Source organism: Taudactylus pleione, unplaced genomic scaffold (assembly GCF_031769625.1).
Source record: "Taudactylus pleione unplaced genomic scaffold, aTauple2 ptg000551l, whole genome shotgun sequence".
NCBI classification, from domain to species: Eukaryota; Metazoa; Chordata; class Amphibia; order Anura; family Myobatrachidae; genus Taudactylus; species Taudactylus pleione.
The window spans coordinates 3,816,725-3,960,903 of NW_028284953.1; the positions used below are offsets into that span (position 1 = coordinate 3,816,725).

A 144,179-nucleotide genomic window follows, 5' to 3' on the forward strand; every position below is an offset into this window, starting at 1 on the left:
GGAGTGGAGAGAGCAGGGAGGCAGCAGGGACTCCAGGGACAGCATAAAACAGCTGCGTTAGAGTTGGTAAGAACCTGTCTGATTCCAAGGCTGCATGACTCTCTCTCTATCCCATTCTACCTCCCTGTCTCCTAAGACTAAGGTCACCTGGGGCAACCTTGATGCCCACGATACTGACCCTTTTGATTCTTCCCTGGTCTCTTTTCTTTCCTCTATCTCTACTCTCTCCTGCCTGAAAAAACTGCTTCCCTCTATAACTAGGCCCTAACTTCCTTTTTGGATTTGCTCAGTTGATTACTCACAAACTCAGATGATCTGCACAGCAACTGTGGCACTCTAGAGTCTAGACTGACCCGCTACCTTCAAAAATATTCCTGCACCACGGAAAAGCGCTGGAGAAAATCCTACTCGATGCTTGACTTACTTTTTCAAATTCAAGCTCACCCTTTGCAGCTCCTTTCTTTCTCTCTCAAAACAGTTTTGTGGGATGCACATTTGAACTATGGATTGGCTGTCAGATTGACAGTTGCGCATGCAGGGGGGGTTCTGAATAACCAGAAACCCCCCCCTGACAGATTCGAGAGCAGTCATCATGCTCTTAAGCCCCGTCCCCTCACAGCAAAATGACGCGATTCATGGGTTAATTGGGAGGAGGCAGAGCCAATATGATGCAATTCCATTAGAATCACATAATTTGGCTCTGCCCCCTCTCGATTGACCCATGGATCGCAACAGTTTCACGCTAGGAGGAGGGGCCTAATGACATGGTGCCAACCTGCCAGGTAAGAGTGTGTGTAATGTATGTGTGATTAATATATGTTTTACATAAGTATGTGTGTATATATGTGTGTGCATGTCTATATGCAGGCCTGCCATCAGTAATGATGGGGCCCGGGATTGACAAAATAGGCATGGCCCCTCCCCTTAGGTGGGGGGGCAGTTTGTCAGAGGTGGGCGTTGGTGTGGATAATGTGGGTGAACAGCATGATGGTGAGGGTAAAGGTGTGAGAGCAGGGTGAGGGTGTGAGTGTGAGAGCAGGGTGAGGGTGTGAGTGTGAGAGCAGGGTGAGGGTGAGTGTGAGAGCAGGGTGTGAGTGTGAAAGCAGGGTGAGTGTGAGCAGGGTGTAGGTGTGAGCAGGGTGAGGGTGTGAGTGTGAGAGCAGGGTGTGGGTGTGAGAGCAGGGTGAGGATGAGGGTGTGAGAGCAGGGTGTGAGTGTAAGAGCAGGGTGAGGATGAGTGAGTGAGAGCAGGGTGAGGGTGTGAGTGAGAGCAGGGTGAGGGTGTGAGAACAGGGTGCGAGTGTGAGAGCAGGATGAGGATGAGTGTGAGAGCAGGGTGAGGGTGTGAGTGAGAGCAGGGTGAGGGTGTGAGAGCAGGGTGAGGGTGAGTGTGTGAGAGCAGGGTGTGAGTATGAGAGCAGGGTGAGGGTGTGAGTGTGAGAGCAGGGTGAGGGTGTGAGTGTGAGAGCAGGGTGAGGGTGAGTGTGATAGCAGGGTGTGAGTGTGAAAGCAGGGTGAGTGTGAGCAGGGTGTAGGTGTGAGCAGGGTGAGGGTGTGAGTGTGAGAGCAGGGTGAGGGTGTGAGAGCAGGGTGAGGGTGGGGGTGTGAGAGCATGGTGTGAGTGTGAGAGCAGGGTGAGGGTGTGAGTGAGAGCAGGGTGAGGGTGTGAGTGAGAGCAGGGTGAGGGTGTGAGAACAGGGTGTGAGTGTGAGAGCAGGGTGAGGATGAGTGTGAGAGCTGGGTGAGGGTGTGAGTGAGAGCAGGGTGAGGGTGTGAGAGCAGGGTGAGGGTGAGTGTGTGAGAGCAGGGTGTGAGTGTGAGTATGAGAGCAGGGTGTGAGTATGAAAGCAGGGTGAGGGTGTGAGAGGAGCGTGTGAGTGTGAGAGCAAGGTGAGGGTGTGAGTGTGAGAGCAGGGTGAGGGTGTGAGTGTGAGAGCAGGGTGAGGGTGTGAGTATGAGAGCAGAGTGTGAGTGTGAGAGCAGGGTGAGGGTGTGAGTGTGAGAGCAGGGTGTGAGTGAGTGTGTGAGAGCAAGGTGAGGGTGTGAGTATGAGCAGGGTGAGGGTGTGACTGTGAGAGCAGAGTGTGAGAGCAGGGTGTGAGTGTGAGAGCAGGGTGAGGGTGTGAGTGTGAGAGCAGGGTGTGAGAGCAGGGTGAGGGTGTGAGTGTGAGAGCAGGGTGAGGGTGTGAGTGTGAGAGCAGGGTGTGAGAGCAGGGTGAGGGTGTGAGTGTGAGAGCATGGTGTGAGAGCAGGGTGAGGGTGTGTGTGAGAGCAGGGTGTGAGTGTGAGAGCAGGGTGAGGGTGTGAGAGCAGGGTGAGGGTGTGAGAGCTGGAGTCTATGTACCTGATCAGTCTCCAGCCTCTCCTGCTCCTACCGTCCTTTCTCTGCACCACACGCGGCGGCTGTAAATAGCTTCTCCGCCCGCAGCTGCTGCTCCCTCTCTCCCCGGCTGATGTCTTCCTTGCACAGCCTCTCCCTGCTGCTCCTGCTCCAGCAATGCCGCTCACATTTACCCGGACAGAGAGAGAGGGACCCAGGGGGCAGCCAACGCATTTTGAATATAGCACTGGTCGCAAGCCAATCAGAGCTTGCAGACCGGTAGCCAATCAGGAGCTGCAGCTGCGGCAGCTCCTGATTGGCTGCCGGTCCTCAAGCTCCGATCAGCTTGTGGCAAGCTCCAAATTGAAAATACCGCCGGCACTTGTCCACTATGCTGCTTCCGCTGCTACCCGGGCCCCCTTTCAGTACGGGCCCGGGACTATAGTTTCGGCAGTCCCCCCCTGATGGCGGCCCTGTCTATATGTGTGTATGTATGTATCTATATACTGTATATATACAGTATATATGTATGTGTGTGTATGCAATTGCAAATCCCCCTGTAAAAATCCTGCGTTTGCCCCTGACCGACCTAACGATTTGGTAAAGTTATGCACAAACAATATTGTGCATACACACTTACCAATTGGCCGCAATTACTTTGCATTCTGGAACTTGGTAAATCTGACAGTATCGCATCCACCATAGAAACCAATGGGGGATTCGGTACTCGCGAAAATGGAGGGACAGAAGCAGATATTGGAGATAACTACTACAGTCCCTCCATAATACATTGCAGGGATACTAAATATTTATGGATATCCCCTGAAAACGAGTATTTATTGGGAAATATGCCGCAAATAGTTAATGATAAATGGGTCCCTTAGAGTCTGTAGAAATCATTGTGCATCAAAGTTACCATTACAATATCAATGTTGGCTGACTTACAGCTTATACAACATAGGACAGGGGAGTGGAGAGGGGATGTAGTTACCATCCCAGCAGTCAGGATGCCGGCACTCAGAATACCGGCACCAGAATCCCAACAGCAGTCTGAGTCCTGGCACCAGATTACCGACTGCTGGTATCCCAGTGGTAAGTATTAGGACTAGGGGGAGGGTTACATTTAGGGATTAGGGTTAGGCTGTGATGTAGAGGTTTAGGGTTAGGCTGCAGGTGGGAGGGTTAGAGTTAGGCTGCAGGGGGGAGGGTTAGAGTTAGGCTGCAGGGGGAAAGGTTAGGCTGTGGTGGGGAGGGTTAGAGTTAGGCTGCAGGGGGGAGGGTTAGGGTTAGGCTGCAGGGGGGAGGGTTAGGGTTAGGCTGTGGTGGGGAGGGTTAGAGTTAAGGTGCCCACACATATACCGATGTGCTCACGATACGATTTTATGGCCAATTTCCTCATGAACTTTCACGGGAGCTCCCTTGCCGTCGTGATCACGATTTGGAGTTAAAAATGTCCAATCTGACTAAAGATCTATCTTGCAGCCAATGCATTGTATCCCAGATTGGCTAATCTGCCCTACAGCACGGCAGATCAGAAGATGCGATATACGACGAGCGGGGACGCGCATCGGCATTGTGCTCGTGAGTATAAACTCACGATTTGTACTTTTTTTACCTGATTTGTCGTCACGATTTGTCGAAATCGGCCAAATCGTGTAAAATGTCGCTATATGTGTGGGCACCTTTAGACTGCAGGGGGAGGGTTTGGGTTAGGCTGTGGTGAGGAGGGTTAGAGTTAGGCTGCAGGGGGAGGGTTAGGCTGTGGTGGGGAGGGTTAGAGTTAGGCTGCAGGGGGGAGGGTTAGGCAGTGGTGGGGGGGGTTAGAGTTAGGCTGCAGGGGGGAGGATTAGGGTTAGGCTGTGGGAAAGGTGGGTTAGGACACTTACCTAATCGGGTCAGGATTCAGACTGTCGGGATGCCATTGTCAGTATTCTGACCGCCAGCATCTCGCCGGGATCCATACCTAAGTTGTGGAGAGTGCTGGGAGGCAGCAAGGGCCCCAGGGACAGCATAAAACAGCAGCACCAGATCTGGTAAGCACCTGCCAGGTTCCAGAGCTTCATGACACTCAGGGTCTGATTTATCAACAAGCTTTATCACTCACAACGAGTGATACATTTCACTGTGTATGATAAATGGTGCTCCAGCCATTCAGCTCCCAACTGTCATCTGTTTGAAAAATGACAGTAGGGAGCTGATTGGCTGGAGCACCATTTATCATATGCAATGAGTTTAATCACTCTAACTTTCAGGGATTCACGACTTAGGCGCAGTGCACCCCAAAATAATCCAGCCAAGGACCATCCCACCATCACATGAAAAAAGGAAAGAAGGTGATAGTGAAGTGTAAAGTATAGATGTGTAAAGAAAATCAGTAAGTGTTAATATAATGAGAAAGAATTAAAATTACATGAATAATAAACAAACAAATAAAAAGGTGATGAAAAAGTATCTATGTGAGTTAAGTGGTGATGCTCTGAAAAAGCCCAGCCAGAGCAACCCTGAGGGCCCCACACCAAAAACGCTCACCCCAAAATAATGAATGCTACTTAATAGTAGCACCCACTCTGGGTCATATAATTACATTTTAATGTACTGCATAATAACAGCACATATATAAATATATAAGCCGAGAGCTGCCTCATCTAGGAGGTACCCCAGAAATCTCCAAATGGCACTATATGAATCAGCACATCCTCCCAATGCTGGCTGCCTTCATGCCTCTTAGAACTGCAATAAAAAATATATTGGTCGCTCACATCAGCTTAATGGTATTGCACAGGTGCTTGTAAAGAGCTGGGTTTACTCTGAGACACAGAGCCAATCAGCTCCCAACTGTCATCTGTTTGAAAAATGACAGTTGGGAGCTGATTGGCTGGAGCACCATTTATCATACGCAACGAGTTTAATCACTCGCTGTGAGTGATAAAGCTCGTCAATATATCAGGCCCTATCTCTTTTTCCACTGCCCCCTCTCCTAAGAGTAAGAGGCACATGTGAATGTGTGCCAAAATGTAAGTGACATAACTGATAAAGGAAATTTCCATCTTTTCTGTTACCATCAATAATCAGGATGTGATTTAGATATAATATTTTCTGATGCTTCCTGTTTGATTTCAATATTGGGTGTACTTGCGTGCTATCTGTGATATAACCATAAGAATTGTATTAAAAAAAATCAGATGATGCTTTCCTTTAATAATCCCACATTTCAACAGAAACTGGAATCCAGTTAATTCAGTCACAATCGGAAACACAAATAGACAGTTCCACATTAAAAACTCATTGTTACAAACTAATGCTGCGTACACACGGTACGATGGCAACGATCAGATAACGATCAGACGATCGTCTTGTCATCCTGCATGTGTTGGATGTTCATCCAACACATGCAGTAACCCTTTAATGACTATAACGACCCACAAACTACATTCGTGGGTCCCAATAGTAAGCAGGCTAACCTGGTTGATATCGACCAGGTCTGCCTGCTTGCACAGATGACGATAGTTGGTCAATAACGAACATACGTGGCAGTGCATCGACCATCGTATGGTCATTTGCAGGGGCCAGAAACTGTCAGATTTTAACGATAACAATAGGATCGTTATTGTTAAAATCTGACAGTTTATCATACCGTGTGTACGCAGCATAACACATTATTGATGGCAAAATATTAGTTACTCTGATTTAGGAGTCATTTTATTTTATCTACAGATATAACTCTTGTTGAAAGAGGGTATTTAATTGATGGTTCCATGAGAAGCAACAAAGGGAAACCTTCAAGAATGTATAGTGAGGAGTTTGCTGTACTTCTTCACTGTGTACCTCAGAGATTTAAATCCTGAAGTTAAAAACAAGTCTCCAGAAAGTGTGAAAGCATAAAAAGTTGTGTGTTCAACCAGTGACGGAACTAGAGAGTGGTGGGCCCAGGTGCAAGAATATGCTTTGGGCAAACCCAGCCCCTGCGTCTCTCAGACCCAAACCCATCCACTGCGTCTCTCAGACCCTAACCCAGCCCATGCGTCTCTCAGACCCAAACCCATCCACTGCGTCTCAGTCCCTAACCCAGCCCCTGCATCTCTTAGCCACAACCTTAGCCCCTGTTTCTCTCAACCCCAAACCCTGCCCCTGTGCCTCACAGCTCCCAGCCCCTGTGCCTCATAGCCCCCAGTCCCTGTGTGTTACAGCCCCCTGACTTTGTGTCTCACAGCCCCCAGTCCCTGTGTTTCACAGTCACAGCAGCTTCATCTCCAGCCACTCCCCCCAGTGTGTTTATCCCCAGTTCTCCAACCTCCCCAACCACCGCTCATACCGTGGCTCTCCTCCTTAGCCAACACTTACCTGTTGCTTCCTGTGCTGCTCCTCTTTTCCGGCGGCTTGGTCCTGGCTCCTCTCTGTATCCAGCGGTGTGACATCACACGCGGCACTGGCATTAAATAAACGTTATTGCTCCAAACCTTCCAGTCCCTAGGCTTTGCCTCCAACTCCCTCAGTGATTGGCCCGTGGCCGGCAATAAATCTGTGATCTGCTGCTGGTTCCCCCTCTGTAAGGGCCGAGACTAGAGTGTGATGGCGCACCCTGCAGGGGGGACACTGGAGGCGGTACAGCGGTGCTGTCGGATGCAGGTGGCTATGGGCCCCTGCACCATGGCGGGCCCTGGTGCAAGACACCGGCTGTACCACCAGTAGTTCCACCGCTGTGTTCAACTACAAAGAAAGAAGATTTAGGAATATTTGCAGTCACCTTACCTATTGTTGGGACTAAAGGGTATATTTACTTAAGTGCAGGTTTTTAGAAGTGGAGATGTTGCCCATAGCAAAAACAATCACATCCTACTTAACCATACTGTCCCGATTCCAGCGGGACAGTCCCGTTTTTCGGGCACTGTCCCACTGTCCCACCTGCGGGTCGTAGTGTCCCGGGGCCAGTCGGGAGTTTGGGGACACTCAGCCATGAAGCTGCGCATGGCATCCATTTAGTACAGGGAGAGAGCTGAGGGCAGCCCAGTAGCTGATGGAGTGCTGGGCTCGCCTCCAGTATAACGTAAAAAGGGGGCATGACTTGCAGACACGCCCCCAAAAAATGCATCAAACAGAGGGCATGGCCTAGTGGGAATGAGACCATGACTTCTTTTCGGTTGCACACGCAGGGGTCCTGACTTCATGATCCAAGATGTTGGAAGGTATGCTTAACATTTATCTAGTACCTCCAAGAAGATGGATAAATCCTGCTGCAGATGCAGCTTCACAAGCGCTCTCCTGCATCTAGAGCTGGTTAGTTAACCCTCATATCCACTACACCAGGGGCAGAACTATGGGGGACAATGGAGGCGCCACTTAAGGCTATTTTATATTAGTGTTTTTGTGCATATGAGATAGATAGATAGATAGATAGATAGATAGATAGATAGATAGATAGATAGATAGATAGATAGATAGATATGCACCATATTTTTTCCCATTTTTTTTAGGGGGAGTCACCAAATTATAACTTGCTTCCGGGCATCTGAGATGAATTTGCACCACTGCACTACACGATTGAATGAACGATAATGACATCATTATCGTTCAATCATTCATTATATTGTGCATCGTTCAATCATTCATTATATTGTGCAGTGTACATTGAGTCCACACTGAACGATATATATCATTCAGTGCCAGCACCCTCCTTCAGCCCCGAACCTGCACAGCCTGATGATATCGTCAGGTTGGACAGCAGGGATGGGCAATGTGCATTGGCATATCCACTGCACGATATTGCGGATGATTGAATGATAACAATGTTGTTATCGTTCATTTTATCATGTAGTGGATAAGCTGCTTTATTCTGTATTATAATTGTGTATTATCACTGCTGCCATTGGATTCCCACTATATTTAGCAATGATACCTGGATAACAGTTGTACAATGGGATCAGTACCTCTTCATCATTGTACGGGACAAATCAGATAGGTCATGCCCCTTCCCCATGAGGCCACGCCTCTTTTCCAGGTGTGCGTCTTATGTCCCTATTTGAAAAATAGGGTGAGGGAGGGCACCAATGCTCTTTATGGCCCAGGGCACCAAAAAGTGTAGTTACAATTCTGTCCTCCACTCCCTCACCATCGCTCACCACTTGCTGCAACACACAAAGAAAGTTTCTATGCCATGAGTTTCTGTAGTGTAGTGGTTATCATGTTCGCCTAACACGCGAAAGGTCCTTGGTTCGAGACCAGGCAGAAACATTATTTCATTTTGTATTATTGCTAAACGTGTGCTTGCTATTTTATTGTATGAACTCACTTTGAGTCTGTGCAAATCATTTTACATCAAAGTTACCATTACAGTACCAATGTTGGCTGACATATAGTTTCACACATGGACAGGGGAGTAGAGAGAGCTCGGAGGCAGCAAGGACAGGGACAGCATAAAACAGCTGAGTCAGATCTGGTAAGAACCTGTCTGGTTGGTTCCAGGGCTGCATAACTCTCTCTATCCCATTCTACCACCCTGTCTCCTAAGACTAACCTCACTTGGTGCAACCTTGATGTCCACGACACTAACCCTTTTGATTCTTCCCTGGTCTCTCTTCTTTCCTCTATCTCTACTCTCTCCTGCCTGAAAAACACTGCTTCCCTCTATAACTCCACCCTAACTTCCTTTTTGGATTTTCTCAGTTGATTACTGACAAACTTAGATGATCCGCACAGCAACTGTGGCACTCTAGACTGACCCGCTACCTTCAAAAATATTCCTGCCCACGGAAAAGCATTGGAGAAAATCCTACTCGATGCTTGACTTACTTTTTCAAATTCAAGCAGCTCCTCTCTATCTCTCTCAAAACAGTTTTGTGGGATGCACATTGGAACTATGGATTGGCTGTCCGACCGGCCTAATGATTTGGTAAGGTTATGCACAAACAATATTGCGCATACACACTTACCAATTAGCCGCAATTGCTTTGCATTCTGGAACTTGGTAAATGTGACAGTATCATATACAGTCAGGTCCATAAATATTGGGACATTGACAGAATTTTCAGATTTTGGTCTCTATTCACCACCATAATGGTTTTGAAATGAAACAAACAAGATGTGCTTTAACTGCAGACTTTCAGATTTAATTTGAGGGTAATTACATCCAAATCGGGTGAACGGTGTAGGAATTACAACAGTTTCAATATGTGCCTCCCACTTTTTAAGGGGCCAAAAGTAATGGGACTATCGACTCAAAAGCTATTTCATGGACAGATGTGGGCTATTCCCTCGTTATTTCATTATCAATTAAGCAGGTAAAAGGTTTGGAGTTGATTCTAGGTGTGACATTTGCATTTGGAATCAGTTGCTGTCAACTCTCAATATGAGATCCAAAGAGCTGTCACTGTCAGTGAAGCAAGTCATCATTAGGCTGAGAAATCAAAACAAACCCATCAGAGAGATAGCAAAAACATTAGGTGTGGAGAAAATCAACTGTTTGGAACATTCTTAAAAAGAAAGAACGCACCGGAGAGCTCAGCAACACCAAAAGACCCGGAAGACCACAGAAAACAACTGTGGTGGATGACAAAATAATTATTTCCCTGGTGAAGAAAAACCCCTTCACAACAGTTGGCCAAATCAAGAACACTCTCCAGGAGGTAGATGTATATGTGTCAAAGTCAACAATCAAGAGAAGACTTCACAAGAGTGAATATAGAGGGTTCACCACAAGATGCAAACCATTGGTGAGCCACAAAAACAGGAAGACCAGATTAGAGTTTGCCAAACAACATCTAAAAAAGTCATTACAGTTTTGGAACAACATCCTATTGACAGATTATTATTATTATTATTATCCTTTATTTATATGGCGCCACAAAGGTTCCGCAGCGCCTTACACAGTACATAAATGAGCACACAAGAAAAACAGTTAATAGTAATACAAAACAATGCAGGACAAGGACAAGGGGCCTGATTCAGAGCCGTTCGCTATTTGCGGTCGTTCGTTCAAAAACAAGGGGTGGCTATTCAAATGATCCGTTCGCAAATTGCAGTCTGTTCCCACCTCTAAGTCTGAACGAGCGAGCAAAACATACGCTCGTTTATTTGTTAAAAACGCCCCCTGGCCGCTCGCACCATACGTCATGTCCGCTATTTATTAGATTAATCGAGTACATCGACCAGCGTATGAACTGCTCGCTATTCTTGTGGTTGGTTTTTGCTACCACAATTTTGCGAACAGTTCTGGCTTAAAAAAAACCCAGTGACGTGGTCAATGACGCTGCTGTTTTAAATATGCACACCCATAAAACGCCCGTTTTGACCTTTAAGCACGCCTGCGTTCTGATTTCCACTCCCCGTTTTCAAGCACCTTCCCCTGTTACCACCCACATACGCCTCATCCTGTCACTCAAATTATCAGGCATTCGCTATTTTGCGAGCACATGAATTTCGGCCGCACTGACTGGTTCGCGCATGCGTATAACGATCCGTACGCATGCGCAGATGTGCGAACATCGCTCGGAACGAGCGTACTGCCGCTAGCGAGTGGCTCTGAATGAGGGCCAAGGTTATAAACTCAGCTGCAAAACACAAGCAGCAGGACATGAGCAACCAGGTGGTAGGTGCCATTGTAGGGAGTTAGGAGTGAATTATACTATAAGTAGGGGGAGGAGAAGCACGTGAGGATGAGGGCCCTGCTCGTGAGAGCTTACATTCTAAAGGGGAAGGGCAGACAGACAGGGGCGACACAGAGGGGTAGATAGTGAAGAAGGAGCATGGAGCAGTGGGTTAGGATATGTGATGCGGAATGTGTGTGTATAAGACGACCTGATGTTATGTAAAAATTAAGTCCTTCATACATCTATCTCTATGATAGAAAACAGATTGTTTGTGTTATTTACATGAGAGATGTACAAAGTAAAGTAGAAGCACTTTAATTTGTGTGTTACATTTTAGCATCTATATACAGCCTGACAAGAAATGCAGCTATTATGGGACTGTCCCGCCATCCTAATACAGTAGTGACTACTTTAGTTCCAGCTGCTGGGTGCTATGCCATGCTCCTGTGAGTGGGTGCATCTCACATGCTAGACCCACTCACAAATGGGTGCAGCCATACATGATGTGGTCCCACAGGATGTTGCAGTACCCGGGCCCAGAATTTCTCTTGGCAGCCCTGGAGGTGACAGACAGAACGAGGAGGGAATGGGGCTTAGTAGTGGGGTAACAAGACCATGGAGGGAGGTGGTTGAGAGTGGAGGTATAGGAGAGGTGGGGGAAAGAAGCAGAGGGTTGGAAGCAGACTGATGAGAGAAAAAAAGGAAGAACAGCAAGTGGAGGAAACAGGAGGGGGAAGAGAGGGATGGATAAAGTAGAGGATTATGTGGACATAGAATATGGGGGTTGTGTGAAGTAAGGGTGTTCATGCTGTGGACAAGGTAATAATTGAGATGTAAACTGGAGTGGAGGCTGTGAGATATAGAGTCAGTGTGGATTAAAGTTGTTAAATGTTCAAAAATACATGTAAAGAACAGTGCTGCTAATGTATGAGCGCAGCTCCAAAAGTGATATATAAAGGAGAGGTATGTGAGTAGTGGGTGCAGGAATTAGTTTATAAACAAATGATTAAAGTGGATAGATGTGACACAATTGGAAAAGGCAATACAAAATGAATGAGGACAAAATTACAATGTACCCGAGCTGATCCAGTCCAAAGTGTTCTGATCAACAAAGATCAATCAACAAGAGCAGTACACAGACAGGGGAGCACTTGCAGTGTCCAAGCAGTGAGTGCAGTAAGTAGTGGCCTGGATATGCATACAGCAGAAGATGTTGATTTTGTTCATTCACATAAGTATGTTGCTTCTTGTTGTTCAGAAAGTGTTATGGTTTTGAGTTTCTTTTCCCTCAGTTTTCCTCCAGTTTAACTCCAGCGTAACTCCGACTTAGTTGTCAAATTGTATTTACACTTATAATCAGAACACTTTGAATCTTAACACAGACTATGGCAGCCACCGGCTATGCAGCCTGTGGGAGCAGTAAATGAGACAAAGATCAACTTGTACCAGAGTGATGGGAAGAGAAGAGAAGGAAAGGAACTGCTCATGATCCAAAACATACCACCTCATCAGTGAAGCATGGTGGTGGTAGTGTCATGGCGTGGGCATGTATGGCTGCCAATGGAACTGGTTCCCTTGTATTTATTGATGATGTGACTGCTGACAAAAGCAGCAGAATGAATTCTGAAGTGTTTCGGGCAATATTATATGCTCATATTCAGTCAAATGCTTCAGAACTCATTGGACAGCGCTTCACAGTGCAGATGGACAATGACCCGAAGCATACTGCAAAAGCAACCAAATAGTTTTTTAAGGCTAAAAAGTGGCATGTTATGCAATGGCCAAGTCAATCCCCTGACCTGAATCCGATTGAGCATGCATTTCACTTGATGAAGACAAAACTGAAGGGAAAATGCCCCAAGAACAAGCAGGAACTGAAGACATTTGCAGTAGAGGCCTGGCAGAGCATCACCAGGGATGAAACCCAGCGTCTGGTGATGTCTATGCGTTCCAGACTTCAGGCTGTAATTGCCTGCAAAGGATTTGCAACAAAGTATTAAAAAGTGAAAGTTAGATTTAGGATTGTTTAGTTTGTCCCATTACTTTTGGCCCCTTAAAAAGTGGGAGGCACATATAGAAACCGTTGTAATTCCTACACCGTTCACCTGCTTTGGATGTAATTACCCTCAAATTAAATCTGAAAGTCTGCAGTTAAATTACATCTTGTTTGTTTCATTTCAAAGCCATTGTGGTGGTGAATAGAGGCCAAAATATGAAAATTCTGTCAATGTCCCAATATTTATGGACCTGACTGTAATAGCTAGAATCAGATTGGTTGCTATGGGCAACCTCTCCATTTCTAAAAACCCACACTTTAGTAAAAAATATACCTCTAAGTGTGCTGTGGACATTTCTAGTTCAGAGAAGACCATCAACCAGGGTTGCCTACCTTCAGCTCTCTCTTTCCGGGAAGGAGCTGCCAGACTTCACGGCTGGGGGGGCGTGTCCTGACGATGATACTCCATTCAGTGCGGAGCATGGGGCATACCATCTTCACAATGCCAAATTGAATGATATTGTAAAAACAGGAGGCAGGGCCACGATGACGCAATTCAGCATGAATCGCGTCACTGTTCCCCCTGCTGCGTGGGTTTTTATTGTGATCGCAGGGCAGGCAGGCGGGCGGGTCACTGGGAGGCTTGCGTGCCTTTCAGGGGGGCCAAGAGTGGCATCTGATTATCGGGAGGTTCCCGGCCGATAAGGGAGGGTAGGCAAGTATTCATCAACATAGCTGCCAAACATCCCATTGTCAGGGGGCTGGTGACAGATGCTTTAGTTTATGTGTTTCAAAATTTAAGTGAAAATAGTGTTACCAACATGTTGACCAAGAGTATGATTTCTCATGTACTAAATGTTTTCTTACAGGAATGTAAAGTGGAACATATTTGAATTAGGGGTGTGCACCGGCCACTTTTCATGTTTTGTGTTTTGGTTTTGGATCTGGATCTTTCTTCGTATTTTGGATCTGGATTGGTTTTGCCAAAACCACCCTTCCGTGTTTTGGGTTCTGGGTTTTGTGTTTTGGATCTGTATTTTTTTTTTTTTTTAAAAGCATTAAAACAGCTAAAATCACAGAATTTGTGTGTTTTTCTGCTCCTATGCTATTATTAACCTCAATAACCTTAATTTCCACTCATTTCCAGTCTATTCTGAACACCTCACACCTCACAATAGTGTTTTTATATCCAAAAGGTTGCACCGAGGTAGCTGGATGACTATGCTAAGAGATACGAGTGGGCGGCACAAACACGTGGTCCATCTAGGAGTGACACTGCAGTGGCAGACAGGATGGCAGTTTGAAAAACTAGGCCCCAAACAGTACATAATTCAAAGAAAAAAAAGAGGTCCAAGATGGAATTGTCCTTGGGCCCTCCCACCCACCCTTATGTTGTATAAACAGGACATGCGCACTTTAACAAACCAAACATTTCAGCGCCAGGGTCTGCCACACGACTGTGGCTGAAATGATTGATTCGTTTGGGCCCCCACAAAACAAGCTGGCAATTAATCTGTCCCTGCACAAACTGGCTCTACGGAGGCAAGATGTCGTCCTCATCCTCCTCATCCACCGATTCCTCACCCTCTTCAGTGTTGTGTACATCCTCATCCTCACAGGGTATTAATTCGTCCCCGCTGAAATCCACAACCACAGGTCCCTCTGTACGTTCTGGAGGCTGGTCTCCCTGGAAGAGTTGATAATTCATTTTATGAACACCATCTTCTCCACATTTTGTGGAAGCAACCTCCTACGCCTTTCGCTGACAAGGTTCCCGGCTGCACTAAACACTCTTTCGGAGTACACACTGGAGGGGGGGCAACTCAGGTAAAATAGAGCCAGTTTGTACAGGGACCTCCAAATTGCTTCTTTTTCCTGCCAGTACAGGTACGGACTGTCTGACATGCCTACTTGGATGCTGTCACCGATGTAATCCTTTAACAGACAGACACACGCTTGTCGCTGCTGCTTTAAGGATGCAGGTGCGGCTACAGCCCACACATTTCACAAAGACAGAAAAAAAAGAAGAATTTTTTTATTGTTTGTGGAGCGCACTTTGAGGGTTACACCACCCTTTAACAGACAGACGAACGCTTGTCGCTGCTGCTTTGAGGATGCAAGTGCGGCTACAGCCCACACAATTCACAAAGACAGAAAAAAAAAGAATTTTTTTATTGTTTGTGTAGCGCATTTTGAGGGTTACACCACCCTTTAACAGACAGACACACGCTTGTCGCTGCTGCTTTAAGGATGCAGGTGCGGCTACAGCCCACACATTTCACAAAGAGAAAAAAAAAGAATTTTTTTATTGTTTGTGGAGCGCACTTTGAGGGTTACACCACCCTTTAACAGACAGACGCAGGCTTGTCGCTGCTGCTTTGAGGATGCAGGTGCGGCTACAGCCCACACATTTCACAAAGAGAAAAAAAAAGAAGAATTTTTTTATTGTTTGTGGAGCGCACTTTGAGGGTTACACCACCCTTTAACACACAGACGCACGCTTGTCGCTGCTGCTTTGAGGATGCAGGTGGAATCTAGACGGGATTTGGAACCGGGGACACACTACCTCCATCAATTGTCTAAATCCCACTGCACTAATGGCGGATCCCGGACGCACATCTAACACCAACAGTCAAGGCCTCAGTTATACGTTTTGCTTCAGGATGACTGCTGTCGTACTTCATCCTCATCGCTAGGGACTGTTGGAGGGTCAATTGTTTAGTAAAAGTAGTGGTGTTCCTACTTCCTCTCTGTGATCATGAACAACTCCCAGCAGCAGCAACAGCACTAGGAGGAAGTGGTTCTTGATCTTTCCCTATTTTATTTTTATCGGAGAAAGTTTGGTCCTCCATTTATGTTATATTGATATATACGTGCGGCTAAGGCGCACACAAACACAGAAAATATTTTTTTTTTTTTGCTGGAGAGTAGTGCACTTTGTGGATTACACCACCCTTTAAGAAATGAGCCAGCTGGCTCTTTACTTACGGGACACAGGCGCACGCTTGGCGCTGCTCCTTTGTTGATGCACGTGCAGCCACAGTGCACACAATTCACAAACACATAAAATATTTTTTTATTTGGTTTGGAGTGTACTTTGGGGGTTACAGCACCCTTTAACGGTCAAGCCAGCCGGCCCTTTACTAATGACACAGGCGCACGCTTGGCACTACTTTGTTGATGCACGTGCGGCTACTGCACACACAATTCACAAACACAGAAAATATTTTGTTATTTGGTTTGGAGTGTACTTTGGGGGTTACAGCACCCTTTAATGGTCAAGCCAGCCGGCCCTTTACTTATGACACAGGCGCACACTTGGCACTACTTTGTTGATGCACGTGCGGCTACTGCGCACACAATTCACAAACACAGAAAATATTTTGTTATTTGGTTTGGAGTGTACCTTGGGGGTTACAGCACCCTTTAACGGTCAAGCCAGCCGGCCCTTTACTTATGACACAGGCACACGCTTGGCACTACTTTGTAGATGCACGTGCGGCTACAGCGCACACAATTCACAAACACAAAAAATATTTTGTTATTTGGTTTGGAGTGTACTTTGGGGGTTACAGCACCCTTTAACGGTCAAGCCAGCCGGCCCTTTACTTATGACACAGGCGCACGCTTGGCACTACTTTGTTGATGCACGTGCGGCTACTGCGCACACAATTCACAAACACAGAAAATATTTTGTTATTTGGTTTGGAGTGTACTTTGGGGGTTACAGCACCCTTTAACGGTCAAGCCAGCCGGCCCTTTACTTATGACACAGGCGCACGCTTGGCACTACTTTGTTGATGCACGTGCGGCTACTGCGCACACAATTCACAAACACAGAAAATATTTTGTTATTTGGTTTGGAGTGTACTTTGGGGGTTACAGCACCCTTTAACGGTCAAGCCAGCTGGCCCTTTACTTATGACACAGGCGCACGCTTGGCACTACTTTGTTGATGCACATGCGGCTACTGCGCACACAATTCACAAACACAGAAAATATTTTGTTATTTGGTTTGGAGTGTACTTTGGGGGTTACAGCACCCTTTAACGGTCAAGCCAGCCGGCCCTTTACTAATGACACAGGCGCACGCTTGGCACTACTTTGTTGATGCACGTGCGGCTACTGCGCACACAATTCACAAACACAGAAAATATTTTGTTATTTGGTTTGGAGTGTACTTTGGGGGTTACAGCACCCTTTAACGGTCAAGCCAGCCGGCCCTTTACTTATGACACAGGCGCACGCTTGGCACTACTTTGTTGATGCACATGCGGCTACTGTGCACACAATTCACAAACACAGAAAATATTTTGTTATTTGGTTTGGAGTGTACTTTGGGGGTTACAGCACCCTTTAATGGTCAAGCCAGCCGGCCCTTTACTTATGACACAGGCGCATGCTTGGCACTACTTTGTTGATGCACGTGCGGCTACTGCGCACACAATTCACAAACACAGAAAATATTTTGTTATTTGGTTTGGAGTGTACTTTGGGGGTTACAGCACCCTTTAACGGTCAAGCCAGCCGGCCCTTTACTTATGACACAGGCACACGCTTGGCACTACTTTGTTGATGCACGTGCGGCTACTGCGCACACAATTCACAAACACAGAAAATATTTTGTTATTTGGTTTGGAGTGTACTTTGGGGGTTACAGCACCCTTTAACGGTCAAGCCAGCCGGCCCTTTACTTATGACACAGGCGCACGCTTGGCACTACTTTGTTGATGCACGTGCGGCTACTGCGCACACAATTCACAAACACAGAAAATATTTTGTTATTTGTTTTGGAGTGTACTTTGGGGGTTACAGCACCCTTTAACGGTCAAGCCAGCCGGCCCTTTACTTATGACACAGGCGCACGCTTGGCACTACTTTGTTGATGCACGTGCGGCTACTGCGCACACAATTCACAAACACAGAAAATATTTTGTTATTTGGTTTGGAGTGTACTTTGGGGGTTACAGCACCCTTTAACGGTCAAGCCAGCCGGCCCTTTACTTATGACACCGGCGCACGCTTGGCACTACTTTGTTGATGCACGTGCGGCTACTGCGCACACAATTCACAAACACAGAAAATATTTTGTTATTTGGTTTGGAGTGTACTTTGGGGGTTACAGCACCCTTTAACGGTCAAGCCAGCCGGCCCTTTACTTATGACACAGGCGCACGCTTGGCACTACTTTGTTGATGCACGTGCGGCTACTGCGCACACAATTCACAAACACAGAAAAAATTTGTTTTTTTTTAGCACTTGGGGGGAGCACCCCTGACGGACAGAGCACCCCCTGGACAACACTACAGCACCCCTTTAGGACTGGGACACTGCACAGGACTTTGGAGTGGACACAGCCCCTAGGACAACTGACTGCACAACATAGTCCAGCCAGCCCCTATGGACTTTGAAGTAGTGGACACTGCCCCTATGGACAACAGCAGCACAGCACAACACTACTCTGCACTACACTACACTACACAGCCCAACCAGCCCTAACTCCCACCCTCCCTCTTCACTGTCCACAGCCGAGTGACAAAATGGCGCAGACGCGGGTACCTTATATAGGATCCAAAACCCGCGAGACCCGGAAGGCGGGATGATGACGTTTTGCCTCGATTTCAGATCTGAGTCAGGCGGGAAAAGTCGAGCCTGACTCGGATCGGCCTCGGATCGGGGGGGCTCGGGGGGGTTCGGATTTCAGAAATCCGACCCCGCTCACCCCTAATTTGAATGTTGTTATATTTCCTTGCTGAGCTATGTTTTATGTTTGTATAACCCTCCTTGTTTATCATTGCAGATAAGACATCAAATAGTGTGTGATACTCATGTTGTGTCATATGATGAGAGGCAGTCTTGAGCGATGTAAATGTTGGATGAAGAGCACTCCTGCACTGCCTCTGTCCACAATGCAAAGAGAACTTAGCCAGTGGTCTCCAGGACTCGTCTCTACTGTGACATGCACTACTATGCATGCACATCCTGCTGGCATGTCTTTCCTCCATAGATTTCAGTGTGTAGACTCGTTTTCTGAGACTCCAGCATCTACCTTGCAAATAGAGCCCTACAGGTACCCCAAGTACTCTATACCACCACCATTATAGTAGAGGGGCATAGTGCTACCATCCATCTGCGCTTTTATCACTCTGACGCCTGGTGCATTACAACACCCAGCAATACCCACACGTACCAGGCTGCACCATACTGTTATTACATGTATTATATCCCTGTGTCTCAATCCTAACTATTGTTCTACCTGGTTAAATAAACTTAAAACCTAGTTAAGTTGTACCATGTGTGGACTAAGGCCCTGATTCAGAGCCGGACGCTCTGACAGAGCGCTTGCTCTGAATCAGGGCCGTCCCTCCTACTTTTTGGAGCGGCCTCCTGGCCGCTCCCATAGCTGTGGGTGACCACCCACAGCTATAGCGGCAGCCAAAATGATGGTCGCGATGGTCAAGACCATCGCAACCATCGGGCTTGCGACGAGACCCTTGCGGTAGGGTCTCGCTGCCACAAGCCCTGCAGTGCTCGACACCATCGACAGCACGCCCCCTTTGGTGCGAGACCCATAACGACGGCTTGGCCATCGTTATTCGGGTCTTGCGCATGCGCACGACGGAGCCGCCTCCGTCGTGCGCATGCGCACTTGGGCAACATCGACCCGTTTTCGAGCGCTCGCGAGCGGTTCTGAATTAGGCCCTAACTCCCATCAGCACCATTCTACTGCAGAACACACTAAAGGGTCTATTTACTAAGCCTTGGACGGAGATAAAGTGAACGGAGATAAAGTACCAGTTAATCAGCTCCTAACTGCTGTGTCACAGGCAGGAACTGGTTGGCTGGTACGTTATCTCCGTTCAATTTATCTCCATCCAATTCTTAGTACATAAGCCCCTTAACATTCTACACACTCTGGCAAAGTGTATTGCGTTCCTGCTGGATAAAACATTTAACAGCCAGTGTCCTTCACAGGCACATTCTGCTGAATTCTCGTGTTATGGACTGTGGGTGTGGTCCAGCAGCCTCAAGTTAATAGATTCCCAGCGCAATACTTTGCTAAAAAGTATCAGCTAATTTTGACCATCCACATTTTTTATTTAAAATACTATACTCAGCGCCACTTTGCTGCAAAGGGGGACAATGGCCCCCTCAGAAGGTGACCATACTATGTTCCATGCCGCAAAGTGGCACCGCACGTTGCAAATGGAGGACATTAGTCCTCATCAGCTGACTTGAGACCCTGCTGGGCCCGTCCAACAAGCCCAGATCCAGGTAATCAGTAACCCCCTCTCAGCGCCCCTGCTTGTGATTTGGGAATTAAGGTTATTTTGAGAACTCAGATGGGTTAATGTTTGTGGAAGGAAGAAACACAAGGAAATCAGTATTAGACAATTTAGGCTTCAAATAGATGGAGGATATGACAGAGAATTGAACAGAGGGCCTGATTCAGAGCCGCTCGTAAGCGACCGCTCGTTCGCTCCGAGCGATGTTCACACATCTGCGCATGCGTATGGGTCGTAATGCGCATGCGCCAACCAGTCAGTGCAGTCGGAAATCGTGTGTTCGCAAAATAGCGAGTGCCTGCTAATTTGAGTGACAGGATGAGGCGTTTATGGGTGGTAACAGGGGAAGGTGCTTGAAAACAGGGAGTGGAGATCCGAACGCAGGCGTGCCAAACGGTCAAAACGGGCGTTTTAAGGGTGTGCATGATGACAGGGCCCCAGTGTACTATGGGAGACCAGCTGACCGGAGAGGAGCCATCACCGGAGGCCCGATCACCGGTCCCTGGATTCAGGTAAGTAAAAAAAAAAAAGTTTAATTTTTTTTCTCTTTTTTTTACAGCAATCAGCTTGCGGTCTGCTTAGACCACACAGCTGATTACTGGTACCGGCTCCCGCCTCTGCTCTCCCCGTTAGAGCAGAGTGGGAGCCCGGTAACCGGGGGAGACCCTGGATAACGCCACCTCCAGGTGGAGTTATTATCACAGGGCTTCCCCCGGTATTTTTTTACAATTTATTTTTAGTAACTCTGGTTGGATCACATTTCCCATTACAATTATGGGAAATGCGATCTGCTTTACTAAAAATAAGTGATAATTAGGGGTTGGAGTAGAATTTTACTAATTCTACTCCAATTGCCCTGTAATAACTACAGGTGAAACTAAAATAATGTGAAAAGGGTGTGAAAACACCCTTTTTCACTTTATTTTAGTAAAAACTGTGAGATATGGTAAGAACTTACCCTTGTTATCTCTATTTCTACGAAGTCCATAGGGTTCCACAGGATACCTTGGGGTATAGGTGTGACGTCAGTCATCGGGACCATAGAGTTAAGCTTTCAGCCTCCCAGGATGCACTAGGGTCCCCCTCCTATACCCCGCCCCCGAGCCAAGGCACCTCAGTTAGTTACCAAGCCGTAGGCCGGAGGAGGAGAAGAAAGAGAGAGAAAAAAGATCTGGACACATACAAGAATCACATTCTCACCAGAGGGAGACAGAAAAACCGGTGACCAGAGCAAAGCCCAACTGCAGCACAGGTGCGTCAGGGCGGGAGTCCTGTGGAACCCTATGGACTTCGTAGAAATAGAGATAACAAGGGTAAGTTCTTACCATATCTCATATTTTCTACTTCAGGGTCCAGGGTTTTTTACAATGGGACTACAGGTCCCAGCATGCCTGCCCTTTGGCACTTGTAGAACTACAAGTGCCAGCAGGTGGCCGGCACTAGTACCCCCACTGAAAAAAAAAAAATCAAAATAAAGACAGGACCCACACATTGTAAAAGTAAATGTTTTTATGAAATTGACATCAATACACACAACACAACCACCACCCTATAAAAGATTATTTGGAAATATGCTCTATTTCTGTGCAGCTATTGCTTATCTCATGGTAATAAAGTGAATGGATTAAGATGTAAAGAGGCTTGGATTGCACACCCTCATTTTAAAAATAATGCAGATGACAAAGAATGCAGGTGCACACTCAAAATACTAAGTACTAAAATTATTCATTATTTACTAAATACTAAAATTATTTTGACTATCATTGTTCTTAGTATTTTGAGTGTGCACTTGCATTCTTTGTCCCCAGAAGCGTAGAGAGGCGGGCCTAGGGGAAGGGGGCCTGACCTAATCATGAGAGTGGTGGCCACACCCCTTTCGGGATTTGTTTTACAGTAGCCCCGCAAAGTGGGGCGCTGTGAGCAACCTCAGCCCGATGCTAATCCAGGTGAGGCGTGAACAGTGTGATCGCTCCACAATCATGTAGAGGAGCAGTCTAACTCTGCAGCCCTGGGCTGCTGAGAGGTAAGAGGGAGGGGGGGGGGGTGGCGTTGTACCCGAGCCACCTGCTCATCCCCTCCAACAAGACCGGGCAAGGGTAAATAGTACTTGCTCACCGCCTCTCAGTGCGTCTGCATTATTATGTTTAAAATGATGATGTGCAGGTCAAGCCCCCTCCCTACTATATTTGTGTATATATTGTACACTTGAAGGCTGAGACTGTTTCTGCTTGGTATTTGCACCCCACCCATCTGCCCTTAGGTGTTTGTAATCATTACAGCAGGGCCGAAACTAGGATATCTGTCAACCGGTGCAAGGCAGTAATTTTGCACCCTCTCCCTTCCTGTACCTGGAATTTGTCCTTGCTCCTCCATAAGGCAGTGCACTAGTCAGATGTCCCTGGTATAGTGACTTACATTATTCCACACATCATAATGCCCATTACACCTTATGCCACAAACTGTAATGCCTATTACCAAAGTGCCACTTACATATTTGCCTGACACCATTTTATGCCCCACAGTAAGGCTTCTAATTACTTTAAGATTACCTGTTCGTTGTCACGGGTTTTATGCTCATTACCAGGGGTTCCAAGCTCGTTGTCGGGGGTTTCTTGCTCGTTGCCAGGGGGTTTCATACTCATAGCCAGGGGGTTTCATGCTCGCTGCCAGGGGGTTATGCTCATTGCCAGGGGGGTTTCATGCTCGTTGTCAAGGGGTTTCATGCTTGTTGCCAGGTTTCATGCTCATTGGCAGGGGATTTCATGCTCGTTGCCAGGGAGTTTCATGCTCGTTGGCATGGGGTTTATGCTCGTTGCCAGGGGGTTTATGCTCGTTGCCAGGGGGGTTTCATGCTTGTTGCCAGGTTTCATGCTCATTTCCAGATTTCATGCTCATTGGCAGGGGGTTTCATGCTCGTTGCCAGGGAGTTTCATGCTCGTTGCCAGGGAGTTTCATGCTCGTAGCCAGGGGGTTTCACGGGAGAAGATGCAGCTTTCTGCATCTTCTCCGAGCAGCACCAGTGTTCCCGGCACTTCCGGGAACGCTATGTGCATTGCGCTGGCCTAACAGACACTAGAGGTCCAGTAGGACCTCTAGCATCTGTCTTCTCCTTGGTGGCGGGCATTTTAGGATGGCCGTTTTCAGCAGAGCCCATGCGGACGGCTAGTCCGCATTGAAATTGCAGCCAAGTCACCGCACACTACAAGACTGCGCGGGGTGTGTAGGGGCTGAGTCAGCCCTTTTTCACCCTCTGCATTCCGGAACCCGTGCACCTCTAGCCCCCCCCCCTAGTTGCGGCCCTGATTACAGGATCCTACATTGCAGTCTACATATTAGAATGGGCACTATTATAGGTAAATCCTGGATAAATTGACACAATGGACCAAATGTAATAAGATGAGAGTTTAGAAAATGTGAGTAAACTCTGACACTTTTTAAAAACGACTAGTGTAATAGAGTCTGAGAACAGGCAAACTCACATGTTTTTCAGACTTAAAAAACTCTCATGATTAAAACTCTCATTCAGATGTTTTCTCATTTTGAAAATACAACTCGATCAGTGTAATAGGGTTTACTGCTAAACTCTCACATTTTCTAAACTCTCACCCTATTAAATTTGGTCCAATCTGTTAATATTAGCAGGATGTTAGGGACCCATCTTATCGGGTTCACCTTGACGCGGTGGATGGGCAAACATTTTGGCCAAACATGTACTAAGAACCTCACTTATACTCCATGTTAATTGTAGAGTATATCAGGATTATTTTGACTATCATTGTGCTTAGTATTTTGAGTGTGCCCCTGCATTCTTTATCCCAAGCAAAGATTAAGATGTATTCAGCCAATCAAAATCGCCATCACTGTCAGTTTGTGTCTTGCACCAGGGCTTGACAAGTGATACACCTCCTTACAAACTCACATGATTCTCACACTCCTGCAACTTGCACTGCCGAAACTCACACCCAGATGTTTTCCCATGGAAACATACAACTCAGCCAATGTAACAGAGTGCAAGGTTTAATAGAGTGCGAGTCATTCGCAAAGTGCTGTCTTTTTTATTGTAAGGAGATGGTGGATGCCTACATGGAAAAGGGGATGGTAAGTATGTAGTGTGAGTGTGCAGGTGAGTGTGAGTGAATGAGTGTATGTGTAATAAAGTTTAAAACCTTCAGTGTGTGTCCTGTCGTTTTTTTTTACTTTTCTTTTGCAGGTGAATTAGAGGTACCAGCAGACCCTTAATACCCCACATGCTGGTACTTCTGGTTCTCCAAGTACCAGCATGTGGAGGTCGACTTGCTGAGATCTGTAGTTCTCCTGTAAAGGACAATATTTGTCATTCTATTTTTTACACAATCAACCCGGTATGTCTGATCATCCTGCATGTGCTGGATGTTCGATACCGAACATCCAGCAACATGCACTAACCCCCTAATGACTTAACGATCCTGCGATCAACAATCGCGGGTCCCTAGCACAAACAGGCTAAGTTGTTTTAACAACTTGCATTCACGGGCGATGGTCGATATCGACCATCCGTGCCCGTGCATCGACCATTGTTTGGTCGTTAGAGGGGTTGAAAAAAAGAACGATATAAACAAAGAAACGATAACGATATCGTTTATATCGCTCTTTTAAGTTGGACCGTATGGATGCACCATTAGAAAGATATTTTTGAAAGATATCTTCCAAGTCGTGGGTGGTACAGATCGTACCATGTGTATGCAGCTTTACTCAGATTTTCTGCGTGAACGGCGGACATGAGATGCTTTCAGTGGGCATCACTAAGAACTGGACGGCGGATGAGTCAATTTCACAATTGCGATCCGTGAGAAATTGCAGGTTCGATAACAATTGCATCTGGATGGAATCGGGCCCAAAATATGTAGAGCTGTACAATAGGGAAGATTGTGATGGCAGCCAAATTGGTTACATCTACATATTAGCACAAACAGATGAGTGTAGTATGTACAAGTAAGCTAGTGATTTAACATTGTAGGTAAACATAAGAAATACAAGAAATGCCTCAGTATCACTAATATATCAATATGCAGTTGTTGACATTGTTAAAAACACGTGGACTGGTCATTATTGTCCTGATCCGGAGATGAACGTACACCAGTGTACAGATTGTGTTTTCGCACTGCGCATCCTGCAGTAGTGAGCGGCTTATTGTCGTCCTTTCCTTCCGCCCTAGGAGCATAAAGAGAATCAACCAAAATTTCTAGACATATACAGTTATATTGAACGGCTAGTTAAGTCTTACTGATCTGTTTTATTCCAATGAATAAACACATGCTGTATAAACACTTGTCAGCCTTGTAAATGGGGGTTTTTATTGCACAAAGCACAATTTTAAATGATTAATATATGCACTTTTATCCCATAGAAAGAACAATGGAATATGATTACCAATTATCTATAAGCTATCACGGATCTTTGTGATTAACCCATTGCTTAGATAGCTAAGTATTGCTGGACTCCACTTCTTACCAGCCCTCATTTATCCGTCACTCCTCCCCTTTCTTTCCTCTGCTTTTCAAAAGGATCAGTCAGATGATGGATGCTGCAAGTTCTTATGATGAACTGGTAAAGATTTTTGCTTTTGGGATAGAATATTAAATACCTGGCAATAAAGGAAGCTCAGAACTTACATTTCAAAACTACGAAACAACATATCTCGAAGAGAAAGGTAAGAGTTAAACCATCACCAGCCTTTCAGAATTCTGTTTGTAAACAGGGGAAATTTCACAGTGGACTATTACTGATTGTTCTGATGACATCATATGTATAGTTCCATGCTCACTAACTTAAATATGTAAATTAGTACTACTTATGTGTGTTAAACACAAACTTCCCTCAACTCTTAAATTGAGACGAGTTAAAAACACAAAGTAAATCTTTCTTTCCATTTTATAAATTAAGTAACATTTGTAAGGCGGATGTGATATCTTAAAGCCTAAATTTAAGAAACCATCACACAGAAGATATGTTCTTGTGTGATAAAGTTGTTGCCATTTAAATGCTCCATGCATCGGGTGATATAATACCATTCACACTGTCTTCCTATAGTAGATGGTTATTGTTGAAGTGTGAGCTCTTATTATACCCTAGGGCCAATGTGTTTTAATCAGAGTACAGACAACACTGCAAAAGAATATTGAAATAAATTCTTCATGTAAAATTCTGAAGGGGTAGTTAAATACTAAAACAGGACTATTTGACGAAATAGTGTTTGTAAGGTATAATTTTTGGTAAAAAGAGATAAGATAAGAGCATCTTAATATCTACATATCTAAAATTGTTTTAACAAAATTGACAACTATAAAAAATATAAATAAGAACAAGATAAAAACTAAATTTTTTATCTTGTTATATTTTAGAGCTGTATTTTATGTAAAAAGAAAAATATATTTCATCTATGCATTAATATTGTGACAATTCTAAAAATAATTAGAAATACTGATTATATTTCATATCAACTAAATACTACCACAGATTAAACAGACAGCTGCAGTGCAATACCAATTCTATTAATTTGAAGTCTGAAAATTGTGGCTAATGTACAGCAAAGCAAAAAATATATAAAAATGAAGATACAAACAATGCATACATTATTGTTTAGCTTAATTAGTTTGAAGATTGAATTTGTTAATATGTATAAAAAATTAATCAATGACTTTTTGTTTTGTACAACAAAGTAAATATAAAATATATTATACATTTATGAATACGCATAAAGGAACAATATTGACCTAAATACAATGCATGTTAATAATTATCATTTTATTCAAAATAATTACATTTTTGGATTCAATTTTAGCTATTGCTTTATTGTTCACTGGTATGTAAAAAGATAATGTCCCTAAGATATAGTATCTGGATTTATGAAACATTAAGACAATAGCAAAATATAGATGAAAAAATGCTTGTTTAAAGCTATATTATTATTATTATTATTATTATTATTATTATTATTATTATAACAAGAAGTCAGACATTATAAAAAATATCCACTGTTTACTGAAAATAAAGATAAAATGGAAATAATTATACATTTTTCTTCCTTTAACATCAAATATGTAAATTTACTATATCAGTGTAAGCTATTACACTATTCTGTTACAACCTACTGTATATATGTATGTAAGAATGTATATTACATGTGGAAAAAGAGCAATATAAAGTTCTGCTATCATTACATTACTTTTTTTTAATATCATCCGTAATAATAATTTTATATTACCTACAAGATTTGTATTTGAAAACATATGCACTAGCAATATCTCACTAATTCTTAGTTTTGGGTAAAAGTAACATTGGAAGTGATTTTTAAAAAAAATACAATATAAGACTACAATATGTTGCTGTATATTTTAAGTGCAGCTACTGTATTTACATTTTATTCTCCATATTACTAATTGCTAAAAGAAATAATTTGTATGCAATAAAAATAGATTGATACTGAATGAGGCATCATTTAAACATGATTTTTAAATGATACAATATTTTTTATTAATATTGATTTTTACATTATTTACTCCGTATAACTTTTATGCTTATCCAATTTTGTATTGAAACTTTTTGGAGTTCCTAGATATCAAATCAAATTAAATAAATCTTCAGTATATATACTGTATATATATATATATATATAATCATATATCTTTGTCTTCCTTGATTGATGATGCAGAGTAATGTATATGATAAATTTACCCATAAAGTACTATTGTGTCATACTGACTGCCATATAGGCGTTTCATGGCATAACTGGACATTCATGGAGAGTTTATATCAAGTTTGATAAACAACAATCAAGAGCCTGTCTATAATATCAATACTAAACATTATATTAGCATAATAAATGGTCTGTAACGTTTGTTAGGATTGTCTCCAGTTTACCTTCTTGCCCACATTCTGAACTATTTTTGAGGTGTTGGACGTAATCACTGCATAAATACTTTATCATGAAGACTGAAAATACACCCTCGTCATGCCAAGGACATTCTCCTTTCCTTGGGCTTGGTGAGTAATTCTCTCACAATTTAATTCTTCATCATTAAAATATAAATGTTAAGTACTGAATTTTATTTATGATATAGCATATGGTCGAACCTAGTCCTGGACAATTTGTTGTTTTATTTATATCTATAACATTTTAAACAGGCTATAATACACGTACAATTATGTTTGTAGTGTTGTTTCTTTAAACACTTTTACATTTCATTGATCGTTCAATTGCCAAGTGTCAGAATATGCTTTACTTTATAAGGTTAAATATTGGAACCAGTATTTCCTTTTGTTTTAGCCGCTGTGGTTGGGTTAAAGTTCTCTAGCGCCAGAAGCAGAGTGCAAGCTCTTTTCCCGGCACAAAATTATGTCCTGTGCAATGTTGTTCTGCTGCCTAGACTTAATAATTGTACAGATAATTGAATTTTATTTGTTGAAGTATTTGGGGAAATATAAACTTCATGTCAAAAGAATCTTAGATGACTGACTAGTGACTGCAGACAGAAGTTGTAAGTAGGCTACAACACATTTAAAAAAATATCTATTGGCGAATACACAGCTTATATTTTTTAATTGCACTTGAGGAGACACTTAGCAAAACTGCACAGATCTTTGTCTTATGTGCCGATACCAAATATGGCGCCTACCATAATAGCCACAGATCCTATGCCAGGGGCTCTTGGACTTCTTTTGGTACAGGAAATCAGAATAAGCATGGTAGAAAAGATTCAGAAATCATGTTTTAGTTTATTATGTATGTTCTATTATTTTACTGTGTAAATTAATATACTATTAATAGTGTAATAGAAACCCAACTGTGAAAAAATGTTGCTTTCATACAATCAGATATAATATAATTGCAAAGTGTATGAGTTGGTTTTAATGTTGCAAACAGACATTCATGCAGTTCCACCCAAATGGTCATGTGATCCATTGCTGGCTCCTGACATATGTAATGAAACCCTAGACTAAGAAAGTAAAATCATGTTCCACAGTAGCCATGTAAAGCCCTGTCCACCTAGATCCATGCACAGGTTATAGGATGACTTAGAGTTACTTACAAAAGTTGCCCATACTCCGCAATATTTTAACAATCAATTTAGACTGAATTGGCAACTAATTCTAGCATGCATGGACCCAAAATATACAATAATCATCATGAAGCGTTGATAAAAATAAAACACTTAACAATTGTAGCTGTGGGCACTGACCAAGATTGGACAAGTATTTGTGGTCTTCATTTGACTTCATAATGTATACACCATGTATGCAGATTGGCCAATCTGTGTACACGGACTGATTGAACCAGGCGTTTGGGCAGGATTTACCCTTCATACAATATATGTGATTATCTTTTTTTTTAAATAATACACACTATTTTTGCAAATATATATCACCTACATATAATTTAAGCAAATCATCATCATCATCATCATATTAAGACTCTATGTATTACATTTTTAATTTCAAGCCTAATCGGAAACAAACTAGAAAATAAATAATGCATTTGGTTAATCATTTACTACTTGGCAATATAAACAGTATATGTATACAAACGATAACATTAATGTGTCAGTGATAACCCCTACTATTGCAAATATGTATGTATCAAGCAAAACTAAAGTTTGAGGTATTTGTTTAAATTTTGATCAAACTATTTAAGCATGCAGGCCACCTCATGGATCACTTCCCTTGATGGTTACTATTATGAAAGCTATTTTGAAAAAAATAATTCCTGAATTTAATGCACACAGTGCAAGTGGCAATATACTGCACGGCAGATACTACAAGGAGTTAACAGTGCCGGGGTTACAAAGTTGAAACTCACTCCAGTTGTGTTTGCACTGAAGATTGACTTTATGAAGGTCAAGTTTAGCCTTGTGTACATAGGATGGATAGTCTCTCTGCCTCCACATTTCAAATGCTTCATCACTAACTTTGAAGGAGTGCCAGAGATGAACTAGCAGATAAAATCAGATACAAACCTACATGCTCTTATTTCCTGTGGTAAACAGATGTGTTTGGGTTTTACACTGAAAAACAGAGAATAATAAAAGCAGAGTGAGACCCGGGGAATACTTCTGTTGCAATATAACAGATACAGTCTATCAAGGGTGACATGCAAATCAAATGTCCCTAACTTTAAGGGAGTCAAAACCAGATTTTAAAGATGTCTATATACATTTCCTGGTTGTTCACTATTTTATCATATTCTGTAACAAAAACAATTATCAATATCTTGTATTTTTCTCCTTTCTTTATGTTATGTATTATTGACTAGGGATATTCAAAATGCAAACTTAGCTCAGTATTCATGCTATGATGAGGATTTTGCTTCCCCCTACCCCCTCTAAAAATAATAATAATAATAATAATAATAATAAAAAAATAATAATAATAAAAATAAAAAAATAAATTAATAATCATTATTTGATCTCCCACTAGTTTTAGGCCCACACCGACCTGAATATTGCACCAATTGCCTGATTTTGCCAGTGACATTGCAAAGTGTTTTCCACAACTTAATTCAGGAAAAGGCCAGCACTTTAATAAACAAATTCCCAGTGCTATAGAATTTAATTTGCTTCCAGTATATTTACCATGGCAGAGTCCAGCCTAGTTTGTCAGAGAATAATAGCACACAGCCAGCAAGAGATGAGGCAGCAGACGATATACGTCAGTAAATTGCTGTCTATTGCTTACATTTTGTAAATAATATATATTTTTTTAAATCTTAGTTGAAATAAATGCCTGACAGTAGTGCAACCAAATAGGTTAATATAGACTGCGGTATTGTGGATAACAACTACACATTGAGCATTCATTGGCTTTCAATCTCCATATTATTTCAGACCACAAAGTGAATGAAATGTGTGCAGGCTGCAGCAGCACCATCTCGGACAGGTTCCTGCTGAGAGTGAATGACAGATCATGGCATGAGTGCTGCGTCAAGTGTACGGTGTGCTTGCAAATCCTCTCTGGGACCTGCTATTATCGCAATCGGCAATTATACTGCAAGGAGGACTATGAAAAGTAAGTGGAACAAAGCCTTGGTTGCAAATTTCACCAGTGCTCATTTTCATGTGCGTCCAGTTCAGCAAGACACTATACTCAATGTTAATTAAAATAAATAAATAAGAGGTGTCCCAAAATTTGTTTTGGAGGTCCTCTGTGAGAGATGCAATAATACTGTCTATTGCAAACTTCCTCTTTTTAGAGGTCATTGTATAATGGGCATTGGAGCATCACTGACCCACTACAAGGTAAAGAAAGCAACATTAAGCTTTATTTCTGTTAACTTGTGTCCTGTGAGGGTTTTCTCCTATGTATAGTCTAAGGCTAGGTGCATTTTAAATATAGATTTTGGGCTTGATTCTGAGTTGCACACAATTCTGAATGCATACAGCATATGTCCTGTGTGACTATCCGCCGATATTGTTGTATGCATCTATGCAATTGCACCTCCCCCAGTTCTCAGGGGTGTTAGAGCAGCCGTCATCACTAATAACGGCACTAACACTTACCCCAAACTTTGTGCAGAAGATACGACTGAATATGGAGTGCACCTCCCAGTTGCCACCCAGTAATGCCCAATCAGTTGTCACCCAGTAATGCCCAATCAGCAGTCACTGAAAAGCGACTGCGATGAGTGTGACTCAGAATCAGGCCCTTTATGAATAACTAATTACATCCAGGATTACTGAAAGTCATTAACAGGTGTAGTTCCCTGAAGGTCTACAAATACATAAAATGAGTATTTTCCAGGTTCAGTGTCATTTCCATTCATGTGAATGTTCTCAACGTAATTGTTGCCTCCAAGGGAAATTTCAAACAAATGAAGAGCTGAACGGGGCCTGGGTACTGGGGGAAGGAGTGAGCATAAATGGGAGGCATGGCCATGCCCCCTCCGAAAATAAAAATGGAAAAAATACTATACATTTGTGCCCTTCAGCCGCTGACCCAGACCCCCATCGGGCACCTCCAACAAGCACGAGACTGGGTAATCAGTTCCCACTCCCCCTCTATGAGCACCCGTGGGCACCTTATGGCAGGTGTCAGGGGCGCCGAGATGGGGTAGGGGAGCGGGTACTAATTACCTGGGCCCGGGCTTGTTGGAGCTGTGTGCAGGGCTGCAGTGGGAGACTGCTCACGGCTGCTGAGCAGCAACCGCAGCAGTGTCCTATCTATGCCTGTGGGGGGGGGGGAGTGATCACACTTATCGCACCCCTTCCTGGGTTTGTGCTGGGCTGATGGGCTCACAGCGAACCCCTCCCAGACGAGTGGCACTGCAACAGTTTTTTCCCTCTATGTTGGCGTGGCCACATAATACCACAGTTAGGCCACGCCCTCTTTCACATGGCAACGCCACGGCTGTCAGCATCCCTGGCAGGTGCAAGTTCTCCTGACTACGTTCTCCTATGCTTGCAACTGTGCATCTGGGAACACACCTGCTTGCATTGGCACTCCCGTGGCTCCCTTAATATACCCACTGAATGGACCATTTTTGCGTGCACCACTAATCACCACCCAGTAACTGCCCAGGAACGCCCATCACTTTTCCAAAACCTATCCGATACCATCTGTTGAACTGTCCCAATTGCAACAGCACCTTTGTGTATACACTCTGTGTAACGCACACGTCATAGGGGTTTCCAGAAATTTGTGCGCAGGTGTAGTAGCAAATAATTGCTAAACTATGTGAATATCTGCATTACGTGTGGATTGCGTGTGACTCAGAATGAGGCCTAATATGTCGTATACACAAGATGTATCCATATCTAACTGCTTCACAATTATTTGAAAATTCCTTTATTATACACTATTATTACAAGCCCCTTCCCACCCCTATTCCATCTCATGGCGTAAGGATACGCATTTTTGGTGAGCATGCGGACAGACGTGTATCTAACAGATAAGATATTTCAGTGATTTTGTCCAAGGAATTAAAGTGGCAATTTTTCACAACTAGATTTATTTTTATTTTTTAAATTGCTGCTTTAAAATCCATAACACAATTGCTAAAAATTCTGCACTTTTGCCAGATCGGACCCTATTTCACTACCCCTATGGTTGTCCTATAATAAATGGTAGTCACATGTTCAGGAGTGAGTAAGAAGAGGAATTGTTATCTTTGGAGAGCCCCGTGATGTAAGGAGGTGCAGTATGGTTGAAAGTTGAACTGTTTCTACTGTGTGTAAAATCTCTGTACAGGCATTGTAGTGGTATGTTAAAAATTATTAGAAGCATAACAAAGCTTTAAAGAGAATCATAAATATGTATGACGTTGAAATAATTAATTGTAAAATATTGTCATTTTGTAAGAGCCATTAAGACTGCCTCACTCTTAGGGCCTGATTCCGAGATGGACGCAGTAGCTAAGCCGCTGCGTCTTTGTACACAGCGGCTGTGATAAATATGTAAAAGTTGCAGGAGGTGTTTTGAGCTAAAAGTCGCCCGCTGTCTTCTTCTGTCATCCGCTGCTGCATCCGAGACAGCAGCATCAAATCAACTGTTTGACCATCAAACATCTCAGTAACCCTCAGGTTACTCAGGATGTCCGGTTAAATCTCGAAGTCGGTGCCAGTGAAGCTGCGTCCGAGGATGCAGCCACTGGCTTCGGCACGACCAGCTGACGGGGCCGACACCCCTCCATTTTCTGTAACGCTAACTGTAGCCGCCACCAAATGCCAGCGGCATATCAATCATGCTGCGGTATTCGGGGCACTGCGAGCAACATCACAGCCCAAGATCTGCACATGCTCAGTGCGGCTTCTGTGCATGCGCAGATAACATTGGTCTGCGCAGACATCGGGTTTACGTACATATCTGAATTAGGCCCTAAGGTGGGAATTAAATTCTAAGAGATGTGCCAATGAGCTTTGCCATGATGCTCTGCTGCACACATAACACCCATAATTGGTATTGCCGACATCGCACATTTTCCTTGGAACCTCTATGGGGTATGTCAGCTTTGTCAATAGAGAATCTCATGGGCACTGAAACATACACGCTTCACAGTCCCATCACTATTGCTAATAATACCGCACAAGGACTATCAATCAGTGTGATGATGTGTGTATGACACGTTATTCATACTTGCCAGCATATATCATATAATACAGAAATGGAAAAAAAGATATATTCCCTGACCGGGAATCGAACCCGGGCCGCGGCGGTGAGAGCGCCGAATCCTAACCACTAGACCACCAGGGAAGCTGCAGCAAAGTCCAGCAACACACATATGTTAATGTAGTGTGAATGAGGTTAGGGTTTTTCTTTGTCCTTAGCTACTTGGTTTGGGAATAGTTTATTTCCCCAGGAAGCCAGAAAAAAACATTTTAAAAACCATTCTGGCAGATATACTGCGAATAACTCTGCTTGTAAGTCCGTGAATTAAACATTTTTATGCACACAAACATTTTTCTTACATAGGTGACATAAACAAATATTTTTTTTTATATATATAAAAAATAAATTGCTATTAATGTATGCGATTTTTTTATAATTTGCTACGTTTTAAATAATTTACTTGACAGCCAGCAAGCATAATAGCAATTTAAATTCACCATGGTACAACCGAGAAAAGAAGCACATACATTAAAAAAAAAAAAAAAAACTTTGTTGTAGTGTTTTGCAATACCCAAACTGTGTTTGAGTGAAGGTTTGTGGGAGGGAAACTAGGAAGATAAGCCAACAGCTGCAACGTGGCCTTACAAGTTAGATGTAATGTGGGGCGATGAAATGCTTTAATCCCGTACTTGGAGCCCCTTCCTCTCCTTTCGTCCCAGTCCACAGACTTTCCTTGGCACCTGAATTAAAGTGCAAGATCCTTAAACGCCCAGACTATGCATTTGTTCATCCAGCCTCCTCCACACTGAAATACTTTGAACACTTTTTTTTCTTTTTTCACCAGATCAAATACATAGTTTTTCACAGATTAACTATAATTACATGTGTGCCATATTTATAGGGTATAGCATTTAATATAGTGAATATTCAATCTGAGTTTTTAATGGGATTTCTAATTAAAGTATATTGATCATAATAGTTCATAATATAATTTCTTAGATTTTTTAGGATTATAGATTCAACAGAAACATTATATTAAATGTACATTCTTTCTATTTTAGGGCATCCTCTCCTGGAGAAGCCTGGAGAGGAGATACAGGTGGCCGGTGGGATTGGGGCTTCACGATTATCATCATTAGGTCCCACCCACTTATGGCAAAATTGTTGCATATTGAAGAGGGATCAGGGACAATTACCATAGAATCGTATCATATTGGCCTCGTCCCCTACCCCAGGGATTGCGATTCTCTGAACTATTCTCCATTCTGCCCACTTCACTAGGAAGTGGATGGGATGCCTGGAGAAACACCCACTCTTCCAGGAGCCCGATGGACTCCCAGAAAACTCGGGAGTCTTCCGCAGCTTCTGGGAGAGTGGATAAGTATGTTTTAGGGATCTATTTTTCTTTATGCTGCAATAGAATTTTCTGTTATCACTTATCGCAATATTGAAAATCTTCAATTGCTGAAAGTTCTCATTAAAAGTTTAGTGGGACATCCAAGCTATGATATTGCCGGGTAACACATGGGCACTACAGTGGAAGCCCAGTCTTGGGCCTTCCAGTAGCAGATTCAACAAAAAACCCCATAGAAACCACCCACATAAAATAGGTAAACGTTATTTTAAAATAACTTTCAAGTAAAAATAAATGCTATATTTAATTAAATAAGACTTTGTTTCCCATCTACCAACCCCAGCTATCAATATCTTGAGATGGTAATAGTGATAAAAGACTTGCAGGGGTACAGGCACTGCCACGATCCTTCTTAGATAACTTCCTCATGCATACCCCACAATAGGTTTTGGCTGCTTTGCTGCCTGTTAAAGAGAGAGTACATCTTTGGCGTTAACTGACATTCTTGAATTTAGGCTTTTCTCCCTATGATAAATAAACTTCTCAATTGTGCACACACAATTCTTTAGTACCAGCCAACCTACTTTAAATAACATGGGGATACACTGTATTTACTACACAGCAGGTTTTCAATGCTGCTGACTGTCAGTGACTTTGACCGCTGTATTTAAAATGGCAATAGTAATAAATGCTAAATCAGGTTTGTTTCAGATTTATTGCTATTGCTGTATTAAACCCAGCTGTCAAAAGCTACTGATAATCGTCAGCTTTTAAAACCCACTGTATAGTAAATATACCCAATTGCTGTACATTTGATGTGCTTGAGCTGTCACTATCTTTTAGTAACAACACAGTTTAACAATTTGTCTACCAGAATTAATTTGGGGGTGGGGGGTATTATTTATTCTCAGTGCACATACTAAAAGCTATATCAATTCAACCTGTTTTGGCTGCTGCCTGTATATTATGAAAAGGTAGAACTTAGAAAAAAAATATATAATATATAAATGTGTCCAATTATTAATTGATTAAAAAATATGCAGTGATTTCTTCAACCTGATATTTAAATATTTCCATATGATTGAATTTATTTTTGTTTGACTTCTTTTGTAACCTCTTCCAGATTTTAATCCCGCATCCTAGAAATGTAATTAAACGCTCCTCATACATGTTTAATATCTTTCCTCTCCCGCTGACTTTATTAAAGCTGTAATAAAAGACAATTTTGAGAATGGTCTCGTGGGTATCCCTCCTTCCTCGTGGCAATAGCCCCTGGCATTTCAGCAGAAGGCACCTACACAGGATATTGAGTTTGTCTTACTCCTTTATTGATATGTGGGATAAAACGTATTTGTGCGTAATTCTCAAAAACAGAGCTCTGCTTATAACATATCACGGATTTGGAATAATACATCTGAGATGTTCTGCTTATGACAAACAGATCCAGAACATTGTAACAGATATTCTCTGCTTATAGCCACATCAGAACAATATAAGTTTAGTTTAAAATTGTAATCATTTAGTACCTGACCTTACACATATGTGGTGTCAAAAACTGTGGTCTTTCATGTGTGTTTTGAAACACACATTATTTATTATTTATTTATTACCAGTTATTTATATAGCGCACACATATTCCGCAGCGCTTTACAGAGAATATTTGGCCATTCACATCAGTCCCTGCCCCAGTGGAGCTTACACTCTATGGCCCTGATTCAGAGCCGCTCGTAAGCGGCCACTCGTTCGTTCTGACTGATGTTCGCACATCTGCGCATGCGTACGGATTTTAATACGCATGCGCGAACCAGTCAGTGCGGCCAAAAATCGTTTGTTCGCTATATAGCGAATACCTGCTATTTTGAGTGACAGAAGGAGGCGTATGTGGGTGGTAACAGGGGAAGGTGCTTGAAAACGGGGGTGTGGAATTCGAACGCAGGCGTGCTTAAAGGTCAAAACGGGAGTTTTAAGGGAGTGCATAATTAATACAGCAGCGTCATTGACCACGTCACTTGTTTTTTTTTTACTCAGAACTGTACGCAGTTAAAAAAAAACAGCCACAAGAATAGCGAGCAGTTCATACGCTGTTCGATGTACTCGATTAATCTAATAAATAGCGGACATGACGTATGGTGCAAGCGGCAAGGGGGCGTATTTTTCAAAATTCCAACCGCAAGTTTTGCTTGCTTGTTCAGACTTAGAGGCGTGAACAGACCGCAATTAGCGAACGGTTCATTTGAATAGCCACCCCTTGTTTTAGAATGAATGACCGCAAATAGCGAGCGGCTCTGAATGAGGGCCTATCACATGCTCACACGCATACATATACACTAGGGTTAATTTGTGTTGGAAGCCAATTAACCTACCAGTATATTCTTGGAGTGTGGGAGGAAACCGGAGCACCCGGAGGAAACTCACGCAAGCACAGGGAGAATATACAAACTCCGCACAGATAGGGCCGTGGTGGGAATATCTTAAAATACAACCAACTCAAAACACTGCAGCATGTGGCTTAATAGTGTAAGTTCTAAATATAAAAGACAAAGTAGCTTTACCCTATTTGTACACAGTCTAATAAAATTAAGTACAGAAGCAAGGGGCATTTTAAAAAATAAGAGACTTGTGTGAATGTATCTTGCATGGACCCTCTCTGGTCTGTCCTTTTGATGCTCTGGGCATGTGCCCTGCAGTCTGCAGAGCCACCCGGAGTATTCCAAGGCTCTACTTCCTAGTGTGGGTTGCCCTGCCCCATTGGCATGACATCATGATGTCACAGGTTCGAGGTCAGGGCTTAAATATAAACTATAATTAATTACAAACGCCACCACATCTGTCATTCATTTTTATATACATCTAATAAAAATCTTGTTTCCTGCAACAGTCCAAAATGAAATTACAAATTAAAAAATGCAGTTTGCCACAAATTTGCTATAGTATAGCTGCAGCGATAATATAATAATAATAATATATGCTAATGTCTGCAACTGCTCATCCAGCATAGAGATGCCCACTACCGCTTTCGCACATCCGTAAAACCTGGCAATCCTGCATATACATCAATAACATCAGACCCTCACACAGAATTACAGCAGGTCTGACCTTACTCAGAAATGCAACTGTAGTCGAATACAGTGAGTACTCAAGCTGCTTATGTCATTGCAGTGGCTAATTTATGCACGCCCAGGGAACAGCATTCAAACCGACAGGCACATCTGCATTTCTCTAACCACTCCCGTGTCATCACCCCCAAACACTGCAGTCCCATCCCTCGATCTGCGATGGCTTTGTATCTGCACAAGTGATCACAGTGCTATCACAATGCTAACTCATGCAGGCGCTCTACGGTGCATATACATGCGCAGTACGCACCATCAGTCGATCTGCATACGCTGTTGCAATTGCGATCCGTAGTGAACCAGGACCATAATACAGTAGAGAATTGATGGACATAATGGGTACTATCAGCTGGGGTAGTCACTATGCAACAAGGAATATGTGGTTAGCTAGAACTGTTGGTGGTATAGTTATCTTCAGCACACATAACTAGGCATATCACATTCGGCATAACTAGGTATTTGAAGGCCCCATAGCAAATGTTTGTAAGGGTCCCTATGTACCACCCAATGGTAAAAAAGTTATATAACCCATGTACCTTTGACAAGCAAGATGGGGCCCCCTTAGCTCTGGGCAACTATGTCTACACATATTTTTACTAGGGGTCTCCGGTAACCGCAAAAATATACCTCAATAAAAGCATACCCGGAGGTGTGTTCATATCTCAATAGGTCGAATCTAGAAGAGGCATGCCATTACTGTTCTCAGCTTAACAGATCAAGAGTAATCCATTTTCAAATTGACAGATTTTTTTTACTGTTCACAATACAAGGTGATACTGTAGATGTAATAAGCACTGAGATTAAAAATCACCAAAAACAGGCCGGGAGAAAAACTCTGGACAATAGAGGTCTCTGGCCAGTGAGATAGTTGCAATCAAATTGAGAGTTAAAAGCCATTCAGAACTGTGTTTGTGAAACCAGAGTGCAGTCTTTGGCTGGAATGGACTCTGGCACTAATGGTTGAAAGCTGTGCGACCTAATATAGTTTCTGCTCATGGGCTAGAATACAGAATGGTGGAATGTATTGAGGGTGCACTGTGTGTAATTGGTAGTCAAGATCTGGCTGCTGGCGACTGGAGGCACTGGTGGAACAGCCGGAGTCTAGGTTGGAACCAGAGTGGAGATACTTGATGCACACAGGTGTAGGTAGCCAAGATGAAAGAGATTTGGTAACTTTAACCAGGCTGGAGCCAGATGGTAACTGTATCAAGTGGCTCTGGACCAGTATATACTGAACGGGACTGGAACCACAATGTTGAGAACTGGAATGAGACTAGAATGCTGTAGAACTGGGATGGGACTGGATATTGGAGTCACCCAAATGGGACCGGAATACTGGACTCACCAGAATGAGACAGTATTGCTGGAACACCGGAATCTGACCAGATTGGTGGAACACTGGAAAGGGAATGGATTGTTGGAACACCGGAATGGGACCATATTGCTGAAACATCAGAAAGGGACCAAACTGCTGGAAACCGGAATAGGACTGGATTGCTGGAACACTGGAATGCGACCGGATTGCTGGAAGACCAGAATGGCACCGGATTGCTGGAACACTGGAATGCGACCGGATTGCTGGAAGACCAGAATGGCACCGGATTGCTGGAACACTGGAATGGGACAGGATTGCTGGAGCCAGTAGTGCAGCAAGAAACTGCACTTAGAGTCTCTGGACAATTGTACAAATCTTTAGGAGCTCACTGGAAAGCACACAGCTAGGCTGTGGACAACATTGCACTGGCAAGTGCTCTGTGCATGAGGAATCCTTATACACCCCAGCTTGTCAGGGATTGGATGCAGGCATCATAAGACCACATACTGGTTCCTGTTGGTGGAGATCTGGTCACCTGATCCAGACTGTCTTAGCTGCACCCAGCAGCCAGCACTGGAGGGAATGCTGCACATGGAAGCCGAGGAGACTGCAAAAGGTGAGAAGAAGCTGCGGTTTGTGACAAGGGCTTTCCATGCTCCTGATTGGTTATGTCTTATCTTGAAGATAAGACACAGCCCTTGATTGGTTGCTCACTATTAACTAGCCAGACAACATTTTTATTTTAACTCATTGCATTGCCAGAACATTTCAGAGCAAAAGGCTCTCTGGACATCTGTGTTTTCTTTTAAGTTTAATTTCCAATTGGACTTTGTTGATCAAGAAAAGAATGAGGGAATTGGTTAGTTAGAAAATTACTTTTTTTTTTTTAAATTAAAAAAATGGGGCAATATTTCAAAATGTAATTTATATAGTGCCACTTTTATTTATTTGCCCAAAGGCAGCAACTTGGCCTTATGTAGCATACATTATTGTATAAAAGCACACAGTGGATCTGATTCAGATGTGCATGTTATGCATAGTTATTGTGAAAACAGCACCTATGAGCGCGGTGGTAAAGTGGACGTGTGCTGCTACTGGTGCAGGGTGTTAGTAAGAACTATTTGTTGATGAAAACAAATTTATACTTTTCAGAAAATGCCTGTAGCCATAGGGAGCATTACGCCTTATAATCCATAGAGGGAAATTATACTAATGATCCCATTTGAATGTATACTTTCAACAGAAGCTGGCGTTACCCTCCGCATCGGAGAGCCGGCGGCCAGGTGATGGTACATATGGAAAATGTGGTAAAGCCCCGAAAACTGGGTTTTTACCACATTTTCCGTTTAGTACATCCCGGCCCAAGAGAGGGGGGTTTCAAGCTTATCTCATATATACTAAAGCCGCGTAACCATTAGGTGATCTAATGAGCGATTAAATGATTACTACGTTGTAATCGTTACTCACTCATTAATTGTGCACAAATCATGCAGTATAATGTCGGAAACGACCAGCGATGCGCGCTCCCGCTGGTCGTTTCCGACATCAATCTTCACCTGAACATGCCAGTCAGTCTGCCAATAACAACAGATTGACCATGTTCAGGGATGAGGGAGGGTGCCTACGCTGAACGACATATCGGTCAATGTAGGCACTACAGGGGATCAGGAACGACTGTTTGATTACGATGTTGTAATCGTACTGTCTTTCCATAGTTGGCAAGGGGATACGCGGCTTAAGACTCCTTAATGTTGTTCCACTGGCCCACTGCTGCCTTATCTATTATATTTATACAAGTAACATTGTCTGCCTCACAGGTATTTTAGCTTGTAGAAACCAAACCCTGTGTTATTGGGGCTCCCCATCCACCAAGTAACCTTACTGCCAGTGTGGGTGGTATTATTGTAATGTGCAGGGGTATTATTTAATGTATAAAGGGAGAGTTACCTTATTCTGAAATTGGACATTTGCAAACCACTTCCTCTAGAAATCCTGCTTTCACCCTACGCAGCATTCTGCATCAGACCTTAGTGCATCTGGATATTAATGCGTCTGAACTGCAGGCATGCCAGGCAGGAGGAGGTAAGAGTTAAGTGTGAGGGTAGGTAAATTGGTAATGGGGGTAGTAGGGGCGGTAGGCTGTAACTTTGCCTAGGGTGCCGAGAAATCTTGCACCGGCCCTGCCCATAACATAAATGTACCACCTCCCTAAATAATAATAAAACATCCCAAGCACCTTCACTGACATTTACCTGAAAGGAGGATCTCTCTGGTATCTGCTAAGCTTGGGAATCTACTAATCAAGGGGATGTAAGCTCAGCTCTCCTGTATGGTTTGCTGTAACAGGTCCCTCTGTTGTGGTGAGCTCTGGGTAGTTTAAGGGAGATTGAGCAGATCAAATGAGGGAACCATTTGGGAAGAACAAAGGGTAATAGCAGCTGAAAATCCTAACCATGCCCCAAGTAGTAGTCTTTTGTGGGTAGAAAGTACTATAGCACAACTTGTGAAACCTGTTGGCACAACTTCTTGCTGTGCACCCAGTTGCTGGTGCTAGCTAAGAATAGCTGTTTTAGGGATGATTTAAAAGAATCTAGCAGTGATTGAGGAATCTATTAGGGGACAGTTAAGAACAGAGTAATCTTATTATATCCTAATTCCCATATTGCCACATGAAATGCATAATTATATTACAATACTGGCAAGATAATGACAAATGAGATTAACCTTTGTCCTGCACCTTATTCTCACCACAATGTATACTCCCACCAGTAGTCAAATAAATACTACCCACAGTAAATGATCAGCTCCCACTAACGGGATGGGTACGGGATCCCGGCAGTCAAATTTCCAAATGTCAGCATTTCAACAGGGTTAGGATACTGACACCTCTTGGTAGGTATCCTAACCCTCTCTCACCAGTGCCTGAACCTTACCTTCTCCTCCCCTCACCGCCTAGTGCCGAACCCTCCCCGCAATCCCGCTACTTACCTTCGGGATGCTGGTGGTCAGGATTCCGGTGCCAGGACTCTGACAGGTGTCGGGATTCTGGCACCGGAATTCTAAGCGCCGGCATCCCGTGCCAGGATACCGAACGTATCCCCTACGTTGCATTGCATTTGTAGACCTACAGTTAACAACTTTTAATTTTTATTGTAATTATTTCTTCATTAAGGACTCAAATGATCTTTCAGTTTAAAAAACGTCTCACACCCTAAGAAGTCAGCTACGAATGATTTGTATTCATTGTCTTTAATTGTCCTCCACACACATATTATTTTAACACCCTTATCAAATTCATCATTAAAAATAAAAGACCCCACAAGTGCATTGCAGTAATACCAAGACTTACTGTGTTCTACAGCACTTGAAGTGATTTGTCTCTGCACAGACAGGAGTAGTAAAGAGTGGAGGGAGCTGGCTGATGCAGGGGAGGAAAATGGAGAATTATACAGGGGAGAATGGAAAGGAGACCAAAGGGGGTAGTTAAGAAATAGAAGGGGATATAGGGTCAGGATCCAAATAAGGGGAGGAGCATGTGGGAGAGTGAAAACCAGGATGGTAGGAAAAGAGTTAAGTAGAGAAGGTGAGGATGAGGTACAGAGTGGAAGAGGAAGGGAGTCCACCATCAGGAATCAGAGCAGTTATCAAGCCCCCTGACAAACAGGAAGCTGGAGTGGGCCAATTAGGGTAGGTAGTGTTAGCATTAGGATATTTATTATGTTGTCTGTTTCCTGGGAAGGAAATAAGGACCTCATTCAGAGTCAGTCGAAGCGGCCGCACGGTCGTACGGGAAAAGGGGCCGTATATGCAAATGATTACCTCGCAAGTTGCGTCCCTAAGTTCGGATCGGTAGCTGGCTGACCAAAGGGGGGAAGTGGTCGGAAGACAAAAAAATACGCCCCCTTCTCGTACGCATTGCACGTCATCTCCGGGCATATAAGGATTAATCGAGACCATCGGCAACCATCGAAACTGGTCGTAGAGCTTAAGGTTGACCAAACCCTCTCTTAAGCTCTACGATCATGTCAGTGTAAAAACCTCCCATGTCACATGTGCCATGACGCTACTTTGTTAATTATGCACTCCCATAAACCGTATGCACTCCCACAAAACGCCGTTCGCATAATTAAGCACGCCTGCGTTCGGATCTCCACTCCCCCGTTTTCAAGCACCTTCTCCTGTTACCACCCAAAAACGCCTCCATCTGTCACTCAAACTACCAACCTGGCTGTGTTCAAGGAGAGAGAAATTTCTGATCGTAGCGGCTAGTTTGCGCACGCGCATTGCGAACTTTACGCATGCGCAGTATAGCGAACATCGGTGGCGTACGACCGTGCAGCCGCTTCGACCGACTCTGAATGAGGTCCTAAATGCTTACTGATGCTCTCCTAAACATGTATCCAGAACCCCTCACTACATGGCAGCCCAACTGTGGCAGCAGGGAGGTTCCATAAATCAAGGGAATTGTGCAGGCTTATGTGCACTGTGCAGCATTCACACTGTACATATGCTAAGTATAGGACTTCTCTCAAATAGGTTGCTTAGATTACAGAGTCTTTCCGGATTGGGACCTGCTTAGTAGTGGGGCTGTCCCTGGCTCCCTCTCCTCCCTCATGTAAAGGCAAATGTATCAAGCTTGAAGAGAGATATTGCCCAAAGCAACTAATCAGCTTCTTACTGTCATTTATCTTGCACAGTCTATGGATTGACAGAGGCTGATTGGTTGCTATGGGCCTCTCCATTTTATGTCTCTCCAAGGATTGATACATCTCCCTCATAGTCAGCAACACTCCTACAGTGTTGGGCTCTTGGAAGTCTCTATTACACTATCCACACAATGCACAGGATAACCCCTGCAACTGAGCATCTAGGTCCACATCCTAATTCTTTTTGTTTTAGTTGATATCATGCATACAGCTGTCACCATTTCTTGTGAATGATGGGCCTGATTCATCACGTATCGCAATTGCAACCACGTACGCAGATCGGCCGATGGTGTGTACCGCATATGCAGTGGGGATGTGCGCCAGACCATTTTTGCCGGTTTTGGATTTGGTTCTAATTCGTTGTCCGGCTATGGATTTGCCAAACTGCGGTGACTGGCTTTGGCTTTTTTTACAAAAATTTACAAAAAAAGCTAAAATCACATAAATTGGGCTTTTTTTCTTCCTAGAGTATTATTAACTTCAATAACCTTAATTTCCAGTCATTTACAGTCAATTTAGACCACCTCAAAGTTTAAATTATAGTTTTCACCATTATTGGCCAAAGGTTGCAGTGAGCTGACTGGTTACCAAGCGACAAAGCAGCGGCACAGACATCACAGTTTAAAGCACATCTATGACACATTGCCACACAGCAGTGGCAGAAATTACCAGTGGGGTACAGCCAGATGAGTCACAGTGCTTGTTTACAAAGTGGGCTACGACCCTAGGAGTCACAGTGCACAATCTTATTCACATTACACTGCACATTGTGCCCCTGATTCACATTACACCATAAAGTAGTGTCTCTTATTTATGTTATGACACACAGTAATGCCCCTTTTACACAATGCCCACAGTAGTGACTCTTTTACACAATGCCCACAGTAGTGACCCTTTTACACAATGCCCACAGTAGTGACCCTTATACACAATGCCCACAGTAGTAATGCCCCTTATACAATGCCCACAGTAGTAGTGCCACTTATACAATGCCCCCAGCAGTGGTGTCCCTTACACAAAGCCCCCAGTAGTGGTGCCCCCTATGCAGTGCCCCCAGTAGTAGTATGCCCCCCAGTAGCAGTGCCCCCAGTAGTATGCCCCTCGTAGCAGGTCCCCAGTAGTAGTGCCCCCATTAGCATGCCCCCAGTAGTAGTATGCCCCCCAGTAGCAGTGCCCCCAGTAGCATGCCCCCCAATAGTAGTGCCCCCATTAGCATGCCCCAGTAGTAGTATGCCCCCAGTAGTAGTATGCCCCCCAGTAGCAGTGCCCCTATTAGCATGCCCCCCTTTAGCAGTTCCCCCATTAGCATGCCCCCCAGTAGTATGCCCCCATTAGCATGCCCCCAGTAGTAGTATGTCCCCCAGTAGTATGCCCCCAGTAGCAGGCCCCCAGTAGCAGTGCCCCCATTATCAGGCCCCCAGTAGTAGTATGCCCCCCATTAGCATGCCCCCAGTAGCGGCCCCTTACAAACACACATATAAAAAATAAAAATAAAAACTTACCTGAATCCCCATTCCTGCTGCCCTCCACTCTGCTCTGCTGTATTACACGCGGAGGGAGCTCATGACTGAGCTCAACCGGCTCCCTCCGTGCAGCAGCCAATGAGAGTCTGCCTGACTCTCATTGGCTGCTACTACAAACACACAGCTGCCGCTGGCGGCTGTGTGTTCGTGTAGGGCAGACCGCTATCACAGCGGTCTGCCCTACACTAGAGGAGCCCTGACGTCGGATTCTCTTGCGAGAATCCGACATCAGGAGGCCGCCGTTCGGCCCCGAACGGGGATCCGAGTCAGGTGGGGAACACCCGAACAGGGTTCGGGTAGACTCGGATCCCCTATGTTCGGAGCGGTTCGGATTCCACAGAATCCGAACCGCTCATCTCTAGTATGCAGCACAATGCGTGTGCGCATGTTAGCATTGTGATCACACTGCGATCACGCACATAGATAGAAAGCCATCGCAGAGTGAGTGACAGGGTTTCATTAGGGGTGAACGGGTTCGGATTTCTGAAATCCGAACCCCCCCGATCCGAGGCCGATCCGAGTCAGGCTCGACTTTTCCCGCCTGACTCAGATCTGAAATCGAGGCAAAACGTCATCATCCCGCCTTCCGGGTCTCGCGGGTTTTGGATTCTATATAAGGTACCCGCGTCAGCGCCATTTTCTCACTCGGCTGTGGACAGTGAAGAGGGAGGGTGGGAGTTAGGGCTGGATGGTCTGTGTAGTGTAGTGTAGTGCAGTGTAGTGTTGTGCTGTGCTGCTGTTGTCCATAGGGGCTGTGTCCACTCCTCCAAAGTTGATAGGGGCTGGCTGTGTTGTGCTGCTGTTGTCCATAGGGGCTGTGTCCACTCCTCCAAAGTCCATAGGGGCTGGCCGGGCTGTGTCGTGCAGTCAGTTGTCCATAGGGGCTGTGTCCACTCCAAAGTCCTGTGCAGTGTCCCAGTCCTAAAGGGGTGCTGTAGTGTTGTCCAGGGGCTGCTCTGTCCGTCAGGGGTGCTCCCCCAAGTGCAAAATAAAAAAAAATGTTTCTGTGTTTGTGAATTGTGTGCGCAGTAGCCGCATGTGCATCAACAAAGTAGCGCCAAGCGTGCGCCTGTGTCATACATAAAGGGCCGGCTGGCTTGACGGTTAAAGGGTGCTGTAACCCCCAAAGTGCACTCCAAACAAAATAAAATATTATTTTCTGTGTTTGTGAATTGTGTGTATTGTGGCTGCATGTGCATCAACAAAGGAGCAGTGCCAAACGTGCGCCTGTGCCCCATAAGTAAAGGGCCGGCTGGCTTGTCTGTTAAAGGGTTATGTAACCCCCAAAGTGCACTCCAAACAAAATAAAAAAATATTTTCTGTGTTTGTGAATTGTGTGCACTGTGGCTGCATGGTTATCAACAAAGTAGCGCCAAGCGTGCACCTGTGTCATACGTAAAGGGTCAGCTGGCTTGACCGTTAAAGGGTGGTGTAACCCCCAAAGTGCACTCCAAAAAAAAATAAAAAATTCTTATTTTTTTTTTCTGTCTTTGTGAATTGTGTGGGCTGTAGCCGCACCTGCAGCCTCAAAGCAGCAGCGCCAAGCGTGCGTCTGTCTGTTAAAGGGTGGTGTAACCCTCAAACTGCGCTCCACAAAAAATAAAAAAATATATTTTTTTCTGTCTTTGTGAATTGTGTGGGCTGTAGCCGCACCTGCATCCTCAAAGCAGCAGCGCCAAGCGTGCATCTGTCTGTTAAAGGGTGGTGTAACCCCCAAAGTGCGCTCCACAAAAAATAAAAAATTCTTTTTTTTTCTGTCTTTGTGAATTGTGTGGGCTGTAGCCGCACCTGCATCCTCAAAGCAGCAGCGCCAAGCGTGCGTCTGTCTGTTAAAGGGCGGTGTAACCCTCAAAGTACGCTCCACAAAAAATAAAAAATTCTTCTTTTTTTTCCTGCCTTTGTGAATTGTGTGGGCTGTAGCCGCACCTGCATCCTCAAAGCAGCAGCGACAAGCGTGCGTCTGTCTGTTAAAGGATTACATCGGTGACAGCATCCAAGTACGCATGTCAGACAGTCCGTACCTGTACTGGCAGGAAAAAGAGGCAATTTGGAGGCCCCTGTACAAACTTGCTCTATTTTACCTGTGTTGCCCCCCCTCCGGTGTGTACTCCGAAAGAGTGTTTAGTGCAGCCGGGAATCTTGCCAGCGGAAGGCGTGGGAGGTTGCTTCCACAAAATGTGGAGAAGATGATGTTCATAAAAATGAATTATCAACTCTTCCAGGGAGACCAGCCTCCAGAACGTACAGAGGGACCTGTGGTGGTGGATTACAGCGGGGACGTATTAATACTCTGTGAGGATGAGGATGTACACAACACTGAAGAGGGTGAGGAATCGGTGGATGAGGAGGATGAGGACAACATCTTGCCTCCGTGGAGCCAGTTTGTGCAGGGACAGATTAATTGCCAGCTTGTTTTGTGGGGGCCCAAACGAACCAATCATTTCAGCCACAGTCGTGTGGCAGACCCTGGCGCTGAAATGATTGGTTTGTTAAAGTGTGCATGTCCTGTTTATACAACATAAGGGTGGGTGGGAGGGCCCAAGGACAATTCCATCTTGCACCTCTTTTTTTTCTTTGCATTATGTACAGTTTGGGGCCTAGTTTTTCTAACTGCCATCCTGTCTGCCACTGCAGTGTCACTCCTAGATGGGTCACGTGTTTGTGCCGCCCACTCGTGTCGCTTAGCATAGTCATCCATCTACCTCGGTGCAACCTTTTGGACATAAAAACACTATTGTGAGGTGTGAGGTGTTCAGAATAGACTGGAAATGAGTGGAAATTAAGGTTATTGAGGTTAATAATAGCATAGGAGCAGAAAAACCCACAAATTCTGTGATTTTAGCTGTTTTTTATGCTTTTTAAAAAAAAAATACAGATCCAAAACACAAAACCCAGAAACCAAAACACGGAAGGGTGGTTTTGGCAAAACCAATCCAGATCCAAAACACAAAGAAAGATCCAGATCCAAAACCAAAACACGAAAAGTGGCCGGTGCACACCCCCAGATTTCATAGGCATGCATAAATTAGCCACTGCGATGGCGTGTGACGAGACTTGCAATTTCTGAGACAGGTCGGGGGCTGCTATAATTTTGCATGACGGGCTGATGGTACCGATGTATACGCAGGACTGTGAGATCTTACGGATGTGAGAAAGCGGCAGTGGGCGTTTCTATGCTGGCTGAGCGGCTGCAAACATTACCATATTATCGCAGCAGAACTGCGTGCGTAATCACAACTGCGATCGCAATAGCGGATCCATGCTGAATCAAGCCCTATGATAACGATCTCTGTGGTGCCAGTAGCCCTGGGTGCCAATGGACACAAGTTACAAGAGCTCTTTAGAACAATAAAGACATGTCTATAGAAACCATTTGGTAATTTAAGGGCAGTCACAATAATATAACATCTACATTAACAGTGTAATTCAGAGATTCCCAAACGCGGTCCTCAAGGCTCCCCAACAGTTCAGGTTTAGAGAAATCCACAGGTGGTTGAATCAAATTGACTGAGGTACAAATTAAGGACCTGATTCAGACTAGGGATGTGCGCCGGACCATTTTTGCCGGATTTGGATTTGGATTTGGTTCTAATTCGTCGTCCGGCTTTGGATTTGGATTTGGATTTGCCAAACTGCGGTGACTGGCTTTGGATTTGGATTTGGATTTGGATTTGGATTTTTTTACAAAAATTGACAAAAAAAGCTAAAATCACATAAATTGGTCTTTTTTTTCTTCCTAGAGTATTATTAACCTCAATAACATTAATTTCCAGTCAATTTAGACCATATCACAGCTTATAATATTGTTTTCAACATTATTGGCCAAAGGTTGCAGTGAGCTGACTGGTTACTAAGCGACAAAGCAGCGGCACAACGACACAGACACCACAGTATAAAGCACATCTATGACACATTGCCACACAGCAGTGGCAGAAATGAAAAGTAGTGCACCCACCCAGTGGGGTACGGCCAGCAGAGTCACAGTACTTGTTTACAAAGTGGGCTACGGCCCTAGGAGTCACAGTGCACAATCTTATTAGCATTACACCGCACATAGGGCCTGATTCACATTACACCATAAAGTAGTGTCTCTTATTTATGTTACGACACACAGTAGTGCCCCTTTTACACAATGCCCACAGTAGTGACCCTTTTACACAATGCCCACAGTAGCGGTGTCCCTTACACAATGTCCCCCAGCAGTGGTGCCCCCTATGCAGTCCCCTTAGTAGTACGGTCCACTATGCAGTGCCCCCAGTTGAATGCTCCCCAGTAGTATGCCCCCCATTAGCAGGCCCCCCCAGTAGTATGTCCCCCATTAGCAGGCCCCCCCAGTAGTATGCCCCCCATTAGCATGCCACCCAGTAGTATGCCCCCCCAGTAGTATGGCTCCCCCAGTAGTAGGCTGCCCCAGTAGCAGGCCCCCCCAGTAGTAGGCTGCTCCAGTAGTAGCCCCCCCTGTAGTATGGGCCCCCCCTGTAGTATGGCCCCCCCTGTAGTAGGCCCCCCCAGTAGTATGGCCCCCCCAGTAGCAGACCCCCCCCCAGTAGTATAGCCCCCCCCAGTAGCAGGCCCCTCTGTAGTATGGCCCCCCCAGTAGTATTGCCTCCCCCAGTAGCAGACCCCCCCCAGTAGTGCAGACCCCCCCCCCCAGTAGTATAGCCCCCCCAGTAGCAGGCCCCTCTGTAGTATGGCCCCCCCAGTAGTATAGCCCCCCCCCAGTAGCAGACCCCCCCAGTAGTGCAGACCCCCCCCCCAGTAGCGCCCCCGGACCTTTGACAAGTAAAAAAATAAAAAAAATAAAACTTACCTGTATCCCCGCTCCCGCGCCGTCCGCTCTGTCACACGCTGAGGAGGGAGCCGGAAGACGGAGCTCATGTGTGAGCTCCAGCCGGCTCCCTCCGTGCAGCAGCCAATGAGAGTCTGTGTGACTCTCATTGGCTGCTGTAACAAACACACAGCTGCCGCTGGCGGCTGTGTGTCTGTGTCTGTGTAGGGCAGAGCGCTATCACTGCGCTCTGCCCTACACGCGAGGAGACCTGATGTCGGATTCTCTAGTGAGAATCCGACATCAGGCGGCCGCCGTTCGGCCCCGAACGGGGATCCGAGTCAGGCGGTGAACACCCGAACAGGGTTCGGGTGGACTCGGATCCCCAATGTTCGGAGCGGTTCGGATTCCACAGAATCCGAACCGCTCATCTCTAATTCAGACCCGTATGCTAAGCCGCGGAGGAACGCTATGGGCAATTGTCGCCCATCTGTGCATGCGTATGCGACAAAATACGCATGCATGAACCAGTTACTGTGTCCGGAAATCGTGCACTCGTAGTACACAGACTGGACGCTACTTTGGGTGACAGAATGTGCCGTTTGTGGGTGGTAACAGGAGAAGGTGCTTGTGAACGGGGGAGAGGTGCTGCGAACACAGGCATGTCTGGGTGTCCAAACTGAGTTTTATGGGTGTGCATAATTAGCATTGAAGCGTCACTGTAAACGTCACTTGGTTGTATTTCAGCCTGCAGTGATCAGAGTGCTTGCGGCGGGGTAGGGGCTACCTCAAGCGCTGTGTGCTGATCGATGGCTCTCGATGGTTCTTATTATTCATACACTTCCTGGAGATGACGTGTGTTAAGAAAGAAAAGTGGGCGTCTTTAGACTGGCGTGTGGTCGCTCTGCCATCGCTCTCTAAGACATCAGACAGTGCGATCGCGGAATTTGCATATCTGGCCCCTTTTGGCTGCGAGAGCGCAGCTTAACATCCATGTCTGAACGCCCCCTAAGCATGGATATCCTTAAAACCTGGACTGTTAGGGTGTCTTGAGAACCGAGTTTGGGAACCTCTGGTATGAATTAATACAGTTGACATAGGTGAAATAACCTTCATTAACGATACCCAATACCCATCTTTCAAAACACCAGCAAATAAGCCAGGATCAGTTTCACAGAACTGGAGATGGTACTGGGAAAACTGCTTCAGATTCCATGGCTGAAGTCTTGGGTTCAAATTCCCACCAAGGCCTTAACTGTGTGGAGTTTGTATGTTCTCCCCTTGTTTACTTGGGTGTCCTCTGAGTACCACCCCCAAACACTCACTTCCTGTAAATCACTCTGCGATGGGTCTGTGGTCACTGTGGTCCGATCGCTTGATGTCTTCGTGCACGCACACTGTGATGCATAACGCAACAATCGGCCAATTGCGTGCGTAATCACAGTTGCGATCGGTAATGAATCAGGTCCATAGATTGTAAGCTCCACTGGGGCAGGGACTTGTTATGTGTTTGCTAGATAAATAACTAAATAATGGCTGTCGGGGAAGGGTATTCTGATGACATAAAGGGTTAAAACTAATCCCAAAGGGTTAAGACTATACCCATCGTACAAGTACCTGGTTTCTCACATGGTATAGGATTATATTTGGAATCATTTATCTCCTTAGTGCGTAAAATGGAATTACAGCTACATGCTTGGGTGGTCAGCCAACATGTATGGAAAGTGCTGGTGAATTAGGTGCTCCTGACTCCACAAATGGGTAATTCATTGAGACCTACAGTAGCTATATCTCAAATGTTTATGTCCATTTGTTGAGCTTTATTGCGGATCAGACGACATATCGTCCACATCGGGCAGTGTGTACACGCTATGTCGCTGACAATGTATGCTCCCACGTATTGTCAGCGACATCGCCCTTCGGACATGCATGCAGGACCGACGGGCAATACTGTCTGTGGGGGCCACGCAGCCAATGCGACATGGCCTCCGCTGTTGCTCCCGGCATCGCCAAGTGTGTACGCACTTGCTGATGCACGACACATCGGCTTGGTACACATCGTTAAGTGTGTACCCAGTATAAGACTCACAGTGATCATGTAGTCTGTTAGAGGGTGAGCTAGAGCCTTGGGGCTTCATTCAGAGGCGGCCGTATGATCTACGACCGCACGGCCGCCTCGGTGTTTGTCCAGTGCGCATGCGCACGAGGGAGCCGGCTCCTTCGTACGCATGCGTGAGACCCGCTACGACCGACAGCGCTGGTTGTAGTGGGTCTCTTTCCAAAGGGGGCGAGCTGTCGATGTTGATTGACAGCTCGCCCCGTTTGGAAGGCGGGCCGGGGGGTGGCAGCCCAAACGGAGGCATTCCCATGGGAACGCCTGCCGTTTGGGGGAGGCCCCACTGACATCACTCTGACAGAGCAAGGATCTCTCCGGGGCTTATGACAAGTGAGACCCTACCCTAGGGTCTCGTCATAAGCCCTGATGGTCGCGATGGTCTATGACCATCGCGACCATCACCCTAGCGGTCGTTAGAGCTGTGGGTGTAAACCCACAGCCTAACAACCGAAACAGAGGCGGCCGGTCAGGATGCAAGCGGCCGCCCAGTTTCTGAGCGCCCGCTTGCATCCTCCGACCGCCTCTGAATGAGGGCCTTGGTCTCTATCGAGTCACGAGAAATAACTGCTGCCAATCGAGTAGCCATAATAGTCCATTCCCTGTACCCAGGAGCCATTGCCGTGAGAAACAGCAGAGGAACCAATTTATTGGAATAAGAATAAGGTGGTTTAAACCACTAGACTGGGGACAGCTTGTGTGTGCATCACATGCAGAGTGAAGTCCTATCATTAGGGGGTGTGTTTGCATTTACGGCTTTGGCATGCTAGGCCAATGTCTCTTTTGTTGCCGTCTTCCCATCCTCCCTTCCCCTTTTGTTTGGGTTAGATTTGGTGGCTTGTTGTGTTCACAGATTTTCTCTTCAGACAGGAAAGAGCGGCAGGTCACCGGTCCCAGTGCAAGTTGTAAATGTTTTTGGTTGCGCTCACATTTGCTGACTGGTTAGTTGGCTGGACCACCCTGATAGGGGCAGCGTCACCACCTTACAGGGTGGGTAGTCATGATAGAAGGTTAAGAGGTTACCTTTGTTTGTCTTGAAATTGTGTTGATGCACCTTGGGCGGGTTCCCCCTGCAATGCGATGCTTAGGTTGGTTATTGTGCATTGTTGGACTGTACTGACGCTGGCCGTCCTTTCTTTGCCACCATACTGTACCTTCTTTCTTCTCTTTGTTACATTTACATAAATAGCTGATGTTATTAATCTGCCAAATCTTTGTGTCCATGTCTTTATTTACTATAGTTTTGGTTGAGTATAGTTATGGTAAGTGATGTACACACATGAGCAGGGGCACTGAGAGGGGAGGGGAGCGGGCCTGGGCTAAATAAAAGGCTGGGTCCGCCGCACACACGCCCCCTCCTCCCTCCCTTATCTGTCAGCTGCAGCAGCCTGTGTCACCTCAGCCCAGTCCTCAGCAGGTCAAATATTATTTTTTTTTTCATGCACCTATTTTTGCACAAAAAAAGAAGTTTTTAGAGAAAGTCATTGATTCTCATCTGCGACTCCGATTGCTTCCATGAGCTGCCATTTCCAGGTGTGATACTTATTGTTTTATATGGCATTCCACTGTATATTGTATTTAAGATCTAACTGATTATTATTAGGGGCCTATTTATCCAATAACATTTGTGAGATATTCTCTGAAAACACCCACAAATATTAAGGAATCCCCTTAATGTATGATGGAGGGACTGCAGCAGGTATCTCCAATATCTACTTTAGTTCCTCCATTTCCGACAGCAGCCGCAACCCCCATAGATTTCTATGGGGGGCTGTAAAGTTGTCAGATTTAACAAGCTCAAGAACGCTAAACATTCCAGAGTTTGGCCCCGATAGGATAACACCATCTCCAGGTAACGTTACCCTATAGTAGTTTACGGGCTACTAATTTGCAAAAATTACCGGAACCCTCCCCAGGAATGGCCGCTGCACAAGCGTGGTCTGCTGACTGTGCATGCACTGAACACCCTGGGCTCATGAGGGATGTAGTCAGCATCCCGCCATGTGGGATGTCGTCGGACGAAATATTGGCGCCCGAATCCTGACAGCGTCGGGATCCTGGCTCCAGAATCCCGACCGCCAGCATCCTGAAGGTAAGTATTGGACAGGGTAAGGGTTAGCCATTAGGGGGAGGGTTAGACACTAGGGGGAGAGTTAGGTTTATGGTGCGGGGAGGGGGAGGGTTAGGTTTAGGCACTAGGGGGGAGATTAGGTTTAGGCGGGGAGGGAGTGTTACGGTTAAAGGTTAGTCTTACCTTAGTTCCTTTATGGGTGTCGGAATTCTGACTGTCGGGATGCCGCTGTTGGTATTCTGACCAGCGGCATCCCGACAGCCGGGATCTCATACCCAATCCGCTCATGATATAAAAGTGAAATGATTGCAGGTTTGGGCTCCTTTCTATGCCCCTGTCGCTTCATGTGTATATTCGTACATTCAGGTGAAACTTAGGGGATCATTCAGACCCACTCGCGAGCGGCAGTACGCACGCAAGTGGGTCGATGGTCCCTACTGTGCATGCGCACGACAGAGGGAGCTCCGTCGTGCGCATGCGCGATACCCGGCGAGCGAAGGACTTTCCATCGCTCCGGGTCTCGCACCAAAGGGGGCGTGCTGTCGATGTTGATTGACAGCACGCCCCCTTTGGTGGGCGTGCCAGGGGCGTGTCTGCCAGACGGAGGCGTTCCCATGGGAACGCCTACCGTCTGAAGCCGGCCCCACTGACATCACTAGTGATGTCAGTGGGAGTGATTTTGGCTCTGATAGAGCCAAAATCACTCCTGGCCTTGCGGCTGGGAAACCCGACCGCAGGGTTTCCCTCGCAAGTCCGATGGTTGCGATGTTCAAGACCATCGCGACCATCTTTTTGCACACTCGTATATGCTGTGGGTGGTGACCCACAGCTATACGAGCGTCCAGGAGGACGCTCCATATTAATGGAGGAGGGCCCTGATTCAGAGCGAGCGCTCTGATCAGAGCGTCCGGCTCTGAATCAGGGCCTTAATTTCTTATTGCCACCAATAATTGTTAATTTTCGGGTCTAAAACCTGATAATTAGTAAATATGCCACCAAGGTCAATTAGAGGTGAAAAGTCAGAAAAGTTTTACCTGGTCGACTTTCCGCCTCCTTTGTCTGTTTCAGAGGCAAAAACTTTCCGTGCGCGTCCCTACTTTTCGCCCTATTCAATTTCTAAATAGGCGAAAACGGAAAGCGGCGAATGTGGAACAGGCAGAAAGTACTGTCAGAATTGGGAAAATCAGTCTGTACCCCAGAAAAAGATGCACTTACATAGGGAATCAATGTAGATGTGTACTAATAGCCCTAATAAAAGTGTTTGGGGTACTTACGTAGTTTAAATTGCTTCTTATTAGCGTCTTTGCAAAAGTGGTGATGAATGGCATAAAGTATTTTTTGCTGAAAATAAGTACTCCAGTAAAATTTGGGGTACTTGAAAATGGGTGCTAGTATATTTTTATGTCTCTAAAGTTAACTTTTAAAAAAACGTGAAATACCACCCTCATACATGCACCTGCAATCCCAAAAACACTTGGCCCCTCCTTACAGAACCCAAAGAACTCTATTTCACTAGCTGTTATAGTTCTCCCCCAAAACGAAAGTACTTTATTGTTGTGTTCTGAGGTAATTTTTTGTTTTTGTTTGTTGATTTGTCCTTTGGGGGGCTGCAGGGCCAGCGCTTCCATTAGGCAGCTTTTGGCAGCTGCCTAAGGGCGCCAGGACCTGATGGGCGGCCCGCTGAGACTGCCTCTCAGAAAGGGCATGGGCTTCCCTCTCCCGGAACCCAGTCCTGCAGGCTGAGAGACCCGGGGGTTATCCCAGCGGCGGGCGTCTATCTACGCCCCCGGAGAAGGCAACGAGAAACAGAGGCTGCAGCAGCTGGGTCCGGTGCAGGCATCGGAGACGTCACTGGCTTGCCCACTTTGCTGCTACATGCCAGGGGTGGTTTGTGCTGCAGGGACGTCGGGCCAGTTCCCACTCAACCCACCTCTCCGGGATTCCGCTGCTGCATTAGGAGTGTAAGCAGCCGGCGGCCACTCTGCCCACCCTTCACTATCTGACACCCCTCCCCGGGATTCCGTTGCTTAGTACAGTTTCAAAAGAAAAAATGGCCAACGGAGCCTTTGCTCCGCCTCCAGCCCCTCCGCGGCCCGCTTCCAGCCTCCAGACCCTCACAGATGCGATGCAGCGCTGTGCCAGGCTGCCGGCGCCCAGCAGCAAACTGCCCTGTGGCTGTGCTCAGCGTGCTGCAGCACCAGGTAGGCACCAGCATGTAATATTAAAGTAAGTCTGTGATATAAATTATATATATGTGTGTGTGTGTGTGTGTGTGTGTATATATATATATATATATATATATATATGTATATATAGTTATGTGTATATGTACACAAAACAAGAAGTAGTGCAGGATGCCGATGGGCGAAATACTGGCGCCGAAATCCCAACAGTGTCAGGATCCCGGCACTAGAATTCCGACCGCCGGTATCCCGAAGGTAAGTATCGGGCATTAGGGGGTGGGTTAGGGTGCAGGGTTAGGCACTAGGGGACAGCTAGGTTTAGGGTGCAGGAAGGGGAAGGTTAGGTTTAGGCACTAGGGGGGGGAGTTAGACTTAGGCATCAGGGAGGGAGGGGTAAAGGTTAGACTTACCTTTTGTGCTCACGGGTGTCGGGATTCTGTCGGGATGCTGCTGGCTGTATTCTGATCAACGGCATCCTGACCGTCGGGATCTCATACCCAACACGTTCTCCGGCACTCCACCTGTGCAAAGAGAGGGGGGGCGCAGGCAAAAGTTTTGTCTAGGGCACCTAGAAGCCTTGCACCGGCCCTGGGGGGCTGTCCCAAGGGTTCTGGGTTGTTTCCCCACATTTGCACCCCAAAATAACGATATAGCACTTTTGTTCTCCTGCTATTCATAGGAGATACTTTTCCTGCATTGACCTTCCGCTTCAACGAAATTGTCCTGGAATTGACTATGGAGATACTTTGAAAACAGACGGAGGGTCCGAATTCGCGGAAACTTTTCTCCAAATGGCACTTTTCACCTCTAATTGTATCCGGCCATAAATGTGAAATGTTTTGTATGTTTACTCTGTATGGTACTGCATACATTTTGTGGAGCCTTATAAATAATATAACAATAATAATAAAACCAATCGGATGTAGTCATATGTCGACATTTACAATGTTGACAGTTATAATGTCGACCTTGTTGAAATGTCAACATTGAACATGCCTGCATCTGGAGATTAACGACATGAAATGTCAACATTCTGCAGGGACTGGAAAGATAGCATAAGACTGCGGCAGTGGAGGGTTAGGATTAGACTATGGGAGGGTTACAGGTAGGCACTAGGTGGAGAGAAAGGCTACGGTAGGGGAGGATCAGGCACTATAGGGAGAGTTAGGATATAGGGTTAGCCATACTCGCCACTAGAAACACTGCGGGATCCATCGGAAGTCATCAGGACATCATCGCCGTACCCAGATGACACCACTGTAGCCACCGTACTGCTGTACCAGGTAAGTCATCACTAGACCACCAGGGACATTTCATAAGTGTCAATACAATGAATGTAAAGTTGGTCAATGTTGACATGCCAAGCTTGTCGACATTACAGCCAAGTCAACCTGATGAATATACCACACCCTGTGCATCAATTGGCAGCATCTATAGAGGGTTCAAAAGATTGTATCTTATAAAGGAAAGGGGCCAACTTCACCAGAGCATTTCTAGAAAAATACAGGCTAGGCAAAGCTAAGTCCCTACTTCATAGTAAGATCCAAATCCAGAAAAAGAGTGAAAATTTGTACCTGGGTAAACCCTGTCACAATGCAAGTGGTTCAAATGTATTTATTTGCATGTAGGGAAAATGCCATTGGCTTTTAAATGTAGTGTACAGTACGAATACTGGGCAGCTTTAGTTTTCAGTGAGTAGAGGTAGGACAAGCACTAATCCCAATTCTAAATTTGCCTCCTCCCCACAGAGTAAAATGGTTTTGCCATGTTCTTGCTGGATTTACTCCTAAGTCTAAATCAGACCCAAACATTTGTTAATGACAATCTCCCTATTCCCAATGCTAATCATGTCCGCACATTTTAAAATCCCACCACCCCAACCTCAGCAAAACATGATTTGTGCAAAATCGTACTTTCAAATGTATTTACTCCTAACTGTAAATAAGCCCCTCTATGGACCTTTTATACTGGAAAGAGCAATTTGTGAGTATATCAGGGTAATGGATCTCTGATTTTCTTTCAAAGAATGACTGGTCTGCCCAACCAGGTAACCACTTGTATCACCTAGACACCCTGGAATCTCGACGGGTTCAGAAGACACTTAGACATAGATAATTAGATAAAGCACAAGCTGGCATTATCATGGTGACCCTACTCAGCACATAATACACAGACAACAATTGTCAGGGGATTCAACATTACGCAATATACTGTACTTAACAACTCCTACCCACAGACTGTTCTCTGTAGCTGGTCTAGCGTTATTCCATGTTCTCCGGCAGACCATACTTTACTCCAGTAGTTTACTCCTTGGGAAATTTCTCCCTATCCACGGTGCCCTCGCAACTAGAATAATAAAGCTGATATTCCTAGTTGACTAATCTAGCACATTAGAGAATTACAACTCAAAGCCTCCCATTTCCCCCTGTGATGCTCTCTTTATTATTTCCCAAATTCTTACAGGAGATTGCTGATCGAGGAGGGTGTCCTAGATAACTGGCTGCACTATGGTTGGGCTGTAGGTGTAAAGAGATTGTTCTGAGGTGTCCCTTTCAGCCTGGAAGTTGTCTCCAGATTCGCTGTGGAGAGGTTTCTTTCGGCCTTGGTATAAGTAGGGAAGCACAATTGATTCCCCAAATGCCTATACCAAAGGTACTGACTAGGTAAAGTCTCAATGTAACAAAGTCTCCTCTGAGGTTACACCATTACTTAATGTTTAACTTGGGACAGGACCGTAGGGCACAACAGTTCTGTTTACTTGTGCAGATTACAATGTCAAAACCTACTGATACCCCTGGCAGGAAATGAGAATAGCTTAAACAGTTTCAAACATTCCACAACACAAAACTCATCAGTGTACAGTACAGTATAATACATATACAGTCAGGTCCATAAATATTGGGACATTGACAGAATTTTCATATTTTGGCCTCTATTCACCACCAAAATGGTTTTGAAATGAAACAAACAAGATGGGCTTTAACTGCAGACTTTCAGATTTAATTTGAGGGCAATTACATCCAAATCGGGTGAACGGTGTAGGAATTACAACGGTTTCTATATGTGCCTCCCACTTTTTAAGGGGCCAAAAGTAATGGGACTATCAACTCAAAAGCTATTTCATGGACAAGTGTGGGCTATTCCCTCGTTATTTCATTATCAATTAAGCAGGTAAAAGGTCTGGAGTTGATTCTAGGTGTGACATTTGCATTTGGAATCAGTTGCTGTCGACTCTCAATATGAGATCCAAAGAGCAGTCACTATCAGTGAAGCAAGCCATCATTAGGCTGAAAAATCAAAACAAACCCATCAGAGAGATAGCAAAAAAATTAGGTGTAGTCAAATCAACTGTTTGGAACATTCTTAAAAAGAAAGAACGCACCAGAGAGCTCAGCAACACCAAAAGACCCGGAACACCATAGAAAACAACTGTGGTGGATGACAAAAGAGTTATTTCCCTGGTGAAGAAAAACCCCTTCACAACACTTGGCCAAATCAAGAACACTCTCCAGGAGGTAGATGTATATGTGTCAAAGTCAACAATAAAGAGAAGACTTCACAAGAGTGAATATAGAGGGTTCACCACAAGATGCAAACCATTGGTGAGCCACAAAAACAGGAAGACCAGATTAGAGTTTGCCAAACAACATCTAAAAAAGCCATTACAGTTCTGGAACAACATTCTATGGACAGATGAGACAAAGATCAACTTGTACCAGAATGATGGGAAGAGAAGAGAAGGAAAGGAACTGCTCATGATCCAAAACATACCACCTCATCAGTGAAGCATGGTGGTGGTAGTGTCATGGCGTGGGCATGTATGGCTGCCAATGGAACTGGTTCCCTTGTATTTATTGATGATGTGACTGCTGACAAAAGCAGCAGAATGAATTCTGAAGTGTTTCGGGCAATATTATATGCTCATATTAAGTCAAATGCTTCAGAACTCATTGGACAGTGCTTCACAGTGCAGATGGACAATGACCCGAAGCATACTGCAAAACCAACCAAAGAGTTTTTTAAGGCTAAAAAGTGGAATGTTATGCAATGGCCAAGTCAATCCCCTGACCTGAATCCAATTGAGCATGCATTTCACTTGATGAAGACAAAACTGAAGGGAAAATGCCCCAAGAACAAGCAGGAACTGAAGACATTTGCAGTAGAGGCCTGGCAGAGAATCATCAGGGATGAAACCCAGCGTCTGGTGATGTCTATGCATTCCAGACTTCAGGCTGTAATTGCCTGCAAAGGATTTGCAACAAAGTATTAAAAAGTGAAAGTTAGATTTAGGATTGTTTAGTTTGTCCCATTACTTTTGGCCCCTTAAAAAGTGGGAGGCACATATAGAAACCGTTGTAATTCCTACACCGTTCACCTGATTTGGATGTAATTACCCTCAAATTAAATCTGAAAGTCTGCAGTTAAATCACATCTTGTTTGTTTCATTTCAAAGCCATTGTGGTGGTGAATAGAGGCCAAAATATGAAAATTCTGTCAATGTCCCAATATTTATGGACCTGACTGTAAGTCCACAGGATGTAATGCCGACATGATCAGTATGTATTGACAGGACATTTGTAGGTGAATTTCTAACAATGTAAAGAGCAAGTCAAATATGCAATAGTGACAGATGTCCAAATATCCTCTCACTCTCCTAGTAATTAGGGATGTGCAGGCTCGGATAGGTTCGAGTTTGCACGTGGAGTTCGGATTTTTCCCTCCAAAAAAACGGAACTCAGAAAGAGGCAAAACGTCATCTTTTGCCTCTTTCTGAGTTCCGTTTTTCTGGAGGGAAAAATCCGAACTCCACGTGCAAACTCGAACCTATCCGAGCCTGCACATCCCTACTAGTAATACAAAAGGATGTTTGACATGATACAGCATTATTTTAGGACAAAAAATAAAAAATAATGTAAAACAAGGAAGTGGCCTTATAGTGATCCTATGCTGGTCTTTAAACAACATATTTATTGTTTTCACTCATTTAAGGCAGTAACCAAATCTAGATGTGCGCATAATCCACCACATAGGGGCATATTCAATAGGCTGTGAGAAAAGCAAAACACCCACACCTGCGAGGTATTTCCTGCAGGTGCGGGTTTTTTGCTATTCTATTAGGTGCGTGTTTTTTTTAAAAACACGCGGCTGGAGGTTTTTTTTGTGCACCTCCAGAGCAAGCGTGATTTTTTCAGAAATCAATGTTCTTAAGGAAAAATCACGTGGACTTGCTCTGACACCCCCCCCCCCCAAAGGACTAATTAAGCAATTGGAAGTATCCAATTAGCTTAATTAGTCCTTAATTACTCACCTTCCGAAGCGTTGTCTTCTGCATCTTCTTCTTCATCCAGCGTCGGGAGCCGGCTCTTCTGCAGCAGGGTGAGTATGTCTGTGTGTGTGCTGTATGTGTATGCTGTATGAGTGACTGTGTGTGTGTATGTGTGCATGAGTGTGTGTGTGAGACCCCCGGTGCGGTGTGTGCGGCCCCCCCGGAATGGGCGCTGGGAGAGCTACATCTCCCAGCAGCCTTTGCTCCTCTCATCAGCCCCTGGGACTCCCAGCAGCCCCCTCTCCAGTAAGAAGAGAGAGGAGAGGCCGCCGGGAGCCGCGAGGACCCGGGCAGGTAAGTTACTTCTTTTTTTTTTTTTAAATTTACGCGTCGTGTGGCTTTCTGTGATGAAAACCCCGAGCCCACTGTTTTTTAATTGAATTCCGCAGGTATCGGGAGCGCGCATACCCGCGGGATTTAGAAATTGGCCGCGAGGGGCGCTAGGTTTTTTCCTCGCAAAACTTCGCGCCCAATTGAATATACCCCATAGACTATATCTATATATTGTGCTCACTTTTTAATATTGGAACTACTACTAGAGGATCAAAGAAAGGAAATCACTCTAGCCACATAATGCATACTCTGGGCGGAATTCAATTGATTCCTGCCCCTATCGCACCCAACGGAGCTATTCAATTGTTGCTCCTGTCGGGCACGATGAGCTGTCAGCGCTACATTTCAGCTCGCAGCCCCTGGGGGTGAGAGCTGACATGTGCGAAAAGTGACATGTTTGGGCGCCCAAACATCACTTTTCGCGATCGCGCCCAGCACTTTGGTCGGGTTCAGCTGCTTTACGCGGCTAAACCCAACCACTTTGGCCGTGATCAGCATGAAAATCTGGAACAATTGCATAGCGGCCCGCGATCTCCTGTCACTTTAGACGGGAGATGCGGGCCACGAAAACAATTGAATTCCGCCCAATGAATGAAAGCAGGTTAAAAAATAAAATAGAGACGTTTGATGAGTTAAAATAAACATATATAGTAAATTTTTTTACTTACCTTCCACACTTCTTTTGTCATAACAATGGCGGAGTCGCTCACGCTTATTGTCCCTTTCCTCATTCCCGTCTCCTCTTCCTACTTGACTTGTTTCATTTGAATAGAAAGTTCACTGGAGAAGGCTCAGATATACTTGTTGCAAGAATGCTCAGTCAGAACAGCGGACTGCAATGCATCAAGGAGCCATCAGTCACATTGTGGTACAAAGACTAAGAATGGTAAATAAGTATTATCTTTGAATTTTGTATCATTGAACTTAAAGGACAATTTCTTAATATTATAAAATAAATATTTTCTATTGCTGCATCTCGCATCGATAAAAATATTTTTCTCACCAATTTATTAGTAAATAATTGCTGGGGCAGCTGAGCGATGTTCGGCTCCCCAATTAGACTGTCCATCCATTGTAAGAAGAAACTTTCTGCTTCGCTGGCAAGTCTGATTGCCTTCTACACATTGCTAGGTCACACATTGCGCACATCGTGGGCTTCCAGAAGCAGATTCAATAAGAAATAAAAATTAAATAAAAAAACATTGGTAAAAATAAATAAATATATATATATATTATTATTATTATTATTAACAGTTTCTTATATAGCGCAGCATATTCCGTTGTGCTTTACAATTGGAAATAACATTATTAGAACCAAACTGGATAATAACAGACAGACATAAAGGTAAGTGGGCCCTGCTCGCAAGGTCACAATATATAGGGAATATATATATATATATATATATATATATATATAAAACCAAAAGTCTGCACCCACGACTTGTTTTAGAACAGCTTGCTGGGGTGACCAACTCATACAGGACTCCGTCCCATTAATCCAGGTAGACTGAAGAACAAAAACTCCGGGGTGTACTCACCAGACTTCTTGTGTGTCCTGTTCGCATCACTTTGCGAATAAGATTCATTTTAAGGGAAAAAGTTACACAAAAACACGCTCGGTGCACCACGGCATGGCACGACTAGAAGGGCTGTTTAACACATAAGGGAGCTATATGTATGTGGGCACATCTGTATATAAACTGAAGTACCTAAAGTGACATAGATGCCTAGTATCCTGTAGGACCCTGTCTAGCCCAGTTAAGTGCAGCAACTCGATGTGGCATCAATTGCACAAGTGGACGGAAGACCTCTGGAGATATGGTGGCCCATGCCGTCTAGATAGCTTCCCACAGCTTCCTGTTATTTGTAGGTGCAGGATCTTGGGTGTGAATGGACCTCAACTCAATGTCTCATAAATGCTCGATTGGGTTCATGTGGGGCAAACGTGGTGGCTACACCATTTGTCATAACTCTCCAGAATGCTCCTCGAACCAATTCTGAATAACTTGGGACTGATGACATGATTCATCATCCTTCTGGAATATTCCATCTTTGTGGTGATACATGAAGTCCATGAGGCTGCAAATGGTTATCAAGCAATGCAACATAGTGGTTACCAGTCAATGACGTGTTCAGGCGGATTCAACCCATGCCATGTGAACACAACCCACAGCATTGTGGAACCACCACCAGCATGCACATTGCCTTGTTGACAGTGCATGGTCCATGGGGTCTGTGCCACACCTGAACCCTACCATCAGCCCAAAACTACTGGAACCGTGACTCATTGGACCACGCAACATGTTGCCAGTCCTCCAGGGTCCAATTAGCAATGACACGAGCCCAGGTGAGAGGCTGTGTCTGGTTTTCTACTCATATATCCCATGGAAGCTAAAGAAAGCTGCACTGACCTGCTGGATAAGCATCTGTTATCTCCTGCATTGAATGTGGATGTGATTTGAGCCAGTGTCGCTTGTCTGTTACTCACAAGATGTCAGATTACAATTTATGCAGCTCTGGGCATTTCCAAGATGTCACAGTACGATGATACCACCTACCATTAGCTTTACATACTGCTAGCTCATGACTTCTCAGTGTATAAATCAAACACAATTTATCCTGCACTAATGATTTATAATGATTCCATAATTTAAATATCGTAAATATATTTGGCAGCTTTCATTGGGAGATCCCTTTCAGTACAGGATCTAAAATAATCCATAAAGCTTTCAAAAAATGATTGTTTAAATCTTGGCCTTTGGTTGTGAGTTTTTGGTATGATGGTGTGATTACAAGATCCAAAGAAAAGTGGTTTTCCAGTTCCTGGACATGTTTTTTATGTGTGACACCTGTTCATACTGATTTATTGGTTGGACTTATTTAATCTCTATGATTCCCAGAAAATGGCCTGTTTATATAACTATTTGATAGTGCCAATATTCTTATGAAATATATTCATTTAATACCTGTTTTGTGTTTCTAATTGGGGGGCCAATTCAATAATATATGGTGCTATTTTAATTGTGAGCGCCCGCTTGGCTGATTAAAAGTTATATACACACATTATATATATATATATATATATATATATATATATATATACACAATAGCCCGGCACTCACAATAATCCAGACAGAGTCCTTGTATGCTCATCAATAACCGCCAATAGCTCTTTTATTGGCTGCGGGGCTTGTTAAATATGGGGAAGCCGTATCACCAGCAAAAACTACAATTTTCCCCAGATTCAAGGCTCTCTTCCCTAAAGACCTCTTAAGCACCGTACACACTGGACGATTCATTTGAATAATATGAACGATGACGATATCTTTGAACGATAGATCGTTCAAATCATCCAGTGTGTATGTACTTACTGCCGAATGATGCGCGCTCCTGCGGGTCGTTAACGATATCCTCAGTCGCCTGTACATGCAGTCCATTCTGGGGATGTAGTTAGCACCGTCGTTCGCCGTTGCCGGGTCAGCCGCATCCGACATCGCTCACTACTTACGTCATCCACTGTGTACGGGGCTTTAGTCTTGACTGAACTTCTACTATAAAATATTTTGATCAGGTGAAGAGTATTGTAATTTCCAGCAAACTGAGGACGATGACCAAAAACCAGAGGAGGGAACAGAGATGGGACAGAGAATGGCCATTTTCTCTAAATACCCATCACTAGGTCAAAGCGTTGGACACCCGAGGCAAGAATGTGAAAGCATGGCAGCCACGGCGTGATCTCCCCCATTCCTGCTGCAAAATATCTATCATGATTCAGTAATAATAGTTGCGTGACACTTGAATCAGTGTATGATTATAACATTAATATGATGCCACAGCTCCCTCTATTCATTAATGTTGTAAAAAAAAATCAGTTTATTCAAAAGGGAGAATAACAATTGCTATATATACTATTTTAAGTGCAAGTTATTCACTAGAGAGCTCATAAAATGTCTCCACGAGTCTCCCAGGGTGGTATTAGCACAGGACGGCATGTTTTGGTGGTAGAGTCTTTTTCATCTAGAGCATGTCCCAGAGGGAGAGACTTTTATTAGCATCCAGCAGCAATAAGGTTGGCCGCTGAGGTTTCTGGGAAATTTTAATAAAGCAGACAAGGCTGTGAAATGTAATCAAATGTCTGATCAGATTACCTGATGCCTTAGAGTCACAGATCTCATAAAAATCCCAGGGACGTCACTTACTCAAACACTCCTGTGACAAAGGCATTGAGGTCTCGAGCTCAGCAAAGTATTGCCCACTCCAAAGATAGCCCTGTTCCCTTTAGGATACCTTCCACGACCCGGGGGTCTTTATAGTTTATTTTAACCCCTTCCCAGCTCCGAGGCATTATTAATGCAGAAAAGGGCATTACAATATAAATGTGTTGCAGTGCATAACAGAATGCTCATTCACAACCCCATCACACATACAGTATTTAGAGATCAAAAGGTTTGCTCTTATATGGAAAAGAAACATGACAAACAAATATAACAGTGAAAAAACCAATAACAACATAAACAGTGGCTTTTACTTTCAATATATTGTAAGCCTTTACAAACAGAGGCCACTCTGCCAACGATTTGGTAAATGTGTTTATCAATAGCAGTACTAGCAGCTAGTTAAATGTTAAGTAGAATCTGATTGGTTGCTATGGGCAACATCTCCACTTCTAAAAACTCTCACTTTAGTAAATATACCCCTTAGTGTAAGAAAACATTAAATGTTAGAGGACAGACACCCATTTGTTACTGTTAACGACCACAATTTCAGCTTATAATGGGGAAAATTGATCAATTCATGTTTTATATAATGTTAAAAATAAAATATGACTATCATCTAGGACAGTGGTGTCAAACTCTGGCCCTCCAGCTGCAGTGGAACTACACATCGCAGCATGCAGTGCCACAGTTTTGCTATTAGGGCATGCTAAAACTGTGGCAGGGCATGCTGGGATATGTACTCCCACAAAAGCTGAAGGGCCCGAGTTTGACACCACTGATCTAGGAAGACAGTAGAACCCTCACGTGAAGTTTCACATATCATACGGTATGTATTACCCAGACAAACAGACAGACAGATTGAAAACATATACTTGAAATAGATAGCTATATAGACAGACAGATAACCTATACATGTAAAACATACATGGAATAGATACAGTATCTATGTTAGATAGATAGATAGACAGACAGACAGACCCCTGTGTTTTGGCAAAACCACCCTCAAGTGTTTTGGTTCAGATTACTTTAAATTTTAAATGATAAAAACATTAATCATGTAATTTGGACCTCTTTACATGTAATCCAAAACAGAGATTTGTTTTTTTAATTCTAAATTCTGAACATACAGCAAACCCGAGCTGGGTCTCTGATCTACTCAGAACCCCAAAAGTGATTGAATCGGAACCCCTAAACTCGGGGGTGTTTATTTTTCATAAATCCGAGCTGCACATTTCTAGGATAGATATGTATATAAGATGGATACATATACAATAGATAGATGATAGACAGACAGATACGGTAGATATATAGGATACATATACAATAGATAGACAGACAGATAGATAGAATGGATACATATACGATCGATAGATGGATAGATAGATAGATATGAAATGGATAGATGACAGAGAAAGACACACAACCGCACGCAGTAGAGATATTGCTGTCAGATCCCTGTTAGTGTTTAATCCTGAAATAATTTCATTGTGCTCTTCTGTTGATACAGGGTTACACAGCAGAGATTTATTATGTGCTAGCTCCGGTAATCCAGACATTATTACATCGCCTTAACTGGATTCCAGCTATATTAAAAAGAGAGGCTATTCAGGCGCTCCCAACGCTACAACCGACACAAAGGCCTCATGGCGTAATGTAGGCTGACACGGTGTTTATTAGCTGGGAGCTTCTTGTGCTGTCTAATTACAGCTGGGAAGCACATATATGCATCCAGGCATCTGAGAAGAAGCTTTCCTTCTATTAACCATTTTTCTGCCAGGCTCCTCCTGGATGGAATAAAGTACAAAGAGGACAGCTGTTTCTACCCTAGAAGTTTTCCTATATACAATATTTTGGAATTAGGACACTTGTAGATTGTCATACCATAAAATCATGTTATGCATGTAAAGTAAAGTACATAGTGAATACCTTCTCTCACAGGGAATTGAATATGGATGTTTAGAAACTGCCATTATCTACCAAATTAGTTACACCCAGTGGCAAACGCAGGATTTCCAGAGGGTGGTTTCCAAATGCTTAAATTTAGAGTGAGTGTGGCTTGTCAATGAAGAGGCGAGAATTAGTACTTAACCAGCTTTAATAAGCGTCATACAAAGTGTATTGTGTGTATTAAATCCAGCATATACAGGACCAGTGATCACAGTAAGCCATTAGATGCGCCAGTAGGCCATCCTGCCTGAGCTGAATGTATTTATTTTAGATGTGGGCACCATTACAGACTATTGGAACAAGTCTGGGAGCCTGGAGGAGCAGCAGAAGAACCTAACACTGCCCTGGATATACTGTATATATGTACATGTTGGGCTCTATAGCAGTGCATCTCTAACAGTGCATGTTTTCCAGATCTTCCAGTTGGTGCACAGGTTATTTATTACTAGCTGATACAAGTTAAAAGATCCACAGGTTGTGCTAATTATTTCATTTGTGATACTGAGAAGAACATGCAGCACTAGTAACAATCTATTATATTACTATTTCTATTTTGTGTGGACTGGGGAGGGGGGTTTCCAGGAAAACGGAAACCCTCCCTGCGTTTGCCTATGACACCTACAGGCAGGGGCAGAATTTATTTGGAGGTGGTGAGACTTTTCACAAAAGTTTTGATACTAATGTTTAAGTAGCAAAATGATCAAATCAAAGGGGTCTATGTACTAAGCAGTGATAAGTGACAGAGTGAGAAGTGATAAGTCTGTGATAAGTGCCAGCCAATCAGCTTCCAATTGTCATCTCACAGGCTGTGTTTGAAAAATTACAGTTGGGAGCTGATTGGCTGGCACTTATCACAGACTTATCACTTTTCACTCTGTCACTTATCACTGCTTAGTACATAGGGTCTCATTCAGACCCGCTCACGAGCGCAGGGCGCTCGCAAGCGGGTCGATGGTACCCAAATGCGCATGCGCACGACGGAGGCTGCTCCGTCGTGCGCATGCACGAGACCCGGCGAGCGACGGGGAAGCCGTCCCTCGGGGTCTCGCACCAAAGGGGGCGTGCTGTCGAAGGTGAGTGACAGCACGCCCCCTTTGATAGGCGTGCCGGGGCGTGGCTGCCCAGACGGAGGCGTTCCCATGGGAACGCCTACCGTCTGGGTCCGGCCCCACTGACATCACTAGTGATGTCAGTGGGAGTGATTTTGGCTCTGATAGAGCCAAAATCACTCCAGGGCTTGCGGCAGCGAGACCCTACCGCAGGGTCTCGTCGCAAGCCCGATGGTCGCGATGGTCTTGACTATCGTGACCATCATCATGGACGCTCGCATAAGCTGTGGGTGGTAACCCACAGCTATGCGAGCGTCCAGGAGGACGCACCAAAAAAAACAAACAAACGCCCTGATTCAGAGCGGGCGCTTGTTCAGAGCGTCCGGCTCTGAATCAGGCCCATAGACCCCAAAGTGATACAAATGTTTGCATGCACCGTGGAATAATTTCATCCTGCCCCCCCCTTAATCTTATGCCAAAAGAAGCAAAATCCTGCATTCCCGCTGATGCCACAATTGTATGTGCATCCATATTTGTGGATTTAAAACTTATCTACTACTACTACTACTATTATTATTATTGTTGTTATCTCAACTACATTTATCTATAATAATGTTATTTATTTGAGATATGGGAGCCCCACATTTAAAATAATTGCTATTTAAATTTTAATTCCTTTTTCTGCTTTTAATATACTGTTCTGTATTAGTACTTCTTATTACAATTATTTTATTTTAAATATTAATGCAAACATAGTTTAGTTTGTTAGCTCAGGAAAATAACTATTTTAGTACTGTAGTACTCTTAATACCCTGTGGCTTTTTAATTTTAATATTACAGGTTGAGTCTCCCATATCCAAAATACTTGGGACCAGGGGTGTTTTGGATAACGGAATATTCTGTATTTTGGAATATTTGCATATCATAATGAGTTATCTTGGGAATGGGACCCAAATCTAAACACAGAATGCATTTATGTGTTATATACACCTTATACACACAGCCTGCAGGTAATTTTATACAATACTTTCAATAATTTTGTGGCTCAAACAAAGTTTGTGTACATACATGAAATTCTTTTGTGTTTCATATACACCTTATACACAAAGCCTGAAGGTAATTTTATACAATATTTTTAATAATTTTGTACCTTAAACAATGTTTGTGTACACTGAACCATCAAAAAGCAAAGGTTTAACTATCTCAATCATGCTAAAAATATTCCGTATTTCGGAATATTTGGATATGGGAGACTCAACCTGTACTTATCCATTTTCTAAATTAATAATGTGTTTATTTTATGCAAGATAGTATAGTAATACAGGGCTGAAAATAGGAGTTGTTGCACCCGAGGCAAGGCAGTAATTTGGCGCTACCCCATTATACCACGTACAGTAATGCCCCTTACCCTAATATGCCACACTCAATAATGCTGCTTATACATAATGCCACATGCAGTAATGCCCCTAGTACATACTGCCACACACAGTAATGAGCCTTATACATAATGCCGGACAGTAATGCCCCTTATACATTATGCCACACAATAGTGCCCCTTACACATTCTGCCACAAACAGTAATGCCCCTCACACCATTACGCCACACACAGTAATGCCCTTTACACCATTATGGTCGCCCACTCTGCAGCCTCTCCCCTGGTCCCTCTCCTCCCACAGCAGTGGATTTGAAGTTGCACGCCCGTCCTGCAGCCCTTCCTTGAGAGACACATCGCCTGCCGCCGTCATTCTAATGTGGTGATGCTGGCTGCAGATACGGTGTGGGGCTCAAATCCACACCTACTTCCACCTGCCCCCCTTCATCGGCATGCGTATCCCCTTATTTTTTTGCCCGGGGCATGTGCCCCTCTAGCACCCCCCTAGTTGCGGCCCTGGAGTATTGCAGGTTTGACAATGTTTCTTTTCTTTTCTTTTTACTGATTTGTTCATAATACATTCTAAGACAAAGAAAGAAAAGGAGTCTTTTCTTTCTGTTCCAATGTATTAGATAATATGTGGTCGAAAGAATGGCTGGAAGCCTTAAACTAGACTTTATATAATAATATTTGTTTGTTTGTTTGTTTTAATATATCGGTTTATTTGTATGGAAATTATTTGAATTTGCCACTGGGATATATTACAGATTTGTATCCTGTTTTAGAATAATGTACAACATTCACCTCTAATGTATGAGTTGCAGTGCACCAATAATACAGCAGGAAGTGTGGCTTCACAGTCAGTACAAAATATGGGCAAATACACAGTACACAACTGACACGTTATAGTAAATGGGCAGAAAGTTTAGATAAGTATCCAAGTTATGTGGAGTAAATCAAACAAGACTCAAATACAAAATTTGAACTTTTTTTTAAAGTCGACAACTTGCACCAGAGGGCTAGTACCAGAAAGTCATCTCTGTCCAAACATTTGCGCTTGTTTGATCGCCATCTTGGGATGCACTAACTGTACGGTAGCTGCATCTACACGCCTCTTCCAACCCTCGCCCAGGGTCCCTTAGAGCAGGCAGCCATAAGTGCAAAATGCAGAAGAGTTACCAGGGCCAAAGATGTGCTTCACAAAGATACACAAGTGCTCTTAAAAATAGAGCAGGTTGCAGGGAAGAGAAGCTGGAAGTTGCTTTTACAACCGACTCTGACTGTCGAGAGTCGCTCTCTGCAGGTTGCCCACAATCTGAGAACTTGTGGGAAGCTGGGGGTCAGCCCCTCTGATAAACAGGCACCAATCCAATTATTTGTACGTGGTGGAGATGGGCACATATCTAAAGCACATTTGAGCTCTCCATAATGCTATCATTTTCTTTGGATAAAATATGCTAAAGAGTGTAATTAACTAAATAAAAGATATAGGATATTCTGGGTCTGATTCAGTTGCATGCAATGCAGAATATTGGGGATCTGCGCGTGCGCAGGACTCATTCTGCGAACGTGGAGAATGGGTCCTACGTAATTGCATGCAGCCCCTTCTGTGCCTCTGCCGGATTGACAGGCAGAGGCATTTAAGGGGCACTGCAGGGGAAGGGGTTAGCCGCTGTTTCTGGAAATGAGGGCATGTCCACCCCATTTTCCGGGAGTGGCAATGCCAGGGACTGTGTTGACGCAGTTTCCTGGCCTCACAAGCCGGCCAGCCTGAGTAAGGTGATGCTCATTCAGCTGGCCGGGACGGCCCGGCTCTGTCCACCATCGCATCCATCAAAGTTTGCGATGGTGTTCCCAGCCTGTGACCTTGGTCGCAGTGCTGGGATCGCAAATGCTGCAGGGGGTCACACACCTCCTGCTGCATTTGCATATTTACGACAGAATTGCAAAGCTGCCTGCATGCAGCTTTGCAAGTCCGTACCAACCTGAATCAGCCCCTCTATTTGCAAAAAACAAACAAACAATGTTTGGATCTATGAATATAAATCAAGGGGGGAAAAAGGCTATGAATGTTAGTGTTCTCCTTAATAACCTCTGCGTACACAGGGCCTAATTCAGGGATGGACGCAAACAACGCCGTTGCAACTGCGATTACGTACAATATTCTAATGACTTAGCTGATGTCTTGTGCACTTAGACGCCACCTCCAGTATCTCACATGTGCCTTTTAAGTCTAAAAACGGTAACATCATAAACATCGGTTGCACATGGAATGTCTGATTGTAGTCTCAGACAGAGCAGCTCTCCTAAGACACCAGGGGCCTCTGCAGCTGCAAATTCAATGGCAGGGGCTCACTAGAGCAGCCCAGAAACCGGTCCCGACACTCCTATGTTTTTCTAGCCACCCCGTTACCTCCCCCAAATGCTGACTACCGGTCTCTCACTTTGTGAAGAAATCCTCACTGTGGCCATTGCTAATCCATCGCTACACGTGCGCAGCAGCTTTGATGCATGTATCCATCTCTGAATCAGGTCCACAGAACAGTAGCTTAGTGTTTCCCAACAGTACCTTTTCCAGATGTTCTAATGGGTGCACAGGTGTATTCATTACTGGCTGACACATTTTAAAAGGTTCACAGGTGGTGCTAATTATTTTCATTGTAATACTGAGGAGATCTGTAAAACATGCACTGTTAGGGGTCCTTGAGGATCGGAGTTGGGAAACACCATAGTAGCTAGAGCAGGCCTGGCCAACCTGTGGCTCTCCAGCAGTTGTGAAACTACAAGTCCCAGCATGCCTTGCCACAGTTTTGCTATTAGGGAATGCTAAAACTCTGGCAAGGCATGCTGGGACTTATAGTTTCACAAGAGCTGGCCAGCCACAGGTTGGCCAGGCCTGAGCTAGAGACTGAGAGTAAGGATAGTGGGCCTGATTCAAAGGTGGACGCTAAAGCTGAAGAGGCTGCAACTTTATGCTAATGCCTTTGCCAATGGGCTGTTTACCGAGACGCTCACCGGCTGTAATCCACGCAAACCGTCACACCATCAAGCGGACATCAGCCACACTAATGGACATTAGAGCAACCCTATGGTTGCTCAGAATGTCTGACATTACATGGCCGCTGGCACCAGTGGAACTGTGTCTTTCAATGCAGTCCCTGACACCAGCACGCCCACTGATACGCACGCCTACGAAAGCAAATCCCCAGTCACTGTCCAGGAACGCCTATCGGTATTGCATGGATCTCTATGCAATTCCAACCTGCAGCCCCCAGCAATAAGCATAAGGACACAAGCACAGATTGAAAATATTGGGCACTTGCATGTGATGTTTTAGAAGTGTACATCTCTGCAGCAGGCCCAGTGTCACAAAAGATGTGTTTAGCTGGAGCAATTTAAAAAAAAAAAAAAGTTTTTCCATTTGAACATTTTTCTACCCATTATAATATGTAGATATTGCTGTTCCCTATAACACGCAAAACAAAAAAGTAAAAATAAATATTTTGTAAAATACTGTATGTGGCTCTGCTTCGCGCTGGCCACAAATGGTACTGCAGGCACCAAGACGTCAGGTAACAATTCATGGCTTGGTGCATTTCATCTTCTCATACAGTATGTCTGTGCGTTTATCCCTTACAGGCTATTTGCCACTAAATGTAACAGCTGCCTGAAAACAGTGATGCCATCAGAACTAATCATGCGTGTTCTCAACAATGTCTATCACGTGGCCTGCTTCTACTGCTGTGAGTGTGAGCGGAGGTTGGAGCGAGGAGATGAGTTTGTCTTGAAGGAGGGGCAGTTGCTGTGTCGCAGTGACTATGAAAGGGAGAGGGAGATGCTCAGCACGTTTAGTCTGACACCAGCTGGATCAGGTAGGTTGCAGGTACTAGATGTTCAAAGACTGAAAAATCTATGTACAGTTATAGCAAGTATCCCAACTTGCACATTTGCACAGTGGAGGAAGCCATTTTGTTGGCTGAACCAACGTTCATGAGATTGTGGACAATAGAGCAGATGGAATAGGCTGCGATGTGCAGACATCAGTGAGATTCCGGTGAGTCTGCCTAAACCAGGTTGGTTTTGCCTTTTAAATGATTGCCACTTTAAAGCAGACTCGCTGGAATCTCACAATGCCTGGCTATTCCAATTACCCCTATGACTTCACTAGGAACATCACTAAACCATAAATGTGAAGTCACTAGGATCAGAGATGTTGGGAGAACATTTAGGCCTTGTGTGACCAGGCATATAGGGTTGAGATCATTCCCTGCCGTGAAAACCGGGGACTTCCTAATATTCTGCACCACTCCTGAAGCAGGTGCTTCCAGGGCAAGACTAACAATGGGGTAGATGGGACTACAGCCCCAGGCCTTCACATAAATGTAGGCCCATCATCATGACAACATGATGACCAGCCACCCATAAATCAAAATAATTATATTTGTATTCCATCTCAAAATAAAGCCATTTTTCTACTTTTACATATTAAAGGTGGGATGTATCAGGCATCACATTTTTAATGCGATACATCCCGCCACTTACCGCATGCATTGCAGCGTTTATTAATGCCGTATGCGTGTAGTTTTGCAATCAAAATTGCAAAGGATAGCTCTTCCGAAGACGGCTGTCCTTTGCGGTGTGAGAGCTTCCGGATTTATGACCCATAAGTCCGTCTGCACATGCACGGCCGTCGGCCAGCTCATGCGCGAACCATGGGGCACAGTGGAAGGGATCATATTAGGCTTCTATTAGGCAATGGTATTTGTAGATGAGTTGCCTATCAGGTGCAAGCTCCGGAAAGTTTCGCTTTCAGGAGCTTGATTCATATGGAAGATGTGATCATACCTCCGAAAACAGCAGTTTGCAGAGGTGTGACCACATTTAGTATTAGTACATCTCGTCCTCTGGGAGACAATGGGGCTGATAGTGTCTGGGGTGCATACACTATCAGCCCCATTGTCTCCCAGACGGCGGGATGTACTAACCCACATGGCTCTGGCTACACCCACACAACACTGGTCACAGTTCCTTCTATTCTCAATATAGCATACCCCCCAACTATCCTGATTTTAGCGTTACAGTCCTGTTTTTCAAGGACTGTCCCCCCCCCGTGGGCTACAGTGTAACAGGGTGAGATGTTGGGGGGAAATAGAGCAGTGGTGCTGATGAAAGTGAATGGATACTGAGCACATGCATGCGTCATCCATTCAGTGCAGGGAGGAGACAGTGGGCAGTCCAGCAACTGCAGGTGTGCTGGGCTCGTCCCCAGCGTAATGTGAAAACAGGCTGTGTGGACCGGTCCTGGTCGTGAAAATACAGGGGAAATCAACGTAGGGGTTCCCTGTATTTTCATTAACCAGCACCAGGCTCTGTGAGCCAGTTCTAGTTGTGGAAATACAAGGGACAAAATTAGTAGGTTTCCCCCATATTATTCACAACCAGCACCGGGCTCTAACTAGCAAGGGTGTAATGCTGCAACCAGGGAACATGCTTCATAGGGTCCCCCGGCCAAAGCATTCAGCACCCCACACTAGCCAGGCCAGGGACCCCTGGGGAGGTTGGACCCCCCAGTAAAGGGTACCACAGCCTGGGGCTGAAACCAGGGACTAGCCCCCGCATCCCTGGCTGGTGTGGGTTGCCGAATGCTTTGGCCGGGCGACCCCATGAAGCATGTCCCCTGGCTGCGGCATTACACCACTGCTATGTAGAGCCTGCTGTTGGTTGTGTATAATCCCTACTCATTTTGTCCCCCATATTTCCACAACAAGGACTGTCTCACAGAGCTAGTGCTGATTGATGAAATTATGGTGGACCCCTACATTCATTTCCCCCTGTATTTTCGCAACCAGAACCGGCTCACACAGCATATTTTGCGGAATAAATACAGCCTGGACTGTGATGTACAATTAGCCTTGTTGTTTGGTGTATTTGGGGTAGGTGACATTTTGTGGCCACATGTGAACATTGGAGGCAGCTTGAATAATTCATTTGAGCCAAGTCTTACATATGTTTTGTGACAAAATGACAGCCACAGTTTTAGTAGGAGATGCATGAGACCTTCTAAAATGGACCAGTGGAATAGGTGCCTATAGCAACCAATCAGATTTTACCTATAATTTACCTAGTATATTCTATAAAATGATAGCTAGAAGTTGATTGGTTGCTAGGGGCAACATCTTTACTAGTTCTCTTTAGAAGGTTTGATACACCCCCCACTAAAGAGAATAATCTTTCCTGTAAGAACAGTATCACAGTTTGTCATGTACATGTGCATAACATGTTTTATTTCATCTGTAAAAACAGTTAAAAGTGAGGACGAAGATGGGAGTAATCTCAATGGAAAAGGAAGTGAAGAGGCAAAGGAATTAAAGCGTTCGAAGAGGCCAAGGACAATACTTACCACACAGCAGCGCAGGGCATTCAAAGCATCATTTGAAGTGTCTTCCAAGCCATGCAGAAAGGTAACCATCAATACTAAGGGCCGGATTCAGCAAGGATCACAGTTGCTAATATGCATGCAATCGGCCAATTGTTGCGTTCTGTGCATGCGTATGCATCGCTGTGTGCGGACTAGCTATTGCGATCGTGACTGCGATTGCAGAGGCCACGCAAACCCCTTGCAGAGTGATTGACAGGAAGCACCACTTGTGGTTGGTGACAGGGGGGTGGTTGGGGAAACGCAGACATGCCAGTGTGTTCGCACAGCATTGAAGGGGCGTGCATATATTATCCACTGCGATGCCTTATGCAGTGTGAGGTCTCATAGCGTGCATGGTTGTTAGCAATTTTTGAGTAAGGTCAGGTCAGTGCTTGTGCAAGATGGTACTCGATTTTACCGATGGTTTCGCTATGCTGCTAATCATTACGGATGTGTGTAAGGTAAAGTAGGCGTCCTTATGCAGCACTGAGTTTGCATTGCAGTCGCAGTGACCTACAATGATCCCAGTGTGGTAGCTCAGATTACAAAATGGGAATTATTTATATTTTTTGTGGAAGTCACTAAAAGGGAACATGGGACTGATTCAGAGCTGAACTCTCTGACCAGAGCGCTCGCTCTGAATCAGTGCCCTCCTACCTGAAAATGGAGCGGCCTCCTGGCCGCTCACATAGCTGTGGGTGACCACCCACAGCATATGCGAGTGGCCAAAAAGATGGTCGCGATGGTCTTTGACCCGCGACCATCAGGCTTGCGACGAGACCCTGCGGTAGCCCAGGAGTGATTTTGGCTCTATCAGAGCCAAAGTCACTCCCACTGACGTCATTACTGATGTCAGTGGGGCCGGACTCAGACGGTAGGCGTTCCCATGGGAACGCCTCCGTCTGGCCGCCGCGCCACCGGCACGCCCACCAAAGGGGGCATGCTGTCAGTCACCATCGACAGCACGCCCCCTTTGGTGCGAGACCCCGAGCGACGTATTTCTCGTCGCTCGCCGGGTCTCGCGCATGCGCACGATGGAGCTCCCTCCGTCGTGCGCATGCGGCAAACATCGAGCGCTTGCGAGCATCATTTGCTCGCGAGCGGGTCTGAATGACCCCCTATGTTCCATTGACAGTGGGCCTGATTCAGAGCTGCACGCTATTAACACAGTAGCTGCGTCTTTGGATACAGCTACTGTACTAAAATATGCTAATGCCGCAGGAGGCGTCTTGTGTAAACAGACACCTTATGTCACCTTCTGTGATCTGCTGCATCCAAGGACGCAGCATCGGATCGCGTTGTGTGACCATCAGTAACCTTACCAGGACGGCCAATGTTTTCCACTGGCTTCAGCACGCCCAGAAAATGTGGCCATTGTGGCCCCCGTTTTTCTGGGATGCAGCCTGACGCCACCCCCATATGGGCACAGCAGGCGAGCTCACAGGAGATTGGCACATGAGCAGTAAAGATCTACAAACATCGGAGTTGACCGCAAACAATCAGGTTTGCATACAACTCTGAATCAGCCCCACAATCCCTTCAATTTAATATTATGCAATATGCATAGGAATTCAATATCTTGTTTTCCTTTTTCAGTTGGCCAACAGTCCAGGTCTCCCCATATAGGTGGGAACGTCTGAGACAGAGATTCAGGGCCGTAGCTAGGGTAGTGCGGCCGGTGCCATCGCACAGGGCACCATAGGTCAGGGGGCGCTGTTTGGGCCTGTAAAATTTCTGTTTATTATCATTCTCACTTATAACTTTCTCTTATGTCATCCCCGGCATCTCCTGGCCTCTCCTATCTCTTCCCTGGCCCTTCCCCTTGGGGCAATTCCTCTTTTTTGGGTGCATCATGTCCCTTTGAAAATTGAGGGGGGCACCAATGCTCTTTCTGGAACAGGGCACCAAAAAGTCTAGTTACGGCTCTGCAGAGATTACAGTATTTTTGGATCAATAGGCCGCAAAGTCTGATTGCAGCATCCTTCAGTTACCTATAGAAAGTCTGCTCTGTTTAGGAAATTATCTCCCACAACTGTATCTTAAGGAGCAGGGCTATATATCATCAGGAACAAGCGGGAACTCGGGGCCTGATGCATTATGGATTGCAACTGCAACAGCGTACACAGATCGGCCGATGGTGCGTACTGTGCATGCATGTGCACCGCACTGCGTGAGTTACCACTGCAATCACCTACACAGATAAGAATCCACTGCAGAGTGAGTGACAGGCTGTGTGTGTTTAGGGGTGGTGATGGGGGAGTGGTTGGAGAAACACAGACGTGCTTGTCTGCTTATTCTCACCGTTTCCTGGGTGTACATAAATTAGCCACTGCGACGGCATGCGCAGCTTGTGTACTCACTGCATGCGACGAGGTTACCTGTTGTAATTGTGTGTGAGGGTTTGATGTTCCCGATGTATACGCAGGACTGCAAGGTATTACAGATGTGTATATGTGCAATGATTATGTGAAATAAAGTGTATTAGCTCAATGGGAGGAGTTATGCACCGGAGAAGGTGATCGAATGGAGCTATGGGGATCGCGATTATAAGAACCTGTTCTAAAGCTGGCCACACACTAGACCAACTTACATCAAACCAGCCAACTTGTTGATTGGTTGGAATGAAGATCTGGTAACGTATGGGAGTAAATGATGATCAGCAATTTGCTCCTAAATGCCAGAAAACAGATGAAAATGGTCGTTCAGACAAGTTTGTTAAATGTTTGATCTAAACTATTTGTTCAAACAACAGTTTTGGTCCATTTTCCAGCGTTTAGGAGCAAATTGCTGATTGTATTCCTTACCAGATTTTCATTCCAACCAATCAACTAATTGGCTGGTTGGACAGATAATCTTTAGATGTGTGGGCAGCTTAAGTCCCTCCTCTGGTGAACTGAGCACAGCCTGTCCAGGACTCACATGAGTGAATACATATGAACCGATAACACAGCCGAGAACACATTTTGAATATGAAGAATATTATGCTGTTTATAAATGACACTTGCAAACAGGAATACTGTATGAAATGTAGGTAGCTAATAATAGCTGTTAATGCAACTTTCATCCACCTTACACCATACTTTCAAAGATATTTTTTTTTTATTGAATAGTTTATAAATAGAGCTTTCATAATCTTTATCATAAATTATATGCAATACCTAATGAACAGTGCCAGAGTGATATGGTTAGTCGGTCCTCCGCAGCAGGTAGGTGCCAAGCTGGAGAGGCCCCACCACCTTCTCCATTTGGTGGATGCCTGCTGAGTTTTTGTTACCAGCGGGCACTCAGCGGCTCCTTCCCTGCAGCCGAGCTCACTCTAGAGCTCCGCTTTCCGGCCCCCGCAGTGTGTAGGGAGAGAAGTTGTGACATTTCACCCATAGTTCTGAGCGTAAGGAGCTGTCAGGCAGTGACTGGCCAGAAGCGGGGCTTCAGTTTTGTGTGTCATTAAGTGTAAGGGGCACTACTACTGTGGGCATTGTGTAAGGGGTACTACTAGTGTGGGCATTGTATAAGAGGCACTACTACTGTGGGCATTATGTGTAAGGATCCCTACTACTGTGGGCATTATGTGTAAGGGGGACTACTACTGTGGGCATTGTATAAGGGCACTACTACTATGGGCATTATGTGTAAGGATCCCTACTACTGTGGGCATTATGTGTAAGGAGCATGACTACTGTGGGGGTTATGTGTAAGGAGAACTACTACTGTGGGCATTATGTGTATAATGGGCATTACTGTGGGCAATGTGTATAAGGGGCACTACTGTGGGCATGGTGTATAAGGGGCACTACTGTGGGCATGGTTTATAAGAGGTACTACTGTGTGGCATTATGTGTATAAGGGACACTGCTGTGTGCATTAGGTGTATAAGAGAAATTGCTGTGCACATTATGGGTATAAGGGGCACTACTACTATGTGGCATAACGTGAATAAGGGGCACTACTGTGTGGTGTAATGTGAATAAGATTGTGCTACTGTGTGGTGTAATTGAATTGGGGGTACTATTGTGTGGCTATGCCCCTTCTTTGTGAGACCACACCCCTTTTTTGAGCGCACTGTCCCTTTATAAAAAAAAATGGGAGTGAGGGTGCAAATTTATAGTTTGCAGGGGGGGCGCCGAACACCCTAGCCCTGGCCCTGTGTGTTGGTATGTGAATTGCAGCAGGACACACAAACCGAGCATTAAATATCGTCATGAAGGCAATGAGCTATGTTAGAGCCCATTGCCTTCCATTGGCTTGAGTGTATAAAAAAAATATATATATATTTATATATTCAAAGAACAAAAAAGGTGGCACTCCAAGTCTCGTTTTTAAAGGTGAAAAAAACAGGTACTTTAATCGACGTTTCAGGGTCCAGGCCTCTTCATCAGGACACACAATAGTGATAATTTACAGTGCAGACTTAAATAGCAACCACACAGAACTCACCCATCTGGTTTATTATACATGTTTATTATTGTTGTTTTTTTTTTTAAATCCTGAGTGCCGGGTGTTTTTTTGGTAGATGTTGTTACTTATATATCTGTGCATCGGAGGAAGTTGTATATGCTGAATAGCGTGCCGGCAGATTGTGGAGCAGTAATATATATATATATATATATATATATATATATATATATATATATATATATACACACACACACACACATATGGTGCACTAGGTAAGTATTCACAGCGCTTCACTTTTTCCACATTTGTTATTTTACAGCCTTATTCCAAAATGGAATAATTAAATTTTTGTCCTCAAAATTCTACACACAATACCCCATAATGAAAACGTGTAAAAAGTTTTTTTGAGATTTTTGCTAATTTAATTAAAAAAAAAACCAAATCTGGGGAAGGGTACAGAAAAATATCTGCTGCTTTGAAGGTCCCAATGAGCACAGTGGCCTCCATCATCCGTAAATGTAAGAAGTTCGGAACTACCAGGACTCTTCCTAGAGTAGGCCGGCCGTCTAAACTGAGCGATCGAGGGAGAAGGGCCCTGGTTAGGGAGGTGACCAAGAACCCGATAGTCACTCTGTCAGAGCTACAGGATTCCTCTGTGGAGAGAGGATAACCTTCCAGAAGGACAACCATCTCTGCAGCAATCCACCAATCAGGCCTGTATGGTAGAGTGACCAGACAGAAGCCACTCCTTAGTAAAAAGCACATGGCAGCCCGTCCGGAGTTTGCCAAAATGCACCTGAAGGACTCTCAGACCATGAGAAACAAAATTCTCTGGTCTGATGAGACAAAGATTGAACTCTTTGGCGTAAATTCCAGGCGTTATATTTGGAGAAAACCAGGCACCGCTCATCACCAGGCCAATACCATCCCTACAGTGAAGCATGGTGGTGGGGGGATGTTTTTCAGTGGCAGGAACTGGGAGCAGCAATGTACAGAGACATCCTGGATGAAAACCTGCTCCAGAGCGCTCTTGACGCTCTGGAGTGGGGCGAAGGTTCATCTTTCAGCAGGACAACGACCCTAAGCACACAGCCAAAATATCAAAGGAGTGGCTTCAGGACAACTCTGTGAATGTCCTTGAGTGGCCGACCCAGAGCCCAGACTTGAATCCGATTGAACATCTCTGGAGAGATCTGAAAATGGCTGTGCACCGACGCTTCCCATCCAACCTGATGGAGCTTGAGAGGTGCTGCAAAGAGGAATGGGCGAAACTGCCCAAAGATAGGTGTTCCAAGCTTGTGGCATCATATTCAAAAATACTTGAGGCTGTAATTGCTGCCAAAGGTGCATCAACAAAGTACTCAGCAAAGGCCGTGAATACTTATGTACATGTGATTTCTTATTTTTTTTATTAAATTTGCAAAAATCTCAAAAAAACTTTTTACAAGTGGTCATTATGGGCTAGTGGGCCTGATTCAGAGCCGGACGCTATTTGCGCTCGCTCGGTCAGAAAAAGAGGCCGGCTATTTAAATTGAGCACTCGCTCTTTGCGGTCTGTTGACGCCTCTATGTCAGAGCGAGCGAACGAAACATGCGCTCGCTATTTTGTAAAGACGCCCCCTGGCCGCTCGCATCATACGTCATCTCTGCTATTTATTTGATTAATCGAGTACATCGAAAGGCATCTGAACTGCTCGCAGTGCTTGTGGTAGGTTTATCCTACCGCATTCATGCGAACAGTTCAGGCTAAGAGACAACCAAGTGACGTGGTCGATGACGCTGCTTTGTTAATTATGCACACCCTTAAAACGCCCGTTTTGACCGTTTGGCACGCCTGCGTTCGGATCTCCACTCCCCGTTTTCAAGCACCTTCCCCTGTTACTACCCACAAACGCCTCATCCTGTCACTCAAATTAGCAGGCACTCGCTATTTGGCGAGCGCTCGATTTCCGATCGCACTGTCTGGTTGGCACATGCGCATTACGACCCATACGCATGCGCAGTTGTGCGAACATCGCTCGGAGCGAACGAGCGGCCACTTACGAGCGGCTCTGAATCAGGCCCTGTGTGTGTAGAATTTTGAGGACAAAAAATAATTTATTCCATTTTAGGAATAGGGCTATAACATAACAAAATGTGGAAAAAGAAGCGCTGTGAATACTTTCCGGATGCACTGTATACACACACTGCTATTTGTAACAAGATGTTCTTTGATTTGGATCAAGTTGCTACTATTTTAAATAACAATTACAATAAGTAGACAGCCTTCATTACATGTTTCACTATTTGTGCGTTATGTTGCTAGAAACTCTCTTTTTTGCAGAAAAACAATCGGAAAGTGCAAAATACGGTTATCTAGTAATTTGTGGGCCCCATAGTAACATGTGTATTAAAAAAATCACATAAAAACATAGAACGGACAAGGAAGACAGCCCCCCCCTCCTCCCCAACCTCAGCTGTGGGCCCCATAACTACTGCACCTACGGTAGTTTACACCCTTGACTGGGATAAGATCTGATTTCCAGAATCTTAGAGGCTCCGAACAGGTCAAGTTACTCACACGGCCAATCAACACAGGCCCTTCATTCAGCTCCTCCCATTGGTCCATGCAAACTAGATGCCGCCATTTTAGTTTATATTCAATGCTCTTACCCATGAGTGCATTTGTGCAGGGCAAGTGTGTGATAACACTTCCACAGGAGGAATGAAGAACGGTGTGAAATGACTTTATATGTAGATATTGGGTAAACACAACGTTAGTTGCATACATGTAAACATTGTAATCTAAAATTTTTATTTTATTTTTATTTTATTTTTCATAGTAAAAAATATGCTGACTTTGATTTATAGAACTCTGTGATCTGAGAGAGCGACTGGGTTTCTTTCGACTTGATAATAACTTGTTTCTTTCCCATTGTCCTCTCATGTCATATTAACAGAATGCTTATTTCTTTGGCAGGTGAGGGAGACACTGGCAGCAGAAACAGGTCTGACCGTGCGTGTTGTTCAGGTTTGGTTCCAGAACCAGAGAGCCAAGGTACAGCCACGGGTGTACTGTACAAACGCTCCTAAATCCTTATTGGAGCCTCACCTAATGCCCAAACTGATTGCCTCCTTATCCCTTTGCCTGACACACCAAAGTGATTTGCGGATCAATGATGATTAACATAACACACAGGCTTCAAAACAATGATTTAGAGAAAAATAGGCCAAATTGTAGTTTTACAAATAGTTAATGTTGTACAAGTGTAGTCTCAACAGATGCATTTCATTCAGCTTATAGAGCCTACTGCATTCATTCATTCTTCATAACTAGTGAGTTATTGTAGAACATCCTGTAGCCAATCAGAGTGTAAGCAAGCTTGGACTTGGAGGGGAAGGTCCTCACATAACCATACCTTGGAATATTTGGGAGTGCAGAGGAGAGATGGACGCAGATCACGCAGGTGCTGCGTCTTTGTACTCTGTGGCTGTGTGATAATATTCTAATGCAGCAGGGAGCATCTTGTGTAAAAGACCTCTCCTGACGGCTTTTCTGACCCACTGCTGTGTCCGAGGACGTGGCATCGGATCATCTGTCGTCTGAGTAACCCTCTGGTAACTCAGGATGGTTGGGAAATTCATGCTGCTGAAGCCAGTGAAGCTGCGTCAATGGACGCAGCCACTGGCTTCAGCACACCCAGAAAATGTCCCCCAAAAGTAACAGCTCGTCAATCATGCTGCAGCATTTCATGCACTGCGAGCAACAACGCAGCCCCAGATGTGCACATGCTCAGTGCGGCTTCTGCGCAGATCTAAAAACATCGGAGATATACATAAACAGCGGGTTTACATACATCTCTGAGCCCAGAATCAGTACAGGGGCATGGGTGCAGCTGCAGACACATTTGGCACTTTTTGCAACCTCCCCCCCTCAAAAAAAAAAAAACACACATCATGTTGGGAAAACCTTACAACACCCCTGGACAATGGGGATGGTAAGGAGGTAACTGTGTTACATAAACCATTTCACCAGAAACAACAGCACAACGCTGTGATGTCTCCTGTCAGGATGATGCAAGAAAATCGTGGGGTCAAACACACCTATGGGCCTGATTCACTATGGATCACTATTGCGATCACAGCTGCGATTACACATGCAGAGCTGCTGCGAAAATATGCTAATGACTGCAATCACACAGCTATTATAGAGACGCACACTAGCGCTTTCGCACATCTGTAATAGCTTGCAATCCTGCTATACATCGGGAACATCGGCCCCTTGCACACAATTACAACAGGTCTGACCTTACTCAGAAATTGCTAACCTCGTCGCACACAGTGAGCACTAATTTATGCACGCCCCTGTATGGCGTTCAAACGGAGAGTCACGCTTGCATTTCTCCAACCACTCCCCGTCACCACCCCCAAACGCTGATGTCCCTTCCCTCCATCTGCAATGGCTTTGTATCTGCGTAAGTGAACGCAGAGCAATTGCAATGCTACAGTAACTCGCGCACTACGATACATACGCATGCGCAGTACGCACCATCGACTGATCTGCGTACGCGGTTTTAATTGCGATCCGTGATGAATCAGGCCCTATCTTATACACAGAGCTCAAACTTTAAACTTGTGACTATTATTACACTTAAACAGAAAGTTATTTAAAAATCGCAGCATTAGGCTAAATTCCTTATTAGACTGTAATTAAATCACACTGCTGCTTAGTTGTATAATGATACTGTAACATAGAATTATTCCATTGGTACAATTTGACTGTGAATACAACCACCATCCCCCCAATTATTACAGAACTAATCAAAGTAGGCACAGGACCAACAATACCCTTTTTGGACTTCTTCAGAAGAACTCCTGATACATAAATCCCAGATACAGAACATTCCCTCGCTGATTCCCTTAAAGGACATGTTATTCTTACTGATGGCGATTAATGTGTACATCCTGCCACTCATATCTTCTGCTCTTACCGATTTATGTTCTTAGGGTCTGATTTAGAGCATTTGTGCATTGTAACATTGCCTGTCACTGCACCTTTGCACAAAATCGTGCCGCTGCTTTGTATTGCATGTATCACATAACACCACATTTTTGCCAGTCCTCGCAGGGAGTACTTCGGTGGGAGGTGCGTAGACATGACCGCAAATTTGTATCATTGTGGCCCTGACCCTGGTATACAATGCCGTGGTTACCGGCATTGTACAGCAGAGGGCGGGACCATAAAGGCACAATTCAGCGCAATCGCAACATTAAGTCGCCCAGTCTGCACACTACATACAGAAAGTAGGCACCATAGGGCGGGTCCTCCAGGAGACTTGCTACCACCTTTCTGGGCGTCAAGTAGAGCAACTCAAGATTCGGGAACCTCCTGAACGTTTAGGAGAGTAGGAAAGTATGTGTAACACTTGCTACCGCTTGCACTTTGAGAGATGGCCAAGGGCATTCTCTTGTAAATAGAGAAAAGTACAGGCATGGAAATGCAAGTTACCTCTGCCCCCTGATCTGCATGTGTATTTAGGGTTAGCATTGCACCTGAAATATGTATTTTTAGGTCAGTTTTGTGCCTACACAAAGTCATTGTAAGTCCTATGCAGGACAGTGGTATCAGTATTTACAGTTGGAGTGCATCTAGGTATATCCCAAATCCAAATACATGGGCACATATTAAACTGTATCATTTCAAATTTGAGCAGGCACAAATATGCAAAGCGACATTCTATTATTCATAATTGTGTTCTAATAATGATATAAATGTAGGTAAGCAATCAATAATTCACATATGTCACTGTCACAAATCCCACTAGTATCGAGGTTCCCAAACGCGGTTCTCAAGGCTCCCCAACAGTTCAGGTTTTAGGGATATCCATATTTAACCACCTGTGCTCAACCATGGATATATCTAAAACCTGAACTGTTGGGGAGCCTTAAGGACCGCGTTTGGGAACCTCTGCACTAGTATAAAAACTTCACACACAGGACCGGATTCAGACCCGCTCGCACCCAGCATATGCAAATATGGGTAGGCAGGCGATCGCACGGAAAGGTATTAGCACGCCTACTATGTCTTGGTGTGCTATTGCTTTGTATATGCAGACACCCACCAGCCTGTCTTAAGATGCCCACTTGCGCATGTCACCTCCAGGAAGGAAATGTATCCAACCATCAGATGCGATCGCAGCACTTGAGGCTGACCATACCCTACCGCAAGCACTTCAGTGTAAAATCCAGGCAGTTGACGTGTACTATGATGGTTCCCTTTAATTATGCATGCCTCTAAAACGGTGTTGAGACACTCAGACACGCCTGAGTTAGCACCTCCACTACCCCGTTTTTAATGGCCAGCCCCTGTCACCACCCACAAACAGCCTCTCCTGTCACTCACTCTGCTGGGCTGTCTATTCGCAGCGAGCGAACGCTTTCCAAGGCTTGCACTCGTGCAAATGCGCAGAATGCGAAAATCGGCCTGCTACGAGCGAACGCATCCTAGCGAGCGGGTCTGAATCAGGTGCGCAGTTTGGATGTGAGCAGATCAGACTAAATAATTATCAGAGGCCAAATGTAAATAACATCTCCCAATATCATCTTTTTTCTCTCTTCTATGGACATGGAATGAGTGAAGGAAATCAAGTTTCTCGGTCACTTCCGGGCATGCTGATCGAGCTGCATGACGCCTCTATGATCCTCGGTTGATATGCAGAATTGCAGATAGATGAGAGCACCCATGTAGCATTTCTGTATATCAAGTGAAAAGATAAACAGACCAAGACCTGACTGTACAGTGCATTTTTCCACCTTTATTAAAAGAAATGCAGCAATAACTCCTTTGGTAGTATGGCAGGATTAGGAGCGAATGGTGCACAATTATTGCATAGTGGGACAGTAGCTCAGTTCTGTCATTAATTTAAAAGAAATTAGCACCAATTTACAGTGGCAAGATGGGAAACACTCCAGGAGGAAGCTTGTGAAGTAACCTAATGGCCTACGTAAAGACTAACATGAAAGTGATTACTCCGATCACCCATTAAATCTCATCAACAGAACTAGCATCAATTAGTCTGCTTAGGTCTGTCCCATATCCTACATGCATGCGCTATGGGATCCAAGGCACGTGATGCCCACCAACAGCTCCCAGTGCTAGATCGGTAAAGTATATGCAGCCGAGTGGTGGGACGAAGCAGGATGGCAGAGCGGGGGTGGGATGGGCTGATTGGGGATTACACAGATGTTGGGCCACTGTCACTCACCCAAACAAGCTAATATTGGTAGAGATTCTTTACATATGGGCTCTGACAATAAGCGAAATGTGAAATTAGTTTTGGCTGCACTCATTTCCATTGCTTTTCTTTTACTGTTAGTAAAAGTCCCTGGAACTTGAGATTAGACGTAAAGAACTTTTTAAAATAATGTTCTCTATACAGAACTGCTGATGAAAGGGTACTTTGTATACGAACATCAGAAAGTTCAGTTTGTATTGCCCAGTCCATATTCTATAAATATAGCTGAACTCATAAAACTCCTCCAAGTCTCTGCAGCTTCCAGTGGGATGGCAACAGTAAGGTAACTTACTCCACTTACACCAGAGCTAAAACCCGGGTTATTGCAGGGGTTAACCCGGGTAGCTCCTTGGTGTAAAATGGGAAAAGGTTGGATTGCTGGGTCGAGTGACCCGGCAATCCAACCCAGGTAACTTGCAGGGAATAACCCGTGAAACCCTGCAGTGTAAATGGCGCGATCCGGGTCATGGTGACCTGGATCGCGCCGCATGTCTGCCGATTGGTTGGCTTCAGTGGCGCTTGGAGATTACGTCATCTGCAAGCGTCCACTTCAAGACCCGGCTCCGGTGTGAACGGCGCCAACTCAGAAATATCCTGGCTCGGAGCCGGGGAAATTCCGTGTCTGAGCCGGATTGGAACCCTGTTCCAACCTCGGGTCAGACCCGGAATTACTGTCTAAAAAGAAGTATTACTTTGCCTTTCAGGGTCACTTCATAGCTACATAAAATAAACGTCTAACAGGCAGTCCATAGGTCAGTGTGAGAGTGACATTTATGTACTCATAAGATCACGGCAATATCTTCACTTGCATGGCTAGGCCTATGGTAACTTTGTACCCTATGCCACTGTATTATGACCAGTACCGTACCAGGGTCCTGTTAATATGCCTACAACATTAGTAAACCACATGTACAAGACAATACTGGAAACTACTGAAGAGGAAAGGGATGTAGGAGTCACTATTTCAGGTGACTTAAAGGCAAGCAAACATTGTAACAAAGCAATGAGGAAGACAAGTCAGATGCTTGGTTGCATAGGGAGAGGAATCAGTAGCAGAAAGAAAGAAGTGATAACACCACTGTATAGGTCATTGGTACGTCCTCATCTCGAATACTGTGTTCAATTCTTGAGGCCATATCTCCAGAAGGATATTAATACATTAGAGACTGTACAAAGAAGGGCAACTAAAATGGTGCAAGGTCTACACCACAAAACGTACCAGGAGAGACTAAAAGATCTTAATATGTATAGTTTGGAGCAGAGAAGGGAAAGGGGGGACATGATAGAAACGTTCAAATATATAAAGGGTTTTAACAAGGTAAAGGAAGGAGACATTCTTCAAAGAAAGAGAAGTATTAGAACAAGAGGACATATTCTAAAACTGGAGGGTGGTAGGTTCAGGGGAAATTTGAGGAAAAATTACTTCACAGAAACGGTAGTGGACAAGTGGAATAGCCTCCCATTAGGGGTGGTAGAGGCTATGACAGTAGAGCAGTTTAAACATGCATGGGATAGACATAATGATGTCCTTCAGAAGAAGTAAGGATCAATAAGGGTTGAGGTAATAATATGTTTAAAAATGGGGCAGACTAGATGGGCCAAGTGGTTCTTATCTGCCGTCAAATTCTATGTTTCTATGTTTTAATAAAAGTTCCTACTCAGTAGAAGAGCTACATTTACATAAGGCCCCTACCTATCCATACAAGGCTTAACTTGGGTTCATCCAAATTAAACCAATTTCAGGAAGAACTTGCCTATAGCACTAAATGGAGTAGGAGTAAATAAACAATTGAATAATGCTGGATAGAGCTGTATTGGTTCCTAAGCAAATCTATAACCAAACAGAGTGAAAAAAATAAACTAACATTTCAAATCATATGGCAACATGGGGAAATATTACTAGCCTTCAAATAATAATACAACAAAATAATGTATAAATGAGCAACTTGCATTACTCTTGACTCAACCCTGCTCTGTTTAGTTTGCACGTTCGCTCAGTAGACGGGGTTCTCCCTGTTCTATATTCATGTTTGCATGTATTTGGTCTAACTTTTATGTCCCAGTTTTATGTATGTCCCACTTTCCCACTGTTAGAGTCACAGAGCACTGTAGCTGTAGCACGGTTGTGGTATGTTATGTAGACATTCAGAATGTCCACACAGACGTTATGTCGACAAAGACGTTATGTCGACATGTGAAATGATGACATAACTTTTTACAGCATTTCAGTCCTAACATGTACCGTCAGCTTTGTGACTGTCCATGTTGACACTGTGAATGACATTCAGATTGTGTCGACCTTCTAAATATTTACTTTTTTTTTGTGTCGACCAATCAACCGGATACCATATCATTGTTGCCTGTACCATCATGGCATAGCAAAGTATCTGTACCAGATGGTATTTCATTTGCAGATCATTCATATCCCATGCCATCCGAGTACTCTCTATGAAAAGCTTACCTGTATGAGTAATATGTGTTAACTACACTAAGCACTAACAGTCCCATGATGTCTAGATGAAGAAAATAGCCCGGAGACAACAGCAACAAGACCATGATCAGCTAGGAGCACAACGCCTCGGGTCTGCATGTGGGAACCGCCGTAACAGTAGACAAAGTAACGATGATAGTGAAGGTGAGAAAACCACCAAAAAACACATTATAGGGCAGCCTGGTAGTGCTCCTGTCTTCTGGGAGACATGCAAACAAAGCTTCCTGTGGTCAGACAAGTGCCATTATGACATCACAAGTCGGGAGATGAACCTATCTCAAACAAGATAGTGTCTCTTGGTACATTAGCAAATATTAGTTTATTTTAGTGTGTGGATCTGGCAACATACATGAAGACCACAAACTCCCTTATGGAAAGATGGATGTCAACAATTGTATGTGATTGCACCAAAACAAGTTTCCTGTTGTGGCATGTGTGGTAATTGTGATGATCTTCCAGCATTCCTAAAGCACCAGGTCTCATGGTTATTATGTTGCACAAATAGACATAAGATTGGTGATGTGGATAATCATCCACTACCTACTGTATAAGCGGACAACAGATGCTCAGGCTAGAAGAATTTCATAAAATAAGCAGATCAATAAATTCATACACAATAAATTAATTCTATAACATAAACCATGAATCCAGTCATAATTAAGCCTGTTGCCCCTTCAGATAATACTGTATTCCTAAATGCCATATCAGATGGTTTCACAATGTAGATTGCAATTTCAAATTCTAGAGGTGTGGGGTGGCGCTACCACCTGACCCGCCATCTCTTAAACGTGAGTCTCAATAATAACTCTTTAATAATATTTAAATAATATTTACTTATAATGACAGCCAATGAGTCCAGTCCAGGGTGCATTTAGTTTGCGTCCTAGTTCTGAGATCTGTGCAGAGAGTGTTCTACCGGATTGTGACATCACTAAGAATTTCCTCTTGATCAGCCAATCTGGGATAATACATAAAATTAATCACTTTCCCATGCAAGACATTACTAATAGATGCTTGTTCATATGGTTCAAACAGTAACTGCTATTATAGTTACTGTATTAATAGATTCAGTCTTGCATTAGATCTACTGAAAATAAAGTTAGGTGTAACCTAGTTTCAGATGACTCCTTAATGTGTGCGCTGGTAGGGAAGGAGAGGTGGGGGTTTAAAATAAAAACTAACAAAAATACTTATTTCTGCCTTATACTGTAGACAATTAATTATTGCATTTCAGATTTCTGGGTAATTTTGGGACATTGCTCAAATATGTTAAAGTAATGTCAAAGCAAAAATATTAGTTTTCAGAATACTGTATATCACTAATTAAAAGTTGTTAAATTAAAAAAAAATTAATATATATATATATATATATATTTACATATTTTAAAAACTCTTATTTATCCAGTAATAAACAAATAAGAATGAACAAAAATGCTTTGGCAGATTTATGGCAAAACTACATAACAGTACTTTTTAGAAAGTTGTAAAATCAATTCTGTATTTAAGATTAGCTCCTATACTGTATGTAGATCACAAGATTGCAGTACATAATAGGCGTTATGGTGGATCCTGGAAGCAGAATGGTGTTTATTCTTCATAGACAATCTTGACAAAGACTGTAATACATCAGTAAGTGGTACTGGCGGGAGGCAGGTATTAGACCCGCGGACTAAATTCCGCCGGTCTAAATACCGACACCTAAAGCCTGACATGGAAGACAGACAGACGCCGGACCAATCGAGGTAAGTCCGGCGCGTCTTAACTGTTAGCCGCGGGGGAGGGGGGGGGTAGATTTAGCCACAACTGGGGGGACTTAAAGTTATGCACTCCCCAGGGAGGGTTAAGGTGCATACACACGGAACGATATATCATTACGATGTGAACAATAACTATATTTTTCAATGATATATCTATCATATTGTTCCGTTTGTATGCAATGAACGACCAACGATGCACACTCCCGATGAACGATAACGATATCGACCATCGGGCATGCATGCAGGCCAATCTGGACGATATAGTTAATTTTCTATATGGGAGAATGATCGTTGGTCATTCATCGTTGGTGTGTGGATGAACAATATTGTTCATCCAGCACACCAGGAATTTCAAGGGAGATCGATAGATTTCAAGGGAATTTCAGTGATATCGTTCACTGAACAGATCGTCCCGTGTGTACCCAGCATTAGGTTAGGGGATAGGGAGGTTAGGGTTAGGCGCCACTGGGGGGAGGCTAGGGTTAAGTAACCCCCCCCAGGGAGGGTTAGGTTTAGAGTGCAGGAAGGGGGGGTTAGGATTAGGCACCCCCGGGAGTTTTAGGGTTAGACACCACCAAGGGAGGGTTAAGGGGGGGGAGAGAGGAGGGTTAGAATACTTACCAGCCCCAGTCGGGATATCATCCTCTCGGGCTTGTGCAGTTGGGATTTGAACTGGCGGCTGATCCAAAATGACAAGATATTGCACACAGGGCCTGATTCAGAGTTGGGAATAGAGACCCTGATTCAGAGCCGGACGCTCTAACAGAGCGCTCGCTCTGAATCAGGGTCAGGCTATTTTTTTTTTGAACGGCCTGCTGCCCGCTCGCACAGCTATAGCGAGTGGGCAGGAAGATGGCTGCGATGGTCAAGACCATCGCGACCATCGGGCTTGCGACGAGGCCCTTGTGGTAGGGTCTCGCTGCCGCAAGCCCTGGAGAGCTTTTGGCTCAAACAGAGCCGAAAGCACTCCCACTGACATCACTTGTGATGTCAGTGGGGCCGTCCCCAGACGGTAGGCGTTCCCATGGGAACGCCTCTGTCTGGGCCGCCACGCCCCCGGCACGCCTACCAAAGGGGGCGTGCTGTCACTCACCATCGACAGCACGCCCCCTTTGGTACGAGACCCGAAGCGACGGCTTGCCCGTCGCTATCCGGGTCTCGCGCATGCCCACAACGGAGCCAGCTCCGTCGTGCACATGCGCACTGGGCCACCATCGACCCGCTTGGGTCTGAATCAGGCCCAGAGTAAGATATAGCATGTAAATGTGCACCTTGGTAATACCACGCTGCACTGCAAGTGGGGCAGATGTAAAATTTTCAGAGAGATTTAGATTTAGGAGGAGTATATCCAAACTGAAATCTAAATTTCAGTGAAAAATAAAATTGTGCAGCATTTAAGGCTACATGCAAAAGCAGCCAGTATTTACCCCACATGCAAAATTAATGTATATGCACCCCTTGCAATTCAACTTCGTTCACGATATAACCAGTCTCTACCCTGCCACATATTCAATAAGCACATCATCTATTGCACCAACTGCAGTGGATGTTTCAGCAGGGTGGACAACAACCTGAGAGACAACCAATCAGTTTTGACCAGGCCAATGGGCAGAGGATTTATGCCTGCATGTAGTTCATATTCCCCTGATCAGTCATGAAGGCAGACCTCCCTCTTTAAACAGGATAAGCTTACATCACGGTGATTAGTACATAATAAGTGTTAGCATTAGGGAATAGCTCTAGTCACAGAGAGCAATGAGATATATAAAACTGCTATGCAAACAGAATGCACAATAATATGTAATATAACAAAGAAGGACTGTATGCTTACTCATTGGGACATTTCCATATTATCACTAACAAAAACACACAGGTGTAGTTTCAAACAAAGGCATGTGTAGGTCAATCTTATGTGGGGTACACACCTGAACGATGGATCGGCTGTCCTACAGACAGGCTGCCTGAATCAACGATTTGGTCTGTGTTCTGCACAAACAATGTGTATACACACTTACCAATTGGCCACCTGATATGTCTGGCTGCAGGAACCAGTTGTGAAGTCATTCTCGCTAGTTCCTTTGGCCAGCACATCAGCCGGTCGACTGTACAAATGATCTATCGTCCAGTATCTACCCAGCGTTACACTGCCCCCATACCTGGCTTCAGACCTAATGCTAATAAATGTGATTTCCTGTCAAAGTTTTAGACATCTATGCTGTTGGCATACTACCTAAGAAATCAATATGCTTTTCACATTTACAACAATATACAATAGGCACACTGTGCCAATAAAAGAGATAAATGGAAACAAGAAATTATTTGTCCCCATTTTTGTGTGGGGAAATCCAGCCATGCATGGTCTGGTAAAATATTCTAACAGCACACATGGAGTTAATGCTACTTGTCAGGTTAATGAAACCTAAGTAATTGTCTTATTGTTTACAAAAAAAAAATCTAAGTGACTAAAATACATAAGTTCTATGAGGGTTAAAGGCATTGAAATTTGGTAAAGAAATGTCCTTCCACGAGCCTTTAGCTAATACACATTTGTCATTCCAAATCCTGTACTGTGCTTGACCCATTAGATGGTGGTAGTGGGATAGAAGGTGTTATGGTGCCATATTCCAGAATGCCACAGCAGACACTGCTTCCATTGGACCAAGGTGTCTATAGCACCGATCTCTACAGACAGGGTCTCACACCTCCCCAAATGCCTGGTGACCATTTACATCCATACGGTGAGTGTTTAAATGTTTTACTGGACTATACAAACTTTTCAGTATCACAGGGTTAAAAGTTTTCTGGGAGAAGTGACAGATGCAACAGTAAGAGGGAACCACATGAAGAGTCCTGGAGATTGGTGGTCGGAGGGGAACTTCTGCTTGCTGGTTGCTAGAGGAAAGATCTGCTAGAGAGCAGTCACTAATACCAAGCAGATAGCTCTCTTTAACATGTTTTGTACAAATTTTGACATGGTATAAAATGTAATCTGCAGCAAAAACTGTTCTATTGGCCATTGAAGAGCTCTATGTGATTATTATTACATTGTCTCATCCAAGTTCCCGGGATGCTCGGCAAGCTTAATGTGGGTGCATTGAAAACATAATTGCTGCCAAGTCTGCCATTGATCCCAGGGAATATCCTTTTAAATCCACCCAATAGGCGCTTCATGCCTCAATCATTTCATTAGTTCCAAGTGAATGAAAGACAATATTAGTTTAGACCACAAAAAAAAGCTTGCTCTATTTAAGCAATAGGTATAAATAGGCAATTCAGGTAATTAGAAATTGAGGGGTAAGAATAAATCCAGAGATTTAAGTATGGTATGACAATCCATATCGAATATGTTACTGTCTAGTGGTGGTTAGTACAGTACAATATTCTAATGAGCTCTAGAGTGTTAAAAAAGTTAATGGTCTATAATAGAAAAGCAAAGATTATGATCTTCTGAAGAGGAGCAATGAGGAACTGAATGGTACAAGTTTATACTCCAATAGGATATTTCTCTCCCAACAGATGCAGATAATGTTTTCCACGACATGGACAATGATGGTCTCAATTATCTAGGTGGCTCTTTACTGACATCTTCCAACTCAAACAACCTACAGGCTTGTGCTGGACCCATTGACCGCTTGTACTCCATGCAGAACTCTTACTTTGCCTCCTGACCACGGCAAGTGACAAATGACTGTCATTTTCATAGATCTTCATGGTGTTGATACGTACGTAATTATTTCAACCAATAGGCAATCAGGACAAGAATTTAAAATCTGATTTAAGAACAACATAAAGACATCACCACAACTTTATCATCTGTGTCATCTTCTTCAGGCTGAGAAATACAGTAGTAAAACATCCAACAGCTTATACAAATTATTGATGTTATTTATATAGTTTTTTTTTCATTCTGTTATTTAACTGTGCAGTTAAAAGAACAAAATCATTTCTTCCAAGACTTTTATATGGCATGCTATCTTTGGAAAGCTTTGATGTAAAAAAGTTTTATGTTCTGGGATCCATTAAGCTGCATAAAATGACCACTTTGCATTGACTGGAGAATTATTACAGCTACAAAATATATACAATAGAATGTATAGGGGTTGCATCTTAGAAAATCCTGTGTGTACAAAAAACAGCAGTAAAGAATATAAGATAAGATTAGTTTAAAGCTAATGAACTAAGTAGGCTCAGTGATGTGTTGCGAGTAAAATACAGTCGAAGTTACAGTAGGAAACATTTCTAACATACTAGTCCTAGGTGCCATGTAGGAGTGTTTGCTTAAAAACCTGCCAATTATAATTAATTTTGGGTGATTCTGCTGCTAATTCCTAAAGAGATGTAGTCCAAACTGTCATAATGAACTATAGAAAAGAGTATGAGAAGATTTTTTTAAATGTCAGTATGCTTGTGCTGAGTACGTTAAAAGAATTGCTTTCACAGGAGATAGGTACAATGAGATAAAATTAACTGAGATTGTACCATTGGAGAGATGCAGGACGTAGCACCAATGGAAATCAGCATACTCTGTTCAGAAATGGAACAGCACAGACAATCCAATGGTATGATGTCACAGCACAGGCAATCCAACGGTATGATGTCACAGCACAGGCAATCCAACGGTATGATGTCACAGCACAGGCAATCCAACGGTATGATGTCTCAGGACAGGCAATCTAACGGTATGATGTCACAGCACAGACAATCCAACGGTATGATGTCACAGCACAGACAATCCAACGGTATGATGTCACAGCACAGACAATCTAACTGTATGATTCCCATGCAGGATGCAGTGCCCAAAGGTAAGTACTAACACAGGGCCTGACTAAGTTATACTCTAATGCTGTTGTGTTTGAGTATGCGGCGGTTATGCAGAGATATGCACATGTCACAGCTGCCATGAGATGTATTGAGACGACCACCTGCGGCTCTGCAAATCCATGCATCTATGTACAAGGTAAAAAGTCGCTGCATCTGTGTACAAAGACGCAGCCTCGGTAGCAGATCATTCGATTATCGCAGTCCTGAATGAGCCTATGGTCCTGCAGAATGACCGTGGGAACTGAGACATCGGAGTCATATTCTCTGCATACAGAATCGCAGTCGGATGGTGTGATGCCCCCGAAACAGTTGCGACATGCCTGGCTTCTTGGCTGCCATTCCCTATTGCCTCCCCAAAATGCTTTGTGTCAATCACACTGCGAGTAAATAGTCGCTGCAAGCAACTACAGTACCTTGACACGTGCGTTGTGGGACTCAGGCATACGCACAATTTACTAATAAGCGCTCAACTCTGTAAACATCGACATAGCGTACAACTCTGAATTAGGCCGCAGTTCAGTATATTATTCACTTGTGATTCTGTGAGGTCTGGAAAACATGCACTGTTAGTGCTCCCTGAGGAATGAGTTTGGAAATTATTGGAATAGAGCAAAGTCACTGATGAGGCAATGTAACAGTTAGAAGTTGCTAGTATGCGGCAAGCAATAGGAAAAGCAGAGTAGTGGGAAATGCAGAGTACATTCCAGTATTAAAACAAATACTGAAACAGCATACATGATGAGCTAGCAAGGTAATGGTCAGGAGAATGGGAATATACAAAACAATACAAAAGGTTAGTGGGGATGGTTTCAATGCAAAATCAGGAATATAAGTGAATGGTAGGTCCAGGCAGAGGAGTAGCGTGGAACGGAGTGCGACGCAGCGGAAGCCCGACAGCGCTGGAAATCCCGTTCGTGGATAGGTAAGTATCCACTAACCTAACCCCCCTAACCCTCCTTAGGGGTGCCTAACCCTAACTTCCCCCCAAGTGCCTAACCCTAACCACCCCCTTCCCCGCTACCTAAACCTAAGTCCCCCGGGGGGGTGCCTAACCCTAACCCTCCCTCCCCCTAGCCTAACCCTAACCCTCCCGATCGTGATGCCGGGCGCCGGTCTCCCGGCGTCGGGGAAATTCGGGCGTCTACATCTAGACGCCCGGCATTTCACCCTTGCCGGGATAAGACAGTCGGGAAGCCGGCTGCCGGTATATAGGCAGTCGGCTTCCCGATTGCTTCCCCGTGGAACCATGGCACCCGGAGAAAGTGCATATCACAGCGCGCGCCCCCCTCCCACCTTCCCTGTACTGAATTGTGCCAGTGGGGTATGGCCAGCCTGCGGGGGAATACTGAAGTGAAGAGAAAAACAAAACAGCAAACAGTGGCAGTATCACCTTCATTACTTAAAATAGCAACGCATTGACTTTTTTTAAACTCATACCTTAAAATTGAAGTTTAGGATTGTACCTCAGATGTGTCACTTTTAAGTCCATTGAAGCACAATGAATGAATGAGGAGAGAAGGAGGGAGGGGATCAGAGAGGAAAGTGCCGATCAGAGAGGGGTGGTGACAAAGCCGATAAGAAAGGAGAAGGGAAGGGCAAAGCCAATCAGAGAGGACCAGTGACAGAAGCCAATAAGAAAAGGAGTGGAGAGGGTGGTGACAGAAGCCAATAAGAAAGGAGAGAGGAGAGGCAAAGAGTCGATCAGAGAGGGGTGATGATAGAAGCCAATAGGAAAAAGGACAGGAGAGGGGTGGTGACAGAAACCAATAAGAAAGGAGAGGGGAGGGGCAAAGAGTCGATCAAAGGGTAGAGAGGGGAGGGATTAAAGAGGTTAGAAGTGAATGTAATCAATCTGACAGGAAAGGGGAGGTGAGAGATGATGATCACAGATGAGGGAGGGCCGGAGGGGAAGCAATCTGGGCAACTTGAGGGAACATGAAATGTAGAAACTGATCTCTGATCTGTAACTTATTTAGGATTGGATATAGAGCAAACAAACACGAGATAAAACTGACAGGCGGCCATCATATTGTGCAGCACCCCATGCATTCTGAAACGCTGAATGGCACCCTATGTCCATTTTGGCACCCGGAGCTCATGCTCCACTGGAACCACCCTCGCTACTCCCCTGGGTCCAGGTGGCATACAAGGTAGAGAAATATTACAAGCACCGGTTTGGTCCAGGCAGCAAACAAGGCAGATTAGATGAGCACAAACTGAAGTCAGGAAACAGGCTGAACGGTCATACAGGTTGAGTCTCCCATATCCAAATATTCAGAAATACGGAATATTGTTAGCGTGACTGAGATAGTGAAACCTTTGCTTTTTAATGGTTTAATGCACACAAACTTTGTTTAAGGCACAAAATCATTATAAATATTGTATAAAATTACCTTTAGACTGTGTGTATAAGGTGTATTTGAAACATAACTGAATTTCATGTATGTACACAAACTTTGTTTGAGCCATAAAATTATTGAAAATATTCTATAAAATTAACTTCAGGCTGTGTGTATAAGATTTATATAATACATAAATGCATTTTGTGTTTAGATTTCGGCCCTATTCCTAAGATATCTCATTATGGCATACAAATATTCCAAAATACGGAATATTCCAATATCCAAAATGCCCCTGGTCCCAAGCATTTTGGATATGGGAGACTCAACCTGTACTGGAATACGAGAATGCTAGTGTTTAAAGGATATAACCAGCAGGGTACTAGCTCTTAAGGCTGCTATTATTAGTAGCTGGTACCAATGAGAATCCATCATAATATTGGGCATCACATGACAGAGAAGGTATGTGACTGCAAGTTTCTAAAACAAGGGCTAGCAGGGAAAAGTAAAGGCAGTCAGTTGCCATATGAACACAGTCACCTGCTATTACTAATACATCACCACTGAGTTTGAAACAAGGCTTCTGGTAAGCTGATGTTATGGGAGAACAGGGCACCCAGGTAAGTAAATCTTCATATTTTATCTAAACTTAGTGAACTGCCCTTACAATAACATATTGGGTGAAGTTCTTTACAAGATAGACCATGCAAATAAGATACATAAGGGGAGATTTAATAAGCCTTGGAGAGAGATCAAGTTCTAACCAATCACCTCCTGTCATTTTCCAAAGACAGCCTGTAAAATGACAGGAGCTGATTAATGTGTACTTTCTCTCTCTCCACGGTTTAGTACATCTCCCCCTAAGTACCAACCAATCAGCTCCTAACTGTCATTTTACAGGGTGTGTTTGAAAAAATAAAAGTTATGGTAGACTTACCTTGATAACTTTTTCTCTGAGGTCCATAGGGTCCACAGGAACTACCTTGGGGGAATATGTGGTTTGGACGAAACTCTGCACCAAATAGTCACCTCTTTCTGGTCCCAGGATGCACTGGGTCCTCCCCCATATATACCCCGACTCCTGCCACAGGTACTCAGTTTGTAAACAAGCCCATTGGCAGGAGAATGAAAGTGGAGAAGGAAGTACACGTTACACTAGAAACACTCATACAATAAAGAGGGACTCGGTGACAAGAAGGAACAGATTCCACTGAAGCCAGATGTGTCAGGGAGGGTGCCCTGTGGACCCTATGGGCCTCGAAGAAAAAGAGTTATCAAAAGGTAAATCTACCATAACTGTTATTTTCTTCTTCAGGGTCCACAGGAACTACCTTGGGGATGTCCTAAAGCAGTTCCCTTAAGGGTGGGGATGTTCCTGATCAGACAGGAGGATCTACCATCCAAAAGGAAGCATCCATGGACAAAAGTACCAAACGCATAGAATTTGGTAAAGGTATGGACGGAATACCAGGTGGCTGCCTTGCACAGCTGTTCAGCCGAGGCGCCATGATTAACCGCCAACTAAGGTCCTACAGACCGAGTTGAATGTGCTGTCACCCTGCTGGGAACAGGGAGATCAGCCTTCATATAATGCTGAGAAATAGTCATACGCAGCCACCGAGCCAGAGTCTGTTTGTTAGCTGGCCAACCACAAAGCCATACAAAACAAAAAGTGCATCTGATTTCCTGATGGAGTTGGTAAGATCCACATAGATCTGAAGGGCTCGAACCACATCCAATGAAGCTTCACCAGCAGAAAGGCCTGAACACTTGAAAGCCGGTAGAACAATTTCTTCATTTATATGAAAAAGAGATACCACTTTTGGAAGATAAGCGGACAGGCTATCAGTGTAGAAAATCAAATATGGGCGGCGACACAAAAGTGCTGCCAAATCAGAGACTTTGCGAACTGAAGAAATAGCGATGAGAAAAAACATCTTCGCTGTCAACCACTTGAGGTCCACTGTATTCAAAGGTTCAAAGGGGGGAGCCTGTAGTGCCTTGAGAACCAAAGACAAATCCCACGGTGCCACCGGAGGAATAAAAGGTGGCTGCAGATGAAGAACACCTTGCAAAAATTTTGTAACATCCGGCAAGGGAGCAATTTTATGCTGAAACCAAATTTGAGCTTGCAGAAACCTGTACTCTCAATGTGGCCAGGCTGAGGACCAAGGTCTAATCCAGCCTAGAGAAAAGAGAGAACTGGAGAGACCCTAAAAATCTTAGGATCAACTTTTCTATGGGAACACCATAGAAAAAAGGAATGCCAAATTCTGTAACAGATGAGGGCAGAGAAAGGCTTTCTTGCCGCAAGCATTGTATGAATCACAGAGTTAGTAAACCCTTTGGCTCTTAAGATGGAAGACTCAAGTGCCAAGCCGTCAAAGACAGACGAGGTAGGTCCGGATGTAGGCAGGTACCCTGCACTAGCAGATCCGGCCGTAGAGGAAGTGTGAGCGGAGTACCTATGGGGAGACATCAGGTTGGTGAACCAATGGCGCCTGGGCCAAGCCGGAGCTATTAGAATCACCCTGCTGCCCTCTTACTTTAATTTTCTGAGAATTCTTGGTAGAAGAGAGAATGGAGGAAACAGGTAAGCCAACCTGAAATCGCACCCCACTGCCAGCGCATCCACAAAGAAGGCTGAGGCGTCTCTTGTCCTGGACCCATACCTGGGGACCTTTTAATTGTGACGTGAGGCCATGAGATCCACCTCTGGTAGTCCCCATTTGTCTACTAGAAGACCTCTGAGTGGAGAGCCTATTCTCCGGCATGTATGTCCTGATGACTCAGGGAGTCTACTTCCCAGTTGTTGACTCCTGGGATGAATACTGCCGAAACTGCCGAAAGATGAAATTCTGCCCATGTCAGAATGCTTGCCACTTCCCGAATGGCTGTCCAACTTCGCGTGCCTCCCTGATGGTTGAGGTAGGCTATCGCGGTTGCATTGTCAGACTGAGGGCCTGATTCAGACCCGGTCGCTAAGCTGCGCTCGCTTGTTGCCAAAAGGGGCCAGGTATGCAAATCCTGCGATCGCTTTGTCTGGCTTTAAGGACACTCTTTATGGCTTAGAGAGTGAGGGCAGTGACCGTACGCTGGTGTTTCAAGACGCCCACTTTTCATTCTTAACCCACGTCATCTCCAGGAAGTGTATGAATCATCGGTAACATCGAGAGCCATAGGAGCAGCTCGCAGCCCTTGAGGTAGACCCTACCCCACCGCAAGCACTGCGATCAGTTCAGGGGAAAAAAAAAACAAGTGACGTGTTCCGTGACGCTACTTTGCTAATTATGCACACCCATCAAACTCCATTTTGAAGCTCAGACATGCCTGCGTTCGCACCACCACTCCCCCGATTACTAGCACATTCCCGTTACCATCCACAAACGGCACTGTCATTCAAAGTAGCGCTCAATCTGTGTACAATGAGTGCACGCTACCCGATCGCAGTGACTGGCTTGCACACGCGCACTGAGAATCATGCGCAGATGTGCGATTATCGCCGCTAGCAAGCGAGCGCAGCTTAGCGACCGGGTCTGAATCAGGCCCTGAATTTGGACAGGCTTGCCTAGAAGGAGGCCTCGTGCTAGAACTAGCGCCTTGTATTCTGCCCGGAGTTCCAAGATATTTATGTGCAGGTGACTTTCCTGAGACATCACCATGCCCCATACTTGAAGACTGGCGTCCGTGGCGAGGAGTAACCACCTTGGGATCCACAGAGGGCGACCCTTGTTTAGATGAGCCGTCTGAAGCCACCAGGCCAGGGAGAGCCGAACCTCTTGGAAGAGAATAGTCTGAGATTTTATCCACTGATACTGACTGCTCCAACAAGACAGAATCAATATTTGCAATGGTCTTGAGTGGAACTGGGCGTATTCCACCATGTCGCCTGAGATGAGCCGTCATGACTGCCATTATCTTGGTAAACACCCGAGGAGCTGTGGACAGACCAAAGGGTAGAGCCTGAAATTGGTAATCTTGCGGATGTACAGAAATTGTAGAAACCTTTCATGGGATAGTGCTATAGGCACATGCTGGTATGCATCCTATATGTCTAGGGAACCAATAAAATCCCCAGGTTCCATTGCCAGCATAATTGACGGTAGGGTTTCCATACGGAATTTGGGTACATGAATCAATTTGGCGAGATGCTTTAGATTCAGGATAGGGCGATGAGACACATTCGGTTTTTGAATCAAGAACAGATTGAATAATATTATTAACAGTTTCTTATATAGCGCAGCATATTCCGTTGCGCTTTACAATTGTAAGCATTAATAGAACAAAACTGGATAATAACAGACAGATATATAGGTAGGAAGGCCCTGCTCGCAAGCTTACAATCTATAGGGAAATAGGCATTGATACACAAGGATAGGTGCTATATATTGCATTTAGGTCCAGCCAGAATGCACAGTTTCTTGGTTGGCTGCATGATCCAGTCACACAGGAATGTCGACCAAATGTCATGAGGATGTGAGAGAAAGACGATGTGTGAGATTGTGTGTGGACTGTAAAAGGGGATGTAATTAGATATGGAAGCTATGAAGGTTATGTGGGAGGTTCTGGAATCTGATAAGCTTGCCTGAAGAGGTGAGTTTTCAGGGAACGCTTGAAGGATTGGAGACTAGAGGAAAGTCTTATTGTGCGAGGTAGGTTATTCCATAGAGTGGGTGCAGCACGAAGAAAGTCCTGTAACCTTGAATGGGAGCAAGTAATGCATGGGGATGAGAGACGCAGATCTTGTGCTGAGCGGAGAGGTCGGGTTGGGAGATATTTTGAGATGAGTGAAGAGATGTATGTTGGTGTGGTTTGGTTAATAGCCTTATGTTTAAGTGAAAGTATTTTGTATTGAATACGGTAGAAAACCGGCAACCAATGGAGGGATTGACAGAGCAGGGCAGCAGAAGAAGAACGTTTCGCAAGGAAGATAAGCCTTGCAGCTGCATTCATAATGGATTGTAATGGTGATAGCCTGCTTTTGGGAAGACCAGTAAGGAGGCTATTGCAATAGTCAATGCGGGAAATAATAAGTGCATGGATTAGAGTTTTTGCAGTGTCTTGTGTGAGATATGGTCGAATTTTGGATATGTTTTTTAAATGTATATAACATGATTTTGAGACAGATTGAATATGGGGAACTAAGGACAGTTCAGAGTCAAGGATGACACCAAGGCAGCGAGCTTGTGGGGCGGGGTGGATGGTCGAGGTATCAACAGTGATAGAGAGATCAGGTTGGTAACTGTTATTGGCCGGTGGAAATATAATTAATTCTGTTTTAGAAATATTAAGTTTCAGGTGGCGAGATGACATCCAAGATGAAATGGCAGAAAGACATTCAGTGACACTGACCAATACAGATGGAGATAAATCTGGAGAGGATAGGTAGATTTGAGTATCATCAGCATACAGATGGTACTGAAATCCAAAAGAGCGGATTAGTTTGCCAAGAGAGGTGGTATAGATTGAGAATAGTAAAGGACCTAAGACAGAGCCTTGCGGAACTCCAACTGATAGAGGTAGCGAAGAGGAGGCAGAATCAGAAAATGAACAGTAAAAGAGCGATCAGATAGGTAGGAAGAAAACCAAGAAAGAGCTGTGTCCTTAAGACCTAGGGATTGCAGTGTTTGTATGAGAACAGAGTGGTCAACAGTGTCAAAATCAGCAGAGAGATCTAGAAGAATTAGAAGTGAGTAATGGCCTTTAGCCTTGGCAGTGACAAGATCATTTACTACCTTAGTAAGTGCTGTCTCTGTGGAGTGTTGGGAACGAAAGCTGGACTGAAGTGGGTCCAATAAGTTGTGTGAGTTAAGAAAGTGTGTGAGGCTGGTGTAGACAAGTCTCTCAAGTAGCTTGGAGGGGCATGAGAGCTGGGAGATAGGACGGTAATTTGAGAGACTATTAGGGTCAGAATTTTGTTTTTTCAGAATGGGAGTAATCACTGCGTGCTTGAACAGTGATGGAAAGTTGCCAGTAGAGAGAGAGAGATTACAGATTTTAGTTAGGGTTGGGATAAGCACAGGAAACAGAGCTTTACTGATTTGTGAGGGTATAGGATCTAGAGGAGAGGTAATAGAGTAGGAGGATGAGAAGAGTGTAGATACTTCATCTTCGTTTGTGAGATCAAATGAAGAGAATGTTCCAGAGGGTTCAGGTAGGGAATTGAGCAGGTCACTAGCTGAGGAACAGCCTACCATTTCATTTCGGATCTTATCAATCTTGTCCCTAAAATAGGAAGCAAGATCTTGTGCATAGATAGTAGCAGGTGGTTTGGGTGATGGAGGGGTAAGAAGCATTTTAAATGTATTAAAAAGTCGCTTGGGGTTAGAAGCTTGAGCAGAGATAAGAGATTGGAAATATGTTTGTTTGGCAGTGTCCAGAGCAGTACGATAAGAGTTGTAGATAGTCTTATATGTGAGGAAGTCACTTGGAGTATGAGACTTTCGCCACTGATGTTCAACTTTACGCAATAGTTTTTGTAGATGCCTTGTTAAGCTAGAATGCCACGATTGACGTCTAACTCTGCGTGGTGTGTGGTGGGTAGCTGGAGTTACTTCATCGATGGCTTTTTCTAGAATCTGGTTTAGGTGTGATGCAGCAGTCTCAGGAGAAGTGAATGTAGAAATTGGTGAAAGTTGTTGTTGTAGAGAGGTAGATAGTTGTTGAAGGTTAATGGCATTAATATTTCTATGGATTTTAGGTTTAGGTTTGGTTGATTTCAATGATGTTGATGTAATAGAGGAGAGTGTGCAGGTGATAAGGTTGTGATCTGAGAGAGGGAAAGGAGCATTAGTGAAATCAGAAACTGAGCATAGTCTGGTGAATACAAGATCAAGACAGTGGCCCTCCTGATGAGTAGAGGAGTCAGTCCATTGGGAGAGGCCAAGAGAGGATGTTAGAGAGAGTAGTTTGGAGGCATGAGGAGATTGTGGACTGTCAAAGGGGATATTGAAATCACCCATAATGATGGTGGAGATGTCTGAGGATAGAAAGTGAGGGAGCCAGGCAGAAAAGTGTCCCAGAAATTGTTGAGGTGGCCCAGGTGGGCAATAGATAACAGCAACTTGCAGAGAGAAAGGGGTTAAAGTCCTGATAGAATGTACTTCAAATTATGTAAATGTGAGTGAAGGTACCTGTGGGAGAATTGTGTATGTGAAAGATTGGGAGAGTAATATTCCTACCCCACCTCCTTTAAAATTACCAGGCCTGGAGATGTGCGAGAAGTGTAGGTTACCATGTGAAATTGCAGCAGGGGAGACAGTGTCTGATTGTGTAAGCCATGTTTCTGTTATTGCCAGAAGGTTGAGGTTGGTTGAAATAAAGAGGTCGTGTATGGATGTTAGCTTATTGCAGACAGAGTGTGCATTCCATAAGGCACATTTTAGTGACTTGGATGGTGAGGGAGGCATGCAATGTTTATGAGGTTAGCTGGATTTATAGTTCGTTGTGGGTGTGGAATGTGGGTTGGGCCTGGATTTAGTGATATGTCACCAGCTAATAGAAGCAGCAGGAGAGAGATATAAATATAATTGTTGGATTTGTCCGAAAGATTTTTATGGCGACAGGTTGTGGATGTTATTGTCAGTGTGTATAGATAAGTTAAAAGCTCATGTGTGTTCATAAGTGGTGAGTAGATTAATGAGGTAGCAATATGTACAGAAGGGTGAGCTGCAGGAAGAGTAAAAGATGTAGTAGCCTTAGAGATGATTCCATGAAATGAGATTATAAAAATAAGTTTTTCATACATTGTCTTTTTGTACGGTATTTGGAAAAAATTTAATTTTCTAAGTAATGGGTTTGTAATTACCTGGTGTTCAATGTTGTTCAACTGTTATTTAACTATTCAGAAAGCAGACTTGATTTTAACCACATCAAGCTGCTACCCTCAGCAAGCTGCCCTAAGACTGAATGTTAAGAAATAGTATGCCTGATTAAGACACTAGCTTACATCTGAGCCAATTGGTCAGCTGGTTGAAATGCAGATTGATCAGTGGACATATATTGCACTAAGTTTAAGTAAACAGGCAGTAGGACACTATAAACTATGCTTCAGTGATCCCCATCTAAACACAGGTCATGACTATGGCTAGCAAGTCAAAAAAGATTCACAGACATTTAAACAATACCAATTACAAACTTGTACAAAATTAAACACATACTTAAAATACAAAGCTAATTTTGCATTAATGCAACTATAGATTAGGAGTTGTGGTTTGCAGGATGTCAAATAATATCACATACATTGCCTAGACAACTGATGGTACATGGGGGTTAATGCAGGCTCTGGCAGTTGTACTCAGCAAGGACAATCACATACCTGGGATGAAAAGAGACAGATGAGAAGTCCATATTCAGTGAGATTCATGCAGAATAAATGTTATTTAACTGTTCAGAAAACACACATGATTTTAACCACTTAATGCATAACCACATCAAGCTGCTACCCTCAGCAAATATCCGCTTCCCTGTTGAGCCAAGGGAACCGGAATGATAACCCCTGAACCCAAAAAAGTCTGAATGGCTTCCTGGAGGGTCAGGGCCTTGACAGAGCTTGATGGGGGATTTGTGCAAAATAATTTCTGGGGAGGATGTCCCCGGAAGGTGACTGCATATCCCTGAGAGACCACTTCTCTGACCCAGGCATCTGTTGTTGTCGTCAGGTGTCGCAAAACTGAAGTCGGTCCCCACCCCGAGGTCCCCCAGGGGGTAGCCCGCTCGATCAGGCTGAAGGTTTGTCGTCCGGCTTTGCAGCTGGACAGGACTGACCATGACTTCTTCCCTTGTTGTGGCTTGGTAGTCCTAGGGGAATTCGATTGCCTGGAAAAGGACTGTCCCTTTGTCCTACCCTAAGGTCGAAAGGACCAAAAGAAAAACTGCCTCTTGTACAGTAAGTGTTTGATAGCAACCCAGCAGATTTTGAAGCTGCAAACGTAGCCACTATCCAACTCTGGATCAAACAATCTTTTACCCGAAAAAGGCAGGGATTCCAGAGCTTTCTTGGAACCCACATCCGCCTTCCAGGACCTTAACCAGAGGGCTCTGTGTGCCACAATCGAGGTTGCTGACGCCGTAGACGCCATAATTCCTGTGCTCATTGCCGCATCCCCTATGTAAGAAGCTGCTTTCCGCATAAGAGAGAAATAAGATAGTTGTTCTCTCGTAGCATCTGGCATAGTCTCTTCCAATGCCGCCGTCCATTCTTCCAAGGCCTTGGCTACCCAGGCCGTCGCCATTGCCAGTGCAGATACAACCTTTAGTTGAAAATGGGCTCTGAATCAACTACTCACAACTCTAACAGAGGTGATTGATTGTGATGTTCTGGGTTGTTTGTGGACCCGGGGTGGTAGCAGGAGTAATCACAGAAGCAGATTTAAAAATAAAACTAGAATTTTTAATAAGTGCTTGAGTAGACAGATAATGGCAGTAAATAAAAGTCCAGGAATATATAATGTGCACAAGAGTTCTGTGGTGGGAGTAAAAGGGTTAATGTCCAAGTAGAAACAATTAAAGCTGTCCAGGTTTGCAGGTAGTGAGCTGAAAATAAACAAGCCAGGTATACAAGTAGTGAACTGAAGCGCAGGATGTCAGCAGGCTCAGGCACTCAGGTATGGGCAAGGGTGATGGAGGAAGCGGGGTAGTCCAGTGGGAGCTAGGAGCTGACAGGCAGACTGGCAGACAGCGAATTCACAGGAACAGGAAAGCACAGAGAACTCCCTCTCAGCTAGGCTGAGATACACGTTGCACTGGCAAAGAAGGAAGGCACTGACCCTTCCTAAATACCCCATGCCGTGCTGTTACTGGCCGGAGGGAACATGTGACTCACCAGGATTGGCCAGCCGCATCACATGGCCAGAAGGCAAGATGGCGGCGCCCATGCCAAACGGAACGGAGACACCGCCAGGCCTCACCAGCGCAGAGTGACAACAGGGCCGCACAACAACGCGCGCAGCCAAAGCCCCCCACCAGACACCAGCTCCGCCACCAGACAGCCCGCGCCACAACGACCTCACAGGTAACACCCGCCTAGCGCCATGCTGAAATACCCTGGCCGTGACATTGATAGGATATAGAGCGTTATATAGCTGGCCTCCTGAGACCAAACCACTTTCACAGAGCACAGAACGTGGTCAGTGAGCGTCTCATATACAGAGGTGGGCGGAGCAACCCAGATGCGCAAAACTTCCATAGTACGGAACCTGGGTCGGGGAAGGGGCTGCCGGGGTGAGAGCTTACTTCCCCCTATGCTGCACAAACCAATCGGGAATGCTGGCCTCCCAGCAAAAGAATGCGTCTGAAGCCCGTCCCCTGCGCCATGGCCCTGGTAGTCTAGTTTGGGAGCGGACGGACCGGGCCCTTACTGCAGCAGCTTCCATTGCATCTCCCATGCTGGAAGCCCGGACTGCCTCGCTCTTACCTGATTTCCCCATGTCCTCCGCTTGCAGTCCAAGTCACGGCATCGCAGCTAGCAGGCTCCGTAGCGACCCTGACGAAATCACCAGACCACACAGGTTACTGGCATTGCGGCGCCGGCGATGGTAGATGGAGTTGCAACACTGGCATCTTATAAGACGCCCTGCTGCTAAACTGAGAGTAAAAAACAAAACAAAAACTTGGGATTATTGTTTCAGTCCCGCTCTGTTATAGCGGTGCGTCTCCTGCAGCACCAAATGAAAAACTGAGTACCTGTGGCTGGGGGCGGGGTATATATGAGGGAAGACACAGTGCATCCTGGGACCAGAAAGAGTTGACTGTTTGGTGCCGGGTTTCCTCTAAACCACAAACCCCCAAGGTAGTTCCTGTCGACCCAATGTGCCCTGAAGAAGAAATTACAAGGAGCTGATTGGTTGGTACTTTATCACTCTCCACTTTATCTGTCTCCAAGGCTTGATACATCTCCCCCATAATGTGATAGTGGTAAAAATCAGCAACACTACTGAAGTACCTATATACTGTAATGGAGCTGGCACTATCCAATCTGTTGCCAGATTCAGGTGCTTGGGAGACACAAATTAGTAACTTCACTCATATACATTTAGGGCCTGATTTACAATTAGTAGTACATCCAGATAGAAGGTACAATTTTGCACCTTGGAAAACAATGTTACGCTGCAGGATTGTGGATGAAGTTAGAAAGTGTGCAGACAAAATTGAACATGTTAGCTCAATTCTAAATCTTACGGTTAAGATTTGGGGGCTACATGCAAAGGCATGAAGTATTTTTCCTGCATGCAAAACCACAAAATTGCATGTATGTGCTTCACAAGTCAACATGGTTTGTCCAGGTTCCTGTAGTTTGATTTTCTCCTAACTGTAAATGATGCCCCTTCTGAGCACTCATGGTGCCGCTACCTAGGAGGGCATTAGATTACGGTTTCCATCCTGGGTAGAATGTAATGTTGGTTAAGGAGATATCTAACCCAACAGGTATCACTACTCCTGACCATATAATCAGTCTGATCAGGGGTATATCATGGGTTGCCCACAGTTTAATCCCTAAACATTTAACCTTTTTCTTCCTAAACAAAAACAGCTTTTTATAGGATAGTAACCCTACTGGATATAGAGAGATATCCTTAGAAAATCAGACTAAGATACAGTAAGGTCTGGAGAACACACAACTTGGGTGAGAGATTTGGAGAAGGTATAACACTCACAGATGAACTGGAGCACAGAAAGCTTATTTTTATTTGCCATACAGGCACAAGAGGGGATGTAGTCAGGATCCGGATGGTTAGAATGCCAAAGTTCACAATCCCGATAGATTTCCGAGAGTACTAGGGTAAAGTTTAGGATCTAGGGGGAGGGTTAGGCTGCAGGAGGGGACAGTTAAGGTTACTGTAGGTTGTGGGACGGGTGAATTAGGGTTAGGATTGGATTTAGAATACTTACCAAAATCCGTCGAGATTTTGACCGCCAGGATGCCGCTTTCGGTATTGACCGTCGGCATTGTGACAGTCGGGATCTGGTACCCAACCCAGCAAGGAAACTAGTCACTACTCCCACCGCACAGAATAGGCCATAAATACCCATCACAGGCAAGATATTCATCCCATCCCTTCCATTACAAAAAGTGTGGGGAAAGCAGTTATTATTGATTTACCAGAATAACTATTCTAGGACACAAGGGAGAGCAGTGGTTAAGCTGCAAATCTCACATTTCTCGTCTTTAATAAGTAGTGGCCCTATCTTTGCCACACTGTGGGGTCTATTTATGTAGTAGAGAAAAGCCCTGTTTAACTGAAAACAGGGCTGTTCACTGCTTTGCTCTAATCATGAAGCGGCTTACCGTAGAGAAATTCATGACGTCTCCAGCGGCGCCCCCACTCTGTGCCCAAAACGCGTCCCCATACACTAGAGAGTGATAGAATGGAAAGCTCAGCTTTCTGTTCCTCTGCTGTGTACAGATTTGCCATCACACAATAGTGTAATCTGTACTTCAGAATGTCACCCGGTGGGTTTTTATCTTTGTTTCCCCAAAATAATAATTGTAGGCTAAAGATAAACATTAATGTATCATATAAATTTATATTAAAAAAGAAATTGATTATATATATATATATATATATATATATAGATAGATAGATAGATAGATATAGATATATTTATTATATATCTCTATCCCAACACAAATCTGGACCGGAACTCAGAAAAAGGATAAATATATATATGAATTTATTTTTTTAAATAAATATATATGATACATTAGTCCCTATTAATCTGTGACCAGCAGGTCACTACAAAGCTGCTGCAATGGCCGCTGGTCTAGGAAAGGGAGCGGAGCAAGCACCGGGTGACGGGCTGAGAGCAGGGAAGTATTTAACTTCACACAGGACCTGCTCTCCGACCCCTCGCTTCTCAGAGGGCCGCAGGAGAAGAATGGGCTACAGGAGCCCTCGTTTTTGGTTTGCATAGCAAGAAAGGTAGGTATACATCAATTCCTACTAAACAAAGCTAGATATTGTATCAAAGTGATGTGATATATAGTGAAAAGTTTACGCATATTGATATGAATAGACCCCCGTGTGTCACTGGGTTTGGCACTCCAGGGGTTAAACTAAGCATGTCCTGGTGCACAGTAGCCTAGGAGTAGGAAAAAAGAAGCCCAAATAAGGTGGAAATAAGTCAATTTGTCATGTTTCTGACCTATTCTGTGCACTTTTACAAGAAAATACAGTGTGAGAAAAGGTGTAAGGCGATATATATCCTGCGGTATGCAGGCAACCTTCAAGCTGCTAGAGTGATAGCTGTTACAGCAACAACACACAGCTGCTGTGGGTTAGATGACAGTTGTCAGGCAGCATGGCTGCAACGTCAGGCTGCCAACCAGAAATATGTGTGACAGTAAAGTGCCCAAACTGACATCAGTAACAGCAATAATAACCACAGGAGCTAAATCACATAGCTCTCCAGCACTCTTATATGAAGCAGACATAGGGCATGATGCCATGTGAGTTCTATGCTAGTTGGCATAGCAGGAATTCCCTCTGCACAAAGCGTCCATGCAGATTTGTAAGATTGCCATTTAATTCTACCTGCCACAGGATAGATGGGACGAACGGATCACTATTGGCGCTTTAACTAGCTATACAAGATGGCTGCTCAAGCCTGTACTGGAATTTAGAGAATCTGAGAAGTAGCTATCAAATGTTTAATTTTAAGAGGTATACCATGATATCACCATTTTTAGTGATGAGGCCCATTTGTTCCTGATGTTGTCCTAATAAGGGGCCATTATACTAAGAGAATCTGACATCTATAAAAAGGGAAGACCCAGGAACAGAGAGACGTGGTTGACCGGACTGTCCAAGAAATATGGTTCACAATGGACACTTATGAATTGAGCGACCAGTAGTGAAATCAAGCAGATTGTAAAGTGCTGTATTCAATATCTAGAACTCTGAGAGCCTCTGCAACTATGTACACATGCCAAATGTAGGGTGACGCCAGGGCTGGACCACTGACCTGTAAGAGAGAGGGAACCATCTGCCGACCAGAGTAACCCAAAGTGTTTCCCATATTGTGATGTTACAAAGATATTGTTCTTGGAATGGTAACGCTCAGTTGGTACTTGCCTCGCCACCACAGTTACATAGCTTAAAATTTCATGGATAAGCAGTCTGTCTATACTCCTGATGATGTATTACCCTATCAACATAACACCCCACCACCTGCTGCACTACTTACCCCAGATAAATAGATCCTCCACATTCTCTTGATCAGTCTATGACAGAACAGTCTTTTCTCTGGAACTGTAATGCAACAGTCGCAAGGAGCAGTTCAGTGTAACCTCTAGGCTCTGGCACCGTGCTCATTTTTCTGTCCTTTGACTATTCCTTTTCCTGCCATGAAATTCTATCACGTGATACAACAATGTGACAAGTAGAGAGCAAGAATAGAGCAAAAAGAAACACAAGTAGTAGGAGGAATGTGGGCAAATCTGTGGTGTTAGCAGCAGCGATGGCTGTAAACACAGAGCTGTGGTGTTAGCTGAATATAACAGCATTTTCTATATCAGGTAACCGATGCCTGCTATTATTGAGTGATCTTCCATACTGATTAACTATACCAGTGCATTGTCTTCAAGAGTTTCTTTAGGAAAGGAGAGGACAATGGATGTAGGGAGCGTAGGAGCTTGGTCCGGGGTAAATAATCCAGCAAGTGGTGAGGTCAGTCAATTAACTGGGAGGGTAGAGAAACTGTTATTCATAAACATCATGATTACAGAAGATAGATGTAGCCTGCACATCTGAGGAACCATGTAAGTGCCTAAAAAGTCTAAAAGGCAGCAGCTGTTCAGAAATGGAGGGGTACCCGACCTCTACCGTAGATATAGTTACACAATTTGGGGGGATCCTTGCGTTTGAACTCTGACAGAGCGCTCGCTCTGAATCAGGGCCGTCCCTCTGTTTTTTTAGAGCGGCCTCCTGGCTGCTCGCATAGCTGTAGGTGGCCGCCCACAGCTATAGCGAGCGGCCAGGAAGATGGTCGCGATGGTCAAGACCATCGCGACCATCGGGCTTGCGACGAGACCCTTATGGTAGGGTTTCGTTTGCGCAAGCCCTAAAGTGCTTTCGGCTCTACCAGAGCCGAAAGCACTCCCACTGACATCACTTGTGATGTCAGTGGGGCCGGCCCCAGACGGTAGGCGTTCCCATGGGACCGCCTCCGTCTGGCCAGCCACGCCCCGCCCACCAAAGGGGGTGTGCTGTCACTCAACATCGATAGCACGCCCCCTTTGGTACGAGACCCGGAGCGACGGCTTGCCCGTCGCTATCCGGGTCTCGTGCATGCGCACGACGCCAACATCGACCTGCTTGCGTGCGCTCAGCACTCGCGAGCGAGTCTGAATCAGGCCCTATATCTTTCCAAGAGACACTTATTTTCTTGCCTAGTTGGCAATACAATAGGAAACATCTCCATCACAGATCTGGGATCATCAGATCACCATGGTGCTTAAACAAACTCCCACCATCAAACCAATCCCAATTGGGATACCTAGCTACCAACTGTTCTGTTGAACACAAAGTTGTGCGCCTGTTTATTCACATCTACATTTGTCGATATACACATATAATTGATCACTGTACATAGACACACCACTCAGGCAAACTCATTTCATATAATGAAAAGTAGGACACACACAACTGATGTTCCCACTCAATAATCATCATTATCACCCCCCACATCCTAGTCGAGTGCTAGGTTTCCCCAATTTGTATACCATAATCACATTGTAAACCAATATCTGATGCTAAGTCTAGTATACATAATGGTCAGGGCACCTGATCAATAGTTTTCTACATGCGCCAACCAGCGAAGACTCACTAAGATATAATCGGTAGCAACTCAACCATGAATGAACACTACCTGGCTAATTCTGCAACCTTGTGACATACGACCTGGTAGCCCTCAGCAGGTACGACTTGCACACCTTGGTAAGAATCTTCTAAAACAGAACAATTTTCATTTTCAAGTTCACCAACTGGTTATAATGCTTTTTCAAATTTATAGTTAAAATAGTATACAACCCCTGCAAAGGAAGCCCTGCAGTCAACCTTTTTCTGGAAAATGGAACCAGCTGAGCAGTCTGGGGTCGATTCAGACCCGGACGCTAAGCTGCGCTCTCTTGCAGCCGTCAGGGGCCGGGTATGCAAATTTCGCGATCGCACTGTCTGGCTTAAGGACGCCCTCTAAGTCTTAGTAGAGAGCGACAGCAGAGTGAGCGCACACAGGTGTAAAGACGCCCATTTTTCTTCTCCAGGAAGTGTATGATTAATCAGTAACATCGAGTGCCATTGGAGCTGCAGGCGGCGCTTGAGGTAGACCCTACCCCGCCGCAAGCACTGCGATCAGTGCATGCTGAAATCCAACCAAGTGACGCGTACAATGACGCTTCCATACTAATTATGGACAGCCAGACACGCCTGCGTTCGCAGCACCACTCCCCCGTTCACCTTCCCTTCCCGTTACCACCCACAAACGGCACTGTCACTCAAAGTAGCGTCCTGTCTGTGTACTACGAGCGCACGATTCCCAGACGCAGTGTGACTCGCGAATGTGCATATTGACGCATATGCATGTGCAGATGGGCTACAATCGCCCATAGCGTGCATCCGCGGCTTAGCGAGTGGGTCTGAATCGGGCCCTCTGTTCCTTGTACTTGGTCAGCGAAACGCTGGTGTGCCAGTGCATTTGATCGCTGCTGCAGGGACATGCATAAATTATCCACTGCAATGCCATACGCAGGCTAATACTGCGTGCGATGAGGATAGTCATTCCTGAGTCAGACCTTGTGCAAGTGTGCGTGAGGCTCCGATTCTACTCAATGTTACCGATGGTTCCGCAGTCTTGCAAAGTATTATGGATGTGTGTAAGGTAAGGTGGGCGTCCTTATGTTGTGCTGCGATGGCATAGCGTTTGCAGTGGATTAGCATATCATTGCAGTGAGACTGCGTGCTTAATCGTAATTGCGATCCGTACTGAATCAGGCCCATAGGGCCATTGTAGAATCGAATCGGTATGAATTACGTCCGGCGGTTCAAATCCTGAAAGCGGCTGGTCAACATGGCTGAAAATCCAGATCGTCCCAAGGTAAGTATTAACTAACCTAACCTCCCCCTCTATCCCTCCTTAGGGGTGCCTAACCCTAACCTTCCCCCCAGTGCCTAACCCTAATCCCCCCTCTAAGTGCCTAAACCTAACCACCCATTCCCCGCCGCCTAAACCTAAGTCCCCCCCGGGGGTGCCTAACCCTAAGGCCCCCCGGGAGCCCTAAACGTAACCAGACCCCCCCCCCCGGGCTATCGGCGCTCGTCATCACTTCGATCGGGATGCCGGGCGCCGGTCTCCCGGCATCAGTAAGATGACAGGCGTCTAGATTTAGACGCCTGTCATTTAACCCTCGCCGGGATAAAGCAGTTGGGAAGCTGGTTGTCAGGATTACGTCCGCCGGCTTCCCGCCTGCATACCTTGTAGAATACCTGGTATCATTCTGCTATTCTGTTTGTACACAGCCAGTTAGCTGTCTAATGATCTGGAAAGGAATTTGTTGCAGACAGTTTAGTGGTCATCTAGCAAGGCATGAGGATAAAGCTGCAGATATGAATGGCAACAGTGGAAGTAGATCACTTTTTCATGCAGTCATTGTGCATTCCTGCTTTTTTGCTTTATTATTATTTTTTTAAAATTTCTTTTGGCAATGGGAAAGGAGATGTTACTATCACAATGCAGAAAAAAAAACTCCAATGGGGTTTGTATGGGTGCGGTCTGCATCCCGACAAGCGGGATGTCGTCTGCCAGAACCCCAGCATCGGAATCCCAAACGCCGAGACAACACTGGTGCCAAAATCCTGACATGACTCGGGATGCCAGCAGACGGCAACCCGATTGTAAGGACACCGGGGAAAGGGGAGTGTCAGCCGTGGGTGGGGATTTAGGTTAAGGCTCCCCGGGGGGTGGGAGCGTTAGGCTGCGGGAGGGGGAGTTAGGTTCAGGCACCACCTGGGGAGGTTTAGGGTTAGGCACTAAGGGGGGAGGATTAGGTTTAGGCACTTATCGGGGAGGTTACGGTTAGGGTGCAGGGTAGGGAGGGTTAGTATTAGGGTACAGGAAAGGAGGGTAAGGGGGGAAATAGGACAGGAGAACAGTGCTCACTGTTCCGTCGGGATATGAACTTTCGGGATTCTGCGGTTGGTGTACTGACAGACGGCATCCCATCCATCGGTATTTCATACCGATTACATTTGTATAATGTAGGTGGCAACAAGAAAGCACAACATTCACCACACAGAGGGCCTGATTCAGAGCCGGACGCTATTTGCGGACGCTCGTTCTAAAAAAAGGTCCGGATATTTAAATTGAGCGCTCGCTCTTTGCGGTTTGTTGACGCCTCTACGTCTGAGCGAGCGTTCGAAAAATGAGCTCGCTATTTTGTAAAGACGCCCCTTTGCCGTTCGCATCACACGTCATCTCCGGTATTTATTAGATTAATCGGGAACATCGAAAGGCATCTGAACTGCTCGCAGTGCTTGTGGTAGGATTTTCTTCCCGCTATCACTGCGAGCAGTTCAGGCTAAAAGACAACCAAGTGACGTGGTCGATGACGCTGCTTTACTAATTATGCACTCCCATTAAATGCCCCTTTGACCGTTTGGCACGCCTGCGTTCAGATCTCCACTCCCCCATTTTCAAGCACCTTCCCCTGTTACCACCCACAAACGGTACATTCTGTCAATCAAATTAGCAGGCCCTCGCTGTTTTACGAGCGCACGATTTCCGACCGCAATGACTGGTTTGCGCATGCGCATTACGACCCATACGCAGTTGTGCGAACATCGCTCAGAGCGAACGAGCGGCCGCTTACGAGCGGCTATGAATCAGGCCCAGAGAGCACAAACAATGCTTTCTGCCTACTTCCCTGTTTCATCCAATACTTCCTGACTGAGGGCCTGATTCGGATGTGGACAGTATTACTGGGATACAGCTGTGCAATACCGTCCAACTAAATTTCACATGCAGCAGGAGGTGTCTGTAGGGAATAGACGCCTCCTGCATATATCTGGAATTTGAGTGCCGCATCTGTAGACGCCGCTTCGGATCACGATGGTTGCTACCCTTGGCCAGTCTGCGTAAGCTGAAGTTTACTCAGCCTGGCCGTCAGAACATGTCAATAATTCTGTGGCTAAGGGGGGACCGCAAGTGATCACGCAGAACCAGCTCATAGGCAGAACAGGTCCTTCGCTGCGCAGACCCATTGTATGTGTACGGAAAGCTTCGTGCTTGTGTACAAGTCTGAATAAGCCGTGTGTGTCCTCGCTTCTTGTCCAACTCTTACTGGTAGCCAATTAGAAACAGGTGGAATGAAGCCTAACATCACTGACTAGTATACTTGGGTATATAATGGCGTATAACTAGGTATTCTCTCTGTCAGTTTACCTGGTAGCGACTACTTGTACTGTATATCACTCATATGTCTGACAGATTGCTGGGCAAGTGCTACTGGAACCAGGGCCGCCAAGAGCCAAGGCGGGCCCCGGTAATAGGGGGCGTGGCCTAATCTCGGGAGGCGTGGCCACGCCCCCTTGCCGAAAAATAAATAAATAAGATTTGCAGTGCCGCTTTGCGCCGGGGAGGGGGGCGCTCTGAGCCCCCTCAGCCCGGCGCAAAGCCAGGGGGGGCGCGATCAGTGTGATCGCTCCCCCGCACAGGCATAGGAGACTGCTCCCCCGCACAGGCACGAGCAGTCTTCAACTGTAGCCCAGCACACGCTGTGTGCTGGGCTGCTGTGAGGGGGGGGGGGGGGGGCGGCGTCGGACCGGGGCCCCCGCCAGGCCCCTCAGGAAGCCCGGGCCCGGGTAATCTGTACCCGCTCCCCCCCCCTCTCGGCGCCTCTGACTGGAACACACCTGAAACAGAGGGTTAGAGTTACTAAAATGCATGTTAAATGCAGACAAAACATCATACATTTATAATGTGCATATCCATTATAATCTAGCGATCTATACACAGTCTATACACAGTATTCATAGTGGTGGTGTGCCCATATCAACCAATCAGATTTTGGTTCTCTTTTCTCTATTGCATTCTAGAAAATGATAGACAGGATCTGATTGGTTGCTATGTGCAACACCACTACTGGTCTGATTTAGTAGCTTTAGTAAATCTACCAGAGAATCAGACGTAGGTTAAATATGTAATAAATGTATTTCTTATGGATTGCTTTACTATTGGCTAACGTATTTTGTTTGCTTAGAACAGAACGACTCAAAGATTATACAGCGGTAGAAAATAAAATGTCTAAATGTCGTTTATAAATTTGCAGCTAAAGAAAATATTTATAAAACCGGATGGAGAATCACCCCACATAGGGGCTGATGTAGAGGTGGCCACACAGTATCCATTACTGCTCCCGCTTTGTGTCCATGGATCTAAATGGATATATTTTCCTGTATATAAAGCTGTACTCTGTGGCCAGACCACCCATATGCGTAGGTTTGATTTACTACCCATTATCATCATCACTGTGCAAAAGATCTGTCACAAAATAGACATAGTTACATTTCTGTAAAATCGAGCACAGCCGCTAGTTCCGCCAACATGCGGTTTGTGAACTTTGCCTACACGAGAACACCCAGTTACGCCCTTTCAGTTGCAAGTGGACATGCAACGTTTCTGCATTGCCTGCACTGATGTACGCTTGTTTCTGGAGCATGTGTAGAATTAAAACATGCAAAATAGTCTCCGAAAATGGACTTGGTTCAACCGTTTGTATCGGCCCCATAGTGTTATCAGATACATGACACACAGGTTAATCATCCCCTGATTTATAGTATTATCACAGATACTATGATGATGAAACCTATTACAGGTGGCATTTAAATATTTACCCCAATTATTTCCTTCAATTAGCAGAGACTCAGGTGTCCAGTGTGGTATCTGGATGGCAGGTTGACAGCAAAAAGGTCGACACCAAATGGTCGATATGCAACAGGTTCAAAAGGCCGAGTGACAAAAGGTCGACAGAGAAAAATGTTTGACACAACATTTTTGTTGGAGTTAGGGTTAGGCACTTGGCGGAGGGTTAGGCTGCCAGCGGTTACAGTTAGGTCTAGGCACTTGGGGAAGGTTTAGGGTTAGGTTTAAAATAAAAAAAAAAACATGTTGACTTTTTTTGGGGTCGACAATTTGGTGCCAACCTGTCGATCGCTTATACCACACACATCCATTGTTCATAGGAACCTTCTGTTTCCATGGATTCTCAAAGTCTCTCTAAGCTTGAAAAAAGTCCACAGAGGTGGACGAAATGTGTTGCTGCCCGCTGCATCCAGAGAGAGTCTGGTATTTATACACAGATCAAGACCAGCGGAAAAGGTGTCCAGGATCTAAATAGATGCCGTCGTACTACTGAGGCCAGCGGGTCATGGGTCACACAGTCAGAACACGCCACAGGGAGACCAGGGACTTGAGTGGCTTAGAATATTACAGCCGCTGCGACACTGCAGAGAGATTGGAGCTCCATGGAGTCACACTGCAGCTACTGGTCTCTGACTGAACAATCACTGACAAAGACACCTTACCTTGTGGAATGCTTTGAAATCAGGTAACAAAAACTCTTTTCACCTGAACTTTCATCCGGCACACAGTACATTTGTTCCATATTTAGGGACAAGTATGTTTCAGGAACAACCAGCAAATTTTAGAATCCTACTTCCACATTTCCACTCATTTTTAATCTAACAATATAGAGTGCAGCTTGACTGGGCACGGCTTATCAAAACTAAAGACCGGACTAACACTGTCTAGAAACAAAAATATTGATGGCACCGTATGCTGAACAATTTATTAGATCTTTTTTCGCTATATAATCAATATATTCACTAAAGGATCCATTTTTGAGATTGTCTCATATACAGCGAATTGGAATATTGTATACATTGAGTGCTACATTGTTTCATGTGATTGATGTTTTATGACTTTGTAACGAATTATGAATATGTTGTTTGAATAAATACATTTGTCTTTTATACACTGACTGATAATGAAAAGGTACACCAGCACAGTTTTAATATTGTTTATCGTTGTGAGGTTAGCAATACCCCTTATTTACTGCCGCGAGTGCTCCTCTTTGTCAGAGGTGTGGTTCAGGCACTTATTCTCCAGCCCATGTGCCCCACCAGTTAGTATAGGAATGAGGGTGGTAATACCATAATCATAGACTTCTGTAATATCCAAGCAAAAAGACAAACAAGCAGCACTCCAATAGTTGGTGAAAGTTCATCCTTTAAATACACATTAATACAAAGTCACAAGCAACATTTTAGAAGGAACCTTCTCCTTTCTCATGCCATATCACTGACAAGAGAAACCGAAACATTGACATAACTTGGCACCTGGAGTTTTGTACCCATTGGACAGCAAGGAACGCTAATGGGTAATATTCTGTGGATGGGAGCGGTCGTCTCTAAAGCTGCAGACATGCAATCACCTCCAGTTCTACTAGTCATGAAGTCCATGTAGAAAGTAATTCTGGGTAGACATCTCCACTAGGAAAAATGTTTCAGATTTGTTTTTATATTCCTTTTAAATGAAGCATAGAACAGTGACGCAGGTCTGTTGCTTATGCCCTCCGTGGTGGTTGTGTTTATTAGAAGAGACTCTCTGTGGACAATTTCCGGGTTGTACGGTGGACAGCAGTTTGCTCTATGAAGACAGAATAGGATACTGAAATGAACATAAATGTAAGTTGTATGTTTATGTCAGTATGTAGTAAATGTTAACATGTTACCTAGTTAGAGATCTTAACACTCTCTGCACACAGCAGGAAATCCGTCACATGCTTAGAGCAGTTTTCTACCGCTGTCTGGTTCTGTTTCAGGCACTGCTCAAAGGCTGCAAATGGTTCAGTACACTGAGTGCGGATCTTCTGTATAATGGGACTGGAAAACAGGAGAGTATTACACTTATAACAGGAGAGTGTGAATACATGTATAAGCAGATGTGAAACATATGGTTATCTTTGTCGCTCTTTGACGCCTCTAGTCATATAAGAGACAATTATTTTTAAAAAACACACTTCAACCAAACAAGCAAATCTACAACATAATAATTAAATCACAACAGGGAGAAAACACAAACTTCAAGTCAGGGCTCTGGCACGAGTCAAATTTAAGTGAAACATACATTTGTGCAATACATTAATTGTTTAACAATGGAAACAATACAAACATACAAACAAATAAAACAGGTGTATTATTATTATTTTTTTATATGGCACTATAAAGGGTCAGCAGCACCTACCAGAGTACATACACAGATACAGTGGAAACAAACAAGATAAAAAGTACATAACATTATTAATAAATAAACAAACAATTGCAGCAGACAGGTTCAGGGCTACTGTAAGAATGGGTGGAGATAATTAAAAAAATTACAAAAACAAGAGGCAAGAAAGTCCTGATTGTGAAAGTTTATATTCTCTCTATATACACTGGTACAATGGAGTATAAAGGCTCCTCCATTATTTTCAATGATTATGCTCCTTCCTCCTCTATAACCCATATCCTACAGGGACTGTGTTATTTGATACCCAAGTCTCAATGAGTGAGGAAAACACCACCAGCACATACACTTTCATCCTATGGGAAGCACTGGTACGGTTGGGATGTCCCTTAGGATAAAGCTCACAGAGGTTTCGTGTGTAGCACCTTCAAACCACTCTGGTATCTTTAGGCACCAAAATATTAAGAGGGAGATGTATTAAAGTTTCTAAACAAGACAAGTGGAGACGATGAACACTCAACACGACAGACAAAATAAGATCTGCAAGACAGTGCTTATAGCTCAGATACCCTCAAGGCTTGGAGATAGCCAGGAGAAACACAGTTTTACAAGTAGGAAACATTACACATACCAAAATCTGCATAAAAAAGTTCAGGTTAAGCGGCCGATTAATGGCCAATCTATTCAAATGATGGTGTAACGTGTTCTATTTCCAGACGCATTTGACCTGGACCACCCTTGAATGAAACCATGCAAACGAAATGGCTATGAAAGTTGACACCATCCTCCCCAACACTTTCATGCAGAAATAAATTGATAGTCTGAAAGCGGATAGACACTTAACTAGTTTTTGTAGAGTCCCTGGAACAAACACCTTCTGCTGTTGAGTGGTGAACAGACATCACAGACACACCAGCCTCTGTGACAGGAGCTGATCAGCTTTCTGGCAATTGACCATACAGAGTTTGTGCCATCTCTCTGCAATGTTTCTGGCAGAGAATTGTGGACTCTACCTTGGTCAAGAGATTGTGCAAATAATGGATGATAATCACATGCTTGGAACTCAAGATAGCAGCCACAACTTTTGTAAACACATGAAGAAGATGCAAGACGAAAAGGAAACCAAGAAATGGACGACGTGGGACCACTAAAGTGAGAATATATTGGTGAACCTCTGGAATTGGAAAATGTAGATAAATATTCTTGACATCCAGGGCTGCCATCAGAGATTGTGGGGCCTGGTACTGACAAAACAGGAAGGGCCCCTCGGGGGTGGCAGAGGTGGGCGGAGCTACACAAGGAGGTGGGATACCAATTTGTGCATAACCAGTTTAAAAATGCTCAAAGTTTGGGCTGTGGGTTTTATTATAACAGAGTGTGCTCCACCAGTATTGAAACAACGGAGTCTGGTCCCCAGTATTATAATATAGCACCAGAGACTGCTCCAACTGTTATGTAATAGCCAGACACCAGTCTATGCTTCCCCATATTATAATCACAGGACACCTGAACAGCCTGTTAACAAGCAGAGACCGACCCACCTGTATTATAGCAAAGCAACAGTCTGCTCCACCACTATTATACTAACACCGCACTAGGGTCTGCTCCATCCATAATGTAATAACACAGCACTAGAGGCTGCTCCACCATACTATGATTACGCAACACTAATGTCTGCTCCATCTGTAATATAACAACACATTACTAGAGGCTGCTCCATCATACTATGATAATGCAGCACCACAGTCAGCTCCCCCTGTATAATAAACATCATTACCCTCTGCCAGACATAGCAATGGCCGCTCCTCGCTTTTTTCACAGTTCACGCTACACAGAGCGATATTATCCAGTCGCGAGCCAATCACAGCCCGCAGACCGGCAGCCAATCAGGACCTGATTGGCTGCCGGTGTGCTAACTCTGGCTGGCTCGAGGCCGGCACAATAATTGACATGCTGCCAGCTTTATATCAATTGTACCAGCACTGCTGCACCCGGGCCCCCCTCTCTCTCCGGGCCTCGAGGCCTCGTGGTCCCCCCCTGATGGCGGCCCTGTTGACATCCATCAACACCAGGAATCTGTTCTGCTACATAAGGTGAATTCAACATGTGTCCCTCTAGATACTGTGGAAGTACACATCCAAGCATGACCTGCCACAAATTTAGCACATCATAATATCAAAACTGTGGGCATGCTGGGATGTGTAGTTCCACAGCAGCTGGAGAGCCAGATGTTGAATACCCCTGCACTACATGCTGTTGATGACAGATATAATAAATTTCATCTTAAACTACCCACCCAAACACTGGAGTTGAGTGACTTGCATATCAAAATGGGCCAAAACCCAATTAGCTTTGGGATGAAAAATATCAGGTCCCCCTGTTCCAATGGAACCAGAATTATGATGCATGTTGACATTAAGGTGCAAATGAGGTCTTGCAATGCCGAACACTAGGAGGCCAATCCCGAGATTGGGATCGGTGGTATCCCATGATTTCAGCCCAAAAACATCAGGATTTGAATCTAGGGTTTGGTGCTTCCAATCCCGGGATTTCCGGGATTACAGTGCACATGCGCAGTTCAGCCGATAAGGCTGAGCACTCGACTCAGACATGCTGCACTGGCCCTGCGCAGCCCCACGCCAGTTCATCCCTTCAACAGCGGCGAACACCCACTTCAGCGGAGGTGAGGTGACATAGTGAGTGCCACGGTTGCGTGGTGAGTGACACTGCCATTGTGTGTCACATGGAAGCTATTTTATTCCTATGGGGGGTTGGGTTGGGGAATTCAAGTTTTCCTTCTTTTCCTGTGGGGCTGGGGGCCTATTTTCATTGATTAACTCAATCCTGGGATTGAGAATAATGAGGCGGGATTGGCTTCCCTACCTAACACTAAAATATCCACAATGCCCCATACTTGGGAATCTGAAGGTAAACTGAACTACTGACTGCAGAAAAGATAAACTCCCACCACAGTCGTGGCCTGTTGGAGAGATTGCCCAACATACATAATATTTATTTATCTGTTAGTTTGGTCGCTGGTTACTGTGCAGACCAAGCTTGTTTCCCTCATGACTGTACTCAGCAAGGTGCAGTGAAGCAATGAGAGCTTTCATCTCAGGCAGATTTTCTGTATTTAATGAGAAACTTCCTTTCTGGTTTGTCCTTTAACCTCTCTAAAGGGGCCTATCCATTACACGACTTTTTGAACAATGCGAACAAAACCAGGAGGGTTTGTTCACATTGTTCAGAAAGTTGTCTAATGGATAGCCGGCAAGGACCAGCGATGTGCGTGCAGGTTGGGTCCTTGCTGGCCCCAACTATCTACGGAACATTGCTCATCAACCTGACGATGATCGTCAGGTTCCACATGTTCCCAGATAGGTCGGAATCCTGCACTGAATGAAGTCCAGTGAACACTGTCCAGTCCGGGCACTGCACCCGGCGACCTGAAGAACTGAACGCTAGTCCGTCAGTTTTTCAGGTCACGTAATGGATAGGCCCCTTTACAGCACATTGTCAACTCTGAGGATTATTCTTATTAAACATTTAGCGATAGCCTAACTGCATGCACTACGGGCCTGATTCAGAGATGGACACAAATCCCATCGCGACCGTGCTTCCATACGCAGCAAACTTGCAAAAATATGCTAATGATTTAGCCGCTATCTTGAGCAATAAGATACCCACCTCGGGATCTGACATCTGCTGCTCACGCACAAAAGTGGGAACATCAGAAACATCGGTCGCACATCGAACATCTGCGTAAGCCTATGCCATCTCAGACTATGGCCCGTATTCAATTTGAGGCGAAAAATCCGTTGCCGCGATACTTTTTCACTGATGACGGAATTTTCGCCTGTTTTGACATTTTCTGCCGTATTCAATTTGGAAGACTTTTCGCCTAGGCGGAAAGTCAATGCAATGTAATAGACGGAAAAGTTTCGCCTATGACTAGGAGGCGGAAAAAAGTGCAGAATTGCGGTTTTGGGGTGCAATGTTGTGGGAACCCCCATGCAGCCTTCAGACAGTCCCCCAAAGGTAAACTGCGTAAAAAATTTTTTTTTAAAACACCTAAGGACACCCCAAAAAAATCACTTTGTATTTGGGGGCAAAAAAAATGTTGGGGAACAAAGATAAAAAATAGCGAACTTGACTCTGGGGGGGGGGGGGGGGTCCCCAAGTATGCCCCAAGTGTTTTTTACATTGCAGGGGCTTGAGGCAGGGGATTTTTAAAAAATTTTTCAACTTAACTTCAGCAACTTTAAAGTATTCTGACCCCCATTTTCAAGTACCCCAAATTTGCTGGGATAAGTTATTTACTGCAAAAAATACTCCTAAATACTATTCTGCACCACTTATACAAAAACGCTATTTAGCAGCTATTGAGCCCGTTTAAAAACACCAAATACCTTCAGCAAGCCAAATCAGGGGGTGCCACAGGGAACCCCCATGTCAGTGCATCTTTTGGGGGGTGTCAGGCTGATTTCCCCAAATCTGACAATACTTTCCGCCTGTTCAAGTTTCGCCGGGTCCTGTTTTCGCCTACTTTCAAATCGAATACGGAGATACACGGGCACGCGCGCGATACTTTTCCGCCTACAAAACACGCGATGTAGGCGAAAGGTCCGGGAGGCGGAAAAGTATCGCGGGTCCGCTCAAATTAAATGCGGCTCTAAGACGCAGGGGACTCTGCAGCTGCAAATTAATTTGTAGAGGCTCACTAGAGCATGTCCAAAAAATGGTCCCGACACTCCTACGTTTTTCCAGCCCCCCATTACCTACCCCAACTGCTGACCACCTGTCACTCGCTTTGCAAATATATCCTCTCAGCGAGCGCTGTCGCTAATCCATTGCTTTAAGGATGAAGATTAAGGAACATGCAGCAAGTGCGTAATGGGCACTTGTAGGGCCACAATGAGCACTGGCAGGGATCTAGCCAGTGCTTTGTTCTGAACCATTCTCGCAGGGTGTGCATAAGGCATCTGTGCCTGCTGGGTACTATTGTGTTACATTTTAGGACTACTATAAAAAGTAACTTAAGAAGTTCATTGGGTTTTGGAATTACTCTTTTTAAGATGGGGAAAAAATGGTGGAATAGACATCAATTACAGGTAACACACAGAGAATGAACATTTTAAAACACACACAGAACAAAATCAGCAAACGGAGTGTGTATGACACACAGACCCCAGGCAATCCCACCTCAGCTAAACAGTAACTTCCGCTGACAGCTGCTGCCAAGTCTGCTTCTTTTGGCTGGGCTACAGTGAACACACTGGACCCTGCTAAGGAGGAGGTGCCAGGCTGCTAAGGAACTGCACCTCCCCCAGAGCCCAGCAAGTACCAGTCACCTGCCCAATCGGGAGTCTAACTACATAGTACACTAAGCTGCAGGAAAGCCAAAATAGCGTTTTTATTTTACTAAAATGTTCTATGAAAAGAAAGTTCTTTCTCCTGATAAAAACAAACTATTATTAAAGATATGCTATAGGCCACTTGCCAGCTCCGCTTAATTTCCAATGCTGCCCCAAACACCCGTCTTCTCAAATGAGGTTTGCAGTGTTTTAAAGGTCATGCTCTTATAATGTAAATCATGCTCAAAGTATTAAAGGATAATTAATTAATTATAGAAAACAACTAACAATCTCGAAAAATATTTCTTAAAGATCATTATATTAATATATATTTAAAAAAAATACATACTGTACAAGAATAGTCCCTATACAATGTAAACTTGTGAGCAGGACCCTCTTACCTCTTTATCTGTTATTAGCCAGTTTTGTTTGAATACTACTTTGTTCCTAATTGCAAAGAGCAATGGAATATACTGCACTATAAGTAACTGTTAAATAAATATATAAATATAGTGCAAATGTCCTCAATGTATTGGCTTAGTGGCAAAAGACACAAACATGTTACTCACATCTCTTTCAATCATTATGATCACAAGTAAGTGGAACAGTTTCTGAATTACAATGAAGTGATACTGCCACCTAGTGAATAATCTGGGAATGACAATGTTGGAAGGAATGGTATCTGTCACTGGTCATTCCAGATTTACAGTAATAGCTCCACCTGTGGTTATAATCTTACATTTCTGCAGGCACATGGTGTACTAAAAACGAATAAATTTTAAGTAGCCTCCACCTTTTTTTGCAGCTGCTAGGTGACGCAAGTCTCAATATTTATACCAATGGGAATTAATTTTAAACCTTTAATGAGCATCCTTTAATGCAGACTGTCCAGAAATGATGTAAGCAAATGGACCTGTGCACACACTCCTTCTATCTTCTATTCCCTTCTTCTCAATTTATATGTTGCCTACAGTGTTCAGAAGCTTTAACACTTTAGAAGATACAATGGAGTTCTGTGGAAACGCTCATTAACCACTTGAATCCCCCAACGCTGTAGTACTATGCTTCAGTGTGTGCCCAATGAAAGCCATGTCATTAGCCCTCTGCCCTGCTGGCATTCACAAGGAGGATGATGATACCCATTGGTTCTTGGAACACAAAGTTATATTTTGCCACTCTCCATATTTATTATGCCTTATACTGTAGCTGTGCTTGTGAGCCTGGTTATATAAATCCTTATATTCTTTATGCAGTTATACGTTTGGGGGCAACACTTCATTACCCATGTCCAGATTATTGTGGCGAGTGACATGGTGAAAAAGTAGCCTTGTAGTGCTGCACACTCTCCTCCGTAAAGTGCGGACATACAGCTGCTAAATACCGTCCTGTTACCGTTTGTACCAAGATCCCTGTTTTCCAGGGCCTGTCAGGTTGTATTGCTAAGACTTCAGGACATTGTGCTTTGGACCCTGGTAGTTGGCTACCTTGGACCATATGTGCCAGTCAGGTCATATGTCCAAAAGGTGGAAGAGACACTAAGGCATTAATATTAGAGAGAGGAAGGTGGCAGGAGGTTACTGTGACCAAACAAGAGTCCAACTTCTCCCCAACACTGCCGTTCCTTGTTTTGCACAAAGAATGGATGGCAGTGGAGTGAGTCCATTTACACCATCTACCAGTTAGACAGGGTATATAACCTGTGGTGCTCCATATTATGTCAGTTACAGCCCCTGCTGGCCTGTCTGGTGCGACTGCTGCATCCTGATCACTTGCACAAAGGAAGCCTGGCCCCTCTTGCAGATCACCATATAGCTATCCCCTTGGGTGTTCCTACCTAGAAGTCGGATTACATATGCTATGAGCCACCCAAAGGCTAATTGATAGCAGCAACTCTTACACTCCAGCATTCATCATGTTAGCTCTCAGCACATCACCCCTACCAGTACCATGGATGTGGGAAAGTGTTCACATACCAAATTCTGAAGTTTGTTATATACATATCTAAGCCAAGATCTATAGCATTTTTAAACAAAAGATCTAACACTTATATTATAATATCACAAATTGACACATAGGAAAACAAAAGAATAATCAATCCCAATAATATTTGTTCCAGGCAAAGTCCAGTGGACACATGGCTTTTCTCCCTCTCCTTGCCAGCGGGCGGTGCTCCTGCTTTCGGAGGGCATAAACATCCACATGACCCGCAGGGAATGACTCAGCAAAAGAAGAAAAGCTTTGGTCTATGCGATCAGTCTCCATGGGGCTCCTGGTCCTTAAAAGTCCAGCAGAAGCTGTAACTCCTAGCCAGTCCTTTCTACCGGCAATCAAGATCTTAGCCAGTGAATCTTTCCTCTGGTCTCTAGACTCAGCCTTTTATCCAATATGTTTCCCGCATTTCAGGGCCCCCTTTTCGGTACCCCTGACTGGATATCTAATGAACCGGGACTCGGGCACTGCCCAATACTGTGTAGCATTTCCCCTGCCGGATGTGTCTCCACGATGTCTGCAGATAACGGGTTGCCATAATGGAGCTCATCAAAGGAATGTGATCACTGATGACATAATTAACAATGGCAGCCTCCTTCTGTTCATCTATTATTCTGAAAGTTCTGGGCTCACAGTGAAACTTGGTCACACACTGCATCACTACCAGCCCCATCAAAAGTAACCACCTCTTGAGCCAGCTGTCCTCAGAACAGTCTTTGCAAGATCATTTTACCCAAGGTGGCCGTAGCTCTTTCAGAAACACATTACACACTGATTAAATTAAATTACAATTTGAATTGCAAATATGGTTAAAGGGAGTGGTTCCTTGGTGCAGGGGTTCCCAAACTCCGCCATTACAGTCCAGGTTTTAAGGATATCCATACTTGAGTCCAGATGGTTAAATCAAATTGATTGAGGTACTAATTAAGTCACCTGTGCCCAAGCATGGCTATCCTTAAAACATGGAATGCAATGGTGGAGTTTGGGAACCTTTGCCTTGGTGAATTAACCTTTATTTGAAGACCCCAGGTAGGTACCCACTTTTCCATGAATATGGGAATAACTAGCAGACATAAAAGTGTAAATAGCATGCTGACCACTTCCCATGTAACGTGGGACACAGGACAGGGCAAGTTTAACGTCTTATCTCATCACAATAACTACACTGTACATTAAGCTGCAGTGAATATTTCAGAATACACAAATATGCCACTTTCCTGATGTGACAGCAGCCAGCTCCCATGTGACTGTGTCTGCTGCTCCGTCCCCTGGAAATCTCAGACAGGATCAATTCTGCCCATGTGCACAAAAGATCTCCTTCTGCTCAAGTCCCATGGCGGTGACGTAATGCGAGTGTTAGAAGCACAAAAGAGATTTTTGGCCCTTTTGGTGGGGAGGAATTAGACACAAAGGGGGTGATTCATTTCAGCGCACTGTTAATAGTGCCGGAAAGGAGTTTCCGTAGCTATTCAATTCAGTGTGCTGGTAGGTCGACTAAAGGATTTCTTCTCGCACCCTCCTGAGGTGTGAGCAGAAATCCGACTGAAGGGCGGTGCTAACAGCCTCGCGGCTGGCGCTTTAGTCAGAGAATGCCGGTTAGTGTGACTAAACACCCAGCTTCAGTTGCACTAACGGGCATTCTCCGACTTAAGTAACTTTAGTCTGACTTAGCACGCTGAATTGAATAGCTCCGGGAACGCCTTCCCGATGCTATTAACAGCGTGTTGAATTGAATCGCCCCCAAAGGGAGTTTGCTGCCACTTTAAGGGTATTTATTTTCCAATGCCTTTCCTGCAGACATGGGGGTTGGGGGTAATACAACTGGAGGTTCTATTACCACTGGCGGGTGAGAGCAATAACATTTATTGCCATTTGGGAATCTTTTTCCACAGGTGGGTGGGGTGTAATATTACAATGGGGACCTAAAGATATCGGGGTGTGGGATTTTTTCATAAAAATATATCAAAATGTTTTTTTAAAATACGTTTTAGACTAAATTAAAGAAAAAAAAAAAAAAGTTCAGTTAAGTGGTAAAGACAACATAGGACACAGTATTTTGCCAAAACATTTAACTAACAACTTTTGGATGAGCCCTTATGCAGAGAAATGTGGTTAGTCCTCAAGTATGGTCTAGCCACTACTACAGCCTTTTGCGGGTATTGCTCTATGATTTAATTTATAAAATGAACCTTAAAGCAAACATAAGGGGAGATGTATCAAGACCTCTAAAGAGTCGAGATGTGGACCAGTGGAGAAGTTGCCTATAGCAACCAATCAGCTTCTACCTATCATTTTATAGAATGTACTTGATAAATGCTAGCTAGCAGATGATTGGTTGTTATGGGGAACTTCTCCACTCTTTAGAAGGATTGATACATCTCTCCCGTAATACTTTTAAGATGCAGCGTAAGACAGACAGCTAACGGTATAGATGGGCTGGTGCAGAGTAACTCACTGTGAGGAAGTACACTGGGCTACGGCTACTTTCAGCTTATGACAGTCCTGTTGCCACGTTCCTGGTTTGTTGGTTACACACTGACCATACGCTTCCAGCTCATTCCGGCAATATTTAGCTGTAACCTCCAGCGCAGCCTCCCTGCACGGGAAGAAGGGAAACAAAGTAAAATGCCGGGCTAAGCACAGCAACATCAATGTGGTGGATGTGCACAAGAGCAGAAGAGTCTAAAACTAGAAGAGGAGGAGGTTCATTTATCATAAATGGTGAAGGACAGTTTCTACAATGACTAGTTCATATTTCAGTCTTCACTTCTCTTCTATAACCCGATACACACAGCCGGTAGCTGCACAGAAATCCCAGTCATCAATGACTGCCTTATTATACCCCTTTCACACATACAGCTAAACCCCGGGTTTTGTGTTGTGAACACGGATCGACCCGGGTTTTTGCTATACAGGTATGTGAATAGAAATGACCCGGGACTACCCTGCTCTGTACCAGGGTCAGACTGAGAGCTGGGAAATTGCCGAGTTAATAGACCTGTGTATTTCCCGGGTCTCATATCTGTAAGGGGTGTTATTGGTGGCTAGTAAGGCTGCTTTCTCACATTAGCCACACACATTTTGCCCATCAGCAGCTAGGACTGTTATTCCACTACTTAATGTATGAAGTGTTACCCACCTGTTTTTGTAAGCTCATTCGGACAGGACCATCTTCATCTTCTGTCACTTTATGCAATTCATTTGGGTCATTATCCCCTCAAGGTACAGTGCTTCTTAATACGTCAGCACAATATATTATACTAAATAATAATAATAAGCCGAGGTCCAGACACAGAGCAGCAGACATACCATTCAGTATAAAATGACCAATCTGTCCATCAGATGTGCAGCTTACAGAAAACAGTTAGCACCTATTTTATATAAATACAGCCTACACTGTATAAAAAATAAAAATCCAGTTGTGAAGATCCCCTGGTATAGATCTGACACCTTAGCTAGTACTGTGCCTTTAAACCAGCAAACTGACTTTTATTATGCAAACATAATGCTAAGAAACATTAACTAGAAAACTCAAAAACTAATGATTTTCATAAGTGAATATTTGTTGCCCCATATTGGAATAGACTAGGATATAGTTTTGAAATTATATTACGTTATGACAATTACAATATAAAATGCCACCAGACCCTTGCATGCCATCAGATTCCTCTGCATACTCCTTATAATGCCCATTAGACTGCCACCACACACACACAAACGTACGTTGCTGGAGCCTATGCAGAGGACAGCATACTTCTCACTGACCTCCCCGTGTTGTACAGAGGAGGAGATTATGTGACACACCGGTAGGACCACCTACATGACCCGGAAACCCTGTTTCTACTCCTAGCCTTTAGTGTGGGTGAGGGCTATGTAGAGCGCCCTCCTCTTGTTGGCATTCTATGTAGCTGAGTACCTATGGGGCCGGCCATTAAGTGATAGGTTTCAAGATGAAATCCAATTACGGTAGATGTGAGCTGGCTTGTTCATACTGTTTTCCCAGCAAACTCCCCTGTGAAGTGCGGTTGCAATCCAATTCCAAACTCGCTATTTTTTTTCCCCCGAGAAATATCACGCTTTTTGTACGCAGCCCCCCTGAGGGTGTGAGATGGAAGGGAAAGTCTTTATTTTAGGGTACGTCAAAACCTCTTTGATATACCTTCCCATAATGACTAAGTTTTCAATCAGCTTAATTGGCCCAATAGCTACATACTATTTTTGGGTATTTAAAGAAAAGAGTTATGGTAAAACTTACCTTGGTTAAATCTCTTTCTTCGAAGTCCATAGGGTCCTCAGGGAGACATTAGGGTATAGGTGGGACCTGGAGGAACAGACACCAACAGCAAAGCTTTTCAATCCTAGGATGCTCCGGTATTTCCCCATATACCCACAGCCTGAGGGCACTTAACTTAGTTTTGTTGGTGTCCGTCAGGAGCTAGATCACCACTATAACAGGGGGCTGCATTAAGCAGCCCAAGCTTTTATTTTATGATTTCATTTATTTTCTATTTTTACTATAATGGGCGAGCAGCACATTGGGCGAGATTGCAGAGATTGGGCGAGATTTTTTCCAGCTTATCAGCCAACCGTGCGTTCGGTTACCTGTACATGGCGGTGAAGAGTCTCTGGGGAGCTGGCCAACAGCAAAAGATCGTCCAAGTATGGGAGAAGTCTGATCCCTTGACGACAAAGAGAGGCCGCCATAACTGCCATGAACATGGTAAAAACCCGGGTAGCTGTTGAAAGGCAGAGAAATTGGTAACATTGCTATAGTATTGCAAACCAAGAAACAGTCGGGAAGCCGGCTTCCCGACTACTGAATCCCGGCAAGGGTTAAGTGACAGGCGGCGAAATCTCGACGCCTGTCATTTTACCTACCCGATCGAAAGAATGCTGGGCACGGACGGCCACGGGGGGGGGGGGGGGGCTGGTTGGAAGGTTAGTTTTAGGGCTCCCAGGGGGACTTAGGGTTAGGTACACCCCGGGAGGTTAGGGTCAGGCTAGGGGAAGGGGGCTTAGGGTTAGGCACCCCCCGGGGGACTTAGGTTTAAGCGGTGGGGATTGGGGGGTTAGGTTTAGGCACTTGGGGGGGAGGTTAAGGTTAGGCACCCCTAAGGGAGGGTTAGGGGGTAGAATAAGTTAGTTTATACTTATTTTCCTAGCTCCATAGTTAGGATAATGGAACAAAGGGTTTCCATATGAAACCTGGGAACCCTGATAAACTTGTTCAGAGATTTGAGGTTGAGGGTAGGCCAATGAGACCCATTGGGCTTCTGAACTAAGAAATGGGTAAAATAATAGTCCTTGCCTTGTTGTTAGGAGGGGACCCGAATTATTACTCCTGAATTCAGTAAAGACTGAATGGCTTTTTGGAGCAGCAGGGCCTTGGTTGGGTCTGATGGAGGCCCTGTGCAAAAGAACAGCTGGAATGAGAGGGCGCTTTTCGTGGGAGACCACTTCCCTTACCCAGGCATTTGACGTGGTTTGATACCAAACCTGAGCGAATTGAAGAAGTCGGCCTCCCACCCTGGGAGCCCCCCAGGGAGAGGCCCGCCCCGTCAGGCTGTAGGCTTGTCCTCAGACTTGGCAGGTGGATGTCTAGTAGCCCAGGCATGTTTGGCCCTAGGCTTGGATGCTTTGGCTGATGTCTGGTGTCATGGAAAGGACTGACTCTTGGCTTTTCCTTGAGGGCGAAAGGACAGAGAGGCTTTGTATTATATGCAGAGGGCAGGAAAGCAGTCTTGGAAGCTGCTAAAGTAGTCACAATTATATCTAATACTGGACCAAATAGGATGTCTCCAGAATAAGGCATGGACTCCATGAGCCCGTTTTGAGTCAATCTGCTTTCCAGTAACATAGAAAAACAATACGTTGGGCCACTACTGAAGTGGTAGATATCCTGGAGAGCCGTATTAGTAGCTGCTTCACCTAAGTAGGAAGCCGCATCTCTAATGTGAGATATGTAGGACAGCTGTTCAATCGAAGCATCAGGGGGAAATTACTCTTCTAGGGCCTCTGCCCAACTCTCAGTGGCTTTTGCCACCCAGGCCGTAGCCCTAGCAGGACGAGTAATAGCTCCTGTAAGAAGAGAGTATATGGATTTGTGACAAGCTTCTAAACGTCTATCTGTAGTCTCCTTCAAGGAGGTTGCAGTATGAATGGGTAAGGTGGCATTTTTAACCAGACGTGTTAAATCAGAATCCACTGCTGGGGGAACTTCCCATTTAGTACAATCAGTAGCTGGAAGAGGGTGAAAGGAACTGAACTGTTTTGGAATTTGAAACCTTTAACTGGGCATATTCTGAGCTTCACTCATGTGATCAGATAGCTGGTCAGAGTGAGGGAACTAGTAAAACTAGCTTTTGTTGTGTGCGTTTTTTCTTAGGAGCGGGCTCATCCTCTTCTATTTGTAAAATAGTTTTAACAGCTCTCAAAAGAGCAGGTATATTTAGTTTAGAGGGTGGCTCCTCTTCTCCTGAGACGGAGTAAGAGTGAGAGAGGTCTGCGTCTTCTGCCTCCCCAGATGATATGTCAGAATCATATAACTGTGTGTACTGGGAAGATAACACAGAACATTTAGTAGGCTTAGTAGGTAAAGGTTTTTCTTTTTGCAGAGTTTGCTGAAAAACCGTAGAGGTATTAGCCAAACTCTGTACTGAGGTAGACAGTACGTCTATCCATGGGGGAGGCAAAGGATTTGCAGGGAATACCTGCTGTGGCCGTCCCACAAGGGGAGCTACCACGGGGACTGCTATGTGGTCCACAAGTTTTGCCAGCATCTGTGAAAAGACAGTCCAGGGTCGGTCCTGAGGGAGAGACACCGGGGCTGAAGGGCCTGGGGCTGTGTAGCAATTAGTACAAAGACCATCCTGAATGAGTTCCTCTGTGGCTAAAGCTGGGTACACACCTGAACGATATCATCCCGATTTGGCTAAATCGGAACAAATCAGGCATATCATGCAGTGTGTATGCCCGATTTGTGCGTTCCTGCAGTCGCATGCAATATCGTGTGATTGGCCGTGCTGCACAGTCATCACAATCACGCGATATCGCATGTGAGGCTGTACATATTAATGAAAGACGTAACAGTGATAGTTCCATCGTTCATTAAATCTTTTAAGTGCGTACAGGCAATCATGCGATGTCCAGGGTGAAGGCAGATCGCCCTGAACATCAGCACGAATGCTGGTCGTAAAGTATGTACCCAGCCTAAGCCCGCTGAGCAGGACTTACAAGCTATCAGAGTAGGAGGAGCAGCATCAGGCTGTTTGTTATTCTTTCCTCTGCCAGACATAGTCACAAGAATAATAAAATAAACAGTATGATACAGTGCAGTGAACACCCTGCAGTATGAATAATATGGCACAGTGTAGTATTCAACCGCGCTATATAGTATGTGATAGCCCTCACAATTATATAGGAAATGTGAGGTACAATGCAGGGGCGTATCTATAATGGGTGCAGGGTGTGTGATGCACATGGGCCCACGGGTCAAGGGGGTGCACGCACCGCACACCCTGCACCCATATTAATTAGAATTTACCTCTCCGAGGTCTCGCGACGGGTCTCTCAGCGCTACTCAAAACTCAGTTTTGCGCATGTGTTGGGAGGAAATGGCAGGGAAAATAGCGGCCCTGCCATTTCCCCGGCGATCTGTGCATGAGCAGTAGACTCTGGGCACACTCTAGTAGCCAGAGTCTACTGATGATGCGGTGGCCGGCCAGCCGCGTCAATCTGCCACCGGGGTGAGAGGAGGGGGCCCTTAACATGGGGTCATGACATCACCCGCGACATGAGGAGCCTGCCCCACGCGCCTGCTGGATCTAGTTGGATCCAGTCAGAGCGAGGCAGCGGGAGTGGGAGCGGGAGTGGCGAGCAAGTAAAGGTAAGTTCTGCCCTGTGGTGCTGCACTCCAGTGACACTGCTGCCTGTCTTCTGTGCTGAGCTTGCCTGACTGTGCGTCTTCTCCAGAGGGCTCCCAGCTGCTCTGATCACATTCAGCCGGGCTGGAAGTCTCCCGCTCACCGCCATTTTCTGTTCCCGTCCTCTGGTTCCGCTGCTGTCATTTGCTGGGCTCATTCCTGACAGGCTAGGCTTAGTTGTGCCCCTGGGGACTTGGTTTACTGGCCCCTGCTGTTGTCTCCTATGCATCTCACTGCCTCTGGGACCTTTAGACACTGCATAAGGGACACAAAGCCTGGGGGCACTGCATAAGGGGCCAGCCTGGGGGCACTGCATAAGGGACACTATTTAAGCCTGAGGGCACTGCATAAGGGGCCAGTCTGGGGGCACTACATAGGGACACTTCTTAAGTCTGGGGGGCACTGCATAAGGGCAAAGCAAAACTACAGGGGGCAATGCTTAAAGGGGAAAACTACAGGGGGCAATGCATAAAGGGGAAAACTACAGGGGGCACTGCATAATGGGCACTTTTGACTGAGAGCCAGTGGGGGAGCAGCCTGAGACCTGTCGGGCTGGAATGGTAAGGGAGATACCCCTTTTCCCGGCTCGCACATAATTGCGAAGGCCCCCACCCGGCTACTTTTTGATGCCACCCGGCTGGAAAAAATTTCTGGGGAGAACACTGAAAATGTATAAGGTGACAAAATAGAAAGTAGAGATTAGTGCTAGCACAAGTCACGTACAAACACAGAATAAAACAGACCGCAGTGGCTGGTAGGATATAGCGCTTTATGACCTGGCCCGTGGGAGAGTGATACAGGGAGACTGGACCCAGCGTTCCCGGAGATTTGCTTGTATAAAAATGGCTGCCGCGCGTCTCTGAGGGGGCGGAGGGTGAGGGATGAGCAGCCCAAAGAACACCAGGACCACAGTGGAATGGCGCCCTGGACTGGGGAAGGGGCTGCAGGGAGAGCGCCTTCTCCCCTTGCTGACGTTAACCACCCGATCCCTGCCGGACACCAACGAAACTGAAGTGCCCTCAGGCTGTGGGCAGGGTATATAGGGAAGGACCGGAGCACCCTGGGATTGAAAAGCTTTAATGTTGGTGTCCGGTCCTCCAGGTCCCACCTACACTCCAATGTCTCCCTGTGGAGCCCTATGGACCCTGAAGAAGAAAAATATGGCCTCAAATTACCCCAAAATCTTCTTTTTTGTTAGTTTAGGCACCCCAAATGTAATTACAAGATTTTTTAAAATGAAAAATAATTGCTTTTTATCATTTTTCTTTACATTTGTTTTAAGTTAAAGTGGCCTCAAATTAAGACAAAATCAGCTTTTTTATTTGTATTTTTTGCATTTCCTGTTTAGTTTGTTTGAGATGAAATGAAACAAGTTTGCTTTTTAGAATGCTTTCAATTTTTTTTTTTTTAATGCAGAAATTAGCCAATTTACACCAATTAAAAATCTCCAGTACTTTCCTTGTGCCCACTAACAGCCTTCTGTATGATTCTGTTAATGAAGATGTCACTTTTAAGGATCCAGGATGATGTTCCCACTTTTTCATTCCCTTCTTAGAAGTCGCATTCTATAGAATATTCGCACATCCTCCCAGCGAGTAGCACGAGTTGGCATTTCTAAATGGTTTGAGTGTTTTCTCTGAAACAAACTCGCACCTAATTGGATTGACCCCTCAGACTGTGGATGAAACATAAGGAACCGTGATCTGACAAAATCAGAAATTTTGGGAATCAAGCGGAGGCTTTAAAGAAAAAAAAAAAATCCAGCAGTAAAAATAATTGATTTTGACAAATCACCTTTCATTAAATTTCTCTCTCTAAAAAGATACCTTATTAATGTATAATGTAATAATAAAAAGTGGTTATGAAACAAATGCCCAAAGCACATATTTAGAAGCTAAAGTAATTTGTGTGTGTGTGTATTTAAGAGATGAATATTTAGGAAGAATTTAGAAGCAATTATACGTTAGTTATAAACAGATACTGTTAATATCCAATGGAGTTGATCCATATAGAGTCATACATCAGACCCAGAAAGGACATAAGGAATATGAATATGAATATAAATTAAGCACAGAATTAATCCACTTACATGTTCACTAACACCAGTTCACCCTTGAAGATTGCATGTGCTCATAATCCACTTCCAGGTTGGGGGATGTGAGGCCAGTCATTGGTTGATGTGGAACAAAGAGGCGGTGGCTTCAGTAAAAGGAGGTGTGTCTGGTAACCCGTGCAGTGCTGAAACAAAAGAGAGAAGCAATTTTAAGTAATGTCACACACACAGTCACTATTATGCACGGATGATGGTCACTAGTACGCTGTGTAATGCATTAGGCAGCTCTTTGTGACGTTGCTTGCAGGAGGCAGATATAATTCAACTTTTCTGGAACTCAAGAGTGTCATTGCAGGGAGGCTACAGCAATCAGAGGAGGAGATTTATCAAAGCTTGGAGAGGCAGATAAAGTACCCACCAATCAGCTTCTGCCACTTTACAGGCTGTACAAATTAAGAATGAAAAAACCTAAACTTATTAATTGTACAACGCCATGAAAAGTATTCATTTTTTTTTTAAAGAATATATCATTATGTCATTACACTTCACAGCTAATATATGAGTCACTGTATAGGTCTATACAGAAGACTCATATGAATAGTTTGGAAGTGTTGTCACAGCTGGGACTAGTAGTTCTATAGCCTCTCAGTTGTGGTGTCACAGCTGGGACTAGTAGTTCTATAGCCTATGTTGTGGTGTCGCAGCTGGGACTAGTAGTTCTATAGCCTATGTTGTGGCGTCACAGCTGGGAATAGTAGTTCTATAGCCTATGTTGTGGTGTCACAGCTGTGACTAGTAGTTCTACAGTTTCTCTCTGTTGTGGTGTCGCAGCTGGGACTAGTTCTATAGCCTATGTTGTGGTGTTGCAGCTGGGACTAGTAGTTCTATAGCCTATGTTGTGGTGTCGCAGCTGTGACTAGTAGTTCTACAGTTTCTCTCTGTTGTGGTGTTGCAGCTGGGACTAGTAGTGCTATAGCCTATGTTGTGGTGTCGCAGCTGGGACTAGTTCTATAGCCTCTCAGTTGTGGTGTTGCAGCTGGGACTAGTAGTTCTATAGCCTATGCTGTGGCGTCACAGCTGGGACTAGTAGTTCTATAGCCTATGTTGTGGTGTTGCAGCTGGGACTAGTAGTTCTATAGCCTCTCAGTTGTGGTGTTGCAGCTGGGACTAGTAGTTCTATAGCCTATGTTGTGGCGTCACAGCTGGGACTAGTAGTTCTACAGCCTCTCAGTTGTGGTGTCACAGCTGGGACTAGTAGTTCTATAGCCTCTCAGTTGTGGTGTCGCAGCTGGGACTAGTAGTTCTATAGCTTACGTTGTGGCGTCACAGCTGGGACTAGTAGTTCTATAGCCTATGTTGTGGTGTCACAGCTGTGACTAGTAGTTCTACAGTTTCTCTCTGTTGTGGTGTCGCAGCTGGGACTAGTTCTATAGCCTCTCTCTGTTGTGGTGTTGCAGCTGGGACTAGTAGTTCTATAGCCTATGTTGTGGTGTTGCAGCTGGGACTAGTAGTTCTATAGCCTATGTTGTGGTGTCGCAGCTGTGACTAGTAGTTCTACAGTTTCTCTCTGTTGTGGTGTTGCAGCTGGGACTAGTAGTGCTATAGCCTATGTTGTGGTGTCGCAGCTGGGACTAGTTCTATAGCCTCTCAGTTGTGGTGTTGCAGCTGGGACTAGTAGTTCTATAGCCTATGTTGTGGCGTCACAGCTGGGACTAGTAGTTCTATAGCCTATGTTGTGGTGTTGCAGCTGGGACTAGTAGTTCTATAGCCTCTCAGTTGTGGTGTCGCAGCTGGGACTAGTAGTTCTATAGCCTATGTTGTGGCGTCACAGCTGGGACTAGTAGTTCTATAGCCTCTCAGTTGTGGTGTCACAGCTGGGACTAGTAGTTCTATAGCCTCTCAGTTGTGGTGTCACAGCTGGGACTAGTAGTTCTATAGCCTATGTTGTGGTGTCACAGCTGGGACTAGTAGTTCTATAGCCTCTCAGTTGTGGTGTTGCAGCTGGGACTAGTAGTTCTATAGCCTATGTTGTGGCGTCACAGCTGGGACTAGTAGTTCTATAGCCTATGTTGTGGTGTTGCAGCTGGGACTAGTAGTTCTATAGCCTCTCAGTTGTGGTGTTGCAGCTGGGACTAGTAGTTCTATAGCCTATGTTGTGGCGTCACAGCTGGGACTAGTAGTTCTATAGCCTCTCAGTTGTGGTGTCACAGCTGGGACTAGTAGTTCTATAGCCTATGTTGTGGTGTCGCAGCTGGGACTAGTAGTTCTACAGTTTCTCTCTGTTGTGGTGTCGCAGCTGGGACTAGTTCTATAGCCTCTCTCTGTTGTGGTGTTGCAGCTGGGACTAGTAGTTCTATAGCCTATGTTGTGGCGTCACAGCTGGGACTAGTAGTTTTATAGCCTATGTTGTGGTGTCACAGCTGTGACTAGTAGTTCTA

The 144,179-nt window shown here is 44.7% G+C and overlaps 2 protein-coding genes and 2 non-coding genes across 7 annotated transcripts in view; 2 read left to right on the plus strand and 2 right to left on the minus strand.

Annotated features, from left to right (window-relative positions):
• The first annotated feature begins 8,475 nt into the window (after nt 1–8,475).
• TRNAV-AAC (transfer RNA valine (anticodon AAC)) lies at nt 8,476–8,548 on the plus strand. The gene has a single exon. It is a non-coding gene; the product is annotated as a tRNA-Val (tRNA).
• Nucleotides 8,549–25,718: 17,170 nt separating this feature from the next.
• Nucleotides 25,719–98,033, plus strand: LOC148483142 (LIM homeobox transcription factor 1-alpha-like). 3 transcript variants are annotated; one of them, XM_088452494.1, is made up of 9 exons: nt 25,719–25,873; nt 28,067–28,206; nt 31,044–31,224; nt 75,291–75,523; nt 77,955–78,112; nt 85,424–85,501; nt 92,256–92,373; nt 96,572–96,724; nt 97,503–98,033. In XM_088452494.1, the coding sequence occupies exons 2-9, from the start codon at nt 28,149–28,151 to the stop codon at nt 97,652–97,654; spliced, it is 1,131 nt and encodes a 376-aa protein (XP_088308620.1). In that variant the 5' UTR covers nt 25,719–25,873; nt 28,067–28,148; the 3' UTR covers nt 97,655–98,033. The 3 variants fall into 3 exon arrangements, with proteins under 3 accessions (XP_088308620.1, XP_088308622.1, XP_088308623.1); XM_088452496.1 differs by having other exon boundaries at nt 28,115–28,206; XM_088452497.1 differs by lacking the exon at nt 85,424–85,501.
• On the minus strand, nt 34,333–34,404 carry TRNAE-CUC (transfer RNA glutamic acid (anticodon CUC)). Its single transcript has one exon. It is a non-coding gene; the product is annotated as a tRNA-Glu (tRNA).
• Nucleotides 98,034–122,974: 24,941 nt separating the features above from the next.
• The window catches only part of CHCHD5 (coiled-coil-helix-coiled-coil-helix domain containing 5), a 28,739-nt gene continuing 7,534 nt past the window's right edge, over nt 122,975–144,179 (minus strand). The window contains exons 2-5 of one of the 2 annotated variants that reach the window (XM_088452500.1): nt 141,778–141,926; nt 134,222–134,362; nt 123,930–124,080; nt 122,975–123,865 (exon numbers count right to left, since the gene is read on the minus strand). In XM_088452500.1, coding sequence (XP_088308626.1) covers nt 123,930–124,080; nt 134,222–134,362; nt 141,778–141,779 — 294 coding nt within the window. In that variant the 5' untranslated portion in view covers nt 141,780–141,926 and the 3' untranslated portion in view covers nt 122,975–123,865. The remainder of the gene's footprint in view (nt 123,866–123,929; nt 124,081–134,221; nt 134,363–141,777; nt 141,927–144,179) is intronic. The other variant, XM_088452499.1, reaches the window with a different exon arrangement.

What these genes read in the sequence shown, in the direction of transcription:
- LOC148483142 (XM_088452494.1), top strand. Translation starts at nt 28,149, where the DNA reads ATGAAGACTGAAAATACACCCTCGTCATGCCAAGGACATTCTCCTTTC. An exon ending in TGCAAGGAGGACTATGAAAA is followed by an intron (nt 31,225 to 75,290) that starts GTAAGTGGAACA and finishes TATCCCTTACAG; the next exon opens with GCTATTTGCCACTAAATGTA. An exon ending in AAGTAACGATGATAGTGAAG is followed by an intron (nt 92,374 to 96,571) that starts GTGAGAAAACCA and finishes TTGACCCATTAG; the next exon opens with ATGGTGGTAGTGGGATAGAA.